This window comes from Aulonocara stuartgranti, assembly GCF_965226115.1.
Source record: "Aulonocara stuartgranti genome assembly, chromosome: 18".
In the NCBI taxonomy this organism is placed as follows: Eukaryota; Metazoa; Chordata; class Actinopteri; order Cichliformes; family Cichlidae; genus Aulonocara; species Aulonocara stuartgranti.
Window position 1 is genome coordinate 13362485 of NC_138954.1, and position 144179 is coordinate 13506663.

The 144179-nt window shown below is 40.4% G+C and overlaps 6 protein-coding genes, 3 long non-coding RNA genes and 1 pseudogene across 15 annotated transcripts; 5 read left to right on the forward strand and 5 right to left on the reverse strand.

The window, feature by feature from the left end:
• Window positions 1-5197: 5197 nt before the first annotated feature.
• LOC309694693 lies at window positions 5198-8451 on the reverse strand. The gene is made up of 3 exons (XR_014272953.1): window positions 8225-8451; window positions 6726-6809; window positions 5198-6444 (listed from the first exon to the last, which is right to left on the reverse strand). It is a non-coding gene; the product is annotated as an uncharacterized lncRNA (long non-coding RNA).
• Window positions 8452-24031: 15580 nt separating this feature from the next.
• LOC309694707 (uncharacterized protein) lies at window positions 24032-33344 on the reverse strand. Its single transcript, XM_082514917.1, has 3 exons — window positions 33272-33344; window positions 25561-32971; window positions 24032-25322 (listed from the first exon to the last, which is right to left on the reverse strand). The coding sequence occupies exons 2-3, from the start codon at window positions 32913-32915 to the stop codon at window positions 25310-25312; spliced, it is 7368 nt and encodes a 2455-aa protein (XP_082371043.1). The 5' UTR covers window positions 32916-32971; window positions 33272-33344; the 3' UTR covers window positions 24032-25309.
• An 8409-nt stretch (window positions 33345-41753) lies between these two features.
• Window positions 41754-74420, forward strand: LOC309693393 (uncharacterized protein). Of its 5 annotated transcripts, none has more exons than XM_082512529.1 (17): window positions 41754-42014; window positions 42747-42777; window positions 42858-43028; window positions 50083-50304; window positions 53857-53993; window positions 60461-60541; window positions 62180-62277; window positions 64579-64659; window positions 64811-64957; window positions 65529-65655; window positions 66181-66716; window positions 67001-69046; window positions 69902-69958; window positions 70510-70689; window positions 72334-72495; window positions 72709-72807; window positions 72913-74420. In XM_082512529.1, the coding sequence occupies exons 3-17, from the start codon at window positions 42919-42921 to the stop codon at window positions 73003-73005; spliced, it is 4176 nt and encodes a 1391-aa protein (XP_082368655.1). In that variant the 5' UTR covers window positions 41754-42014; window positions 42747-42777; window positions 42858-42918; the 3' UTR covers window positions 73006-74420. The 5 variants fall into 5 exon arrangements, with proteins under 5 accessions (XP_082368655.1, XP_082368656.1, XP_082368654.1 ...); XM_082512530.1 differs by lacking the exon at window positions 42747-42777 and having other exon boundaries at window positions 72913-72973; window positions 73768-74420; XM_082512528.1 differs by lacking the exon at window positions 42747-42777.
• LOC309693397 lies at window positions 59235-63396 on the reverse strand. Its single transcript, XR_014272644.1, has 3 exons — window positions 62943-63396; window positions 61611-61682; window positions 59235-59596 (listed from the first exon to the last, which is right to left on the reverse strand). It is a non-coding gene; the product is annotated as an uncharacterized lncRNA (long non-coding RNA).
• Window positions 74421-74551: 131 nt separating the features above from the next.
• Window positions 74552-83298, reverse strand: LOC309693395 (plexin domain-containing protein 2-like). Its single transcript, XM_082512538.1, has 14 exons — window positions 82989-83298; window positions 80785-81011; window positions 80487-80630; window positions 80209-80278; window positions 79698-79820; window positions 79432-79550; window positions 79258-79357; window positions 79061-79156; window positions 78827-78908; window positions 77868-77928; window positions 77564-77783; window positions 76727-76762; window positions 76138-76292; window positions 74552-75188 (listed from the first exon to the last, which is right to left on the reverse strand). Exons 1-14 carry the CDS (start codon window positions 83077-83079, stop codon window positions 74973-74975), a joined length of 1740 nt encoding a protein of 579 aa, XP_082368664.1. The 5' UTR covers window positions 83080-83298; the 3' UTR covers window positions 74552-74972.
• On the forward strand, window positions 83182-95342 carry LOC309693396 (chemokine XC receptor 1-like; annotated as a pseudogene). Its single transcript has 2 exons — window positions 83182-83365; window positions 94267-95342. The product of its transcript is annotated as a chemokine XC receptor 1-like (transcript).
• Window positions 87303-90606, forward strand: LOC309693326. The gene is made up of 4 exons (XR_014272625.1): window positions 87303-88314; window positions 89018-89135; window positions 89246-89414; window positions 89926-90606. It is a non-coding gene; the product is annotated as an uncharacterized lncRNA (long non-coding RNA).
• A 1537-nt stretch (window positions 95343-96879) lies between the features above and the next one.
• LOC309694741 (uncharacterized protein) lies at window positions 96880-98416 on the forward strand (the record flags this gene model as incomplete). The annotated part of the gene is made up of 5 exons (XM_082514951.1): window positions 96880-96985; window positions 97416-97494; window positions 97693-97789; window positions 97915-97983; window positions 98136-98416. Exons 2-5 carry the CDS (start codon window positions 97423-97425, stop codon window positions 98414-98416), a joined length of 519 nt encoding a protein of 172 aa, XP_082371077.1. The 5' UTR covers window positions 96880-96985; window positions 97416-97422.
• Window positions 98417-98420: 4 nt separating this feature from the next.
• LOC309694742 (uncharacterized protein) lies at window positions 98421-101980 on the forward strand (the record flags this gene model as incomplete). Its single annotated transcript, XM_082514952.1, has 11 exons — window positions 98421-98598; window positions 98712-98874; window positions 98970-99063; window positions 99463-99819; window positions 99915-100032; window positions 100107-100198; window positions 100301-100415; window positions 100786-100887; window positions 101089-101256; window positions 101382-101537; window positions 101772-101980. The coding sequence occupies exons 2-11, from the start codon at window positions 98771-98773 to the stop codon at window positions 101978-101980; spliced, it is 1515 nt and encodes a 504-aa protein (XP_082371078.1). The 5' UTR covers window positions 98421-98598; window positions 98712-98770.
• A 2701-nt stretch (window positions 101981-104681) lies between these two features.
• Window positions 104682-111412, reverse strand: LOC309694103 (uncharacterized protein). Of its 2 annotated transcripts, XM_082513860.1 has the most exons (5): window positions 110203-111412; window positions 107701-107866; window positions 106300-106734; window positions 104946-106167; window positions 104682-104823 (listed from the first exon to the last, which is right to left on the reverse strand). In XM_082513860.1, exons 1-4 carry the CDS (start codon window positions 110560-110562, stop codon window positions 106031-106033), a joined length of 1098 nt encoding a protein of 365 aa, XP_082369986.1. In that variant the 5' UTR covers window positions 110563-111412; the 3' UTR covers window positions 104682-104823; window positions 104946-106030. The 2 variants fall into 2 exon arrangements, with proteins under 2 accessions (XP_082369986.1, XP_082369987.1); XM_082513861.1 differs by lacking the exon at window positions 104682-104823 and having other exon boundaries at window positions 106143-106167; window positions 106276-106734; window positions 110203-111408.
• Window positions 111413-144179: the final 32767 nt, after the last annotated feature.

The following is a 144179-nucleotide window of genomic DNA, read 5'->3' on the forward strand; positions in this document are numbered from 1 at the left end:
CTGAAACGAGAATCAAACTACCAACAAGCTATACCAGAGACTACATTCCTGCTAACAGATCACATATTCCCACAAACAAAACAGCAGAGAATTGGTCACATTTGAAACATTTATCAAAGGAGATGGCTCCCAAGCTTGATTGTGAAGTTGGACTACTGATCGGATATAACTGTCCTCAAGCATTGCTCCCTCTAGCGGTGGTCAGTGGTGATCGAGACCAGCCATTTGCACAGAAATCTTTGCTTGGCTGGAGCATCATTGGCTACAGTGACTCTGAAGGTGATTGTGAAGATGAAATAGGAGTAAGCCATCGTGTTATTGTTAGACAAGTCTTGCCAGCTGTAGGACCAGCTCACAAGCTCAAAACGGAAGTTCACTTTGTAAGCAGAAACAAAGTCAAAGAAATACTTACTCCAGCCGAGATACTTAATGTGCTAGAGATGGACTTTGTTGAAAAAGGTGTTGAAGAAGAGTCAATGTCACAAGAAGATCTACTGTTTCTAGCCAAAGTAAAAGAAGGCATCAAACAAAGGCAAGATGGCCACTTTGAAATGCCACTACCCTTCAGACAAGAAAGACCTGACTTGCCAAACAACAAACTTTGTGCAGAACACAGACTGAAGTGTTTAGAAAGGCGTCTCAGAAAAGACGAGCGCTACTACAAGGACTACGTGACTTTCATGCAAGACATCATAAAGAGAGGTGACGCAGAGAAAGTGCCAGAGGCTGAGCTAAATAATCAACCAGCATGGTACATTCCTCACCATGGCGTCTACCATCCGCAGAAGCCAAATAAGATCCGCGTCGTCTTTGATTGCTCTGCAAGGTTCCAGAATACATCGCTCAACGAGCATCTCCTGTCAGGACCTGACCTCACAAATACTCTTGTTGGAGTTCTGTGTCGTTTCAGGACAGGACGTGTAGCTGTCATGTGTGACGTGGAGCGCATGTTTCACCAGTTTCATGTTGCCCCAAAGGATCAAGATTACCTCCGATTCCTATGGTGGGAGGATGGTAACATGGAAAGGTCCACATCAGTGTTTCGCATGAGAGTCCACTTGTTTGGTGCAGCATCTTCACCAGGATGCGCAAACTTTGGATTCAAGCATGTCGCTGCGCAAGGTGAAAATAAGTTCAGTGAAGCCACGGTGAAGTTCATGCAACGCAACTTCTACGTGGATGACGGTTTGGTGAGTGTGGATTCAGTGCAAGAAGCTATTCAACTTGTAAAGGAAGCTAGAGAACTGTGTGCCACGGGTAAGCTGCACCTGCACAAGTTCATTAGCAACAGCAAGGAAGTGATTGCTGCTATCCCAAAGGAAGAATGTGTAGCAGGAGCAACTGATCTGGATCTGGCACTAGGAGAGCCAAAGATAGAAAGAGCCTTAGGGGTCCAATGGTGTGTAAGCTCAGACACCTTTCAATTCAGGGTGATTGTAAAGAATAACCCCTTCACTAGAAGAGGAGTGCTCTCGACAGTGGCCTCAATATTCGACCCACTTGGATTCGTCGCTCCATTCATTTTAGTTGGTAAGAAACTCCTCCAAAGAATGTGTCAGGAAAAGCTGGACTGGGACGAGCCGCTTCCAGAAGATCTCAAGCCTCAATGGGAAGCTTGGCTCAGAGACCTCCAGAACCTGTCCTCCATAAAGATATCACGTTGTTATGTCCCATCAACATCCGACCAAGTGAAGCAGTATGAGTTACACAGCTTTTCTGATGCCAGTGTAACCGGTTATGGTGTGTGCTCATACTTGAGAACAGTGACCAAGTTTGGAGAAGTACAGTGCACTCTTGTGATGGGTAAAGCAAGAGTCGCTCCTACTAAAGTGACAACCATCCCAAGATTGGAGCTTTCTGCGGCTGTAGTAGCTACGAGAGCAGCTGACTTTCTAAAGAGAGAATTGGAGATCCAAAATATTCAGGAGTACTACTGGACTGATTCCAAAGTTGTCCTTGGTTATATTAACAACGACGCAAGGCGCTTTCATGTATTCGTTGCTAACAGAATACAGAGAATCAGATCAAGTACAGAACCAAGTCAATGGCGATATGTTGCCTCTGAACAAAATCCTGCAGATCACGCGTCACGTGGAGTCATGACAAAAGAACTAGTACAGTCCAACTGGTTCACAGGACCAAGTTTTTTATGGCAAAAGGAACTACCAAAAGAAGATGCTAAAGTGAAAGAGATCAGTATCGAAGATCCAGAACTCAAAGTCACAATGGTATTCGCAGTTAAGGCAAAAGAAGAGAAATCCATTTTAGAACGACTGGAAAAATTCTCAGATTGGATGAGAGTTGTGAAAGCAATTGCAAGATTAAGACGACGTGTAAAGTATGCAAAGAACTCAAAGGAAATGTCCAATGAAAGTACTACGTTGGAAGAAAGGAAAGAAGCCGAGGAGTTCATCATACAGACAGTTCAACAAGAAGCATTTGGAAAGGAAATTAAGATCATAAAGGAGGAAGTCAGACCATCTCACTCAAAGCTACTTCAGTTAAGTCCATTCCTTGATCAACACAATATCTTGAGGGTAGGAGGAAGACTTACAAAAGCATCAATCCATCCCAACATCAAACACCCAGCCATTCTGCCAAAGAAACATCATGTGTCGCACCTGCTCATCAAACATTTTCATGAGAAGACGCATCATCAAGGCCGAGGGATGACAGTAAATGAGATACGGTCCAATGGCATATGGGTAATTGGCTGCAGTACTGAAGTATCGTCATTTATATACAAATGTGTCAAATGTAGAAAGTACAGGAAAGGCAATCAAGAACAAAGGATGGGCGACCTGCCACCAGAAAGACTGGAAGCTACCCCTCCATTTACATACAGCGGTATGGACTGCTTCGGACCATTCTGTGTAAAAGAAGGGAGGAAAGACTTGAAGAGATATGGACTCTTGTTTACATGTATGTGCTCGAGAGCTATACATATAGAAGTTCTAGATGATCTCAGTGCAGACTGTTTTCTCAATGCACTCCGTTGTTTCATAGCAATACGTGGCAACGTAGGTCAGCTGCATTGTGATCAAGGCACCAATTTTATCGGTGCAAGAAACGAGCTTCTAACGCAAGCAACTCAAGAGAAAGTCAAAGAGCTGGGAATAACTTTCGTTTTCAACCCACCTGCTTCTAGCCACATGGGAGGAGTCTGGGAGAGGCAGATTCGGACAATAAGAAATGTTCTGAAATCCATTCTTGACCAGTCAGCTTCAAGATTAGACACTTCATCATTGAGAACGTTCATGTATGAAGCTATGGCAATAGTAAACAGTCGACCACTAACTGTAGAGTCTATCAATGACCCTGTAGGACTGGAGCCGTTGACACCCAACCATATTTTGACGATGAAGTCAGCAGTAATCTCACCACCACCTGGAGAATTCGCTAAAGAAGATCTCTACCTCCAGAAAAGATGGAAACGAGTACAATATTTGGCGAATGTATTTTGGACAAGGTGGAGAAAGGAATATCTGTTAAACTTGCAACAGAGAAGCAAATGGAATAAAAACAGAAGAAATGCAAAAATAAATGACATTGTGTTATTACAAGAAGACTGTCTTCCAAGAAATCAATGGAAACTCGCCAAAGTTGTGGAAGTCACTCCAGGAGCTGACGGCAGAGTCAGAAAAGTTAAGCTTCTCATCGGTGACTCTACTAGAGACAATAAGGGGAAGCACACAACTAAGACGATTTTAGAGAGACCCATACATAAGACTATACTTTTACTTGAAGCAGAGTAAAGACTCAACATAATGTTTATTGGTTGACCTTCGCTAAGTTCATTGTTGGGTCAAATTCCTTTAGGATCACACATGCTGTTGCGATAGTGTGATGGTGGGAGTGTAACAGTTGGTGAAATGTTAGTATTTGACCACTAGGCGGAGCTCTTGTAATGATAATGTAACTAACGCATTTTATTTTGTATGTTTTATTTTTGTGTTGAGCATGTTAACATTTTCCTTTTTTGTCTACTGGATTGGTGTACAGTTAATTTGATACATGGAAAGTAACTAGTTAATTTTGTAAGTATAAGGTAAGGGCAGAGGTCACTTCCTGTTTTGGGAAGTAAGGTCAGAGAAGCTGCGCATGGTGACGGTCTAGCCGTGTAAAAGTCAAGCTAAGAAAGAAGAAATAAGCCCTAAGTTCCAATTACACCGGTTTGTCTACTTGCAGGCCAAAGTGGTATGTTTGTTTATATTTTGTGAATTTTATATTGTAATATGTTTTAATGCTGAAATATAATTTTCTTGTACATTTGTATTCACCAGTTCTACGGTGTACCTGTGTACGTTAAGAGAAGCACAGTAAACATCAGTAAAGAAGAACTCTCGTGTCTCTCGTGTATGTGTACAAGCCGGCATATTACCTACAAAATCATTGAACTATTAAACTTGTTTTGATTTTTTGATGTCATTTACAATTTTTGTTCAGTTACAGTTTAAGTTTTGTTCGTGTTTGAATCTTTGGAGGCAAAGTGGAGGCATCAGGTGATCCCTTTAAAATGCTGCTGAGCTGTAAATTTTCCCTCTGCATAGGCTAATTTTATAGTAGGATAAAGTTGTACTTAAATTTGTCTTATTTCAAACAATGTGCACCTCAAAGCAAACAGGCTTACACTCTTTGAGCTGGAGCCAACCTACTAATGAGTCAGAACACTTAGTGCCTCTGATCACTCCTCACTCCTCATGCATTGGTCTCCTGAATACATTTGTGCTGGCAGTTCTAATATATTTGTGTTACTGATGGTATTAAAGTATAGAGGTTTATGTTTTTTGTATAAAGGATGATTTAAACAAAGGAATTTCACATTCAGTGGTTTTTACCTCCAGTAAATGAACTACATTGAAGTACACTGGCAGTGTGACAATTGCTGTTTTTGATACTGAAACTACTAAACTAAGACTCAAGTGCTTTTAAGTGTTTATGTTCTGGGCAACAGAAGTCTTATTTTGTAGTGTTTGCTTGTGGCCACCAGTTATATACTGTGTAATGTGACTGACTCTGCTCAAAAGTTTGACAGTTTCAGTGAGTGTTACAAAGAAAATAGGGATTTTTTTGCATATAGAAAGGCTTCTTCTGTGTTTTGATGTTGCATCCTCAGTGCAAGAAGAGATTGTCTGATCAAACTATTTTTTTTTTAGTAAACTCTTCTTTCACTGTCTTAAAACCAAACACAGGTAAGTCAGTAAGTTACTGAATAAAATGTGCAGAAAACATGTGGAAGTTTTACAGTTGTTCAAAGTCAGTGAGTCAGGGGCTTGAAGGAGAAGCAAATATACATCTGATACATCTGATTTTCTGGCGCTGTGTTTAACACCATGTTATCATGTCTTTATTTGTCATCATTGGACAATCTTACAATTAACTACACAACTTCTTTTCAGAATATCAGTCTAATTCACGCAAATGTGCAGTGCTTTAAATATTTTATTAGTCCAGTTTATACTCAGCACATGCAGTACTTAACAAAATTATTATTACTATCCAGTGCAAGGTTCCACACAAGGTACCCACAGCTGCCCTAAATACACAATACTGGTAATTACCAAAAACACTTTTTATGTTCCTGTGGTTAATCCTCCAACATGCAATTATTTATTTAATATCAAAATAATTATTGTTGTTATCTATGATTTTTCAAATTCATAGTTTTACAAAAAAAATATATCTTAAAACAGTTAAGTGCTTTAGGATTTTTTTTTTAAATTAAGATGCAAAGGTTATTTATATGACGTAGTATTAGGGCCGCATTAAGAAAAACAAAATTATTCATCATTTTGAGAATAATATTGTAATTCTATTTTGTTTCAAGACAATCAGCCATGGTTGCTGTACCCTCTGAGTGAAATCGTACTTCAGAATCGACTTAAGTAACAAGGAAGGAAATGATTTCTTTTTTAGCACACAAACATATTATGGTAAATGTAAAAGGATGTTGAAAAGATGGTGCAGAAAGCTGCATTCACGTAATGTGAAATGGCTAACTCATCTACACAAAGGTATAAGAAACGTGGCAGTTTGTCTTGAAACAACAAAAGTAATCTCCACATTTTGATGCTTTTCTCAAAATAGATTTTCGATTTTAATCGTGAAATTTTGACTTTATTCTCAAATTGATCAAAATATTTTATTTTCTTAATGTGGCCCTAATACTCCGCCTTATATTTACTTCCAAAATTAGTTTTAGTGGTTGAATGTTATTTGTGTTTAATTTCTGACTTCTCAGAGGAGTCCAGTGAGCTGGTTCAAATTTAGCATCTGTCTGTATGCGAGGTGACTTCTGCACCAACTGCAATGTTGCAACATGTTTGCAGAGAATCTGTTGTTGTGATAGTTTATATGCGTAGATTATTGAAGCACCCAGGTCAATGGAAAAATGCAGGAAGGAGTTTCTGGCCGCAGCGATGTGTGATGGGTAAACTACTGGCCCTGCAGAGAGAGAAATAAATAAAACAGTCTTTGCTCTGCTTTAGCTTTAAATATCTATGTGCTTGAAATTAAAAAAAAAAAATAAATTCAATAGTGATCATAATAACAGGACCAGCTTTTTCTTTATAAAGAAAAACATGGGCTTCGCAATCCATTATTGTTTTCTGTAATAAGAAAGCTTTGGAAACAGAAGGATAATTCACAAGATGATTCAGTGTTTATCAAGTTGCTGTTCTGTAACAGCAGGAAATAAAGAAAATGTAAATAACAAAACAATTTACCATTGGGCGGCACCCTCCACGTCTAATGGAACACCTTCTCTTCTGTAGTTTTTGCTTTGGTGGGTTGACCGTCCTGTTTGCCACCTATAATGAAATGACATGAACATTGCGTTTTTATGTAATGATGATAAATTAAAATCAACATAAAGTATAGACATGTTGTTACTGTATAAAGAAATCATGGTCATGACATGTATAGATTAATATACAAAGTCCACAAGGAGTACAGTAAATAAATACAGAAGGCAATAAATTGCAAATCTCACAATCCCACATTTGATCTAATAAAACAACAGATCAAATGTTTAAACTGAGAAAATGTACAAGTACAAGTAACGAGTTCTTAGTTACTTGTTCATTTAGTCTGTTTTCTTTTGTGTCCTGGTCTCATCTGTGTTCTCCCCACCCCATCATGTCTCCATCGCTGTCTCACTGTCTGGCTCTGTGTTGTGTTTCCTGTTTTATTTTGGTAGACATGGTGTCTCTTGTACATTTTGCTCAGTTTTTCTTCCCCCGTCTTTTTGTCTCTGATTTGTTCCTCCTGTGTTCCCACCTGTTGCCCATCCCCTTGTTATCCTGTGTGTATTTAAATCTTCAGTCGCCCTCTGCTCATTGTCACATTGTCTCTGCTAGCTGTGTAGTCTATCGTGTGTTCCTAGTTTGATCAGTTAGTTTCTGTTGGTATTCCCTAATTGTTTATTTCTTGTTTTGTTACTAGTTCCAGAGTTTTCAGTTGTTAGTTCTTTTATTTTTGAATATTTTTACGCAGCAATAAACCTTTCTCTTTTAGCTTACAACTCTGTTTTTGAGTCCTGCTTTTGGGTCCAACCTCTGCCTGCCACACAGCTGTACGTGACAGTTGTATTTCTTGTTTCACAGTGCACTTAGTTTTCAGTTGGTGAAAGGTCTGGACTGCTGACAGGCCAGTTAGGTACCCGGACTTTTCTTTTACGTAACCGTGCTATTGCAAAGATGCAGTATGTGGCTTAGCAATGTCTTGCTGAAATATCCAAAGGACCCCCTGACAAAATATGTCATATGACTGGGAGCATCTGTTGCTCTTATGCATGTATTTATGTATATAAATTCATGCAGTAATGGCAGCTTTAGACATGTGCATGTGTTGACATGTGTCAATTCCATTGGTGCTGAGCACTGATAACAAGCCCGATGGTCCCTCCTCTTTTGTTTGGAGGATACGCCATGCATGTTTTCCAAAAAATTTCAAGTTTTGATGAATCTTTCCAAACACAAGGAATGAACTTAAGGGAGTATAAAACTGCACAAACACCTATTATGATGCTACGTTCCAATTTTGTAATGGAAAAGTAGAAATACACTCAAAATCAAACACATTTGCCAGCCACGTGATCCAGGTCTGTTGATACAACTTAAAACAGCGAGCTTTCTCTTCTGCGGCATTAAGTTCCTCTTTCCACAAAATATAATATGGAATTTGTAGTAAATTCAGACAGATAATTAAAGGTATGTATCCCTACCTTTTTGATTGCTGTTGCGGATCTTTTTAACTGATCTGGACCTTTCACTACGACTTGACCAGCTGCGTCTGAAGGAAAGGCAGTGATGAGCAGAACAACCTGCAGGCACAACAGGAGCAGCACAGTTTTGTCCATGGCTGACAAAAGAAACGAACAGAAAGCTGATGCTCACTAGAACTGCTGTGGACAAAGATGTGGCAATAACAGACTGCCAGCTGTGTTTTCTTACTAACAGGAAACTGCAAGTCATGTCCACAACATGCAAGTCATTATCAACATGAAACTTACTTACATTAATAAGAGTGCATAAGAGGTGTGACCCAAATACATTGACAGCTGTGGTTTTACTACAGTGAAAACCACTCCTTTAATCTTGGTTTAGAAAAAAATTGAGTTGAGTTTAATTTCATTATGCTTCTTTATATTCTTCCTGGATGATAGATGGAATACTATATTTAAAAAAAAAAACAGCTTACAAACTTAATTATGTAGCATAAAGACTGAAGACAGGATGTAACAGCTATCCATACTATCTCAACAATCACAAGATCTGTTTACAAGCCTTTAAATTAGTATCATAACATGTAAAAAGCCTATGAATATGCAGCCACAATCCTTTCACATCTACTTTCACAAACTTACAAGTAAACAAACTGAAGAGATCAAAGTATGCAACTGTTTCTGTACTATGAAGATGAAGGTATTGCCGCCTACTAACCAATCAGTAATCTTAAAAGCAACATCACTATTCCTGGAAGGTCCATCAGACCTTTCCTTGATGACTTGCAGTAATAAATGTATATTTGCAGAGCTTTGATCTGATCTGACTGATGCTGGTGATTTGCCTGCAGTAATGACTTTCAGTACTTACTGACTGTTTAACCTGTTCATGTATTTGCCAAAGTACAGTTTGCTGTTACAACATCAACAGTTCTCTGTGGCTGTGCACAGAATTAAAGATGTACTCTGTGCAATCATTCTAACCGGGAGAAAGAACACTTCAAACAAATCATTAAAATCCCTGAAATTATTCCTGTGATGTGAATGTAAGCTTTCAACCATAGTTGATGAATAAAACTGGTGTCACAATAAGCCACGTCTACAGAACAATAATGAGGAAATAGAAGTTCACGCAACAGCAATAGACAAAGCAAACAGCCATCTCTTGGCTCATATACGCTCACACAAACCCACAGTCAAAGCCACAGTTTCCATCACTTGTCACGTACTAACTATTGTAAACCTTTGGCCATCTTTACTGCCGCTCTTTGGTAATATGCATGAATTTATGTAACTTGTTTATAATACTGCACAATCCACAGACTTTACGTTTCTTTTAGCTGGATTACATCAGTTTAGAGGAGGAAATCTGATTATTTATCATCATTATTTTGTCAGTGCCGCTTTTAAATTCTGATTTATTCTGTGAATTCTGTTTATTCTGAAATTTTGTCAGATGTGTTGAGTGTTACATGACTTCTTCTGACAACCCAAGCTCTTTGTAACTGTGTCACTTGGTTCAGTAAGTACATCTACACAATCTTAGTGTTTAATGTCTGTGACAGTTCATTGACTGAGACAATGTAGAAGATAAATAGGCATGTAAAACTGGGTCTGTTATACTTATTTCAGACTACTAGATTTGCTTTGCATTCAAAGTAATTCAAAATGATATTTATTTATTTATGCATTTATTTATTTATTTATTATTCTACTGGGCCTTAGTGCATTCAATATGACCCAAAATGTGAGCACACAAACTCACTAGGAAAATGTTTAGAAATCAGTCAGAAAGCCATTTTACTAGTCACTTATATAGGACTAGAACTACAAATATCACCCCCTGGTAGCCATAGAAATGCAACTTTAAGACGCTTCAGCTTTGGCTTAACTTTTCAGAAGTTTATGTTTTATGTTGTCTGTTGTTCTTCCACATTACTCTCTGATTATTTTGTTGAACTGATGAGCTGTACTGATACCTTTCTCCAAGGTTAAGTCTGACTGCCTGCAGCTTCTGGGACACTTCAGTCTCTGCTATACTGATGACAGTGTGATCATGTATTTGTTTGTCTTTGTTGGTACCAAAGTCACAAATCCGAAGGTGGTTTTTGCCAGTGGTCGTAAAACACCAGTTTCTTCTTAGCAACAGGGGGTTGTCAAGAGTCTCCTACTAGTCTGTAGACATGCATCACTGGGGCCTTAGCCATTATTTACCTAGCAACTGCCATCAGCCTACCTACAGGAACCCCTGATGATCAGTCAGGAAATATTCATTTTTCTCTCATGACTGGTCAATGCCAGATGGTTGGCAGAGCAGTCTATAGGATGATTTTGCAAAACTACAATATCCTTAAAGAATATGTGAAAAGTACAAGACTAAATTATATTTAGATAAAAATATAAATAATCACATTTACATGAAGTGTATTTGCAAATTCAAATGTAATAATTTCATATATTACATAGTCAGAGATCACAGTAAATTTAAGCTCGATTTATGAAGACAAAACTATATGTATATGTATATATATATATTGAACCACCTGAGTTCGTGCTCGCGGCATATTCAAAGAAGAATCTCTTACATGTATTTTGTTGTGGGACTAACCTTGAACTTCTGTCTGTAGATATCCCTCTCCTGGACCGAATCACCGGACCTGTCCAAGTGGGGCAGTGTGTGGAGTGTTGGAGCGAGTGCGGCTGAAGAGGAGTGTGTGTGTGTGGAGGAGCGGTGGCGGTGACTGAGTGGAAGAGGAAGCGTGTGTGTGGATTCCCCCCCCCTTCTCTCCTTGGAACCCTGGACCCCCCTCCCAACTCACTGTACATATATTTTGCACTAAGGTGATCCCTATTGTAAATAAATCCCCTTTCTCCTTGAAAAGTACTGTCTGCGCGTGAGTCCGTTCAGTGGCCATGACACTTAGTGCCTCTGATCACTCCTCACTCCTCATGCATTGGTCTCCTGAATACATTTGTGCTGGCAGTTCTAATATATTTGTGTCACTGGTGGTATTAAAGTATAGAGGTTTATGTTTTTTGTATAAAGGATGATTTAAACAAAGGAATTTCACATTCAGTGGTTTTTACCTCCAGTAAATGAACTACATTGAAGTACACTGGCAGTGTGACAATTGCTGTTTTTGATACTGAAACTACTAAACTAAGACTCAAGTGCTTTTAAGTGTTTATGTTCTGGGCAACAGAAGTCTTATTTTGTAGTGTTTGCTTGTGGCCACCAGTTATATACTGTGTAATGTGACTGACTCTGCTCAAAAGTTTGACAGTTTCAGTGAGTGTTACAAAGAAAATAGGGATTTTTTTGCATATAGAAAAGCTTCTTCTGTGTTTTGATGTTGCATCCTCAGTGCAAGAACAGATTGTCTGATCAAACTATTTTTTTTAGTAAACTCTTCTTTCACTGTCTTAAAACCAAACACAGGTAAGTCAGTAAGTTACTGAATAAAATGTGCAGAAAACATGTGGAAGTTTTACAGTTGTTCAAAGTCAGTGAGTCAGGGGCTTGAAGGAGAAGCAAATATACATCTGATACATCTGATTTTCTGGCGCTGTGTTTAACACCATGTTATCATGTCTTTATTTGTCATCATTGGACAATCTTACAATTAACTACACAACTTCTTTTCAGAATATCAGTCTAATTCACGCAAATGTGCAGTGCTTTAAATATTTTATTAGTCCAGTTTATACTCAGCACATGCAGTACTTAACAAAATTATTATTACTATCCAGTGCAAGGTTCCACACAAGGTACTCACAGCTGCCCTAAATACACAATACTGGTAATTACCAAAAACACTTTTTATGTTCCTGTGGTTAATCCTCCAACATGCAATTATTTATTTAATATCAAAATAATTATTGTTGTTATCTATGATTTTTCAAATTCATAGTTTTACAAAAAAATATATCTTAAAACAGTTAAGTGCTTTAGGATTTTTTTTTTAAATTAAGATGCAAAGGTTATTTATACGACGTAGTATTAGGGCCGCATTAAGAAAAACAAAATTATTCATCATTTTGAGAATAATATTGTAATTCTATTTTGTTTCAAGACAATCAGCCATGGTTGCTGTACCCTCTGAGTGAAATCGTACTTCAGAATCGACTTAAGTAACAAGGAAGGAAATGATTTCTTTTTTAGCACACAAACATATTATGGTAAATGTAAAAGGATGTTGAAAAGATGGTGCAGAAAGCTGCATTCACGTAATGTGAAATGGCTAACTCATCTACACAAAGGTATAAGAAACGTGGCAGTTTGTCTTGAAACAACAAAAGTAATCTCCACATTTTGATGCTTTCCTCAAAATAGATTTTCCATTTTAATCGTGAAATTTTGACTTTATTCTCAAATTGATCAAAATATTTTATTTTCTTAATGTGGCCCTAATACTCCGCCTTATATTTACTTCCAAAATTAGTTTTAGTGGTTGAATGTTATTTGTGTTTAATTTCTGACTTCTCAGAGGAGTCCAGTGAGCTGGTTCAAATTTAGCATCTGTCTGTATGCGAGGTGACTTCTGCACCAACTGCAATGTTGCAACATGTTTGCAGAGAATCTGTTGTTGTGATAGTTTATATGCGTAGATTATTGAAGCACCCAGGTCAATGGAAAAATGCAGGAAGGAGTTTCTGGCCGCAGCGATGTGTGATGGGTAAACTACTGGCCCTGCAGAGAGAGAAATAAATAAAACAGTCTTTGCTCTGCTTTAGCTTTAAATATCTATGTGCTTGAAATTAAAAAAAATAAATAAATTCAATAGTGATCATAATAACAGGACCAGCTTTTTCTTTATAAAGAAAAACATGGGCTTCGCAATCCATTATTGTTTTCTGTAATAAGAAAGCTTTGGAAACAGAAGGATAATTCACAAGATGATTCAGTGTTTATCAAGTTGCTGTTCTGTAACAGCAGGAAATAAAGAAAATGTAAATAACAAAACAATTTACCATTGGGCGGCACCCTCCACGTCTAATGGAACACCTTCTCTTCTGTTGTTCTTGGTTTGGTGGGTTGACCGTCCTGTTTGCCACCTATAATGAAATGACATGAACATTGCGTTTTTATGTAATGATGATAAATTAAAATCAACATAAAGTATAGACATGTTGTTACTGTATAAAGAAATCATGGTCATGACATTTATAGATTAATATACAAAGTCCACAAGGAGTTTGAAAAATTGTGATCCTGTGTAAACAGTAAATAAATACAGAAGGCAATAAATTGCAAATCTCACAATCCCACATTTGATCTAATAAAACAACAGATCAAATGTTTAAACTGAGAAAATGTACAAGTAGAAGTAACGAGTTCTTAGTTACTTGTTCATTTAGAAGTTTTGATGAATCTTTCCAAACACAAGGAATGAACTTAAGGGAGCACAAAACTGCACAAACACCTATTATGATGCTACGTTCCAATTTTGTAATGGAAAAGTAGAAATACACTCAAAATCAAACACATTTACCAGCCACGTGATCCAGGTCTGTTGATACAACCTAAAACAGCGAGCTTTCTCTTCTGCGGCATTCAGTTCCTCTCTCCACAAAATATAATATGGAATTTGTAGTAAATTCAGACAGATAATTAAAGGTATGTATCCCTACCTTTTTGATTGCTGTTGCAGATCTTTTTACCTGATCTGGACCTTTCACTACGACTTGACCAGCTGCGTCTGAAGGAAAGGCAGTGATGAGCAGAACAACCTGCAGGCACAACAGGAGCAGCACAGTTTTGTCCATGGCTGACAAAAGAAACGAACAGAAAGCTGATGCTCACTAGAACTGCTGTGGACAAAGATGTGGCAATAACAGACTGCCAGCTGTGTTTTCTTACTAACAGGAAACTGCAAGTCATTATCAACACGAAACTTACTTACATTAATAAGAGTGCATAAGAGGTGCGACCCAAATACATTGACAGCTGTGGTTTTACTACAGTGAAAACCACTCCTTTAATCTTGGTTTACAAAAAAATTGAGTTGAGTTTAATTTCATTATGCTTCGTTATATTCTTCCTAGATGATAGATGGAATACTATATTTAAAAAAAAAAACAGCTTACAAACTTAATTATGTAGCATAAAGACTGAAGACAGGATGTAACAGCTATCCATACTATCTCAACAATCACAAGATCTGTTTACAAGCCTTTAAATTAGTATCATAACACGTAAAAAGCCTATGAATATGCAGCCACAATCCGTTCACATCTACTTTCACAAACTTACAAGTAAACAAACTGAAGAGATCAAAGTATGCAACTGTTTCTGTACTATGAAGATGAAGGTATTGCCGCCTACTAACCAATCAGTAATCTTAAAAGCAACATCACTATTCCTGGAAGATCCATCAGACCTTTCCTTATTGACTTGCAGTAATAAATGTATATTTGCAGAGCTTTGATCTGATCTGACTGATGCTGGTGATTTGCCTGCAGTAATGACTTTCAGTACTTACTGACTGTTTAACCTGTTCATGTATTTGCCAAAGTACAGTTTGCTGTTACAACATCAACAGTTCTCTGTGGCTGTGCACAGAATTAAAGATGTACTCTGTGCAATCATTCTAACCGGGAGAAAGAACACTTCAAACAAATCATTAAAATCCCTTAAATTATTCCTGTGATGTGAATGTAAGCTTTCAACCATAGTTGATGAATAAAACTGGTGTCACAATAAGCCACGTCTACAGAACAATAATGAGGAAATAGAAGTTCACGCAACAGCAATAGACAAAGCAAACAGCCATCTCTTGGCTCATATACGCTCACACAAACCCACAGTCAAAGCCACAGTTTCCATCACTTGTCACGTACTAACTATTGTAAACCTTTGGCCATCTTTACTGCCGCTCTTTGGTAATATGCATGAATTTATGTAACTTGTTTATAATACTGCACAATCCACAGACTTTACGTTTCTTTTAGCTGGATTACATCAGTTTAGAGGAGGAAATCTGATTATTTATCATCATTATTTTGTCAGTGCCGCTTTTAAATTCTGATTTATTCTGTGAATTCTGTTTATTCTGAAATTTTGTCAGATGTGTTGAGTGTTACATGACTTCTTCTGACAACCCAAGCTCTTTGTAACTGTGTCACTTGGTTCAGTAAGTACATCTACACAATCTTAGTGTTTAATGTCTGTGACAGTTCATTGACTGAGACAATGTAGAAGATAAATAGGCATGTAAAACTGGGTCTGTTATACTTATTTCAGACTACTAGATTTGCTTTGCATTCAAAGTAATTCAAAATGATATTTATTTATTTATGCATTTATTTATTTATTTATTATTCTACTGGGCCTTAGTGCATTCAATATGACCCAAAATGTGAGCACACAAACTCACTAGGAAAATGTTTAGAAATCAGTCAGAAAGCCATTTTACTAGTCACTTATATAGGACTAGAACTACAAATATCACCCCCTGGTAGCCATAGAAATGCAACTTTAAGACGCTTCAGCTTTGGCTTAACTTTTCAGAAGTTTATGTTTTATGTTGTCTGTTGTTCTTCCACATTACTCTCTGATTATTTTGTTGAACTGATGAGCTGTACTGATACCTTTCTCCAAGGTTAAGTCTGACTGCCTGCAGCTTCTGGGACACTTCAGTCTCTGCTATACTGATGACAGTGTGATCATGTATTTGTTTGTCTTTGTTGGTACCAAAGTCACAAATCCGAAGGCGGTTTTTGCCAGTGGTTGTAAAACACCAGTTTCTTCTTAGCAACAGGGGGTTGTCAAGAGTCTCCTACTAGTCTGTAGACATGCATCACTGGGGCCTTAGCCATTATTTACCTAGCAACTGCCATCAGCCTACCTACAGGAACCCCTGATGATCAGTCAGGAAATATTCATTTTTCTCTCATGACTGGTCAATGCCAGATGGTTGGCAGAGCAGTCTATAGGATGATTTTGCAAAACTACAATATCCTTAAAGAATATGTGAAAAGTACAAGACTAAATTATGTTTAGATAAAAATATAAATAATCACATTTTCATGAAGTGTATTTGCAAATTCAAATGTAATGATTTCATATATTACATAGTCAGAGATCACAGTAAATTTAAGCTCGATTTATGAAGACAAATAAATATTATATGTATATATATATATATATATATATATATATATATATGTTTTGTAATTGCACAGATCACTTTTAACCTCAGAAATATCAATTTTAGCGTTCTCTGAGAATGTAGTAGATGTGAGAGATACACATATCGACGGGGCCGGGTTATGTTAAAAAGTATAAATGGTTATACTTTGTTCATTGGTTCAAAGGTACCCCACACTTCTTTTTTGGTTGCTTGTTTGTTCTGGTATATTTTTCATTTGAACTGTTATTCTGCCAGAGTACTCATATTTACAAGATGGCATTGAACGCCCCATTGGTGTGTTAGGAAAACTCTTTTGTACATATGTTCCTTGAAGGGGTTTTGGAGTGGTTCTTTTTCCACCGCAGCAAAGGGCTAGGAGTCGGAGAGGAGCTGCTGTATGTTTTTGTTATGATCGGATTGTGAAATAAAGCATATACAGTGAGAAAGCAACTCCAGGAGTCATCCCTGCCTTAAAGCTGCAACATATCATGGCGAGCCAGCCAGGAGGAAGGTTTGAAGAACTTCCCGCACGAGAGTGAAGCAGAAGCCTGGTTAGCGCCATTAGCGGCTAACGTTAGCGCTACCGCACGGCTGAAGAAAAACCTTTCTCCAAGCACCGGACCTGAAATCTGACGGACTAAAGACAAGCTTGTGAGTACCCACAATGGAGATAGAAGCCCTACGAGATAAGATCACCGCCACACTCTGCCAGCTAAGTCGTGATCAGCTCATAGAAGTGGGTTATAATGTGAAAGGCTTTGCTACACCGCTAGATGAGCCTACAAAAGACACTTCCAGACGCCAACTGATGAAAGTTATAGAACATAAACTGGACGAGGTGGAAAACAGTTATACACCAGACGATGCTGTACAGTTTGTGAAAGAACTTTTATCGTTTTTGGGCGAATATAAAGCTAAAGACAATACGGCCGAGAGTGATTTTTCCCGCCCTTCAGACGCAAGAGACAAGTATGACGAGCTGCAGGAAGAAATTAGAGCGATAGGGCAGAAACTCAAGATGGCGGACGCTGCCCCGAACCTGCTGTCTTCTAAAGTACCAGAGGTGACAATTCGCAGGGAGTTTCGCATCTGTGGCCAAATAGGTGAGGGAGGGCAGCGCGATCGGCTGTCCTATACCAACCTGCTGCATCAGATGGAAAATGGACTCCGCAAAGGCCACAGTGAGTCAGAAGTTATTGAAGCAGTGATAAGAGCCATCAATCCAGGTCTCAAACTGCGTGATATGCTTGAAATAAAGACTGATTTGACACTCACACAGTTAAAGACAATATTAAAAGGACATTACCGAGAAGATGACACATCTGATTTGTACCAAAAACTGATAAATATTTCCCAAGATCCAAAAGAGTCAGCTCAAGACTTTTTATTCAGAGCCATTGAGCTTAAAGATCGCCTCCTGTACGCATCCAAGGACAAAGAAGCAGAACACTACAGTCGGGACCTGGTAAAAAGGAAGTTTTTGAGATCAGTGGGTACTGGGCTGCAAAATGACAACATAAAGTTCCAGATTAAAGCCCTTCTTGACAACCCAGATGTGACTGATGAAATGCTGATTGAGAAACTAAATGAAGCTGCCAATCTCGAGACAGAAAGACTGAACAAGTTAAAGAGGAACAATACAAAACCACCAAGAATCAATGAGCTACATACTAGGGATGAACCACGCAGCAGCTCACAGATCCCCGCCACCAAGGAAGACAAGAAAAATCATCCTCCACCCGAAATGCACGACCTGGTGAAAGAGCTGAGGAACGAGGTTGCAGAGGTGAGGCAGATGGTTCTTGCTTCCCTGAACGCTGGCAAGTCGCAGACTACAAAGAGGACATCAGATGCTGCCGCGGGTACCTGGAGGAAGAAAGGCTGCAGGACCTGCCAGAGCAACGGAGAGGGAGACAACTGCACCCACTGCTTTAAGTGTGGCCAGCCTGGCCACATCTCCAGAGGATGCCGAGCTCCACTTCAGCTGCAGGGAAACGCCAGAGGGCCACTGCCACGGGACCAGCAGTGACCCCACCGCCACATCAGGAGTCCCGCCGCTGTGGTTGCTGCCACCAGAGAGAGTCGGTCAGCACCCCACTCCAGAGGTGTGCAGGCTGCTCATCTGTCAGTTACTGTTCTAAAGCCTGTCAGGGACAACACTGGCACCATCACAAACATGTATGTAAAGCGGTGAAGCTAGTTGAACAACATTTGAGGGAAAGAGAGAAAAAGGGGTGGTTGTCATACATGGGATATTCTGACCTTCTATCAGATAAGCAAGGACAAAAATTAGTGAAGCTGATTGGTAGACGAAAAATGGTGAGATGCACCTTTGACAATGTACCAGTCACCGCATTGTGGGACACGGGTGCACAGGCTACCGTAATAAATGAGAACTGGAGAGTCGAGCACTTACCTCACACCACTATCAGGGGGATAGATGAACTCTTAGGTTCAGAACCATTAAATGGGCTCGCAGCTAATCAGACAGAGATACCATTTATGGGGTGGGTCCCTGTAGAGTTTAGACTGACGGGGGTGGAGACGACCAGCTCGAGTCTCCTAGTGCCCGTATTGGTCTCTAGTGACCCAAATGTAGCTCAGGATCCCATTATTGGATACAATGTTATAGAAGAAATCATCAACGAGCAACTTAAACAACAGGGTGTTAAAAACAGTGACTGTGCTGCAAATATTGTGAGTAGTGCTTTTGGTATTGACGTCGGATCTGCTAAGACTTTTATCCAGTTGATAGAGACACATCGAACAGCTGCGGAAGAGATCCAAGTCAAGACAGGGCAGAGTAAAGTTGTTTTAGGCCCTAGTGAAGCTACTACCATTCGCTGTCGCACACGCATACAGGCTGACGAGGACACCGTAATGTTATTTTGTCCTGTTCTGAACCCCAGCCTGCCTGAGGGGCTTCATTTGCAGGAAGTATTGTTTAAAGTAAAAAGGGGCAACTCAGCCATGGTCCCAGTATCTGTCACAAATACCACATGCCATAATATTACTGTAGATCCGCGTGTGGTCCTGGGGCACATTGAGGGCGTAAAAGCAATATACCCAGCTGCCCTAAAACCTGTAGAAACTCCAACAACTAAAACAGCAGACGATGCAGGTGTCGAAGTCCCATTAGCCCCCACAGGTGAGACAAGTGGTGTTTGGGATCCCCCTGTAGTTCTAGACCATCTAACGAGTGGCCAACAGTCGGCGGTGAGGATGATGCTTAGGGAGGAATGCAAAGCTTTTGCAAAAGACGAAAATGATGTAGGCTGCATTCCTAGCCTTCGGATGCACATCACCCTCAACGACCAAACACCAGTTCAAAAGACTTACAATAGTGTGCCTAAACCTCTGCATCAGGAAGTAAAAGCTTACCTGCAAGACTTGATCAATAGGGGGTGGGTTACAAAATCCAAGTCGCCTTATTCGTCACCGATAGTCTGTGTTAGGAAAAAGTCCGGTGACCTCAGACTTTGTGTGGATTATCGAGAACTTAATCGCAAATCGGTGCCTGACAGACATCCTATTCCCAGGATACAGGACATGTTGGACAGCCTTACTGGTAGCTCCTGGTTTACAGTACTAGACCAGGGAAAGGCTTATCATCAAGGATTCCTAGACGAAGACAGTCAGCCACTCACTGCATTCATCACCCCCTGGGGTTTATACCAGTGGGTTAGAATCCCATTTGGACTCAGCTCCGCCCCAGCAGAGTTCCAGAGGAGCATGGAGGAGTGTCTTTGGGGTCTGCGTGATGATATCTGTCTACCGTACCTTGATGACAATTTGGTCCACAGTAAATCTTTTGAGGACCATGTTGAGCATGTAAGAGCCGTGCTACAAAGGTATCAGAGACATGGGGTCAAACTTACTGCTAAGAAATGTGAACTGTTCAAGCCTAAGGTCAGGTTTTTGGGTAGAGTGGTGTCAAAAGATGGCCATAGTATGGATCCAGCAGAAGTCGCCTCCGTGATGTCACTTAAAGAGAAACACCCTAGTACAGTGGGGGAAGTGAGACAGATTTTGGGCTTCCTATCTTATTATAGAGCCTATATACAGGACTTTTCACGTATCGCCAAACCTTTGTATGAACTGCTAGCAGCCCAAACAAATGCTAAAAGTAGCCCACAGGACTTAAAAACACAGAACAAGAGAAGGAAGGAGAAAAACAAACAGGCTAAAGGACAGTTGCCTTCATCAGCCCCTGTGAAATGGACAGAGTCACACCATCAGGTTTTGTCTTACTTAGTCAATAAACTGGCCAGTCCTCCGATCCTAGGCTACCCTGATCTAGACCAACCATTTGTGCTTCATACTGATGCTTCTCAAGCAGGGTTAGGAGCAGTGCTCTACCAGCGCAGTAATGGCAAGTTAAGAGTCATAGCTTATGGATCTAGAACGTTAACGCCGCCAGAAAAAAATTACCATATGCATGCTGGCAAACTGGAGTTTTTAGCTCTCAAATGGGCTGTCTGTGAGCGCTTCAGAGATTATTTGCTGCATGCGCCATCGTTTGTGGTTTATACAGATAATAATCCACTCACCTATGTGTTAACGACAGCAAAGTTGAATGCATCAGGTCAGCGTTGGGTGGCTGAGCTCGCAGATTTCAACTTTACGATAAAATACAGGCAAATGCAGATGCAGATTTTTTATCCAGGATGCCCCTCGATTTTGAGGACTATATGAACTGCTGTACACAGACGGTTAGCCAGGACGTGGTTGTAGCCTCACAGCAGGGCATATTAGTGCAGCAAACAGAAGCTCTAATGTTTAACGCTGTCTCCTTCCACACCCTTCAGCATCAAACACAAGCAGAGGAACTGCTGGACATGATTCAGCCAATACCGAGAGAGGAAATCTGTGCAGCACAGCGGCAAGACCCCGTGATAGGTAAAATGTACGAGTCTGTAGTGCAAAACAAAAGGCCCACCACACAGGAAATTAAGACTGAGAGCACTGAGTTTAAAGCATTGGCTAGAGAGTGGAGCAAACTGAAAATCAGAGAGGATGGAACTATGTTCAGAGAGACTCGACACAAAAAACAACTAGTTCTCCCCTCAGTTTACCACCCACTAGTGCTCAAAGAACTACACCAACAGATGGGCCACTTGGGATCAGAAAGGACCCTAAATTTAATTAGGGATCGTTTCTTCTGGCCTAAGATGCAAAGAGACATTGAACACCTTGTCAGTAATGTTTGTGAGTGTCTCAAACAGAGGAAGCCAAACAGACAGGCACGGGCACCTATGTTGAGCATAGAGACCACTCATCCATTTCAGTTGGTTTCAGTTGACTTTTTGCACCTGGAGCAATGCAAGGGGGGGTGTGAATACATACTTGTAGTTATGGACCACTACACCCGCTTCGCTCAGGCCTACGCAACTACAAATAAGACAGCTAAGACTGTAGCAGAAAAACTATTCAATGATTATTGTCTCAGGTTTGGTTTTCCAGAAAAACTACACCACGATTTGGGGCGAGAGTTTGAGAATAGACTATTGCACCATTTAAAAGAACTGGCTGGTGTTAAAGGGTCACACACTACTCCTTATCACCCACAAGGAAATGGGCAGACCGAAAGATTCAACAGGACCTTGCTCTCGATGTTAAGAACACTAACAGAGGAACAGAAAAGAGACTGGAAAAGCCACCTCCATAAAGTTGTACATGCCTACAATTGTACTGTTAATGAGGCCACTGGCTACCCTCCTTTTCTCCTAATGTTTGGTAGGTCACCACGGTTACCAGTTGACCTTCTCTTTGGCATTGAGCAGGAGGACAGTTCAGGCTCCTACCAGGACTATGTGGACAGATGGAGAAGGAGAATGGCTGAAGCTTACACTGTCGCCTCCAAAAATGCAGCTAAGTCAGCTGACCGAGGTAAAAGGCAGTACAACAAAAGTGTGCATGGTCCACCACTTCAAATAGGGAGTCGTGTCCTTGTTAGAAATGTTGTGGAGAGGGGTGGGCCAGGTAAAATCCGCTCCTATTGGGAAGACAACATCTACATCATTAAAAGACAAAAGGGAGAGGACAGTCCTGTGTTTGAGTTAGAGCCAGAGAATGGTAAAGGCAGGACAAGGATTTTGCACAGGAATATGTTGTTGCCTTGCGATTTTCTTCCGCTCCCAGCAGATAAGGAGGCAACTGTAACTAGTACTAAAACAAGGAAAAGACATTATAACAAACGGAAACAAACATGCATGACTCCGACACAAGTGGGGAGTGAGGAGGAGGAGGACACAGATGAGTTTTCTGATGCGGTTTTCACCTGGCCTTATCCTGAGCCTCAGTGTTCACCTACATTGGACCCCACAGCGGCAGAGTTTATGCCACTAAGGGACGGGGGTGAGCCAGATGAGCTTCCTCACATGTCAGGAGATGGCCAGGGGGACCCCAGCCAAGCTGATGAGGAGAAAATGGACAATAGGGAACCAGAGGATGTGGCTATTGTGGGGGCAGGGGAGGTGGACAGCAGCTCTGATGTCGAAGAGGCTTTGGAAACAGACCAGCCAAGTCCATACCCAAAGAGAGAAAGGAGGAGACCACAGACTTTGACCTATAGTAAACTTGGACAACCAAGTCTTGAAGAAAGAATAGTGGCCACCAAATGTGTGAATATTCAAGGTTACTGGCGACCTTGGTAAAAGGGGAAGATATAATGTTTACACTTGGTACCCCTATTTCAGATTGTAACAAATGTACCTATGTTGATTGAAATATTGTGACACATGGATTGCAGGCCGAACATGTGTATGAGTAAAGGGAAGATGCTTAGTGTTCAGTTGAGATGTGGACAAAGTTAATGCCTTTACAGGAGAGTACAAATAGCATGGTAATTTGATAGATTGAATTGTGGACAAAAAAAAAAAAAAAGCTGAACTGATTATATCAGGAGTATACACAACTACAGTGCACGGTAGTTTGGGTAACTTAAAAAAAAAAAAAGGGTGTAATGTAACCTGGTACATAGTCCATGCCATTCTATTGTTCTCTATGGATTGTCGATTATAAGGTACATTTATGTCGGGACGACATTTCTCGAGTGGGGGAGAGTGTGAGAGATACACATATCGACGGGGCCGGGTTATGTTAAAAAGTATAAATGGTTATACTTTGTTCATTGGTTCAAAGGTACCCCACACTTCTTTTTTGGTTGCTTGTTTGTTCTGGTATATTTTTCATTTGAACTGTTATTCTGCCAGAGTACTCATATTTACAAGATGGCATTGAACGCCCCATTGGTGTGTTAGGAAAACTCTTTTGTACATATGTTCCTTGAAGGGGTTTTGGAGTGGTTCTTTTTCCACCGCAGCAAAGGGCTAGGAGTCGGAGAGGAGCTGCTGTATGTTTTTGTTATGATCGGATTGTGAAATAAAGCATATACAGTGAGAAAGCAACTCCAGGAGTCATCCCTGCCTTAAAGCTGCAACATAGACTTGCAGTTAGTTTAAAGTCTTGATTTCAACATAAATTTGAAACACTTTAATGATAATGCCTGATGCTGATAAAGAACATTACATCATCTCTTGTTATTACATCATTACTTAATTTCCATTTATTGGTTGACACATATATAAACAATTCCATATAAGTCAATTGATTAATACTTTTGTTTGATTATATGTTATTGAACAATCAAATTAATTAAGTAGTCTTGCACACAGAAGAGATACATCAGATTACAAACCATTTTTTTTTTAAAAAGCTAGAAAATTAAATACAAAAAGAAAGCAATGGTCTTAATAAAATGTAAAAATATATCAAATGTTTAAACTGAGACATAGTTCAGAATTTTATGAAAAATATTAGCTCATTTTGAATTTAATAGTAGCAACATGTCTCAAAAAGGTTGGGAAAGAACAACAAGAGGGTGGTACTAAACTTAAAACAACTGGAGCAACATTTTGGAACTAATTATATGAATTGACAACAGGTCACTAACATGACCGGGTATTAAAAAAAAGAAAATCTCAGAAGTTAAGATGGGTAGAGGTTCACCAATCTGCAAGAAACTGCCTTTAAATTATGGAACTATTTCAGAACAATATAACTATGTCCAAAATTAGAAAGATATGCCAACATCATTAAAAAATTCAGAGTCTGGAAAAAAAATTGTACAGTGATCAAAGCAAAAAATCACAATTGGATATCTTTCCCCCATTAGGCAGCAATAATGGAATTGGCAGCATTCACAAGGCTGAAATGTAGATATATGAACTTATAATATCTGCAAATCATTGTATTTGGTTTCTATTTCCATTTTACACAGAATCCCAAATACTTGGAATTGGTTTTGTAAATAAGCAAAACAATATAATCAATGTAATAATCAAATTGCATCGAAAATAAATGACTTTTTTGTTGAAAAAAGATTACATATTAGATAGAGTTACACTATAGGGCAGTAACTGGGAATATACTTGGAAACTGACAACAGAAGGACATGTAGACAGGCTAACCTTTCTTTTTTCCTGACTGATTAATAATGCAGTCGACTAAAATATGCTATCCTTTGCTATTGTGTCTGGAAATACCTTAGAATTGAATATTTGACCTTTATACTTTACTGATTTCTGATCATGTCAAAATTTGTTTGAAGTCTGAAAATAATCTTTTAGAAAGAAATCAAACGGCCCTACCTTACCTAATCCTAAACAGCATTTAGGACTAAGGATTTCTAACAGTATGTATGATTCTTATGCCGTCTTACCTGTATTAAATATGTATGTTTTACTACAGAATCAAAAGATCTAAATTAAAACTAAATTGAAAAATTGCCTCAATGTCCAAATTGAGGTAAATGTGTGTGGTTTTTTGTATTTTTGTCTTCAATAAAGTAAAAAAAAAAAACTGAATTAAAAGTATCATATCATAATAGAGAGGTCTCTTGATGATGATCAGACAGGCGGAAGAATTGTTTGATTGTTCACCAGTCTTGTTCTCAGTTGTTGTTACTGGAAAGAAAAGAAAGAAAAAAAAAACACATCCATCTTGTCAAATCTTGCCACAAATCAAAGTATTGTGTGTAACAGCGTCATGCACCAATCACATTCATTAAATGTTATAATCCTGCTTTACAAATGTACAATAAATCCATAACTCTAGACCAGGGAGCAAAACATAACAATTAAAAATAAAGCACAGATTTTTTATTTTAGCTGTAATTTAGTATCATATCAAATGTGATTGTACCTGTTCAGTAGAGGACGCTGAGGATTGTGTTCCTTGTTTTTCTTTGTATATTTTTGCCATTCTTGGTATAACTCTACTTTTCCAAACTCTTCCTGGTGTAACCTTTTGCTTTCTTCTATGGCCTTTTTGGGTGCAGCTACTTCTGCCACGTACCAGTCCCCTCCCCTGATTGATTCAGTCAACTCTTTGTGCTTGAGGAAAGGCTCCCATTGGCCTGGGTTACTGAGGAGAGCATCAGCCTCCACAGATCGAAGGCAGTCTGCTTTCAAAGCGATCTCGGCAGAGCTGCCTTCTGGTTTCATACCCCGTGCCAAAGCATGAAACAAACAGCTCTTGCCCTCACTCTCTATAATCACTGTCTGGTTATTGATGTGCACATCATAATGGCCATCAGGGTATTGGTCACTCTTTTGTCTGTAGATCAATGTCACAGTTGTATTGGCAGGTCGAGTGTCTGGGCTCAGCTCCTGCATTTTGGTAAGTCTTCCATTGCTGTCCTCTGTTAGGATGACAACTTTAGTGCCAGTGGCTTCTGACAGAACTTTGATATCGAGGATGGTGCCTGCAGTCGTGGAGTTCTTGATCTTTTCAGCATGTGATTGTGAGCACTGACCTGCCTCTCCTTTAAGTTTGTGTTTAGAATTCAGCTTTCTTGGGGTGTATATGTTGTTCTGCCCAGCTCTGAGTTTTTCCTCTGTCCTGTCACTCTTTAAGCTGTTTATGATTATATGATGGTCAATATTGCTTTTTATTTGACCGTGAACATGAGAAACAATGTAAGTAGAGAACTTGTGGTCGAAGACTTCTACCAAAGCATTAGCCAATAAAGTATTGATGGTGGATGCTAAGTCTTGCTTGAAGTCTTTCAAAAGTTTAATGTCCTCTCCAGATAGATCACTTACTTTCACATTCTCGTTGCTTTTCTTTTCTTTAAATATTTTCAGCTGTTCATGAAGATTTGAGAAAAACTTATATGAGAGGCTGAGCACTGTACTGATGGTATTGTCTGCCAGTCGGCCCATGTAACGAGTTTGGATTGTGGTAAGAATTGCAGATGCATTGTCTTTGGTGTGTGATTTGGCTTTTTCAGTTATTTTAGAGAGAGATGAATTCAGTTTATTTTGCCAACTGAGGTCTGCATAGAATGGCTGCACTGCAGTTTTGCTTAACTCTTTGAAAATGGCCAAGAGATTATTCTTTGTGCTCTTATCGTTCAGAAGATCTTGAAGTTGCTTTTTATCCTCAGCTTGTGAGAGAATGATGAAGTCTACTAATGTAGCTAAGGGGTCTTTTTCCATGTTTGATTCCACACTGGGGACAATCCTTTCTTTTAAATCAGATTTGATGCTGTTTACTATATCTGCCAGTATTTTCTCTTCTTTATTCCCAAAACCATTAGTAATGATTGTCATTTCTGCATTCTTCATATTTGTCACAGGACTAACATTTTCTTCAGCCTGTCTGGAGAGAAACTTTGGCATCGGCTTCATCTTTTTGCCCATTCCTTTGAGTAATATTTCAGAAGATTTGAAGCTCTTTGCGACCAACTTTCCAACTCCAAACCCAACGAGAGATACACCAAGAGAAATGGCTTTTTCTGTTGCCCATGACTTCCAGCTGATTTCTCCTGTCATCGTAGACTCACTCGTGCTGTCTGTTTTTTCTTCAGTAATGAGTCCCATGCCAACTTGAGCCAATCTATGAAACATACATGCAGTGAGCAATGATCCTCCAATATTCTGTAAAACTGCAAAAAAGGTCACTAGAAGACCTTCCCATGAGAAACGAGGCTCATCTTCCACAGAAAATATATATCTCAGACCTCTATTATAGAGGGTATAGACTTCAACTTGGAGATCTTTATCAGCCCCTGATACCAAGCAGAAAATAGGGGATTTTTTTACCACTGGATTCTGCTGTTTTATTTTATCCAACTTTTTGATGGCCTCAGTAATGTTTTTGTCAAAGTAACTTAGAACGTTGCACTTGGTTGATAACTGTTTTTCCAGACTGGTTGGGTTGCTGTTGGCTGAGTATGCAGAGGACATTGTTACAAACTGAAGGCAGACTAGTGATTCTTCACTGAGAAACTTCAGAGATTCCTGTGCCTTCATTAGATCATCTATTGCCTTGGTGAGGTAATCTCCTTCCGCCTGTTGTATAGTGCAGTATGCACGAGTGTAAAAAGCTACAGCTGCCCAGCTTTTATCCTCTGTCGTGGCTTTTTCAAACATTATGGCTGCGGTGTCCCACTTTTTTTCATCCAGTGCAACATTTCCAAACTTGATGTAGTGATAAATGCTGGAACTTGGTGAAGTCTGACTTTCAGACTGACTTTTTGCCTTTGACAAATCAGCTTTCAGACTCTCTTGCAGTTCATTTCTCTTCAACTGATCAATTTCTTCTGATTTAGTTTGCAGCCAAATCCCCCAGAACTCATTCATGATGGCAACAACAGCTCTTTCCTCGTCTCCATCAGTGGTGTCATAAATATCTTGTAGTGTTTCACAGTATTCTGAAAACAGGTCCTCCCGCAGTTTCATCTCAGCAACATCGTTCATCATGTAACTTATCTTTTCTGCTGCAAGTCTGTCTCTTGTGCTCTTGGCTTCCTCCAGAGAGGACATTGTGTGAAAAGATGGCTGCAGGTGTTCAGTGGAAATGATTATCTGAGCAGATCCAGGTTTACCTTTGCGTGCAGTTCGTCCAAAAGCCTGGAGTTCCACTCTTGTGTTCTCAGAAAGGAAGGAGAGGATCACAAATAACCCTCCATTATTGTTCACCTTTGGGGACACTTTTATGTCTGTGCCACGGCCGGCAAGGTTTGTGGCAACAATGACATCACCAGGAAGCAGCTCCTTGTCTATTTTACTCAAACTGTCTCTGTCACTGCGGCAGTAGAGAATCAATTTTTTATTTGGGATGCTGCTCTTCAGCTCTTCGTAGATCTCTTTGGCTTTGTTTATAGTTTCACAGATCACCAACGCTGCTCTTCCTTCTCTGTATGAATTTGGGGAAATCTGAGCTGTGACCACATCTTTTATTTCAGATTTCCATTCTTCAGCTGTTTTTTTCAGAGTACCTTTGACCTCAAATAACTTCTTCCTGCTGAATGTTGGTATTTTGCACACAGAGAGATTTGGATACAGGTCCTGCAAAAACTGAATGTCTGCTTTGCTCCCCAGTGTTCCTGTTGTTCCGTATATTTTCCCCTGGTATTTCTCAAAAAAGGAGATGTTGGAAATGTAGTTTGTCACTGTTGAAATTGTGCTCAGTTTGACTTGGTGTTTAATCTCCACAAACTGCTGCAGACCATCCCCCCATTTCTTATTCAGTTCAACAATACCAGTGGATCTGAAGTCCACTGGACAGACGTTGTCATTTTCTATGACATATTCTCGTCCTTGTTTCAGTAACATTGCCAGAAAGGCATTCTGAACCCACACTGAGACTTTCTTCTCCACCAGAGTCTTCAAGAATCCAGGAATGCTGATTTTGTCTTTATTGTTTTCACATGGGGTGTACTGAATCCTCTCAGAGATCAATTCTGCAATGGGCTTGATGAGAACTTCTTCTGACTCATAGAGAGGACAACACAATCCTTCCTCCAGCACAAGAAATGAAAGCTCTGGGATGTCCCGGTCATTGTATGGACTGCACTTTTGAAGACAGAGCAGTCCCTTGTCATCTAGCGTGTAAACAGTAAAGCCATAGGGGACATAGTCCTCAATTTCTTTGAAAAAGTCAACCATAGCATCCTGACTCACTGTTTTCAGTTTACTGAGAATTTCATGGTTTTCACTCTTGTAGATATCTTCTGAAAATCCTTTTGGCACAATGTTGGATTCTTCAGCAATAGTTAAAATGTCCATTGGATCACTAATTTCAGTGTCTTCTGTGTTCATTGAGTCATAGATGGCCTTGAAGAATGAAGCAGGAGGACCTCGTACAAATGTCTGATGTCCTGTAGATAGGAAGCCATACTGACTGACGTGGCTCCAGATCATGGTGAGAATAATGTTCAGGTGCTGCATGGAGACCATGGGGCTGGACAGGTATGTCAGCTGCACTCCCTGATCCAGCAGCAGTGAGTCCACTTCATCGATAATGATGCACTGAAAGTTACGATCAGGCCTCACATCCTTCATCTCAAATATTTGGCGAAGGTGATCAGCAGCAAAGGCTTCAATGGTTCCATACACCACGTCCTTCTGATAGCATTCTTTCCGATCTTTATCCTCATTTTTATTTGTGTTTATGTCGACTGTAATGCCAAAGTATTTGTAAAATTTGGCCCATTCTTTAGCATCTCTTTGGCATAACACAGAAGAGCTGGACACCACATCCACCTTTTCACCTCTAAGCACACGCAGCACGGCAAACATCGCTATGACACAAGACTTCCCTTCTCCAGTTCCCATCTCCAGGAGCTTCCCAGTGTCAGACAAGGCCAACAGGCACCAGCTTATCATCTGAGTTGCCCTGGGAAACCACTTCCTTTCAGCTTTGTGGAGGTGTACAGCATTGCATAAGACTGCAAGGACTTCCTGAAGGTCCTCAGTTTCTTTGCTTTGACACAGAGACCTAACATGTTCCACATCACATGTGTGCTTTTTAATTTCACCAGTTTTGATTAGGTTTGTTACATGAGTTACTATGTTGTCTGATGTACTCAGTGTTTGTTTATCAATGACTTTCATCTGCTGTATTTCACAGAAAAGGTTTTCAATGTTTCTTTTTTTCTCACCTCTAAGGCTCTTTTCTAGATGCTGGATCAGATTCTTAGTTGTGCATGAATCTATGAGCTCAGTGAGAGATTTGTTGTTTTCATCTTTCCACTTAGAGGAAACCTGATATGTTTCCATCAAATGTAAAATCTTCATGATGGAAATACAGCCGTCATCATGGTGGTTATCAGTTAATGCTCCAAGAAGGTTTAAGACCTCTACTGGTGACCAAAGTCTTTGTTCCCCAAGATTTGAAACCATCTTGAAGACTTCTTTGGTTTCTTTGTCTAAGTCTTGGAATTGTTCCACACAGGCAAATAAATTCTCCAAACACCATTTGCCTGCAGGATCTGTCATGTTTTTAACAGCTTCTGTTTCTCTAGCAAACACTTGCAAGAGATTTTCCAGAAAGGTCAAAATAAAGATCTCATTAGAAAGCAATTCCTTCCCTGTGATTTTCTTTGAGACGGTGATGATTTTTGTGTCAGTGATTGTGTCTTCATTTAGGTTACAATGGAGGACCTGAAAAAGGGCCTTAATAAAGATATGTCTCAGTTCCACATCTTCACTGTGAAATTTACTCATGAGGTTCTGCAGGACCTCCGCAGCAAACACCAGGGAGTCATCGTCTTTGAGTCTTGAAAGCTCCAGAGCATGCAGAACACTGAGACTTTGTTTTTCAATAATAAATCCACGACTAAACGGTGTATGCCCTGTTTCCATTGCCTCTATGCCACGTTGAACATAATCTGACACAAAATCATCCATTGTACCATAAACAATGTCTGCTTCATAGACATCCTGGAATGATGGGTCAGTCTTCTTCATGTTTGTGTTAAGTGAAATGTTAAGGTGCTTGTAGAAGTCAGACCACTCCTTTGTTTGCTCCTCTGAGTGAACATCAGAGCTCAGCACAATGTCCAATTTGTTTCCCATGCAGACTTGCATGGCTGCAAACATGGCTGTAACACATGGGTCTTCTTCCACACCAACCAGTTGTACCACTCCACTTTTCAGAGTCAGCACCAGTCCACACCACCGCACCATCTGCCTCACTGTGGGCCACCAGCCTTTTATATTAAACACTGCTTTGCAGAGCTGACACAGACATTTCTGTATGTTGTCTGCATTCAAAGATTCACATTTAAATAACTCTTTCATAAAAGGTTCTTCTTTTGGTACATTTTCTGTATATTTCAGGACACCAGTGTTAATGTTTTTTATCATATCAATGACAGAGTCATCCAAATTCCACAACATCTTTACTTCTGCTAGAACTGCAGTTACACTGTTCTCATCGTTTCCTCTTAGAGTCTTTTGGAAATCCTGACAAAATCGCTCAGCAGCAGCAGATTCAAGGAGCTGGATTAGAGAGTGCCCACAGTCATCTATCCAGTCTGGTGGTATGTCATACACTCGTACCAAGGTAAGGATTTGAGTTATGGAATCATCATCCGCATATTTCTGTGACAGTGCTTTAAGCAGAGTGACTGCTTCCATTGGAGTCCATTGGTTTCTTTGCACAAGTTTGAGGAGCATTTCAGTGGATTTTGAGTGGGCTTCTTTTCCATTTAGATCTGTGAGTGTGGATAAGAGAAGCTTTAAACACTGGATTTCCATCTTTAAAGTGAACACAGAGGCTCTTCCAACTGCACTCTGCAGTGATGATGTAAGGGTGCTCAGGAATTCAATTACAAAGAGGTTTTCAGTGGAAATCTCATATTCTGCCCATTGTTTGGCTATGAGGACAGCATCATTATCAGATCTGTCACGGTCATTGAAAACATGCATCAGGTTCAGATACAGGGCTTGAGTCAAGAGGAAACTCTCAAAAACACCACTTGCTGATTGGCTGATGGATCCCAAATGGGACTGCATATGATTGGAGATGGTTTGTAGGGAAACTCCTTCAGATATTTCCAGAGACAGAGCACAGAGCTCTGTGATGAACACCTGAGTGTGCTGCAGAGTGCTGATGGATGGAGGAGCACTGATCCACTCATCAAACAGAAGTTTGTCCAGGACTGAAAGGATCTCACTGAGCTGATCACCTGTGAGCTGAGTCAGACTGAGATTTATAACTGGGAGACTGCATTTCACCGAGAGGAGTTCAAGAAGCTCGTCACTGTCACTGATTGATTCATAGTTGGCTTCAGACTTATGCAGATGCTTTATTAGAACATCTCGCTTGGACTCACATTCCTGTGAAATGTGCCCTCTCACCTGTTTCTCAAACTGCTCTTTAGCTCGTTGGTAGGAACTTTCCAGAGTTTCATTGAATTTTTTTCTTCTTTTGTCCTCTTCTCTCCTTTGCCTCTCCTGTTCTCTTCTCTGTTCTTCCTCTCTCCTTTGCCTCTCCTGTTCTCTTCTCTGTTCTTCCTCTCTCCTCTGTCTCTCCTGCCTCTCCGCTTCGCTTCTCCCCCATTGGTCAAAGCAACTTCTACACTCGTACGCATTATCCTGACCAACTGGTCTGTAATATTGACCTCCGTTGAACACATATACATATCGTCCATAAATAGTATTTTGAGAAAGGTTGTTGAAGCTCATGCACGGAGGCAGGCCATTATAACATTTACAGCATCTCAGGTTGCTGCCCATGTTACTTTCTGATGGTGCATTCCCCATTTTTGATGATTTAGTCAGAAATTAGTCAGTGGCTGTCAAACGTGCCCAGCATTCTTCTGAAAAGCCAATAAATAAATAAAAATTCAATGACTTAATTATATAACAACTTATCCATAATCCATAAAGTTGTGCTGACTATTATTATAGCTCACAAAATAAATAAATAAAGTAGATAATTATAAATATTAAAGTACATAATAATTAATTTTAAAAATTCAGATTTCTTTACCACTAATGTACAAGAAGCCATGATGGCACTGAAGAAACAGTTAAACATATAATAAATTAAAAATACAAAAATGTATTCATTTATAATACATAGAACGTAAGTAAACATACATATACATTCCACTTACATGCCTGTTAAGCAAAAAATGCCCAGCAGTTTATATACATATATGTATATGAGGTGCGATGAAGAAGGTGCCTAATAAGTACAGCAAGCTGTCCATACCGGAGGACTTGAAAACTGCCTTGGAAACTCACAGCCTTGTCCAGGTGCTTGAAGAGGTACACCAAAGAGATAAAGGGCAGGAGAATAAACCATCTGTTCTTCACAGAAACATCCAAGATGTACTCTCAGTGGCAGGGGAACAATATGAGAACAACACCACCAAGGCTGGAGGAGGAGCATATAGGAGAAGGACGCAACCCATAACAGCAGTTGGTGGAGCTAAGAGAAGACCACAGCAACCTCCCTGAACAGGACCCAGTAACAATCACAGTGGGAGATATCAAAGAAAGGTTCATATGGTTCACGCCTACTGGCTGAAGAAGCTGACTGCACTCCACAAGTGTCTGGCAGCACTGATGAACCAGCTGCTGGTCAATGAGAGACACCTGGAATGGCTAACCGAAGGCCGGACAGTCCTGATCCTCGAGGACTGCCAGAAGGGACCGGTCCCTTCCAACTACAAGCCAATAACCTGCCTCAGTACCACATGGAAGCTCCTATCAGGCATCATAGCCATTACAAGAAGGCCTATGACCCGATGTCCCACACCTGGATCCTGGAATGCCTATAACTATACAAGAGGATACAGGAACTCAATGGGGATGTGGCGTACAACACTGGAGGCTAACTTCAAGCCAATAGCACAAGTCACCATCAAGTGAGGGACCAAGGAGAGGCTCTGTTCCCACTGCCGTTCTGCATAGACCTGAACCAGTGAGATCATAGACATAGATCATAGTCTCGATAAATGCACGGCGTTTCGGCGGGTACACTGGCTTCTGCGAGTGTGATGCTTATTTGGAGCAATGAAAAAATAATAAAATATAATTTTATTTTTATATTTCAATATCACAATAAACTTCCAATTTAGAAGTACAAGTTTTTTTTTCTTTTTTTCTTTTTTTTTAAAGAACTAACATAAATAAAATACACTTCAGCTAAATACTTCTAATTTATTTTCCCAAACCACGAGGAGCCGCACTATAACGACTAAAGAGCCGCATGCGGCTCCGGAGCCGCAGGTTGCCGACCCCTGGTCTATACCTTACCCTAACACTATACTGTTTATACCGTCTTTATACGCAGGGGTGTCAAACTCCAGGCCTCGAGGGCCGGTGTCCTGCAGGTTTTAGATCTCACCCAGGGTCAACACACCTGAATCAAATGATTAGTTCATTACCAGGCTTCTGGAGAACTTCAAGACATGTTGAGGAGGTCATTTAGCCATTTAAATCAGCTGTCTTGGATCAAGGACACATCTAAAACCTGCAGGACACCAGCCCTCGAGGCCTGGAGTTCGACACCTGTGCCATACAGTATAAGGTGTCTATAAAGTTGGAATGTCAGAAAATTAATCTCTGCTATACTAACACAAAAATTAATTCTCAAACTCCTAACTACATTCACAAAACACACAGTAGTTTCAGATCATGCACACAACCAGTCACAATAACATATCATACTATAAGGACTGTAGTGTATTTTTGTTTCTATCACTGAGGGAACATTGACTGCACACTAAAAAGCACAGTAGCTCAACTATTTTCAGCATCATGTGTCTCTTAAATTCCTCAAAAATATGATAGGAAAAAAGAAATGGACCTCATTCTGTTTGTACTTAAACATTCGTATAATACACATTGTCCTTCTTCTGTTATTGACATAATAAAATAAAATAAAATGTTAATGTTTATGATTGAAAAATGATTATTTACACTGTTAGTGTAATATATTAGTGTCTTAGCAATTCAGAAAAATGTATACAAAATGTAAAACTTTTACATTACCTTGATCTTCAGAGAGGAAGAAACAATCAGCCCCACAACATCTAGAGAAGTGAAACTGACCTTAAGGCTCACAGCTGAAGCTGCCAGTGATATAAGAGTGAAGGACAGGGGTGTGTCTAAAGGGTTGTCTCTGAGTTTACTTGTAATAGAGTATTTTTACACGGTAATATTGCAACGACTGCTTAAGTAAACGGTCCAAATGTTTTACAAGAGTTGATCAATACGAATACAAAACACATGAAAACCATGGCCTCTTTTTTTACTTAGCTAGTTTTTAATGCTCCATTTATTTCTGAATGAATTTTCAGAAATTTTGAAATTTCTGAATTTTCTTGGCATCTCAGTCCTTCTCTCCTGACTGGTTGCTAGTCTTTCAATGCCATCATATTTGAAAAATTCTATAGTTGCCGCTGCATATTCGCATGTCACGAGCATAAATAATGACATTCAAAGGTATTAGAAGTAGGAAGTTTTGCTTCTGAGGCTATATTGCACAAATAATTCATTATAAGAATCAGCACTGCAATGAGCACATTGTCTTCTTGTGGTGTAAAGGTTTCATCCAATATTTCACGATTAGTACCCTGATGTACATGTGGCATAAAAAAACTGAGATAATAACATTTTCCCTAAAGACGGTCTTTCTGCAGTCCAGGGGTCGGCAACCTTTCTGATGATGAGTGCCAAGTCAATGTGCCATTTGATTGCATTAGCAATAAATTTAATAGCACTCTATATTAGCAGTTACACGCTATATAGAACAACTTTATAGAATTATATTTGTTCACAGATGCTGGCAGCTATCAGCGAATAGTTATCAGCTATTTTTTTTTTTTAAAAAAGAGGCACTTTTTATCCATAACAAGAACTCTATAACAGCAAACAACAGAAAATCCAAATGGTCTCCAAATGGTCTCCTCACAACAATGATAAGAAAAAATAAACTGAACCAATACGGCATGTTTGTTAATACAGAGATACACATGTTAATGTGATCTCTGGTCTCCCACTCAGAGACACACGTCTCCCAGCATTCAGACGGCTACCTGAGGACACTCTCCGTATGAGAAAAAAATCTGTAGAGCCAAATACTGTAAATAATATCCCTGCAATATTCTGAAGACAGTTAACCTTGTCAGGTAATGATGTCCAGCAGGTGAAAATGCAAGCTGCATGAACACGTACAGCTGTGGATTCCAGCTGCGTTCGTAGTTCTGCAAACTTCGACTGCCAGCTAACAATGTCCGTCTCACCGGTAGGTTAAGTGATTTTTAGCCAATTACAAGATGAATCTGGTAGTTGGGGTTGTTAGCTAAGATACTGTCATTAAGAAGCCAATATGGGACAAATAATGTGTCAACTAATGTGTCTATGGGAGGAAATTTGCGATTTGCACCGCTGGCCCGGCCATCTATTTTTTTAAGATAAGATAAGATAACCTTTATTAGTCCCACAAGTGGGAAATTTGTTTTGTATTGCACCTTCTCAGATTAATTCACTGTGTGTTGTGCCCGGGGCTGGACTGGGACAAAAAATCGGCCCAGGCATTTTGACTAGAGACCGGCCCACCAGGTATTATAGGAAAAGCCATAAAGCCTTTGAATGAAAACAAACGCTGTTGTGACAGTGATGTACACTGTCTTGTTGGTATATGTATGATTTCTATACATTTCACATCAAATAAAAACTTTGGTTATAAGATTCAGATAATTATTTATTAAAAATGAGACATTTTAAATGAGAATAAGAAAGAAAAGTATTTCTTTGTGCCCCCCTTTCCCTGTTAATGCCCTACCTGGCCCCCCTGGCAAAACTTTGCTAGACCTGCAGCATCTGTAGAGAAAAGAGTAGGAAACAAGTATAAAATCTAACAATAAATTGGCTCATATTACTCTTTCAGAGTTTTAGACATTATTTAGACAGAGATATAGACATTACCTATTACCTATGTTATAGCCTTAACACAGAACGAAAAAAACTTCCATCAATTTTTAAGTTACAAACCTTTCTTTGCCTAATTAGCTATGAGTGTGTGATGTCTCCAGTTCCAGTTACACTCCATCTTGTCTTTTTTTTTTGGTGCATGTTTGTGCAATCTAAATTCATACGATATAGCCAGGTATTTCACGACATAGAAAGTTGTATGCATCCTTCAATTCATTTATTGAATTGACCAGATATACCAGATAAAGTTAGAAATCTACTATGGAGGTTTATTTGGCTTCTTCAAACTTGTAGCCCGAGACTTCCAGTAAGAAACAAAATGATCAAATGGCTTATTCACAACTAGACAGTTTCTAGTGGGTTGATAAAAGAAATTATAAGTGAAGGCAAACATCTAAAGAGAAATAACTCAAATTGCTGAAAAATTAAATCAAGTCACCCATACATACATACATATTCTAATTTTAATTCTGACATGCAGGCATATAGAAACAGAGAAAACAGGGGAAACAACTGTGACGATAGGCCTGAGTATAAGGTTGTCCACAAGGACTAAAACCTGAAGAATTCTTGTAAAAGCCGAGTAGAAGGTGGACAAGGCACCTCAGAAATTATCTTAGTTGATCTTTACAGTGAAGCTGAAGGGAAAACATAGATAGGCTAAGGCCTGAGAGCAAGACCAGCTGGAAACCAGTTAGATCCAAGTGAAGCTGGCAGACATAAGGTCCTTGGTCTGCGAGTCTATGGCAATGACTGTCTAGATTGATGGAGGTTGACTGTAGATGTCAAACAACTCTAGGGGATAGACTTCATTGGCTGACTCAGGATCAGGATGCACATGGCAGAACAGACTCAGGACAGAATGCCTTAGACTCAGACTTGGTATCAGGAAAGACATCTGATAAAATAATGACAGTCTGTTGCTGCTTCAAAGAAACGCCAGATTACCCAGATTCACTAACAGTTTCAGGATACATGGGGGAACAGAAAGATTGTATGATCATTCAGAAAGAGGAAATTGGTTAGCTGATCCATAGATATTTTCAGGAACTGAAAGGTCATCCACATATTTTGACTCAGAAACAGGAAATCAGTTACCTGACCAAGGGATGGTCTCAGGAACAGAAAGATATTCAGACATAGAAACAGGAAACCAGCTAGCTGACTCAGGAACAAACTCAGGAACAGGAGGTATGACAAACTCAAGGTCAGGGGAACTTGCAACCTATTCAGGTGCATTCCTTCAAGAAGGGAGAAGAGTCAACTGACCAAAGACAGTATTTATGCTGACCATCCATAAAAGGAGCTCTATGGGTTTAATGTGCAGAGTCAGGCAATCGTTTTGGTGATCATTATTAGTAAAGCTGTTATGAAATGTACACTGTTTGTGTTTTTTTATTTATTGATTTATTTTACAAATGTTATATTTTAAACCTTATGCACTGAAATCATGTTTAAATAATGTCAATGCCACTGAGGTTATCTTGCCATCAGTAAAATAAAGCAGACACATCAGTAGTAAATGTCAGGCGTAACAACTATTTGAAATTTGCAGCTTTTTCTTAACTTTTTCTTTGACTGAAAATGTCAGTTTAGTCAAATTTATTTGACTTTACCATCATCTTTCCACAATACGTAAAAAATACTACATATTGAGCTACTGCTGTATTTAGTATAACATGTGCCGATGCTCTGAGACTGACTTCAAATTCAGTGTGAACTAAATATTGATGTTTGGATACAGCTTTTGTAACACAGAAATACCAGAAATTTACAGTCATGTGAAAAATAATGTTTTTTTACATGACTTTGTGCAGTACTGCGAAAAACTAAGTACACCATTGGTGTCTTCATAGGAATTAAGAGGGTAAATAGCTAGGTGCTGCTGATTAATTAACCATCACCAAGTGTGAGCACTTCCATAATCACAGAAGGTTTTGAGGTTTGTTAAATCACGCCTGAATGCATCACACAAACAAATACTTTCAACACCAAACTGCTGCTTCAGGTTCAGCTGTTTGATCAGTGGTTTTTAAATAAAGTTGCCTTAGCTTGGCTTAATATTATCTTACAGTCTTCCCAAGATTAGATGTCCCAGCAAATTCACAGCCCCATGTTTGACGAAAACAGAACACAGGGTTTCAGAACATGTCAAGCAAAGTGGTAGAGGATTGATGATTTTGGTTTCTGTTTGAAGCCACAGAACTTAGGCATCTTGCAGTCACCGAGTCAACCATCAACTCCTCTGTATATCAAAGTATCTTAAAGTCAAATGTCAGGCCATCTATCCAACAGCTAAAGGCTGGCCAAAATAAAATCATGCAAGAGGATGAAGAGCCCAAGCACAACAGTAAAAGAACAAAATGGCTGAATGTGGCAGGGTGTGGTTTGTGGCTCAGCTGTAGGGGAGGGGTGGAGCAGTGGGTTCAGGGTGTGGTTTCAGGCGAGGCAGTTGTTCTCCATCACCTGATCACATCTGCCCTATTTCAGGAGGATACGGGACCTGACGACAGAGCTGAGTGCTGCACAGGAACAAGGCAGCTGGAAAGCTGCACAAGCAAAAGAAAACAACTTTATAAAGTAAATAAAAACATTGACATGATGTAACACTTTGTGCTTCATTTGTACTATGCTGGAAAAAAAAAGAATCAGTGGGTTTTAATGACCCAGTCAAAGTCCAGACTTTAACCTGACTGAAATGCCATGGTGGGACCTGTAGAGAGCTGTGCATAAGTGATAGACTATAAACCTCGATGAACTGAAGCAACATTTGTAAAGGAGAAACGGAAAAGTTTCCTCCACAACAACGTGGGAGACTGTAACATTTGAAACATATGAAAACAAAAACCTTTTAAGGAAAAAAGGAAAAAAAAAACCAACAACTTTATTTTTCACAATTCAGCAGATTCACAAAGAGAGAAAGGGCACAATTACAAAGCACAGCCGAACAGAAGCCCCAAGTTACAAAAACTTCAATTAGTAGGTGTGTATTTTATGTATCACTTGATTTTCCTTCCCTGTCATCTTCTTCTTCTTTTTAAGAAATACTGAAGAATAATTTTGCTTCCCTTTCAGTTTGTACACACAGCAGTGAACGTGTTTTTCTGTTTTTGTGTACCTGCAGTTTGTGTGCTGATTTGACCACATGTTTGACTCCTGTTGCTGCATCAGCAACTTTTATAGAAAAATAAGGAAGAAGCAACTTCAAAATGAACTTTGAGATAACAATGGATTACTGCACACTACTCTCTTATGTTTAATTGCCTCACAGTGGCTTTAAACAATTTCTGAGAAATTAAACCTTTGTAAAAAAAAACAAAACAAAGTGTGCAAGTGATTTTCTCCAATGAGTACAGTAAATAGTACATCTTAGTTTAAAATGCAATAATTAAGCATGCCATTTTGAGCCGGTGCCCCATACACCATAAGGTTAGTAAAGATGGCTCTGGCTGTTTATTATCTTCCCTTGGTTATTCTTCATGGTCCTATAACATTAAATGCTAAAAAGCCCCCAAAATGATAGTACAAAGAAATGAGTGGTTCACTTGGACCACTCTAATAGATTCTCCTACTGAATTAATAATCAGAAATGACCCTGAGGTAACATGGAAAAATGATCATATTTATGCCTCTATTATACAAACTTTAGTTAGGAATGTCAGGCATTTCTAAACAGGAATCTGTGTTCATTTGACTGGTGCGTTGGGTCTCTTAATGATATTAAAAATTGTATAGGCCTGAATTAAGTTTATTTATCTACTATCATTTTCTTTAACAAATTCTGAGTTATTTAAGTATCTCTGCTGTATTGGCACATCCACAAATATAATATGTATGTATGTTTGACTTCTTTTATCATGTAGCCTGATGATTTTGGTAATAAAAATATCGCCTGTGAGCTCTTCCATTCATTCAGAAATGCAGTGTTATGAAGTGTTTAGAGAAAATGTGAGAGAAAAAGTTCTTGTCCTATCTTGCAAAACTGTACAGAGGACTGGAGCAAAGTAAAACAAAGAGCCGTGGGTCATTGTACAATTCAAACCATCATTGTTTTGTCAGACCACTGCTGATTCCACGGACAGCTGTTCCTACTTACATCTAGAACCTAAAAGGAGAGCCGCTGTTAAAAATACTCAAACATGTGCGACAAATGTGTGTCTCATAATTCAGAAGGTCTGCCGTGGTTCATGGATGGATGTTTGACATCCTCACAACGGCGACTATAATCTGCAGTTCTCCCGCTGTCCACTAGATGCCCTCAGTTCCCTGCTCTTTATCCATCCATTCCCTTTCCCTCCCAACCCACCAGTTTTAGTTTCTACCTTTAGCTGTTTGTGACTTTATCTTTACAACATGTATCATAAACTTCTGACTGTTTCTGACCCTCATCACCTGCTTTTTACATTTTTTGTTTGCTGATTCTGCCGCAAGTCCCGTGGAATTTAGACTCATTAAACACTGTTAACAGCACGTGTTACGGAAGCGATTTAAGAATAATATCGTGACAGAGTGTTTGCAAAGCATCAAGATATGACTCCAAGACTATTGTTCATTTACGATTGAACACAGTCAGAACCTAAGGGTTTTATTATAATCCATGTCCTCTTAATAAGTGATATAAACAAGCTTTCATCACTTCCACTTCACCTTGGCAAGCGGAGAAACGCTCGGATAGACCCTAATCAGGATTTATCCTGCTTTTCTCTCAGAAACCAGGCCTTGCTGCGCAGATCAGGCTGGAAACACTTTCCCCCCCTCAATCTTTCATACGAAAAAAACAAAACAAAAAAACGATGAAACAAAAAGACTCACTGGATTATAATAAGCGTTTGGCTTCGTCTTACTGATAATTCTTTCTAGAAGTAAACGGAGTTCAGCTTTAAAGGTGTTTCTCTATTTCAGCCACAGATTCTGGTAAGTTGTTGTTATCAAACTATGACTTTATCACCTTCAGCCTGAATGAAAACTATTAACTTGCATGTTCGCATTTTTGTTTGTGTTCGTATTTTCCGTTAAAATCGGTACTATTTGCTTCACATTCCAGTAAAATACTTGTGATTGTGAGAGTTACGGTTATTTATTAGTTTCACGTCCGCATTCAAGAACAAAAACAAAAGTAAGCTGCAGCTTCAGGTCTGAGGGAAAGAAAAGAGATTTCTTCTACAGGAAGTGTCAGTAGCTCTGATTTTTCTTGTTAATGCTGCAAGTTACGTCAGAGTACTAGATTACAAGTTTACACAAAACCCAGTGAAGTATAATTAATTATAAAAATGTATCAAAGGTGAGTAAAAGTACTTTTATTGTAATAAATTAGTCCCTAGGAGTGATATGTGACATGCTGAGAATTAAAAAGAAGCCTGAATGGAAAACATGTTAGCTGGATCTGGTTCACTCTCTCCAAAGAGTCTCAGCGTGTATTTTAGGAATCATGTCTTAATTAAAGACCCAAGAGAAAAAAATAATGACTCCTTGAACATCAGGCTCAAACATGTTTGATTAACAGTAGTTTAATGTTTGTGTTTTATAATCATACCATGTTTTTAAGAGTAAAATCACATACTTAGAACTCGTAACTATAACTGTAAAGTACTATAAAGTAGTGAAGTACTCCTTCTTTAGTGAATATATTTATTTTTCCTCCCCCAGTTTGCACTAAACCATCCAGCTGTAAACTCAGGTATTCTGGGAACTTTGTCACTGTCAGGTGTTTTTGTTTGTATTTTGTGTCATTGGCCTGACTATTTTTCTCTTTTCCAGATGAAAACAACAAGCTGATTATTCAGTCGGTGAGTTTGAGACAGCTGGTGGGGTGTCAGCCATGGGTCGAAAGCTTGATCTGACAGGACTGACGGACAATGAGGCGGAGCACGTGCTGCAGGTGGTGCAGAGGGACATGAAGCTGCGCAAGACAGAGGAGGAGAGACTCAGGTGAGTTCTGACCTGTAAATGCAGTGGAGCTCCAGGTGTTTTATGTTTAGGAAGTGAACTGTACTGACTTTCCCCCCCATCCTGCTGTTTTTCTATTGCAGCTTGGTTACTCTCACTGCTCATATGAGTGTTTGAAAGTTTTGAACTTCCTTACCTCTGATGAAATCTTATTTCTTTGAGTCTGCTAGTAAATGTGAAACTGCTGAATAATCAGCTTATCACAGCGGTTTATAAAAGTACACTTTTTCTCTTCTTAGTGTTGCAAGAAACATAAACCTAGGATTTATTATTGGAGATATTCTTTTATTTTTGGTTTCAATTTGAGTAGATCTTGGGGTAGACAGAAAGAGGGATTGTGGAAATTAAAATTGTGCAGAGACCACGGAGACGCACTTGTGTGCAGTCCTCCAAAAATTACAAGAATTACAGTCATTTTAATACTTTGCCATTTTCAAAGTCCCAACATTAACTAGACAAACCAACCAAATTTAAACATGAAGTTTATTTTAAATCCTTTGAAATGAATGACTGCTTGATGCCTAGAACTCATGAACATCACAAAATGTTGTTTCCTTCCTTGAGATGCTCTGCTGGGCCTTTACTGCGGCTACCTTTAGATGCCGTTTGTTTGTGGGTTTCTCTGCATCCAGTTTTGTATTTTATTTATTAGTTGAAAAGCCTCCTCTGTTCGATTGAGATCAGGTGACTCACTTGGCCACTGGGAATGGAAACTATATCTCATTTCTTTGCTTTTGCAGTTGCAGCATTTGGCTGAATCTGTGTAGAGAGATCAGCCCTGTACACTTCAGAATTCATATTGCTTCTTCTATCCACAGTCACATCCTCAATAAACACTAATGACCCAGTTCCAACAGTTCCAATGTCATACCATTGCCTCCACTGTGTTTGACAGATATGTTATGTTTCAGATTATAAACTATTTCTACCATGGTGATGAAAATATAAAGTATGGCTATGGAAACAAAATGAAGAACATATAAGTAAGTAAGGCACTGCATAACCAGTATACCTTTAAGGTCTTTCACACCAATTTTCTCAGGCTGCTTTTCTTTAGCACAATTTAATTCGAGGAATTTTTAGACCTTGGTGGAGATTTCCTTTCCCGCCTCTTTGCTCTGAAGTGTGTCCTAAACACAGTAGCCAGGAAGTGAAGCCTTTTTCCGCTGCACTCAGACCAGCTTCCTCCTTCACCCCAACCTCAACATATATAGATACAAAGGCACAATAACGTGGTAAATAGGTGGATTTCATTGCCTGTAGCCTCAGCCTGAGAGTTACACAATAGTGGAAAATGATTTGCCTGTTTAACAAAAAGAGTCCTTGCTGGTCCTGGTGCTTTATTTAGAAAAACACTTACCTCTTACAGCATTACTCCACTGTTTACCAAAATGCTTTCAGTGGACTGAAAACCCATGAGAAGGACCTCACATACAAGATGAACCTAATTGTCAGGATTTCCCTTAGATTTTTATCAGCAAAAGCACCCTTTTATTTGGAAATCTGGCTTGATTAATTAAGTGTTTATGTGTAGTGTTTGATAATGTAACTTCACAGCTAGATTTTTTTAAAGTATATATTCTTAGGAGTATGTCTAGTGTGTGCTTATCAGCCCAGTGTGGTCTATTATAACTTCCCATAAGAACTGTTTATTGTTGTTGCTGTTACCCTCCAGTCTCACTCTGTCCACACACTGAGGACACGAGGTTTCTGCCTGTAGGTCAGACTACGCATATGTTTTGAAAGTATTTCATATTTAATATGAAATGTTTTACTTTATAAGCCACCTACCAGATCAGTTAGCTACATTAGCTACATTCACATAAAAAAAAAAGCAGATGGATTTATTTTTCAGTACCACATACTGAAGATGAAACAGGGTCCACAGAATTATCTATGAAACACCATAAAATATCTTTGCATCTCTTCAGACGCAGTCTTTGAGGACCAGCAAACAGATTTTCAACCCGTGGTCTTTTCTTTAAACTTTTAATCTATGTTGTTTCAGATTATTTTCTGGTTACATTTTGGAGGTTGAGGAAACAGAGACACCAAAATATTACTGTAAGAAAAATATGCTTTAAAGAAGTGTACTTTAGTATATTAGACGGGCAGGTGGTTGTTACGTACCATACTTTAACTGAGTTATAGAAATAGTGAAAAACTAAACTATACGACTAAAATTTATGACCCTCAGCTGCACGTCTGTGGTCTGAAAACACTGTAGAACTACAGTATTGATCCAATTTTGTGTCCATATTCAAAAATCTGTGTATTTGCTTCACTGTACCTGCATTAATGTTTAAAAAGGCCCATCATCACTATCTGAGGCCACTGAAATGACAACAGTTTCTCTGCTTGAATCATATGTGTAACTGAAAGGAGTTTTTCTGTTAAATCCCCACATGACATGACGAAAAAAGTGATTAGTTGGTGAGCTTTTTACATTCCTTAACTTCAACAAGTGTTGCTAAGCAAAGCGCTTACCACCAGCTAATCTTGTAATTGTTTAGCCGGCATGATTACACATTGTTGACATTGTCTGAGTTCTTTAAAGACAGACATGCTTTTGCCCAAAAGTTAAGTTATTTCTTAGGTCAAAACAATAATAAAGTCAATCTATACTGCAGTTTTTAACAGCTGATAAATGTGGCCAAAGATCTCCACAGCTAATCCCCTCTTTAGCAGAAGTACTTGATACAAAAGGTCACGTACTGCTTTCAGTCATCACACGTATGAGTTTAATCTGTCATGTCATTTCGATTGTTCACTTTTCTGCTTCCTCACTCCCAAACTTGTTACGTGAGCTCTCACTTCATGCATCTTGCTTTTCAATTTCTGCACCGACATCCCTGAGATGAAACCCAGGAGTGTTCATGCATCTGAAACAGCAATCAGAGGGCAGAGATGAAGTTAGGAAAGGAATAGAGATGAGCGAAGAACAGGAGAACACATCTGGATGCTGTTGACTTTCTTTGTGACCTCTGCTGCATGTTTTTCTTATGAAAGGAGAAACTTCTGTGTTAAGATGTTCAGGACTGATTTGGATAACTGAAGTGTCACACATGTATTTTGTAACTGATCTGAGATGATGCTATGTGTGATAAAAATACTCTTCTGTTTTTCTCAAGAATGTTCAAGCATAACTACTTCATTAGATAATAATAGAAAAGCAAGAAAGACACAAAAAACACAAATAAATACTCCAGATGAGATTTGTTTTTAAAACAGTGTGCTGGGGATTTCTGAAGCTAAATACAGCATCTACTGATTTCACACTTACTTGGGGCTAATACTTAGTTAGACTCCTTTGTGCCCTCAGAACTGCCTCAATTCTTCATGGCATAGAGAGGCAGAAACATTCCTCAGACATTTTGGTCCATATTGACATGACAGCGTCACAGTTGCTGCAGATTTGTAGGTTGCACATCCATAATGCAAATCTCCCATTCTCAATCCAGCAGAGCATCCCAAAGGTGCTCTACTGGATTGACATCTGGTGACTGTGGAGGCAAACTCACTGTTCAAGAAACTAGTTTGACATGATTTGAGTTTTGTGACATCGTGTGCGGTCATAAAGGGATCGAAAAGGGACGAAAATACGAGCACAGAAAAAAATATTAGAAGCATTCTTGGTTGTAATTAGTGGTTATTTGAGTTACTATTACTATTACTATCAGCTGAAAGCATACTGGACATTCTCCTCTGACCTCTGGCATCAATGAGGGATTTTCACCCACAGAATTGCTGCTCACTGTTTTTCAAACCTTTCTCTGTAAACCCTCAAGAATTTCTGAAATACTCCGACCAGCCAACAACCAGGCCACATTCAAGGACACTTAAATCACCTGTCTTCCTCATTCTGATAATCAGTTTGAACTTCAGTAAGTCATTTGTACATGTCAACATCCTAAATGAACTGAATTGTATCCCAGCTATGATCAGAGACAAGTTAAATGCACATTGCAAAAAAGGTGATTTTGCAAAGCTTTTCTGAGACATGGTTCTCATAACTGAAATGACTGATCAGTAGATGAGAAAATCAGCTATAAATGAGTTTTAATGTTGCCGCATAGATGCTAACATGTAAATAAGCTGCTATTTGTCAGATGTTTTCATGCATCAGCCTAGAAGTTGATGATATATGAGAGATTAGCTGTCCTGGAATTGTGAATAGTGAAAACCTCAGTTCACCAGATACAAAAATCCTAAAACTTAAAACACAGCTGTCCCCTGCTGTTCAGAAGCAGCACAGCAGGCACATTCATTTGGTAAGATACACTGTTTACAGAGAACAACATGACCCATCTTTTTATCTTCTTATGACAAAAGATAACTGATCCCCATTCAAATCTTCAAACACAAGAAAAATAAACTAAGCTCCATTCAGACAAATGCCAGCAGACATTAGTTAGCTTATCACCAAGAAGCAGACTTTATGTGAGGATAACTGCAGCTGACACAGCCTGAGCCTCTTCTTGTTTGTTCTCTTTGAATGACCGAAGCTCAAAAGCTTCTTTCGCTGAGGGTGTGTGAGGATAAAGCTGCAGAGTGCTGCGAAACATTACTGTGCATGTCTTATTAGGTCAAAAAAAAGGTCCACAGCTTTTTTTTATGTTGAGTATCATGGGATGCTTTATGTTTCAGGTATGTTTGTGCATGTTTCTTCACTTTCTTGATGTTATTACCTCACAGTCTCTGTCTGAGTCTGGCTGATGCTGTTCTGTCTGGGAGGTATTTATATCATCCACTGAGCTTTAGTAATGGATGTGGTGCTGTAGTGAGGGGCATCCGAGGGAGACTGTAAAGTGTTTATGGTTTTAAAGTTACAAGTTTCATTTAAATATTTGTGGTTAAAATTTTTAAAGGACTTCTAAGTCATATAACTCTACAGAGCTGAAGTGATTAGCCAACAGAACCAAAGCTTGCTATCATAATTGTTCTTTTAAAAAAAATAAAATTCATCTTTTTCGTCATCGCTGATGTGACCTTTTACTTGTTACTATTGATTAACAGAGAAACTGACACATTTTTCTACACTAAAAATATTCATTTGTTGTCTGAGTTTTTGCTTTGAGCTTTTGTCACATATAACATCATCATCTTTTCTTTTAAAGAAACCCCTAAGTTTCCATAAATCACATTCTGTAAACGTACTTTAATAAACATTGTCACGTGCAGAATGAGGAATTTATTTTGATGCTTTGCATTTTGAATTTCACGTCATCAGAAACTGAAATGAAACCAACCTGCATACCTGCAGAAGCAGTTCCTGCCTCTCTCCTCATCTTGTCAGACTCCATCAGTTTCGAGCTGTAATAATTTATAAATGATTCAGTTATGGCTGATGCTCCTGCTGTCATGATGTGAACATAATGGATTTCTTTCTTGTGCCACCTACACAGTCACACTTTCTATTTGCCTCTCCTGCTTTGCCTTCATTTGTTTGACTAATTTTATATTCCATCATGTTGGAGCTCCTGTCAAATCATCTGCTTCTGTCTGTATTTCTTTGCTGGAAAGCTAATGATAAGATAAATGAATGCTAAATTGCTACACAATTACCCGTGTTTGTTTGCTGTCACATTTACTGAATGTAACAGAAAAAAAAATAGCTGGCAGTTATTCAGCTCCCTGGCAGAAAGCAACCAGTCTAAAACAAATTTATAACAATGTAAATTCAGATAAATGTGATCTAGTAACACCACAAATGAAGAGAGATGTGCATACCAAGTCCAATTAATTTAGATGAGTAAATAAATAAATAAATAAGTAATTAGATTAATGTGTTTCATTTTAATAAAACAAATAATGAATTTGCGTACAGTTTTAATTCTATTACTTTGACCAGTTTGACCAGAACAGATTTGTTCCTCACAAACGCACAGAAACAGAAACACTGTGCCAATGATGTCAAACAGCAACATTAATTTAACTCAACAACAAAAGAAGCAGACTGCTGTCTTTGTATGGCACTGAAACAGATGGTAAAATGGTAAATGGACTGGTCCTTATATAGTGATGCACTCAAAGCACTTAATGTAAGTGCTGTTTGCAGGTTGTAAATGCAGGCTGCTGTAAGTCTGTTAGTGCTTTGTGTTTGCGAAAGGATTATAAATGCAATCAAACGTGTAAAGTCGAGACGGCATGTTAAAAAAAAGTCATATTGAGGCACACAATTACAAAATTACATTACATTAATTAGCATAAATTATTATTGCATTAATCTCCATGGTTTGAGCTCTTCTCACTTCTTTTGCACTTTCATCCAGATTAACCTAAAAAAAGACATCAGGGGTCTCAAATGAACCCCTTTCAGTCCAATGTTACCTGATTTTACATCTCTCTCTTCAAGCCTCAACAAGTTCTCATATATTCATGCCATCATTAACACCATAACTAGTGAAGATACTTGTTCAGTTATTAACATTAGTTAATTATCAGGACAAGCGACTGAATTCATTTGTCTTAGTGAAGATGCACTGAAGACACTGGGCTCTTTGTGTGTGTTTTAACCATGTATTTGTGGTTTAGTCACCACGGCTGTTATTTATTTAATACAGGCTTTCTGGTTAACAAGCAGCTCGATAAACATATGAAGCAGCTCCATAATTCTCACCGTATCTATTTATTTTCTGTTTACAAAATGATGAAACAACCTGACCGAATTTTTGAAACCACTTTAATTTCTGCTCCATTTTCATTAAAGGGATGCAGAGGATCAGTGTGCGTTCATCTGTGCACTCTGTGTCCTCATTCACATAATCATCATATTTGACACAGTAAACCCTGGTCTGGTGCTTTATCCATGTGCAGGAACTTCATATGATCCCTGTGGAATACTATACTTCTTATCTTACTCACTGACACATAAGCATCTTTTTCAAACAGATTTTATACATCTCTCTCTCTCTCTCTCTCTCTCTCCCTCTCTCTCTCTCTCTCACACACACACACACACACACACACACACACACACACACACACACACACACATTCCTAGTTTCACTATCTCTCTCCCCCCTCCTCCCCACAGCGAGCTGAAGCAGGAGCTGGACGAGGAGGGCAGTCGCTGCCTCCTGCTGTCACGGCAGAGTTGCTTCAACCAGCGCTGCTGCATCCGCTGCTGCTCGCCTTTCACCTTCCTGCTCAACCCCAAACGCCAGTGTCACGACTGCCACTACAATGTCTGCAAGGCCTGCCGGGTGTACAACAAACGGGACAAGACCTGGCTCTGCTCCGCCTGCCAGAAGAGCAGGTAAGGTCAGCGGTGGTGCCTGGAAGTGCTGTGGTGTTTATCTCTGTGTGTGTGTGTGTGTGTGTGTGTGTGTGTGTGCGATATACAAGGAGACTAAGTGAGGATGAGAGGCCGAGAGTGACGTCAAAGGTTATTAAGGTCTTACTCCACTGTTGGAGTAAGACCAGAAGAGCAGGTAAGGTCAGCGGTGGTGCCTGGAAGTGCTGTGGTGTTTATCTCTGTGTGTGTGTGTGTGTGTGTGTGTGTGTGTGTGTGTGTGCGATATACAAGGAGACTAAGTGAGGATGAGAGGCCGAGAGTGACGTCAAAGGTTATTAAGGTCTTACTCCACTGTTGGAGTAAGACCAGAAGAGCAGGTAAGGTCAGCGGTGGTGCCTGGAAGTGCTGTGGTGTTTATCTCTGTGTGTGTGTGTGTGTGTGTGTGTGTGTGTGTGTGTGTGTGTGTGTGTGTGTGTGTGTGTGTGTGTGTGTGTGCGATATACAAGGAGACTAAGTGAGGATGAGAGGCCGAGAGTGACGTCAAAGGTTATTAAGGTCTTACTCCACTGTTGGAGAGATGGATTTAGCACTTATTACACATAACATAGACACTAAGATACAGTGCAGGATAAAGTCTCCTTTGGCCCCAACATTTGCACTAATGCAAGATGACAGAGGTAGGGAGATGAGGTAGGGAGATGTGCAGCAACATAAAGTGGATTTTCAAAGACATTTTCCCAAATTTTCCCTTTAGAGGTCTTTTCTCGAACTCAACTTGTTTGTTTAATGTTACAGAAATCCTGAAACGCTCCATTAAGCATGTGAACTTTAAATCCACACGCTCTACTTCACTTTATTTTTGTGTAATTTTATATTTTTTACAGTTTGCTCAGATTGTAAAGCCTAATGGCTAAAATCGAAAGTGTGTCATAATTAAAATTCCCTTTGTTCATGAAACGCTGACATTTCAGGAGTTGACATTTTCTTTTAAAAGGACGAGGCTGAGCTTGTTATATGTTTTTCTCATTGCTGAGGGGTACAAAGCAAAAAACTAGTTTCTATGACAAATTGAATGCTGTCTTGTAAGGCCTGCTGAAAATGCAGCAATCATGAAAAAGGTCGAGACGTGATAATCGTTCAAATGTGTGGAGAACACATTTCTAGACAGGCTCCTAATCAGAAGTGATTGCATGTAGAAGAAAAAAAATGGAGCCACTATTCTCACCTCTAAACATGCAGGTCTGACCCTCAGACTGTTGGTGTTTGAAAGTTACAGACTGTCAGATTTATGGGGTTTTAGTGGGAATGTATTTCTGCAGCCTCTAGTCAAACTCTGAAGTGACCATGTCCGGTCACGTCTGCTGCACAGAGTCCAAATTAAAAGCCTGTGATTTCTGCTAAATGATTACATTATATACTTCACAATGGCACCTTTTTAAAAGCCTTAATATATTCCAGAAACTTCAAAGACACTGTAGATGTAAATTTTAAATGTGTAAAGCAGTTGCTGGTTTAAATGCCACTCTGTATGCAGTGGATCAGGGTTGTGCTGCTGTCTGACCCAGACATTCAAAATCAATTAAGTAGATAATATGAGAATAGAGAGCCATGACATGCACTGGTGTCAGGAATCACTGTGATAAGCTTACCTACCTGCCACCTGCCTCCAGATCATTCAATATAGCATCAGCCGTGGGGTCAACGGGGACTGCAGATATCCAGTCATGCATTAAACGATGTATTTAGGTGCTACGTTAACTTTAGTATTTGTCAGAGAACCTAAAGGTAGAACATCCAAATAGACTTAAAATAAAGAAAAAACTGCAGTGTAATAAAAATGTAATAGTGCTTTGTAGATGTACTTCTTTCTTTCCAGTGAGGCATCGTGGCCAGTAGCTGGTAGTTAAAACCTGGCTGCTTAGTCTGCACCAGGAGGCACCTTACAAAGCCTGTAGAAGTGCAGTAATGATGTGTGACATTTTATGTTTTGCATCTGCTTCCTGTCAAAGCACTCGCTGTGTACACACACTTACAGCCACTCAGAAATCGGAGGGTACCTCATTAAACATAAACGTGTCATTATACAGTTAATTTAAAAGCAGCAGTGATAGGAATTTCAATCTTAAATGTACCTGAAGATAATGCAGCACGTAACTGAGCTAGACTAACAATATCATGCACACATTGGATCATATACTGGGTCTGTTTACAGCCATGTTTCATATGTTACATACAACAATTTTAGTTATAGTATGCAAGGCTATAAACAGACACTTTTCATAGAGTCAGTCACTATTTGTAAATGTTGTAGTTGAGATACATTTTCTGCACACTTACTCAGATTCTGCAGAGTAACATGTTACTTTCACATTAGTCTAATTCATGTGACCTCACTAACTGATAGGTCTACAGAAATCTTCAAATTCTTCACATTGACTTATTTAAGTAAAACACTGCTGAAATACTGTTCACAGCAGCAGTGTTCTGGGTTTGGGTACATAAACGCCCTTCTGTCTGGGGTTTGCATGACCTTACATGATTGTGTGGGTTTTCTCCAGTTAATATGATACAGTAGGTAAAACAAAGAAAACAGCACAGTGTATCTACGAGATGTGTAACATTAACAGGTTTTGTTTTGGACTGTGGGAGGAAGTCGGAGTAAACCCACGCAGACATGGGCAGAACATTCAAACTCCACACAGAAAGATCCCGGCTAGATTTGAACCCAGGACCTTTTTGCTGTGACGGTGCTAATTACTGCACCACCGGACTGCTCCCAACCGTCTTCACATTTAGATTTATTGGTGGTTCAGACTTTTCACAGTTAACCAAACAGTGATTTCATATCTACAGATTGTTTCTTAACTTTACGTCAGCAAGACTCTGCTAAGTTTGTGTGAAGTGTTTCTGTAATGCTGCCTTCTTGCTGCAGATCAGATAGTGTCACTGTGATTTGTTGGCTGTGACTTCTTACCCGTCACAAATGATAACAGCTGCTGTGTTTTTCCAACTCACTTCCAGCTTTAAAAACACTTATTTTTTAGGTAGAGTGTAAGATGAAATCAGTGCGACAATCCTGCTATTTAATCAGCGTTGTCACTGTATTACCCCCCATGACGACCCAACTTCAGTGTAAACCGGCCCGTGTGATTTCATGCTGTCTTGCAAACATCAAAGTGAGACGCTTATGTGTCTCCTGTCTACCTTTTACTAATGATTAAACATCTCCTGCTGAGTCTCTCTCAGCCTCCTGATTTATGAAGTAACTCCAGAGAAGTTTTGGCTATTGATGTGAGAGACATAGTGGAAATGAATCCGCACAGCTGCCAGCAGCTGGTTGTGTTCATCTGTGAGTCAGATGTAGATTGGCACCAGGACTGACTGATGGTTTTGCTTTTTTGTGTTTGACCTGGTTACTGAAATTCTGGTTGAATGTTGCTTGACCAAAACGTGGATAATAACAAATCTGTGGATAATAACAAATGTGAAGAAAACTACATTTCCTTCACATTTGGTAGGGTGATTAGCATAATCTATATTAATCTGTTGTATGTTTGTGTGTTTCTTTCTCAGGTTGTTGAAGACACAGTCACTGGAGTGGTTTTACACTAATGTGAAGAAACGCTTCAAGAGGTTTGGCAGTGCCAAAGTGCTGAAGACTCTTTACAGGAAGCACCTGGCAGAACACAGTGCGCTTTCAGAGCTAACAGGTAAACTACTTCTGCTGCGTTAGATGCTTAAGATTCTCAGTTAGGAAACCGTTCCCAGCTCTTACTTCACTAAAACCTCACATATGATTGGCTCGTTTCATAACAGCTTGCTGTAGGGAGAATCTACTCTGATGAGAAATTAGTGTGCTCGCTCAAAGTTGTCTTGATTTTTGCTGTTTCATATCTCAAAGCAGTGGAGAACATGAACTTGGGAAGAGGGTGAAAGAGGATTAAGCTCTTGGCTTTCATCCCACATTACTCTGGCAAATCACTCAGGCTGTTGCTACACTTCAAGTCTATTAATGTTTGTTTGCTTCTTTCATATCTTCACTCAGCAGGGACTCAGTGCTGCTGTATGTGTGCAGGTTTTATGATCCACTGTTCAAAAGTGTTTACAGACGTAGATGTGAACATGACGGTGCAGTTACAAGCACAGTTTAAGTTAACTCGAATCAGTGGATCACTTTTTAATTTGTTTTCCTCTGTTTTTGGCCTCAGAATTTGTGTAATTTAAAGCTGCAGTGATCAACGTTTTTATATTTATAATCTCTGGTCTTTAATTATTGTTATTAATAGGTGTAATGTGTATTGCCGACAGTAGATGTTCTTTAATTGATGTTAGCGCAGGGCCAGTTATGGTTCTTGTCAGTTTTTTCTTTGTAATGTGTGATCCTGAAGCTTGTGTGAGATTTGTGCAGCAATGAAACATTTCCTCTAAAAACCTTTCAGCACATCTCACTGATTCGACAGCTTTGTGGTGGGCTTGAATTTCTGAGGGATGAAAGTCATGCTAGACAGAATCTTTGCACTGCGTCAGCAAATCATCTGTGAACAGTGCACCTCGCGCTCCCTGATGACTAATATCAGTGTTGGGTCCAGCTGTTTTGAGACGGCAGCTCTTTAGCCCTTTACTTTTTTAGGGATGGACCTGGTTCTAGATTAGAGGAGTTTGTTCTCAGAGGAATTTGATTCGAAAGATTTTCTTTGAAAAGTTCATTATGAACTTCAAACATTGCAATATCTTTTCCTAAAAGTTTTGTTTTTACACGAGATCTTTCAGTTTTAACCTGTTTCTACTTCAGTGACAGTAAGAAAAAAAGGCTTTGAGCTTTTCTTTAATGAAAGCAAAGTCAGTGTAGAAGAAGCTTTTTGTGTCTTCACAGCTAAATGAGAAGCTGTCACACTGAAAATGTTTTGGTTCAGACACAGAGAGCTTTGAATAAATGTGTTCCTAGTGACATATGCTCAGGCATCTAGGTCTAGTCAGTGACAAAGCACCAGAGCATCTGTGAACCACTGGTTCAGAGTATGATCTGATTGAACCGACAAGGGATTTCAGAGAATTATGTGTGTTGTGTGGAGGAGAGGTCACCTGCTGCAGATAATGCAGAGCTCTGACCCTGGTGGGAGGAGGACTGATGTGGGCTGGCGTTAGGCCGTCGCTCCTCTGATGTATAGCTTTTTTTTATTCTCTGCACACGCACTCTTTAGCACTCTGTTTCTTCCGTTTTTGTACTTTAATGACAGACCGGCACTGAAAACTAAACTCTCCATCCAGTTGCAAAATGCGATCGACTCAGCGTGACTCATGATGTTACTTTGCATATGAATAATGCGTATGACATGAATAGCATCAGAACTAGCGGAGCTGACATTTGAGAACTAAATGCTGTGTGATCCTGAACCTTGTGTGAGATTTGTGCAGCAATGAAACATTTCCCCTCAAGACCTTTCAACACAGTCCACTGATTCAACAAAGCCTGGAGACATTCTCCTCTGAACAGAGACACAAAGGAACAAAGTGGCCCTGAGGAGCAGAGGAAGTGAGGCGAACTCATATATATGATTTACTCAAGGCTTTGTATAGTACAGACATACAGGCGTTTTATTATCATCTAAACTAGTGATTACTGTTGTGATTCATCATTTGAGCAACGAGGGGAGAAAACACGCTGGATCTTGTTTACACAAACATCCCCGGCGCATATCGGGTAGAGCCCCGCCCCCACCTCGGCTACTCAGACCACATCTCTGTTATGCTAATTCCAGCATACAGACCACTCGTCAGGCGATCAAAACCGGTTCTGAAGCAGGTGAAAACCTGGCCAGCAGGAGCCATCTCTGCTCTTCAGGACTGTTTTGAGAGCACTGACTGGAACATGTTTAGAGAGGCTGCAACTTACGGCGACTTCACTGACTTGGAGGAGTACACATCATCAGTGTCCAGCTATATCAACAAGTGCACCGATGACGTCACTGTCTCCAAGATCATCATCTCACGACCCAACCAGAAACCGTGGATTACTGCGGAAGTGCGTGCACTTCTAAGGACCCGAGACTCTGCCTTCAAAGAGGGAGATAAGGTGGCGCTTAGAAGAGCGAGGGCTGAACTTTCTCGGGCCATCAGAGAGGCGAAGCGCGCACACGCCCAGAGAATCCGCAACCACTTCAAGGACAGCGGCGACACACGACGCATGTGGCAGGGCTTACAAGCCATCGCTAACTACAGGACGACACCACCTGCCTGTGACAGTGACGGCTCCCTCCCAGATGTGCTTAACAACTTCTATGCTCGGTTCGACAGGCAGAACGACGTGGCGGCGAGGAAGACCACCCCTCCTCCGAACGACCAGGTCCTGTGTCTCACTACAGCTGAGGTGAGGAAAACTCTACGCAGAGTCAATCCACGTAAAGCTGCTGGACCAGACAACATCCCAGGCAGAGTGCTCAGAGAATGTGCTGATCAGCTGGCAAATGTTCTCACCGACATCTTCAACATCTCTCTGAGCAATGCCGTTGTCCCCACGTGCTTCAAGGCCACCACCATCGTCCCCGTGCCCAAGAAGTCTTCTGTGTCCTGTCTCAATGACTACCGCCCTATCGCACTTACACCCACCATCATGAAGAGCTTAGAACGGCTCGTCATGAGACACATCAAGACCCTGCTGCCCCCCTCACTGGACCCAATGCAATTTGCATACCGCCATAACCGCTCAACGGACGACGCCATCTCCACTGCACTCCATCTTGCCCTGACACACTTGGACAAGAAGGACTCACACGTCCGAATGCTGTACATAGATTTCAGCTCAGCATTTAACACGATCATCCCCCAACAACTGATCGGAAAGCTGAGCCTGTTAGGCCTGAACACCTCCCTCTGCAACTGGATCCTGGACTTTCTGACCGGAAGGCCTCAGTCAGTACGGATCGGGAACTGCACCTCCAGCACCACCACACTGAGCACTGGGGCCCCACAAGGCTGTGTGCTCAGTCCTCTGCTGTTCACACTGCTGACTCATGACTGTGTAGCAACACACAGTTCAAATCACATCATTAAATTCGCTGATGACACGACCGTGGTGGGTCTCATTAGCAAGAACGACGAGTCAGCGTACAGAGAGGAAGTGCAGAGACTAACGGACTGGTGTAAGGACAACAACCTGTCTCTGAATGTTGACAAGACAAAAGAGATGGTTGTTGACTTTAGGAGGACACGAGGCGACCACTCACCGCTGAGCATCAACGGCTCCTCTGTGGAGATCGTTGACAGCACCAAATTCCTGGGCGTACACCTGGAGAAGGACCTCGGCTGGTCCCTCAACACCAGCTCCCTGCACAAGAAAGCCCAACAGCGTCTCTTCTTTCTGAGAAGACTGAGAAAGGCCCGGCTTCCACCACCGATCCTGACCACCTTCTATAGAGGAACTATTGAGAGCATCCTGAGCGGCTGCATCACTGTCTGGTTTGGGAGCTGTGCCATATCAGACCGCAAGACCCTACAGCGGATAGTGGGAACAGCAGAGAAGATCATCGGGGTCTCTCTACCCTCTATTGAGGACATCTACACCACACGCTGCATTCGCAAAGCCACCAGCATTGTGGCTGATCGGACACACCCCTCTCACACACTCTTTACACTCCTGCCATCTGGAAAAAGGTACCGAAGCATTCGGGCACGCACATCCAGACTGTGCAACAGCTTTTTTCCACAAGCCATCCGTCTCCTCAGCAAAAAGGGACTGACTGATAAACACGCACACACACACATACACTAACATTATCACTCAGCTTAACTCAAATACCTCAAAACATTGAGACTGGACTGACTAACCAACACAAGCGCAAACACACTGACCTACACCACCAAACCATCGCACACACCAACCTGTAAATGCTCTTTTGCACAATATTATTACTAGATATATTATATATTATTATTTTTTTTGCACTAACTTGTCTTGTAGCACCTTGGTTCCTGGAGGAACGTCGTTTTGCCTCACTGTGTATTTTTAAACTGTATATGGTTGAAGTGACAATAAAGTTGAACTTGAACTTGAACTTGATTTGAGAATTCTGAAACTAGTTTTTTCCACGAACAGTCAAATCCTGATGATAACTATGATTATAAAATAAATACATCTACAAATCTTTACAACTGTTGTTGTAATTTTGGTGTGACATCACTTTTTTTTTTTTAATTGTTCAGTTTTTTAGTTTGCTGCTGTAAACATGGAGAACAAATGGCATCCTCAGTGTTAAAGATTACTTATATAAGCATACTAACAAGTCAAAAAACATTGTGGGCATAATGATGATTATTAGGATTCTGCTAGCTTTAGCATTTAGCTCTAAGTCCTGCTAGCACGTTAAAGATATCTAAGACTGTAAAATAATAGGTTAGCTTTAGTACTGATTTAATTTTCATTTTAATTCAATTTCAATTAACTTTTATTTACATAGCTCCAAATCAGCCCCAGCAAACAGATGACCTATGGCCAAGCACTTAGCAACAGTGGGAAGGAAAAACTCCCTTTAAACAGGAAGAAACCTGGCAGAACTGGGCTAAATCTTCCGCTAGCGGTTGAAAGTGATTAGACGAACACAGGACAAAACACACCATGGAAGAGAAATTAACAATAACTCTTTGATCAGTTAGCTGTTTAACAAATACTCTTTCAAGAAAATGATAAAAGGATGGTTTGAGATTGGCCTATAATTAGGCCAGTTGACAGCTGGGTCGAGTGATGGCTTTTTAAATGATGGTTTAATATATAATGTGTAGATTAATCATACGATTGAAAAATTAATAATGGTAGGACTTCTCTGAGCAGTTTTGCAGGAATAGGGTCTAAAAGACACGTTGATGGTTTGGAGGAAGTGTATATTGAAGTTACGTAAATATTAGTAGTACTGAAAGTAGCTGTATATAATAATGAGTCTGTAAGGTGGTTAGAAATGTTTTCTCTCTAATGGTTTCAGTTTTACTTTTGAAGGAATTCATAAATTCATTGGAAGTTGTGGTTAAAGGAATTTATTGGATTTCTGTAAGATCTAAAGGTAGAATAGATGTAGGTTAATGTTATTCAAATCAATGGAATATACTCTGCCATTCATGATACACGGGAGAAGTACTTTCTGCTGCAGAGTTCATATTCTCATGCATGCCTCTGTCAGCTCGCCTTCCCGAGAGATTCATGGCGCCTTCAGGGTTACAGTGACCTCCAGCTGCTGTTCTGGTCATACTTCTAATTGCATGCATCTGTTATGACACAGATGTCTGCAGACATACACGAGGCGTCACTAGAACAAAATCCCTTTTCCTGCAAATAAAACACAAAAAAAATCCTCAGGTTGTCTCTATTTCAGGATATTTCACATCAAGCTTGTCTCTGGAGTTTTAACCAGTGGAGTAAAGTGCTTGCTTCATTTAAAAAATCTGAACAGTTCATATTACTTAAGTGCTCTTTGGCCTTTTAAATGAATTGAAGTGACCCCGTGTACTCAGCTGTACCCTTGAACCGGGCCCTGCTGTGCACAGATCGGCTGGTAATGCCATGCATGAGGAAACTAATGCACTTATATAACCACAAATGGATGCATTGTTGCATGAATATTTAAATGATGTGAAAAGAGCTCAGAGCTTAAGAGCTGCAAGGGGAAACTATGTAGAGAGTGACTGAGTGCTCTCTACTGAGCAGTTACCGACATTAAAATCAGATTATGTATTTCAAATATCGGTCAGAGATACTGTTGATAAGTTTGTGTAGTTATATCTGTTTACACCATAGATGTATTACCAGCAAATGTAGTGAGGAAACAAGTAATCAAACCAAGCGAAAAACATGGTAGAGTGTCATTTTTATCAAAACTTACACTTAATAAATCAAAAATTAAGCTCTCATACAGGAAAGAACATCTCACTGGAGACAGCACAGCTGAGGTTTAGGTATTTGCAATGAAAACTGTTCTTGTCATAATAAAATATCAAAATTAATTCTCATAATTGCACAAATGTAGTTTCCATAACGCAATTTAAAAAATGACAGTGACCAAAAAGATGCTCCTTCATCTCTTTAATGCTTCATCTTATTTAAAGGTTATTCCCGTGATCAGGTTCCAGGATAAAAAGGTTAATCCCACGTGGAAGTCTTTTCACGTTCATGTAAACATGTGTGTGTCTGCAGAGGGCAGCGCCTATGAGGAGAGCATCTGCAATGAGGACAGCGTCTGCGGGAGCGACTCAACGTTTTACAGACAAACTGAAGGTGCAGACACATTTAATTATGACTTCACTGATGCTTGATTGTACTGTACACCTGCTGTTGTAATTACACATGCATACACTTGGACTTTCACATATCAAAAGTATGACACTTTGTGGTGGCATAAATGCTTTATTTAATGTACAAAAGTTACAGATTTTCCCCAGTTCAGCTTTCTCCCAGTAACTAGCTAAGATAAACGTTAAACTAATTAGTTTCAGTTTTTGTTTGTTAGCAATGAAGTAAAAAAAAAAGACCTGCCATTCAAGTTTTGCTTACAGTTCTAAATGTAATTGGTTTTAGTTGTATTTCTGGTATTTGTAAAATACTGAAGTGCCAAAGTAACTTTAAGTACAGGGGTCAGTTAACTCATCAGTGAGCCCTTTGGAGCTGTGCGCCTTTAAGTCCCAGCGTAGCTCTGTTTTCCTCAATTTTTGAGGTTGGGCAAGTGCAAATTTAACAATCTGCACCACAATATTATAACATCAACTTTTATATTGAAGATAATAAAGCTGAATTTGGGTTTGCAGGGAAATATTTGCTTTCTTGCGAAGAGTATTAAGATGCACAAAGGTGGATTTTGTTAACTTAACACAGTTCAGATGATTATCTTGTGTTACTCTGCAAGAAACCAATATGTATTGTATTGCAATGTTGGCTTATTTTTTTAGCCCTTCCTGGAGCATCAGTTTTAGGCCTATTAATTTTATGTTTCTTGATTTAATCTCTTATGGAGTGAATTTAATAGCTTAAACAGAGGTGTTATGGTGCTACATGTTTTATTCATTTAGCTCCATGATAATAATGAAGTTCCAGCCAGGCCAGAAATCCAGAAATTTAATGGAAAAACGGCGCTTGGCAACTTTGTGTTTATATACTATAAGAATACAACTCGTTGGCAAACAGATTGAGTCCTGTATTGCAAAGACACCCATTGCAACTGGGTTGGTCTCATTGGTGCAGACAGACCCAGACAGCAAATATTTGCAAACCTTCACCAATATGAGAGTATTTGCAGTCGAATGTGAGAGCTTTTCCATCTTTTACCCAAATCAGTCAGTGAAATGCTCACCATTTATTTGCCATACATCAGATTTGGCTACTCGAACATTTGGCCTTTTTCTCCTGATTGGTCATCCATTTCCTGTTAAAGTGAATTTCAACAAGAAAAAGATATTTCCCAATATCCAGGTCAAACATAATCCTCTCATGATTCCACATGAATCCATATTTGTTCCCATGCTGACTTTCATGTAATGCTTTATAGCAGAAGAATTGAGTAGTTTTATGATCTTAGCTGTAATCTTTTGGCGCAGGTTCCTATTGCATCTCAAACAACCATGTCAGTCTGTTCTCTTCTGTGTCCTGCCTTGCTCTCATTTGTCATCACGCGCATAGTTCACTACGCTAACAGGATGAGTGACGGCAAACATGAATGAAAAGCTGCTTTGGGCTGGTGGTCATGTCTCAGTCTGCAGAAACTGGGACTGAATGCAGACAGATGCATGTCTTTAAAAGTGAACTGAACTGAAAACTGCTCCTTCTTTATAAAATTTTGCAGAGTAAACAATGTAAACAATTGTTTGATCCAAAAGTCCTTCAAATAACAACAAAACACGTGATTGTTATTTTCGCATTTAGAGCACAGCATGGCGGAGACGCTCACTGTGGCCAGGCGGGTGGCAGAGGAGGCCATAGACGAGGCCATTTCCAAGGCTGAATTTGACACTTCCAATCAGGTTATTCATGTTTTTCCTCTCATACAAATAGTTGCTTATTGTTCGAACCTTTATCGACCCATACAGTCTTCTACTGGAAATGCTACATTATGTTGGAGATTATCCTCAATCTGCACTTTGATAAATAGCCTCTAGAGACCTTACATGAAGTTTCTTTTTAATCTGACTATTCTGTTTTTTTATTTTCTTTCAGTCAGATTAAGTTAAACCATCAGGATTATGCTTCAGTCCAAAACTCAGATGGTTTAATACTACAGTATAAGACAATGGCAGGGCGATTGCTATCTTTGTGTAACACTTCCAGCTCTTCAAAAATCACAGACGCTCAGAAAGATTGGCTTTTCACGATTTATTCCTGCAGAAGACATAAAACACACTCAACAGGTGTCTTCTGATGGTACCAGCAATTGTAGCTCCCTCACAGTGCAAACGCGCGCTGTCTTAACAGACTTACAATTAACCTTTTAATAAAGAAAAGGTGGAAAATAATAACTTCTCTCATTTTACACTCTGTCATACTGAGCTTGTATACAAAAGAAATCTTATGACTAATAAAATACATTTCACAATCGTATAAAACAGAATAACAGGATAACATAAGTATCACCAACTAAACATTTCCCTCGTGCTTTACAGACAAAATGGCTGTTAACAAGCTCACGTACCTGCAGAAGACATAAAACACACTCAACAGGTGTCTTCTGATGGTACCAGCAATTGTAGCTCCTACAATGTAAAACAACATCACAAAAAGCACAGAAAAACGGTAAATCCAAACACATTTCCTGCTATGCGCAGCAACCACTAGGGGGCTGACAAAGACTAACTGCCAAAGAGCATAAATACGGCAGAAACACTATTTAACAGCAACCCGCCTTTGTTTCAGTTACACAGAAACTTTCTAACATCAATATGAACCTATATACATCGACATGTACAACTTATGTAACAACATTCACACCAGAAACCATAAAAATGCCAGAGCCTTTCATTACAGGACTTACCCTCACAGTGCAAACGCGCGCTGTGAGGAGCGGAAGCCTTAGCAGCTTCTAAACGTTAGAGTGAGATCCGGTTTCTGGGTTTTCAAAATAAAATACAATAAAAAAAAATGATAAAATTCACACTTAAAATGATAATTAAGAACAGGTAAGTGCATGTTTTTCATATGTATTTAGAGGAGGCCATAGACGAGGCCATTTCCAAGGCTGAATTTGACACTTCCAATCAGGTTATTCATGTTTTTCCTCTCATACAAATAGTTGCTTATTGTTCGAACCTCTATCGACCCATACAGTCTTCTACTGGAAATGCTACATTATGTTGGAGATTATCCTCAATCTGCACTTTGATAAATAGCCTCTAGAGACCTTACATGAAGTTTCTTTTTAATCTGAGATAAGATAAGATATAACTTTATTAATCCCTCGGGTGGGTTCCTCTGGGAAATTCGATAATACTATTCTGTTTTTTTATTTTCTTTCAGTCAGATTAAGTTAAACCATCAGGATTATGCTTCAGTCCAAAACTCAGATGGTTTAATACTACAGTATAAGACAATGGCAGGGCGATTGCTATCTTTGCTCATAGCTGTATGTAAAATGTGGCCACTCCATGAAATAACCCGAGGAGGTCATGATGTGAATCCTCGATCTGAATGCTTTTGCTGATGTGTTTTGGCTGAGTGACCCTTGTATGGTTATAACTTGTCAATCACAAGGAGGGACTGCCATGAAACCGCATTCTTTTCTTTTCTAACTTGAATCATAATTTAAAAAATTGTATTCAGTAAGCCTTGAACCCAGTATGTACGACCATAAAGCCATGAGGTTGGGTCGTTAAAGAGGTCATAGCTGAAAGGACATTTTTCCTAAATTTCTTTGTTTCAACCATAGTCAGCACCCCCTGTTGGTCTTTTGAAAGAATGCAGGTTGAAAGTATTTTCTTAAACAAAGTTCATCTAATATCTGCATACCTTTTTAACTCAACTGAAAACGATTTGCTCATTCACATGAAACCCCAGTAACATGCTAGCCTTTAAAATGTTATACTTTTTCATATAGGGGGAATTATTTTGGTTTAATTCATCACTTGACCTTTCTAACTTAGATTTCTGATGCTGCATCTTTAAAAACACAGTTATGTTAGAAAAGATTTACTTCTTACTAATCTCTCAAAGTATGCTAAAGCTTTTGGATGTAGCACAGCAAACATGTATATGTAGTGTATATTCAGAGGAGTAATCAGCTTAGAGTGTTTGTTTGCGGCGATGAATAGCTTTTTTATTTGTGTTTACAACAGGAGAAGCAGAATGAAGCACGCTATCTGCGGGAGCACAGAGGAGAGCTCATTGAGGAACTGGCCAAAACCATTGTGCAAAAAGTAAAAAACATAAGAACAATAATTTAGCATGTGAAGGCCTCTTCAAACCTTCCAGTATTAGAAAGGAGTTAATTATTTAATTTTATTTATTTTTTCATCTGCAGAGTACTGAGCTGTTTGCAGCACTAATCCTAGTCTCTGTTTATGTAAGATCATTAGTAGGAGAAAGACTTTGGCTGAGATGAGAGCAGAATATGATCAAGACTTGGCCCTTGAACGCAACACTGACCTTCATCATCAACATCAGTCCCCCTCTGATCAAGCGTCCAGCTCACAGAAACATCAACCAAGCCTCTGGGTAAAAATAAATAAATCAGAAACACGTTTTGTGATCCAATAACTTTACCTTTGTGAATAATTGGTGGGAAATAACTCAAGTAATGTATTTGTATTTATTCTTAATGAGTAAACCAGTTTGCTTAGAAGACGTTAAAGCTCCAGGAGCACATGTAGTATGAAGAACAAGTTACATTTAAAAATCTCTTTTGTTGGTACCACCCAGGCTGTGTTTTTAAAAAAAAGAATATTTGGTACTTAGAGTCTGTTCTGTGATGATCCTGATGAAGGCCATGGGCCAAAATGAGTTAGTCAAGTAAAAAGGTTGTTCTTCATATGATAAATGTTGCTGGACCTTTAGGTTCTTCTTCACACGCACATCAGAAGCAGCTGAACAGTAAGTCATCAGTTCTTCTTTCACTGAAACAAAGGATGACATGATCATTTCTGTTTCCACATGCTGACCTCTGCTGGTTGAACTATTCAACAAGGAACCTTTATATTATCATCAGTTTATAGAAATAAAAGATCAATTCAAATATCACCAAATTATTTTTTTCTAATTTTGCAATGACTTTTATCTTTTTCCCCAGAGGTCACAATCTGCTTTCTCACTGTTGGACAATGACCTTCCGGGCCTTATAGAAGACTCCCCGCAGACATTACAGAAGGAAGGAGCTGGGTCGGCTTGGAAGAGTGTAGACCGGCTGGATAACGCTGGTAAGATCCTCAAAAACTCAACAAGTATGTTAAACTCACAGTTGTAAATTGGATTATTTTATGTATATTTTTCTCCTCACACTGTTTATGATTGAATGTATTACCATAAAAAGTTGGAACAGGTTCATTACATATGATATACACAACATGCGTGCTCCTGTAACTGGAACAACATGATTTAAGTGACAGGTAAACAATGCTACAGTCTCCCAATTTTAAGGAAAACGGTCCACATTTGCATCAGCATTTAATGCTTTTTTTCATACTTTATCTCTTTTCAAAGTTTTCATACAAACTGGCTTCATATCCAAATTTTCTCTGCCTTGTTGGGGAACTGCTAGCGGTAATGTCACGCTCTCAGTTCTAGTTAAAGGTGTGGTAGGTAATACTTGTGTGGGTGTTTTTGTTGCATCGTTATATGCCTCGTTTGGCACACTGCTCCCTGCTTCTCTGCGTGATATCTGCGTCCTTGTGTGTGTATGTGCATGTCTGTGTAAATGCGTCTATGCGTCGGTGTGTCCGCAGTGCTGAAGAGCCCTGATGGGAACTGGATTGCCCTGCAGAGCGCCCAGCTGTCTCGTCCCAGCCTACTCACTAAAAGGAAGAGCCTGGTCTACAGCGCTTTGGAGAGAGAGTCCGGAGTGGTGTCAGCCTACGAAGGTCTGGGCTCAGACAACGAAAGCAGACCAGAGCCTGACAGCTCCTGGGGTGCCGTCCTCAAGGAGATCCACAGGAGGATGACGGACTCTAACTTTCACCTGCCTGACGCCGGCGACAGCATCCCATCGCCACTAACGGGCGAGCGAGGCAGCCAAGATGGTCTGTTTTCAGACTCTGAGGGGAACTGGAAGCCTAAAAAACCTCTCATGGCTCTCTTAAAGCGGAAGGTGCCGGCAGAGATCATCAGACCTTCGTCATCCCACAGGACAAACATCATTGATGTGAACTTTAACCTGGAGGGAGCAGGAGGGAATCAGGGAGAGACGAAGGTGACAAAAATGAGGAAGTCACGGAAGAGGAGAAAGAGTAAAAAAGAAAAGGTGGCTTCTTCTCCTGTGTCGGTAAGAAAGAAATACAGATGAAAGGACACTGGACTATCCAGCTGAGTCATTCAAGGACCTTTAAACATGCAAAGCTGCCAGCTTTTGCTCTGAAACTTGTCTAATTTCTGCAGTTGTTTGCATGGAGCTATGACGATAAAGAAATGAGATGATTACTCAGTTAACTGATAAATCAATCAGTCAAGTCTCTGTTTTTCAAGACAACAAACCCACTTCACAAATAATAGCAATGGTAAATATAATAAATTTATATTTTCTAAGTCAAACACTCTTTCTGTTTGCAGGATTTAAATCAAAATGACAACGTCCCACCACATCCTTCTGATGATGTGACCTCTGACACTCTGACGTCTGAAGCCACCACCCCTGAACCGTTTGACTCTGAGGGTAACATCACTGTAAATAAATCCAATCCAGTGGACGAGGAGCTTCAGTTAAGTCTGCAGCAGCAAGCGGCACGAGTTTCTGACTCGACCACAAGAAATGAAAAGCTTGATGAAGACGGAGATGATGGACAGACGAAGAAAAGGACTCAAGAAAGTACGGATGTAGAGGAGGAAGATGAGAGGCTGTGGAAAATGGAGATCGATTTGGATGAAAGGAGAATGGAGGATGAGGAAGAGAAAGAAATGGATGAAGAGATGAAATACAGATTTTACAGGCTTGTTGCACAGTCCAGACTCTCATACTTTTCGTCTACTGAAGATAACCTCGACAGAAGTGAAGGAGAGTGGGAAAGAGAGAACGATGAAGATATGGAGGAGGAAGATAAAGAGCAAGATGAGAAAAAGCCAAAAGGACTGACTTACAAAATATGTCAGTTGGAAAAACAAGTCAGAGCTTCACAGTTCTCATCCACAGAGGACGAGCTGGACAAAGTTGGCATAGAAGAAAAGGAAAAGGGAGAGGAAGAGGACGAGGACGAGGAGGAGCTGGTGGTGAAAGTGTGTAGATTAGTTAATCAAGTCAGTGCCTCCGAGTTTTCATCTACAGAGGACGAGTTGGACAGAGTGAGCAGAGAAGGAGACGAGACGATGGACGAAGAGTCTCTGTGGAAACTGCCAGCAGAGGAAGCAGCACAGCTACGTGATTTGGTCAGTTTAGTGAGGGCTTCTCAGTTTTCTTCCACTGAGGATGAGCTGGATAGAATTGGAGAGAATGAGGGAGAAATGGAGGAGGAGATGAAACAAGGAGAAACTGAGAACAGCATTGAGATGGAAGAGCTTTGGGAGAGAGCAGATAGGGAGAGGACAGAGTCCATTGGAGACCTGGACGTGAACATGTTTGAGTTAATGGCTGATACTGAGAAAACAATGAGAGAGGGCAGGGATGGAAAAGTAATACATGAGGATGCTTTTTACAATCAGATACAAGTCGAGGCTGTCCAGCATGAGGAAAATGAGAGAGCGGAAAATAAAGATTGCACAGTGGAGAGGGTAACAGTGGATGAAACAATAGCCAAGGGGCACTTAGGCGCTGAAAAAGTAGAAGTTTTCAAAGGAAATGAGAGTGAAAACGACTCAGAGAAAAGACAAGAGATTAACTTAAAAACAGGGGTGGAAGCACAGGGAAGCGACTTACAGCAAAAGAATTGGCTTGAGGCAAAGTGGCCCGACCAAGACAGAGAAGACAAGTTTCAGAAAGAAAGCAAAGAAAGCGAGAAAAAGAGGCAATCTTTAGAGGACAGCGATGAAGAATTCGACAGAATAATCAGCAGCATGTTGTTAATGACTTTGGGCGACATGGACGTAGAACCAATAATGGATAATGTCGGAGGAAGAAACAAAGAGCTAAAGGATGAAGATGAAAGCAGTGATCAAGGAGGAGAGAAAGGAGAAAAGGTTGGACAAAGCACAGACGCTTCAGAGGAGACGGGACATCTTTCAAAGGAGTCTCAAAGTCAAAGAGGCCACCAGAGGTCTGAGTCAGAGGTGAGAAAACATCCCGAGGAAAATAGAAGTGAGGAAACTGAAGGAGATATTTCTGCAAAACGGGAGAACACAGACAAGGCAGGCAGAGATGTAAATGAGCAGAAAGAAAGTGAAAAAAGTTTGGTTAAAGAAAAACCTGCAGCTTTGACATTTACCAAGACATTTGAGACAAGTGAAGCTACCATGATGTGTGAAAGAACAGAAGAGGACACGGAGGAAAAAGAGGATGGAAGAGAAAGTCTGGCAGCAGAGCGGCAAGCACTGGAGACATGGGGAGATACTGCAGACATGGAGAAGACAGACATGAAGGAAGTCAAAGACAAAAGTGCAGACATCATGGAAGAAAGCAGCACTTTGTCTCTGCCCGAGGGTTTACTGTCAGCAGAGGAGATTCAGAATGTAAGCACTCAAGCTGTGAGACCATTTCAGAAGCTTTTTTCTGACACTTATTTCCTACTAACGCTCTGCTGGGTAAAGTGAGCCTATGCACCTTAGAACAAAACAAACACACACGTGCACATTTCACCAGTTACAAATGAAAAGGTCAGTTCATAAGAAATAAAACACAGGATTCATTATTTCTATCAGTGCTACAAGATTACACATAATCCTGCATCAGACATAGTCTGTCCCAATAACCAGATTTATTAAAGACCCTCCAAAGAATGTATAATCGTGCTAATGAGTCTGCATGGTGTGTTTTATTTGCCAGAGGGTCCCTGATTAATTCCTGGCTGGCCAAACCTTTATTCTATTTTCTGTCTGCCGTAAAGAAAACAAACGTTTGTGTAAACCTGCTTTACATAACTTCCTGCTTCATCGCTGTTTTCCTCTCACTTCCTAAAAGTTTTCCGTTCATTTGAGCTCAAGTGTTTATATTCAGTCCAACAGGCCTGTGCTAAAATTTCATTTACAAACTTTGCCCCCTTTAAGAGTTTGATTACAGAAGAAGTCTTGATTTGTGTTATTACAGCTTATAGTGCTTCCTGCTGTATTGGACTAGATTATAATAACATAATAAAACAATACTGACGATGCGAAATGCAGAGTTTATGATAGAGCTGTAAGAGCCGACACCCCAGTAGAGCTCTCTACGAGTTTAGGTTCTCCTGTGTCTCCTTTACTTGCAATATATCACTTTAAAGTCCAGTGCAAACTCCCTAAAAATCATTTGTTTTGAACGCAACTAACTTCTGTCTGATGCTTCTTTCTCCTCTGTGTGCTTCGTTTCCTCCTGCGCTGTGTGAGCTGTAGGGTAGAGACATGGAGCTTTACAAAACAATAGAGTTTATGTCGACTCTGTTGGAGCAGGTGAGAATGAACTTTGTTTTGGTTGAAGACGGGTACTCAGATTAGTTTTTGTTTTTTAATATTTTTCCATGTTTGTCATGCATAACTTATTTTTCAATATGTCATCAATGTTACCCCCCCCAAAAAAGAAAATCCATAATATTAATGATTTACTAGCTTTTATAGCTGATTACCATCCACTGTGACTGAAGTCCCTCCTCCTGAAATGCATTTGAATTCATTCATGCATCTGGATGTTTTTATTTTGAACTTTATTTAGAGCAGTAAGTGGAGTGGCACTGCATTTCATTAATCTGAGTCCAGGCTAACGTAAGAGCGTTAATATCCCAGTATGACCTAAAAAAAACATCAGGATGTGGAGGAAATTCAAACTGCAAGCTTTAAAATCCTTCACACTGAATTCCTATATTTTGGTCACCTGGGTATGAACAGTTGTTCTATTGCACTCTTACTTGTTTTTCTAATTTAAATGAAAATAAAGGTATCCTTAATCACACTGCCAGGAGATGTCAGTATTTAGAGTAACACCCGTCTCTGTTTGTGTGCTGTAGAGATACTCAGCCGTGTCCCTGCGCAGCATCACTACTGAGATGCTGAAGGTGCTGAACGCCACTGAAGACCTGCTGCAGGGTGTGGAGGGAGGAGAAAACACCCCACCCCCATCCACCTCCCTGCCCCCCAACACTGACCCCAAAAAACTGGACCAGCAGTTCTCCAGACTGGAGGAAAACGTGAGTTCAGTTTAAAGATATTCTACATCACATGTAGCACGGTTAGCTCTTGTTTTGAAGATGCAGCATTTTAATTTAGGCTTTAAAAGGATCCGCTAAGTATAATTAAATATTACCATAAATCTTTCAACAAACATTAAAAAGAAACAAAGCCAACTGAATAATAAGTTACTTTGGCTGCTTCCTTTTTCCCTTACATTTACCCTGCTTCAATTTCTCTCTCAATAACTCAGTGACGTGACAGCTTGTTTTAATAGTTTCACTTTATTCACTAGATTTTCAATTGCTGTTGAGATAATTTATTAAAATCATTATTTTTAATAATTTTCAGTTGAGTCCATCAAATAATTAACACATAAAAATTGTGGTTAATGTAGCTGTTATTCCATCATGCATTGTTTTTGGTTTTTGTTTTATTTTGTTTCACACATGGTACAGCAGTAATTCATTTCCTATACACAACCTTTCTTTCAATTAAAGTAACATGAAAAGGAGCAGGAAGAAGAATAAATTCTGATTGACACTTGCCCCCTATCTGTGATAATACAAGTAGGCACTTACAGCCAAAAATACACTCTGACACTATTCTGCACACAACACAACACAACACAACAAAACAAACAGAACAATATACTCAACAATGAGCAATACCACTAAATATCAAACTAAAAGGATCATTCTTTCTACAATTTCTGTTATTTTCAGCTTCTTCATATCGGTTTATCATTTTATTCTTATAGCAGATTTTAAATTGAGAAACATTTGTACAACCCTTAAAATGATCATGGAGAGAATTCCAGTTTCTTATGCCTATGACTGTTGGACACATTTGGCTTTGTGTGGTTCAAGCAAAGCGGTGCTTAAAATAAAACTTCCTTCTGCTGTCCCCATTTTCTGAACACAATACAAATAAACTTTGTAACTTAAGAGGTAGTGTTTTATTTTTCGCCCTAAACATAATAATTAATGTCTGTAATTTCACTATATCGTCTAGTTTTAATAATTTAGATTTTATAAACAAATCATTAGTGTGTTCTCTATATTTAACATTATGCATAATTCAAAGTGCTCTCTTCTGTAATAAGTATAATGGTTTCATATTAGTCACATATGTATTCCCCCATACTTCAACACAATAGCTCAGATAGGGTAGAAATAATGAAAAATATAATATTCGCATTGCCTTGTAATCTAATATATACCTAACATTACCCAGGATATAAATACTTTTAGCCAACTTTTTATTTTTAACATGTTGTTTAATTTTTTTTTAACATCCTGTTAAAGTTTATAACCAAAAACCTTTATGATTATCTAACTGTTCAATAATATAATAATGTGGAACTAGTGAAACTTGTTTTTCATTATTACAGTTATAATTATAGTTATAAATGAGCACATAAATGAGCAAATATGGCCTAATGACATTATTGTGAAGATGAGTATTAAACAAAATCGTCTGCAAAAATGTGTTAAAATGCAGCAAAATCTCCAAAATAAGTGCTTATTTCACTTATCCTTGTTCCATCACTGCAAGCTGCTATTTCCTGTTTTGTGCAATTTTAGTAGTTTTAGAGAAATAAAGTTCAAACGAACGCAGGTTTCAAAAACACTTAAACTTGATTTTTTTTAAATGTGCTGCAGGTGTACGTGGCAGCAGGATCAGTGTACAGTCTGGAGGCTGAGCTGAGTGACCTGGAGGAGTGTGCCCGGGGAATCTGCAGCTCCACGTCTGACATGGAGTTGTCCTTCCTGGAGGAGCAGGTGGCAGCAGCAGCTGCCAAGGTACAACAATCTGAACTGCAGGTAGGTCGTGGTTGGATTTCTAGTAAAATATGTAAATAGAAGGAGAGATTTTGATTGACAGATATTTGGACGGTATTTCCTTTAAAAAAAGACATAAAAACATAAAAATTACACCAACAGATTAAAATGAAAAACAATTCAAATATTGAACAGTGCTGTTTTGTTTGTTAAAAACACAAAATCATTTTAATCCTTTCTCTGCGTCTGCTGTAGATCTGTGACATCTCAGCAAGGATCGCTGCTCTGAAGAATGCCGGTCTCAATGTGGACACACAGTCGCGCTTGATCAAGAGCAGGACTATTCCAGTTATGGTACAGTATCTGTTTACACTAACACACTGCAGTGAGTCCATCAGAACAGGAAGTCAAACTTTGCACGTGCACACAAAACTATTTCTCACATGCATCTCCCTGCAGCCCGTCACCCTCGACTCCTCGAGACAGATGAGAAGGCGATTACCTGCACCCCCCGTGAAAGGTGGAGAAACACTGTCCTTCTTCAAACAGTAGAGTTTGAAATACTTTATTTCACTTCATATGGTTTATGTAAAAACAAACAAAGACATGAAGTGTTTTAGTTATTCATAATGAACTTATATTTATGATGTAATATGTGACTTGTTAGTTTTTATTGACCCAATATCAGCTAAATGCAAAATTACAGCATTTACGTAGAGTATTTTCTAGGAGTACTGCAGTGATATCCCTTTATTTTGTAACTTTTCATCTTCCCTGTTTTCCAAATCATATTCTTTTTATTTCACTGCATCATGCAGCTGCTTTTAGACAATATTCAAATTTATGTCCAGTACAGGACATATTTTTTCTTCATGAATTTGATATTTGACCCTCCCCCAGGAGCATAGCTGTGCAGATGGTTTCTTGCTTGGATACTGCAAAATGTTAGTGGTTGTAGCAGGATTTCCACTTGTTTTGGGGCATCATGGACTTTACATTCATTGCATACTAAATAATATGTATTAATTATACATTATATAAGTTTTGCAATTCATTACGTGTCGTGCCAGGAAAAGCATAGGTGAAGCAATAATTGCTACTCAGTTTGTGTCAGTGACACTGAATCAAATGGGGAGGGGGGTTAGGGATTAGGGGTCCGGGTTAGGTACACCTGAAGGTCTTTTTATGTGTATTTTTCTATTCAAAATATTTTTGTAAAACAGGCCAATTTATGTATGCAGTTGCTCTTTTATAGCAGTACCTGGGTTACAAATTAATGTGTCTTTCTCCTCATTTTCTTTCATTCTGCTTTAGAGTACAAAGACAAATAAGTCACCGGACAAGAACGTCTGTAGTACCTCCAACACATCAGTGCCTTGACCTTGCTACACTGCAGCCTACAGGCCAGTCTTAAACAATCCATCTAGACACCATTTGCCTTAATTTAATTTTAAACTACTCACGCCTCAAATCATATACCATAAGACTTTAGTACTGTATGTGTAATATGAGATGTACAAATAATGCAGGAAATAGTTGATTTGCATCATTCTATCAGATGCATCCAGCAGATTTCTATCAGCACTGATCACTGTTAAAAAAATCAATCATTCACTTTTTAATTCCCCAAACAACGAAACAGCAATCTGAAATGATTAAACATCAGGTGTAAAAAAGTCTTAATGTTTTATTTAGAAAATGTTTCAGTCTTCATTTCACTGCTGTTACTGGATAAAACCTGCGATTTACACTGTACATTATATAGAAAATACAGTGATTACATTTACACAGGAGCAGTTATAGCATGTTAGAGAAATGTTGTGATACTGCTTTATGTCTACAGTTAATATAAATTTAAACAACTTACAATGTATACCTGTATTTTATTTAAGTGTGTATGTTGAAGTGTACATATCTGCAAAGCAATCAGTAAATGTTGTTTTCTGCCTTTTAAATATAGAAAATAAAGAGAAATAAGCCAAAGTTGCTGCAGTGTGCAAATGTTACACAGGGCTGAAAACACTGTGCATCCTGTTTTCCACCTCAGGTGGATGTGGGTGTAACGGTGAGGAATTTAGTCTGTAATTTTGAGATGAGGAAATGACACTCAAATATGACATTCCTCTTTGTGAAGGTGTGGGAAGGACAGCTGTGGAAAATAAAGGCCGTCTTTGAGAGGTGGTTTAAACCATTCAGCAGCATCATCTCGCGCTCTCTGTGGAGCTGTGGTAAAAATGAGCGGATGACCTGAGCAGCGTAAACTCATTATTTTGTCCTTTATGCTTCATAAAAGTGCTGTGGCTGGCCAAATGGATACAAACAGGAGGTAAAACTGGTGCATAAACATAATCGTAACACTTTCCTCATAGAGGTTTGGTGTTTTTGTGTTTCTGTGTACTCAGCTGTTGTCCTTAAAGTGCAACAGCTAAATACAAATAAACTGTAGCATCTGAAAAAGGAAGAAGACGTCCATCGAGAACCAGATCTTTCCCAAAGGATGGTGGGATTTGTAGTTTTGGTCAGGAGCTCTCTGAACTTAGGAAGCGCTCCCTCTGATCAGGAATGACGAATCCTTCTTTCTGTTCGCTCTCTCGTCTGTCGGAAATCACAAAACACTTTTTGGGATCGATGACCACGATGCTGTCTCGGTCCTGACCAGGAGCTTCCACCTCGGCGTAGGAAGGACGACCCGAGCCTCGCCTGAACTTTAGGATTGGCCAGTGGGTTGGGCGTCGCTGTGGGGTTGGTGGAGGGGTGGCACAATTAGCAGACAGTTCAAGGAAAAAAAACTATTAAAAATAGTGCCCATTCTATTATCCCCCCATTTCCTGCAGTCATTACAGTCCAACAACAAGCACTCATGAAGATCACATAAACATTCATCACATTTCACCTAAAGCAAACATAATGCTCCACTTTAGAAGTGTTCATTTCTGCCCATTTTTATCAGACTGACTTCTATTTAGATGTATTTAATGTATGTAAAGTCCATGTGTAGTCCATATTTCACTGAATATTATAACAACTGATGGAAGAATTTTTGGCTGAGCTCTCACAACAAATGTCGAGTAAAATAAGAGCCAAACAATAAAAAGTTAAAGTTCACTTCAAGTATTTTTCTCAATGGGAAATATTTCCACGTTGCTAAAACAGTTCATTTCAATTCAGTTCAATTTTGTTTATATAGCACCAAATAAAAGATATGTATTATTTAATTTTATATAATTACACTGTTTGGAATATGATTGCATGTTTTTGTACATGAGTGTAAAACATACTCAGTAATGTACTTGTAGGTTCAATAGGAAGTAAAAACAAGGTGACTCATTGGTGCTGATTCACTTCTCCAAACACACTGAAATAACTGATGAGTAACGTCTGCAAATGTCGAGCAATGTCTGGACATTAATTTAAAATCATGTTTTAAAGGGAAGTTTGAGTAACTAGTTTCATAGTAAATGTGAGTAGTTTCCTCCAAATTAAATCTAACCAAATGTTTACTGTGTTAGGTTTGCTTCTGATAATTTATTAAAATTCACTGTATTTCCAGTTTAATTTTAAAGAGGGGGGAATTAAAAGGATCTAGGAACTCGTGATTTTGCATAAATATAATGTTGGCAAGTGTAGGTTCAAATAAATTAAGCCGTACTACTAGTGCCCTTGGCTGATTTTAGGTTGACGCACCTCCATGAAGAAGAGGCTGGCGCTGGACGTGGGGTGGTTATACACGTAGATGTATGTAAAGATGGCTGCTGCCAGCAGGACCATCACTACGAGGACTCCCACCAGCAGACGCATCGGCGATGCCTCATAGGTGTCTGTGTTCTCCCCCTCTCCTGCTGTACACAGAGAGTGGTCAGATTCAGCTCATAGACTTAAATGTAAATGCTTCTGCAGTCACGTTAACTTTTCATTTTTCTCGACATAAAAAATTTACCAACTTTGAACAATATCAGGTTCATTAAGTTGCGACATTGTGTGAATTGGTGCTTTTTCACACGAAACCCAACAGGAGGCCTGCCTCAGACACAGTCTCACTATGGGGAAACACTGTGTTTGACTAAGGCGGAGGTACTGCTTGGGTAGAGCGCAGAGGAAGCAAGACTCAACACACACTCGCTGGATGTGAATTTGTTAAGGAAATTACATGCACTATTCTCACACGGGTGCAGTTTAACATCACACACTTTGGACTAAGGAGCTGGAAAGCAGAGACCGTTTCAGGTCCAATAGAACTGCACGAGGCACTTTCATTCGACTGTGAGTGACTTACGTGCATCACTGATGTGAAAAGCAGTCTCTGCACCATCTAGAAAAGAAAAAACAAAGACTTTTAAATGCACACAGTACATGACATGCTGTGACATGACTTTAAAAAATATTTTGGTTAAATTTCACAAGTGGCGGTTTCTGAGCAATCTGTAAACTTCATTTTCTCTTCCTAAGCTTTCACTTCAGTGGACTTGACTTAAAACGTAGTCTGCAGAAGAAAGAAAAAAGTGATAATCAACAAATTTTTTTGGGTTGAGTCGGATATTGAGTCTTTCTCACTCTGCTAGAGTGATGAACGTATATCACGCCATCCTTCAGCACACTGAGGACATCATGCAGTATTTAACATGGCGCTGTATATGCTCAGCTATGAGCTAACAGGGGGCTGGGAAATAGCTGGCCACTTGACCCCCACCCTGTCAGATGTTCCACAACACACCAAGCATGGATACTGTGCAACAACAACAAACATTCATTCATGGGGTCGTAATGATGGCTGCGCTGCAGAAGTGCACAAAGAGCGACAGAGTGATCTCAGATGATTCAGCATTCAAGATGATTTATTTTAATGTTAACAATCAAAAGGATTCCATTAAAGGCATCCACGCTCCTCTATGTTAGTAGAAACTGACATTTGTTTATAAGGCAAACAAAATAAAAGTGTAATCAAGGCAAAGAAATTATTTCAATTAGATTTCAAAACCGTTTTTTTTATTCTTATTGATTCTCTGATTAGAGTCAAGTGAAAACATGTGCATGAGGAGTGTGATCAGACAAGCAGTCACAACAAACTATGAGTACTATTAAAGCAGATAAAAAAGCTTTGTGAGTTTACCACCTGCAGATTTGTTGGTGGGACGCTGCGGATATGATTTTGTTTCTCTGCTGATGCTGCTGTGTGTTGAGGGAATGGTGAAAGTGGGAGTCTCGGGGGTGGAGGTCATGCCAGATGTCCTCTGCTGCCCTGCAGACACAGTAACTGGAGGGGTTCGGTGTCTCCCGTGATGTGATGTGGCATTTGTGACTTCATTCATCCGGGGACATCGCAGATTCTGCCTCTGGGAAACAAAAGTGTGTTCAGACTGACGCTAATGGTGCTAAGCTCTAATGTGGTCAATCTTTATGGAGAAAAGCAGAAGAACCTCCTCTGGACAGCCGAGGTCAACCCAGTCCTGCCGTTTACGATCAAAACCACTGGAACATCTGAGAAAGAATGAAATGACTGCTGTTACATTTTCACTCTGTGAGAGCACAACCCGCTTTATTCATGGAGATGAATGTTTCCAAAACCAGATTTAAGTTATCCACCTTAATGCTGGCAGCTGATGATTTATTTTTAAATTAAAATTAAAATGATTTATTGGAGATGTGGATAATAATCACAAAATATTTAAACCACCATGAGTGATGCTTAAAAACCTTTTTCATTGTCACAAATCACTAAATGTATTACAATTATTTATTTAAAAGATAAGTTTATTAGACTCTTCAGTGCTTGACAGGAGATTCGGCTGCATATTCCTGCTAACTGCAGTGAACTTTGTATATTCATCTCTTAAGGTCGCTAGGCCAGATTCGGGTAGTTGGGGTTGCTGACTATCCCGCAGGCTTCCTGTTGACTGTACTGTATGTGAATGACATGCGAATGACTCTGCGAGCCTGCTCTGTTTACTCACAGTGACAGGATATGAGACAGTCTCAGGAAGCACCGCCTATGAATCAAGTTTACTGAGTGTGAGTGAGTGAGCGTATCCCTGCACGCGCAACCGCAACTGACTGAGAGCTGAACTGAACAAACTTTGGGCAACAACAAAAAACTCTCATGGATAAACTGTGAGGTTGAATAGGCTGCATGTACAAAATACTTCAAATTCATTATTATTAAAATGAGAGATAATGCAGTTATTATATTTTCATATTTATCCAAAGTGAGAAATGCCTCAGTTTCACACTGGAAAAAAAAACTTACTGTAACTGCCTTCAACTAAAAATATTCTCTAATTTTAATGGATCCACATTAGACCATGAAACATTTTCTATTCCTAAAATAGTGGCAAAGTCACTGGTCTCTTTGATCTCTTTGACTGCTTTTCCACGTTACCTTCGTAGCTTACTGCACCAGCTGCAGTTAAAGCCAATCTGAGAAGTGACACATGGGCCACAGCTGGAGAACTGCAGACACGCTGAGAAGACAGACAAAGAGAGTGAGGAGGAAGAAACTGCTTTGCCTTCTGCAGATAAAACAGCATAATAGTAGAATATCCTGTAGCACAAAGATTATACATTCTTTGAATACTGACTGGTTCAAATGGTATTAAAAATAGGAATAACCTACTAGGGAGAGGAAGCATCTCCACCGCTATTAAACGGGAGATTTTGGACACTGGAATGTCGACTTTGTGATACTCATAGATGGTTCTCCGACGAACATCTGACGCATGTCGGATAGAAAATAAAGATGTCACATATAAGCTGCTAATAATTAAAGAAAGTATTTTGATGAAATTTTAACAGGACAAATTTTCAACTTACTGGGAATCTGCTCTAGCTCACGAAGCACCATAAACGCATCGGACAAGCCCACTTTGACAGGATGATTCTCAGAGCTGATGTCGCTGATGCTAATAGGAATCTGTGAGGTAAAAACTGCATGAATAAATTTACTTTGTTTTAAAAGATGGACACAAAAGAGAGAAGAAAAGCCACCTCTTTGTAGGCAAAGACAATCCGCCCGTCACTGTGCAGAACGGCCTGGAAGGTGAAAGCTCCCACGCTGATGTTGTCCTGGAGGTGAAGGTGGTTCCACTGAACCACCAATGCTGTGCCTAATGGATGGACATGGGCACACACAATACTGTAATGTTTTGTACGCATGTTTGCACGTTCCCTGCCAACCTTATGCAGCACATGTTAGGGCGTCTATTCAGTAAAAATATTTAGTCTAGTAAATAAATAAGATCAACAGTTCCCACCGTTATCGAAGTAAAACACAGATGAGTTTTTCGACAGGCTCGGGTCGAAATTCGCCATCAGAGGAGCGACGTACTGAGTGGCTGTGAGCATCCGATGGATTATGTCTCCAGTGTAAATAAAACCTGGTAGGAAAAGATGTGCAGCTGTTAGCATCAGTAACTTATTATACATTATAATCAGTTGACACTGACAGCTGTCATGTAAATTGCTTGTAGACACAGTCATTAATTTAACTTACGGTATGTACTTTGTTCCTGTCAATGCAACGGTCAGATCTTTGACTCACTAAAGCTCAGGCATTGATACTGCCCCAATAAAACTTCAAAATATGCAAGTAACAATTATTTATTACCATTTAATAAACTAATATATTTATTAAGTAGGTGGAATTCCAACTAACAAAAGTATGTTTATTCTTAGATTTGAAGAAGGTGATGGGATTTCCTGACACGTGCAGCTTTGGGCTCACAACCTCCACAGAAACAACACTGAGTGTAGTTAAAGACTCACCTCCAGTTGCAACTGTGATTTCTTTGAGTAAATGGCCGTAAAAAGGAAAGTCAAAGGAAAGATTCACTCTCTGGAAGCACAGAAACATAAAGCAGGAAATTAGGTAAAAGAAAGTTGTTGTTTTTTTGTCTTTATTTAGGAAGAAGATGAAACTATAAAACTAATATGAAAGGTGTACAAGACAGTCTGGACATCATACCTGGAAAATAAACCACTTCACCCCCCACAAATTTGAAATGTTCCTATTTTAGTTATTTCTTCACAGACTGATCTCTTACCTCAGCTTGTCGGTGAGTTCTGGGCAGGAAGCCACGGACCTTTTGCTGATCCGCCTCCATTTTACTGATGTTGACCCACAGCTCTTTACCAGCTGCATCTCCAGGAGCATAGATTTTAGATGTGTAGTAGACATTATTCATATCCTACAACAGCAGATATTTATTATATATGTTATTATATGTTCTTATCACATCTTTGCATGTACCCTTTTTTAAACACTAAATCAGTAGTACAGTAATATTTATATTACATTAACTCTATCTGCTGTTGAATGTCTTTGCAGCAGAATAACCTTACTACGATCTGTGTAGAATTACTGGGCTCATCCTCCATCATTACATTTGGATCTGACTCCTCTGACTGGTGTTGGTTTCTGTAGTGGCCTCGTTTATCTGCAGTCCTGTCAGGGGCCTCGGACCTGGGCCTAGATGCCCACCTCCGTTCTCTGGGCTGGTGGTTCACAGAGATTATATGTAACCTCTGCTCTGGAGGAGACGGCTCCTGCATGTTGGCAGGGTAGACTCCTAAGAAGTAACAGAGGAGAGCAAAGAAAATAGGTTGGTTAGATTAGAATTTTTAATGAGACAACAACAATGTAGCCAAATAAAAAAATTATGCATTTGTTGTATGAAGCATTTTATAGGGCTTTATATGTATCTTATCATAAATCAATTTATTATAAACCAGTGCTTTTAGTTCTGTCTTTTTGTTGTTTTTGTTGTTGTTTTGCTTTGTTTGGTTTTTTTTTTGCAATTTTCTCTTTTATTCTGATATAAAAAAAACTTTTAAAAATCTATACTTATAAAAGACAAAGGGGTTATAATCAAACATCATAACAAATCTAATTAAACATCTATTGACTGAAGAGTCCAGTGAACAGATTTAGTGGATTTAGCAGATGTAGTAGATAAAGCAAAATCTGACAATATAATATTCAGCAGATCACTAACTTACTGTAACTTGAGCGCTTACAAAAATACCAAACTGACAAAGTTTTAAATAAAATCGAAAATATTAAATGTACCTCTCAAATATGATCTCTTGAGGCTTTTCATTTACTTCTCTCCATTTTAAGGTACTGATTTGTTTTCCAAATCAGTAAACAAACAAACACATAATTTAAAATGAAAAATTTTGTTTTCTAATTACAATTTCGCTTTTCTAATTAACTCTGTAAAGTCTGATCTGATTGAACCTTCAAACAAATTTAAAAAAAGAAATGAAATGAGTATTAATTTGTATAACTTCTCTACATCCGTCATTTTTTCCAAATGTATTCCTAAAAAATGTGTTTGTGCAACGTATTAATTGTTTTCAATAACAACAAAAATTGACTGACAATGCTGAAAAACTCACAAAAACCTGTGTATCACAGTAGCCATTAAATAATTAAGAACATCAATTGTATTTTAACACGACGTGCTGTCATAAACTTTACATCCACAAAGTTTATAATATCAGTTTCTTATATGAACCCTTTCAGAAAGTTCTGGCTTTTCTTACGTCACTTCAGAGGGTGTGGTTTGTGTGCTAAATTGCATTATGTCGTATTGAGCACATTTCCAAGAACAAAATATGACTATTTTATTTAAGCATTTTTAACAGTAGCACAAACCAAATCCTGTAAAACAACACCTTGCCAAAAACAGTCTGTATGCTGTGAGGCTGCTGTATTAGAGTGCATCAGCTTTACTGAAACACCGCAAACTAAAAAGCTTAAACAGATTAAAAGATTATTTTAACAGCATTAAAATAATCTTTGATTATTAGATATTAAAGAGATTAGATATGGACAATACGATGTCTAAAACGTAAAGCAAACTCGCTCTTTTACATGTCCGGCTGGATGTAAACAGTTCCTCAGTGGGTGCCATGTGGCAAACATGTGGTCACTCTTCCCTTCCAGTGACAACAGTGTCCTAACTTTTCCTTTCACAGCGGACAGTGAAGGCATGATTCACATTCTTCACACCAGGAGCTCCAGGACCTGGCGTGTGAGGCCAGACATCAGTGGGTGATGTGTCCATGAATCTGTCACACGGTAACTGTCGGGGCTCAAAACACGCCACAGCAAATGCCAATAGGTGCTTCCACGCAAGATGTGTTAGATTTTCTTACAGACGTGAACTCTATTACACAAAGCAGCAGCAACAAAACAGCGTGGTTAAACATTTCATTAGTTTGCCGTCTTAAAATAATAAATAAATAAATCACTGCTTTCAAAGCAGGAGGTTAAATTTGTGATTTGGCACTAAAATAACTGAAAGGCCATCGGGCTGTCAGTACTATGGTAAGAAATATGGACACTGTAAGCATATTCAGAAAAGGTTACACTTCATGACAGCCAACCCATTATTAGCCTAATGACAACAAATAAATGTTAAAAAGGAAAAAGTGATTTAAAAATTGTCTAAATAAAATTAATAATATAATTAACACTTAATTCACGATGTGGGTCTGTGCTTTTTGTAGCTGGTGTCAATTACATTTTTATGACTCACCGTAGGCAGATTTTAGCCTCATGAAGCTGATTTCAAGCTGGAGAACAAAGACCAGACATCTGACGAGATAAACCGTCTTTGTCGTCGCCATCCTTCCTGTAGCTCCAGTTTCTGAGCGCAGAGAAACTCATTAATTATCCCGAACAGATTCTTCACTCTTTCACTGATGGCAGTTATCTATTTAAAAAGACAAATGCAGTCCAGTGTTTTGAAGAGAAAAGAAAGGAGAAAAAAAAGCAGACGAAGCAAAGTTAGATATTTATGTATCCTCATGTGATGTTGATGTCCAACTCCATCGGTGTTCATCATCAGCAAGCCTTCTCTGCATCAGTTCAGTCTGCAACAAAGTCAAACGCTGCAGGAAACGTTGCATTCAGGCACTGTCGTATTGATCAGCATCTTCAACGTCATTTCATTGATTTAATTTAATTTCTTTTTTATTTGTCTGAATTTTATTTGAATAAATCAAAATTTTTTTGAAAAAGAATCTGTGCATCTCAACCAGTATACTGCATTGGCCTAAGGTACTGACAGAAAACTTGGGCTTAGGCTACTAACTATATCATTCCTGTGACTGTTTTAACCTGTGATGTGCACAGTGCACAATTCTGCAATTACAATGTTTGACAAATACATAAAAATCCATGCATGCATGAGTATTATAAGGTAACCAAAAGCACCAAAATTAAGACTAAAGTGTCCCACATCATAATCGTCTTGCAGATATAAAGAGCAAAAGAAATCACACACACTGCCAGGATGTATCTTAACTCAATCATACACTCAAATTTCTAACTGTTAGAAGACGTTATGAGAGTTTGCTCTTTTTTCACCTGCACCTACATTCACATTAATAACAACCTGAGTATCCTCTGTCTATCTCACTCTTCTATCCAAAGAATGTTGAATGCAAAAACCTGCACCTACAAATGGAGAGATGCCAAACTGTGTTTCTGGTAACAGTGACATTACAGATCTATCTTATCTTAATCTGCATTGAAGTTTCACGATTACGGGGAACAAGTGAATGCACCAGGTCATCCACGCAGCTCCAACCTTTCCCGTTGGATGGCGCACGATTGTGCAACTGAGAAAAGGACAAAGCAACCCACTCGTGGGACTAGTATGAGTTATGCATTTATTTGAGTATGCTGATTCATTACCGCTTATTTCACTAATAATATGCCACATATTAGAACAAACAAAATGCCTAAATTTCTGTGATATTACAGGTTGAATATTTAGATAAAATCAGAATGTAATGACATACAAATCTCATAAGTCCATATCTTTTCAGAAACCTAAAGAAGATATAAAATATATTGAATGTTTGATTTTCCACATCCGTGGAAGTGATTTGAACTTGTGGAAATGTGGAATTGATTTGAATACCTGAAAACAATGATTTTGATGTGTGAGACAATACTTTTTTCAATATTTTGCAACGGTCTATGAACACAGTTCATCGCACCATCCATAAATGCAGGTTATCATGTTTTAGTTTTAGAGTAACATGCTCACAATGACTATGTTAAAATGTGTATTGCATCTATTACAGCACACAATGAGTCCTACTGAACTGGCCTGCATGCTTGCGGTCCAAACTTGGGACTGTCCAAAGTGGAAACATTGAATGAAATGAAAAATACAACACAGAAGACCCAGGACTGTTGAACAAGTAGCAGGAGGAGGAGTCAGCGGCCTGGTCAGGGTCTGGGATGCTGGGCCTCCCTGCTGCTGTAGGACCAGGGGCGGTCTGCTTGTCTTCACCACAGGGCCAAGGGCAACATCTCCTGGGTCTGGGGGTGGATTGCCCCTCTGGGGGTGATGGTACCTGGACCTGGGGGTATAGAGTATGTTTGGGGAGTGTGAGTGTGTCTACAGTGTTCATTTCTGTTTGTCTCCACATTGGGCGAATGCTGACTATTTGTATATGTGTGCATGAGGGTGGGAATGCATGTTTGTGTCTGCATGCACATAGGTGTATACACGGTGCTCACAGACTTACGTGCTGCTCAGTAACATTCAATATTGATTATTTACTGTTACTTATACTTATCTAGGTTGTTGCTGTGGTCTCCCTACTCTGTTGTTCTGTTTTTGCTTGTTTTCCTTCCCCCCGTTCCAGTAGATGATCCAGCAGATTTTTAGTGTCTTTTCTCACCGTCCCTCTCACCTCTGTTTTTCTTTCCTTCTTGTTTTCTTGAACTTCTCTTGTCTATGTCTTTCCCTTTCCTATCCCCCAGTCATGTCTGTTCCATTTGTAGTAACTCTAAAGTTTAAATAAATAAATAAATAACAATAATAAAGATAAATCAAGTGGACCAGTATGACAAAGCCATAACAATCCACTTGGAAAAATAAATCCATTGGGCTTTTTTGTTGGTCTTCAGAAAATAATTCTGATTGCTACAGTGCCGAACAGGACAGGCAACAAGAAAGCCTACAGTTGATTTTTGGCCTGTCTTGACTATCTTCCTATAATCAGCTAAGTCTTATCTTGTTCCCTCCCTGGATCTATAGTGGTTGTGAGGGTAGTCAACTAAAAAAATTGCACTCTTTACATTCTCCAGTTTTCAACCTTCATTTCTCAACACATGGTAGTTGGGAGTTATTTTAGTTCAACATTAAATTAATTTTGAAAGGAACATTAAGCTTAACAGTTCATTATTTTCTTCATTTCTTTTATATATTCATAAATGTCATGGGAAAAACACTTAAATATGCAACAACAAAAAAAAGAGAGAGAAAATTCTTACTAAACTGCATAGCAACTGAAAAGAAAACTTCTTTATTTAGAACAGACAAAAAGAACTGACTTTCATAGAACACAGCGTAACATTTCAAAAGCACACAGATTAAATTTAGAGTGTAATAGTCTCACCCGATGACATTGTAAAACATGGAAATGCATGTCTGACGGTGTTCCAGTAGAGGCAGCATTACTGTGGTATTTAAATTCATCACCGAGAAATGTGCTGGCTTCCTCAAAATGCATTGCTTACCTCACGCCACATAGCCACTAATTCAACATACAGTAAAGCTACAATGTTTGTTGTTTGTGTTCATAATGGTTTCATTTTAGGAAAAACAGGCCATTGCTATTATTTTTTGTCATCAAGGTTGGTTCTGTTTAAATAAAGAAAATGACCCTGCATGATAAGTTCAGAGACAGGGTATCAGATGAAACAGTCCTGGTAGCCATAATGTCTAGGGAGAATTTAGCTTCACTTCATATCGGCATTGTGGCACTGAATGTTTTCTCTGTCTAAACTTCTAGAGGTTGGTAATGTAGGAATATTGTAATATTTTACTTATTTACATGGTTTTCTTTGCTAAACTGTGCTAGACCAGAAATGGAAAAAAATCTGCTACTCTTTTTTTAAATGAGGAAAAACAACACCGCAACAACTCAGCTCAGCACTGAACTTTGAGTAAAGGGTATGAACACCCCCCTAAAATGTGCTGGATACATAACCTAGTTTGGAATAGTTTATTTTATAAGTTTCTAAGTATTGATTTAAAAATGGCTGTAGGTGCCACGTTATTACAGATTTTTTTGTTGTTGTTGTATATAGCTTCTCTAACTTAGGAATAAAGCATACCTATACTCTCTGAATGAAGCCCAGCTGTAACATTAAATATTATATACTGATACTGATTTAATGAAGCAGAAAATGTGTAAATGTTCTTATGTTTCTAATCTGCTGCTATATAATATTAATGTATTGCCCACAAACGAAAGTGATTTTGATGTTTCCTTTATAGATTTAAACTTTAATGCTTAAATGTATTCAGAGTTTCAGAGCACAGATTGTCTGACAAATAGAAAGCAGCACAGATAGCACAAATAGTGTTGAAAGTATTAGCTTGAATTGTTTATTTTAGTCTTATTTGTAGCCAAGTTGCATTTTGCTGTCATATTTTTTTTTAATGATGATGATGATGTCTCCAGTTTGGAATAGGTAGCGCTCATGAGGATAATTTTGTGCAGAAGAAGAGTCACATGATCCACAAAGTGCCCCTTTTTGTGAGTGAGTGTAACCGGTGTGTTTCTGGGTTGTGTGTGATCCTGACGATAAAAGGTAAAAGAAAGAAAGACCTCCAAATAAATAGCTTGCCCACTCCAGCTCCTCTCCCACAGGGGAATTGTAGAAAAGGGCTGGCATTTATTTTTTACATTAAACATAAAGTATGAATTTACACGAAACATATTTGACATAAGATTAAAAAAACAACAACACGAAATCCGACATACCTGACAATAAAAGGTAAAAGAAAGAAAGACCTCCAAATAAATAGCTTGCCCACTCCAGCTCCTACACTGTAAAAAAGGGCAGTGAAATTGACATAAAAACCATGTAAAACCCCTACAGAAATGTATAGTAAACCCCAAAACACAACTTTCCTGTTTCGATCACAGTGAATTATTGTAAACCTTTAAACAGAATGTTCCTGTTATATTTACAACATGAATGTGTGATTATAATCAAATTTATTGGTTAAAACTACAAATACTGTGAATAAAAACAGTGAAACACCGTAATACTCATAACCAAACAATCATGTTAATTTGACATGCAAATACTGTAAAAATCACAGTTTTAGTCAGTTTTTCTTAAAAACACATGACGTATATGTAAGTCACTTTACAACTGCATGGATGTACTGGGCCTACTTTTAACATGATTCATGAAATGATGCAAAGTCATGGATTGGACTAATAAAAATGTTTTCACAGAAGATGTCATTGTGAACCTGAGAGGTTGCCTCTCCATTTATAGGCTATATAAAAATATACAATTAAAATTGTTTACATCATGTTTTTTTCTTAAATCATTTGCAGCCTATTGTAGGGTAACCAATAAGAAATTATTATTTAACGACTAAGTAATGCTTCTGTCATAATGCTTGTATTCTTTATGTTTCTTTTAATTGCAATGTGATACTTAGACTAGAATACTTTTTTGGGTTAGGTCAGCAATGTCTCATTATTAAAGGCTAAACAAACTTACAGTGCCTCCCATAGGATCTCTATGGTGCCTCATCTCCACAGAGCTGTAAGCTACTTCAGGCCACTCACAGTTGCACTGAGCGCGCCTAATTTTGAATGTGCATCTGAAGCTCGTCTCTGATTGGATAATGACGTGAGGGCGGGAGGAGAAGAGCGCCTAGTTCACGACTATAGCTAACGAGCCAGCACGAGAGAGAAGACGGGAGAAGAAAACATCGAACTTTCAGCAACTACGTTGTTAGGACAAATTACAAACATACGATTTCAAGTGTTTTTTGAGGATCTGTGTTTGTTCGTCAGAAAGTCTGCACGGTAAGTTCAATATCTTGGCGACGTTTTTTCGAGATAAAAGCACCAGTTGATATTTAGACCAAGGCTCATAACCTAGCGCTAGCATGCTAGTTCAGCTGAAAAGCACAGGCAAACTTTAGAAATACTAAAAATGATCATCTGCGTCTTTTGTAAAAAGGTATTGGTCACATTAAGAGGCTATGTACTACATTGCAGAGTGCATAAGAATGAGCCTTGTTGTATTTTTAAATGTGTTGGCGCCAATTGCAGCCAAACATTCACCACGTACTCTGCTTTCAAGGGGCATTTTTATCTTGTGCACAATGCACCTGCACTTCAAGCTACTCCTAAAGCTCTTGTTGCAGATTTAAAATGTGCAGTTTCATTATGTGCCCGCCATTTTCAAACAGTGAAAGAGCTAGTGTCTCACTTAAATGATCATATTGCAGGGGGCAGGTCTGTGTCATGTCCAGTAAGTGGTTGTAAGCATATGTTTACAAAAAAGTCATCATTTACTTCTCACATGTGTAGGAAGCATAAAGCTTGTTCCCCAGATGGTATTGATGACATGTACAAGGAATCTCGTCCTCAGCCCCCAAATGACAGTACAGAATATTCAGAAAACACACATGAAACCATGGCATCTGCTAGTTCAGCCAGTGATATGCCAGAGAAGGATAGTCATTCTTATCTCAGAAACATGTGTCTCTTTTACCTTAAACAGCTACTCAGCTACTTTGAAGAGAAGGAGGAGTCCATGCTTCTCTGTGTTGAAGATACATGTCTGGCAGATGAGGTACAACTGGAGCAAGTGCCTCTGACACCCACTATTATCATGTGTGGTAAGTCTGTTTCATATCTCTCTCTCTTTTTTTTTTTAAGTGCATTTTTTATAGAATGTCATGTGACTGCCATGTTTATTGATATAACCTGTTAAATAATTTCTTCACAGGACAGTCCTGCTATTCCTCAAGAAGATACATGCTGAGTGTTGATCGGCACCTCGTCAGCACAAACATATCCTCCTTCATTTCTGCACTGTGCCTCATGTTCGGGAGCTACTACAATTTCAACATCCATTATCCATCTGAGCTGGCTTCCACTTTAGAGTTTCTTCAGAGGTGAACAAATATGGCTTTGTTATTTCTTATAACTGAGACTCTGGGATCTGGAGTCTGGCTTTGATGTGGTTCGAGTCTAGGTCTGGCTCTGAGTCTCGGTCGGCTTTGGAGCCGGTTTCAGTTGTTTTTTCTGTTTTTTGTTGTTGTTGTTTTTGTTTGTTTGGTTTTTTTAAATACATTAACAGTCTGAATCCGGGTCCAAGCCTGGCCGAGACTCAGGGCTAGACCAAGCGTCAACTGACGTCTGACTACCTATAACCTTTGCTTTGGATTTTAACAATGCTAAAGTGTGACATATCACTGCAGAAGACACTCGTGAAGGGTGCCAATACTTTTGACCATGCATTGTTCACTTCCCCACAGCATTTTGGTTATACTTTGTCTTGAACGTGGTCATGGCCATGACTGTATATATATGTATATACTTAATTTTTACTTACTTTGTATGTGTATTTTAACTGATCAATTATAAAAATGCTTAATAAACTTTTATATGATTGTTATTCTACAGGTGTTTCTTCTCCATAAACCCAGAAAAAGGAACCAAAGTAGAGAACAAAAACTCAAAGCGTCGTCTCAGTGTGAACCCTCGAGTCCTCACCCTGATTTAGGATCTCGCCGACCACGAGTGGCGCTAAGCCTAAATCTTGACTCTCTGTGGACTGTTAGTTTTACTTTGTTAATTTTGTTCCACAATGTGTACTGGAACCTTTTACTGGTCGAATGCATGAAGCCAATTCATGAAGATGTTCTTTCTTTGTAGGAATGTTCTTTATTTACATAAGAAAAGAAAAAAAACAACATGCTGCTACTGCAGTGTTTCTAGACCACATGTGTAGGTTTGTTTCACCACGTGGTTTTGCTGATGTTTTCTGACCAGGGCCATGGTTGTGGTGACAGCAGGGTGCGTGTTGCGTTGCACGGTGATTATGATCATTTTTGGCACAATATGTGTTTTTTGTTTTAAAGTCTTAACAGGTTATTTAACTTTTTCTGGTGGAGGGTCTAACAAATGCTTGTTTCATGAACATGGTTCTTGCTTTGCAGGAATGTTCCACAGGTTTTATAGCCTATATTTTGATTGAATTGTGTAGTTGCTGTGTGCCTTGCATATTGTGTTAGTTGGAAAAATGGATCCATTTGCTGTCATTTTGCTAATGTGGCTGCAAAATAAATTTCCCAAAAGTGATATTTTCCTCTCTTGTGTTTTCTCATGTGTATTTTTGCATGTTTGGGTGTAAGCGTAGCAGTAAGAAATTTGCTGGGTTATGGTTAAAATTTTACATTAAAACATAATATTCAGCATAGATTTTATGTATAATTTACAGAGCAGCTCCATTTAATATGCACAGTTTCACCGTAGTTCTACCATTTTAAATTAGTTCTTTGTACGATATTTCCCTGTTAATTTTGCAGTTTATGGATCCACAAAAAGTCCCTGGTAACCCCAGCTGCCAGGGTTTTCCTGTAAAAACAGCACGTTTTTTTTTACAGTGTATAACCAAATACAAACAGCGGGGAAGAGGGTTAGCTCAACCCACCACAACTTCCAAGCTAGCAAGAATTATCTATTCATGCTAGCATTCACGTTTCCTAGAACACATGTGTGGCACACACATACTACACATTTATAGCATCTAACAAAAAACAGGCATAATGATGACAATAATTGAACTAAAATTGCAATCAGAAACATCTGGGTGGCTAAATTATAGCCACCCAGATGGCTAAATTATATGTGTGTTTTACAGTTTTGGTAAGAAATGACACCCACCTCTCCCACAGGGGAATTATAGAAAAGGGGAGAGGCAAAAGGGGTACATTTAGGGTTGCCAACCGTCCCTTAAAATACGGAATCGTCCCGTATTTACAAACAAAAGTACACGTCCCGTATTGAGCTAATAAGGGACGCACTTTGTCCCATAATACAGTGAGAATCAAAAGTAGTCTATAAATGTTAATGGAATTAACGCTTTGTATGAAAACATAATTCCCAGCCCCTCTCCTGCTTTGTGACCAATGAGCTGACAGCACATTTATGACAATTCGAGTTTAACAATTCAGATTACTGCTCATCTCATTGGTCGAGGAAAGGTCGCTTACAGAGAAAATACCGGAAGACAACAGATGACCACAACAAGAAGCATGGCCAACAGGGAAACAAACGCCGACACTGCGGTGCAAGTCTCGGATGACAGTACACCTAATGCTGGGCAGACACTGTGCGATTTTTTCAGTCGCGATATTCAGCTCCTGCTCAAACTGCACGATTGACTCACAGGGGTTAGAAGTTGGTAGGTCACGTGCAGGGTCTCACACTATACCGCCCGATGCTCTGATGCCTGACCTGAGTGCTCACACTGTGTCTCCATAAAATGAAGGTTATAACAGAAAATCTGTCGCTCGCTCTCTCTGTCTTTCACTCACACAGACACACCACCACCATCAACTTTGCTAAATTGCTAATGAAAAACACTGATCAGGCAGCTGTGATTGAGCAGCAGTGTAAATCCAACTATTTTCACGGTTGTTGTGGTCATGATAATTTTTGTGATGCCACATCGAAAAGGCTCGGATGAGCTTTCCAAAGTTCTACAAGTTGTGCCTCCATCACTTGTGTCCAGATCACACGCTGCACAGCCGTGCTGCTCCGTCTTTTTCACCGACGTTTACGTGTTTGCGCGCGAGCAGTGTGAGCGCCTGTGGCGACACCCTCACGAGCGATTGATAATCGGGAGCTGGTCGTGAGGTGTTAATCACTTCTCGTTACCCCACGTATACTACACGATGCACGATGAAGGCCAAAATCGGTCCGATCACTCAAAAATCGGCTCAAAATGGGCCTAAAACCGCACAGTGTAAGCCCAGCATTAGAGCAGCAATGTGTGTTCCCCTCAGAGAAAGGGAAGAATGGGAAAAGGAAAACACCTGGCTGGAAAAAGTTAATATGGGCATGTGCAGTGAATATCAGCGCTATGTGGCCAGAAGTGTGATAATATAACTTATTTTGTGTAATAAACAACTGCAAGGATAGATGATTACAACAAATTGATGACTAATACATAAAAGTAATACATAGATGAATAATGATGATGAGTTAAGATGCGTAATCATGGGAACAAGCGGGTTTACAAACAGGAGCAGCTGATTAGCATTAGAAAAGCTGAAATAATACCTCAACTGAAGCCAATTGTACTAAATGCACTAAATGTGCACTGTTACAAGAATATTTTTCTTTCTATTGTTTTCTATTATTTTAAGTTAAGCAGGACAGAGTTCTTTTAAAGAAAGATTTACTTATATTCTCAAAAGTTAAGCATGACAGGCTTCTGTTTAAGAAAGAGACCTGTTTTATTGTGTTAATGTTGTCATTTTGAGCTAAAAATAAATGGCTAAATGATCATTTGTTTCACATGTGTTCATATCACAAAGAATAGAATATGCATCTACTTAAATCAACTTCAAGTCAAATGGTTAAAAAAATAATTTCACACACAAAAAAAGAGCTAGAAAATTCACCACACTGGGAAGGGTGAAGACAACTGGGTCGCCCGGCCCTGGCCACGAGGTGTCCCTTATTTATTTTTCAGGGAGTTGGCAACCCTAGGTACACTGTATTTATAGGGTTGCACCAAAGAAGAAGAACAATGAGGAGGGGCCCTAACTGATAATGAACATAACTACAGGCTTGGAGGTCCTAACAGTCAGGTATTAATAACACGTTTTGTGTAATTATAACAAGATGTGATTTATGACCCTGTTACATTTGCACAGAATCACAAGTAGAAAGTCTAACAGAAAAGGCTGATATGCATCCATACCTGTTATCTCTGACGGGTATCTGTTCATCTCTCTTTTAGGTTTTGTTAAGGCAGCTAACTAAAAGAAAGGCTGGCTTTGTTGAACTTTCTTCGTGTTGCCCCTCAAGTGTTTTTTTGACTTTGTTATTCTTAAGCGCCATTAAGCTACAATAAAGGTCAACATTTGCTTATCTCAAGTTTGACTGTGCAGACTTCCTTTGGATTCAAATGCATTTGTTTTTGCTGACTCAATAACCCCCAATGACTTGCTTTATGTGTTATTCGTAGGTCTAATAGATTAACATCAGAACAAGGTGTCATACAATTGTGCTTAAACACATTTCATTTGAAATGGTCCATTTTGAGAGTCAGGTCAACACTGTCTGACTTTCATTCCTTTTACTTAAATTTACATTATATTTTTCTTGACTAATGTTGAAGGCATAACACATAAATAAGATATCCTGATATCCTGGAGAAATATTTAAAGATCTTAAAATATGAAATGTTTGTGCACTGAAGTTTAATACTGGCTACGCATGGTTTGCCTTACAAATAGTACAACACAACAACATTAAAAAAAATGAAACAAAAAGCAAAATACAAACTGGAGCTTTCAAAATGATAACCTTTAAAGTTTCAACACAGCTCTTGTCAGATTTTATAGGTTATATTATTTTCTGATGTCTGGTACGACTGATGCAGGATGCTTGTAGACAGTTATTTGTCAGTAAAAAGTATGACAAACAATGTTAAAAAAAAAAGTGTGCTTTCCTTTAAGGCAGTGCTCTGACTAACTTAAAAAGAGGAACTATAAGTTTACTTAAGAACATCAAAACCTTTCCAGCACAGGAAATTGATGGCTGATGCTTGGGGTAAGTTGATCAGTATTTGCTGTGCCTCTTCTCCTAATTTGGTGCTTTATTACTCTCTGTGTTTTACAGATCATACAAAAACTAAAATATAAAAAAAGAAATTCCCATAAAGAAAATTGCTTAGTTAATGTGTTTAATTACATTTTAAAAATCTAGTTTTGTGTTTGTGTTTTATAGAAACTTGACAATGGAAAGCAACTACACAACTGAAGAAGAACATTATCTATGTGAGGTTAACTTTCCAACCTTTACTGGCACTTTGTTCATATTGATCTTCATCATCAGTGTCATAGGCAACGGTCTCCTCTTATGTGTCCTTTTCATCTACGAGAACCTGAAAAGTATCACAAATATTTTCATCCTGAACCTGGTCTGCTCTGATTTGATCTTCACCATCACACTTCCATTCTGGGCTGTTGATTATCTACACCACTGGGTCTTTGGAGACCTTTCCTGCAAATTCATAACTGCTGCATTCTTTGTTGGTCTGTACAGCAGTGTCATTCTGCTGACTGCGATGACAGTGGATCGTTTCATTACTGTGGTGCTGCACAACCAGCTGAACAAACTAGATAGAAAGAAGTACGCAATTGGTGCTTGTGTAGCTGCCTGGGTCATCAGCATCTCTGCATCCCTGAGGGAAGCTGTGATCACAAAGGTGGGAAACTGGGAGAATTATACCTATTGTGAGACATCTGAAGACAACCTCGGGCAACACCTCCAAGTGTCGCTGCTATTCTTCCTCCCATTTGCCATTGTTATTTTCTGCTATTCTGCCATCCTCAAGAAGGTTTTACAAGCTTTAAACAGAAAGAAGCACAGGACTGTAGCTGTGCTGTTGTGTATTGTTGCAGCATTTTTCATTTGCTGGGGGCCATACCATATTATGTTTTTAATCAATTCTCTCTATACACCCAAAGGTTGTAAAACACAGGAACGGTTGGCTATCACGTCTCGTATTTGTGAAATGCTTGCCTATTCTCATTGCTGCATGAACCCTCTGCTGTATATGATCTCACAGAAGTTGCGAAAGCATCTGTTGAATCTTTTGCACTGTGAAAATGTGTGCAGGAAGAACAGGGAGAGAGACACTGGCCGGAACACAACTATTAGCCAGAAAGTTGTTTTCACAGAACAAAGTACTGCTGTCAACGAGGACCTGCATGACTATCCATTAAACAATCTGTCTTAAATTTACATATTGATTTAATTTGTAAATGCTTTTACATAATATCTATTTTTCAGTTTTTCATTGAGCCAGCTAAGAAAACAACAACAACATATGTGCATTTCACTGCATTCCTTTGCATTCACACTGTTTTGTGTAAAAAAAATAAACTGTTGCTGAAGTTCAGTGAAGCCGTTTTCACTTCTCTCTTCTAACAAAATTCTGTATAATGCCATGGCAGGCCGAACTGACAAAAAATGCACTGACAGCACTACTTTATGGTGTCACTACTGTGAAGTGTAAGGGCCAGATTTGGCCAGTGGTAAATTTTGAAATGATGCACTCCCAGCAATGTGCCAATGTGAGAAGAGTGTTATACTAACAATGGACATTTTTTAAACACATATTTCTGTCACGGTCCGGGGCAGCGGCCGTGTGAAGAGTGGAAAGGAGGACTCAAATGCAGCACTTACTCAGATGTGAAGGCGATTTATTGACAATATCAAACATAAAGTGGAGATGGCAAAACAGAACTAAGGATGAACTAAACTGGGTGAAACTACACAAAGGAGTGGCAAACCTGAACATGAAGGGAGAACAGCAGGGAGAGCACGCAGGGGATTTCACAGGGTATGAACACAGACGACGCGACGAGGAGCAGAGGAAATCACACACTATAAATACACAAAGAGACACTGGGAAAGCACACACAGGTGGGGGAAACAGCTGGACCTGATTAACCTGACGAGACAGGGGAACACTAACACCAGGGACCAACAGAGGGAGCACAAACCCAGAACCCAGTGTCTAAAATCCCAAACACAAACCATCCCAAAACAGCCATGAATAATAATGAAAGTAATAACAATAAAGAACATAAACATAAAGTCACTGAGTCATGGTCGCAGGACCATGACAATTTCTTTCAATAATGATCAATGATAGTCTGAGTGACTAATAAAACAGTGTGTGCAGGTTTTACACGTGTTTCTCTTCAAAAATGCCATTACAATTTAGGAAAATCAACATGTTTTTGATATCAGGAAAACTGATCCTATTAATAACTGCTGTGGGTTGTGTGTGCATAAATCCCAACCCGTTCTCACTCCCGACGCGTAAAATAATGACGATTTGTCACGTCCCTTAACTTCTCATGTTGACGCCTAAGGTACCCTTCCACGTTTTTATGTGACGCTGTGGGTTGTCAATTCATTCCAATATGAACCCGCTCGCGGCGATCAGAGACGCTTCGAGCAGAGGCTCCAGCCATCCAGTTACTCCAATAATAACCCCGGCACGGCGAAACATGACGCCGTGAAGCACAATCTAACTGGAGAACCGGGGACCCTCTCCGCGAACGGGTTTTTCTCCCTAATTTAATGCTTTCTTTTAATGACATCGTTAACATTTCTCAACAAAAACACGAAAGTATCACTGATAATTCAACAATAAAATCGCTTCATGTTGTGGCCATCACACAGTGTTTTCCAAACTGATTCACGATCTGAAAGTGCGCAGATTTAACGTACATAATCCTTTGTTAGGTTTATTATTTTCATTTCACACGTAAAACACATTTATAGATTCATTCACCACTCCTGTTAGTTTTGGACGCGCTCGGCTCCAGCCAATCAGACGCAACCTGTGTAAGCAAAGGCTGATGGGAGAACGGAGAGACCCATTTATAAGAATAAGAAAATGAGGCGGAACTGATTGATTCTAATGCAGGTATGTAAAAAATACATATATTTAAAGTAATACCTTGATGTGTGTTTCAAAGTTTGTTTTTTCATAAACGCTTCAAACAAACAGAGGTGACTGATCTCGGAAACGGTGTAATGTATTTAAAAATGGCTACAGCTACCGTCAGCATGCTTGCTAAGTAACGACTACACGTGTCTACTGCAGCATTAGCCATTTAATCCAACGATGATGGATTAAATCTATTACAAACGTTAAAGGACTTGTGTGCTGCAAAATACCCTCACATGGTGCGTAAAGCAGTTTTTGCGCTAAGAGTTCTGCTAGCTCTTTACAAACTGATGATGCTAACGTTAATTGCTAACATTAACCGGAGCGCCAAGACTGAAAATCATTTGAATTGCGTTAGTTATGTGTTTATGTCACTGAGTTCTGCAAAAATCTCTTTCCTCTTTAGCTTGCAAATGAGTGATTCAGAGGATCCCGAGCTGGAGGAAGAGCTTCAGGCTGCTGACGAACTCCTTCAAGATATGCAGGTAACATTTTTAGTGGAAACAGTTGTTAAAGAGGGAACACGCTTGTCTAATATTTTGTACGGAGTAAACGTTATGTTATTTGAATTTTTTTTTAAGTTTATGTCAAATTAAGTTGGTTAACTTAAGATGTTTGATAATCTTTGCTTTAATCATAGACTGTATTTTAGGTGTTCCCTTTTTTCCTTGTTAATTGCGTAGAATGATGCACAGAGTGAACCTCAGCCAAGACCAGTGCGCTGGAAAAAACGTGACAGACAGGGAGCTTTTATTCCTCAAAGACCATCAACCAGTCGAAGTACTAGTTGCATGCCACGTGGTCAGTGTTCACACAACCATTGATTTTATCTCACAACTTATTTTCACCAAAGAATTTCAGTAAGTAAATATTCTTCATTCCCCCCCCCCCCCCCCCCCCCCCAGTGTCCAGAGAGCAGCATCAATGTCCACGTGAAGAACCTAGTTATGTTGCCAGTGTCAACCCAACAAAAGGTACTTTACCTTCTTGTATATATTGTGATTTCTGTTTACTTTTATATTTGTTGTTATAGTTGAGTTATGCAGGGCTTTTGTGGAGTCCTAAGAAACATACTGCCTAGAGTGTTTTTCAGAGTTTCTTCCTTTCTTTATTTTTTTTCTGTTAGTGTGTGGAACTGAGGTGCTTCGTCAGGAGCTCCTTCAGTTGTTGGAGGATGGAGAAGAGGACGCAGCCATGACTTGTGAGACGTCGTCTGAGTCAGCTGCTACTCACTGGGCGATCAGAAATATGGTGTCCTCGCAAAAGTGGAAAGAGGCCAGGCCTTGTCTTATAGACAATATGTTAGCTACTCTGGATCCACAGTCACACCGTGTGTGTCAGTGTGGCAAACAAGTAGTTGTGAGGTGTCTGGACTGCCTGCCTGCCTCTTCCATTCCTTTGGCCTAATGTGGTCCCCCTCAGTTAAGGACATCCTGGGTAGTGGATATTGGCCTGGCACCTTAAATTTCTGCACCCTGTTTTCAATGGATGTCTTTCAGTCTTTCTATGACATTAAGAAGGCTGCATCAGGGATGTCACTTAAGGCATTTGTCAAAATGCTGGATGAACGAACAGCCCATTTTGGAAGGGTGAGTTTCTAAATTTGCTAAGTTTAAGGAAATTGTGCAAATCAATGTTTATGATGACTGTCCTTGAATATTCTGTTGTATGTCCTCTATGTAAAACAATGGCCGAATATCAGCTGATGCCTTCAGTAAAAGTTTCTTGGAGTGGAGTGCTGTAAAGTTTGAGGTGGACAGGATGTGCAAGGAGCCATGCTTTAGCTGCCCTGCCTGCACTCCAGACATGCTTGCCGTCTCAGTTGATGGAAACCGCAAGCTTTATCGCTTTCAGTCTAATGCAAGGTATGTTATGCATTGTGTACATAAGTCAAATATGGATTTGTAGAAAAATGTATTTTAATGTTTCTTTTCAAACAACTGTCACTGTGTTCGTTCAGCACTTCAGAGCAGGGGAACTTTGAAGGTGTCTTCATTGAAAAAGATGAGGAAGTTGCTGAGTTTGTGAAATACATCCAGAGACACACAAATCATGTAAGATACACATATATATATTAGTGCTGTTAGCGTTACTCTTGTTAAAATGACGTTAATGCCGTAACCATATACACATACGTGTGTGTGTGTGTGTGTGTGTGTGTGTGTGTGGACATATATGGATGGGTCGATATTTTTTTTTATTTTTCTCTTGGTGTTGTCGTAATACTATTTACTTTACTTTATCTTAATGTTTACTTAATTTTGTCACCATGTGTATTTAAAAAAAACAACATGATTTTTATTTTGTGTTATCAGTGCTGTCCTGGGGAGATCTGAGGTCTTGTGTGACTCGAGGCTAATTCAGCTAATTGTTATGCATTTGTTTTAAAAAGTTTGTCCCTGATAGGGCTTAATCATGTCATATCTTTTATGTTAAAATCTTTGAGTGTATAGGTCCCGGGGAAAGGGTTGTGCGGATCTTCATCTTGGACTGCAGCAAAGGAGTCGTCCAAAAAGTCCACTGGGAAGTTGGATGAGGAGGGCATGGAAATAGCTGTTTGTCGCCACGGAGTCCTCTTAGCTGCATTGAACATGTTTCGAGGGGAGATCTTTGCTTACCCCCTTTTTCTCCAGAGGAAGTTGGCAGCTAGCATCCCAGGACATATTACGTTCCTTTGCTCCGATGTGGCCTGTAAATATTTCCCCTATTTAACCAAGGTGGCTCAGCAGTGCCCTGAGCTGAGGAACCTCTTGTCAATGCGTCCTTTTCTCTCCGTCATGCATGCAAAGGCTCACACTTGGAAATGCGAGGTATACTGCAGCTTGTAGTTTTGGATTAGTTTGAGACATTTTGTTATAAGGTTGAATGAATTCAGCAGTCATGTATTGTGACCTCCTTTCTATAGATCAAATGGGGAGGTGCGTTTCAGGATGGGGCCGGTTCAACAGTTGGAGAAGAGGTGGAACAAGTAAACAGTTTCCTGTCTAGGGCGGCCATCACAACGAAGTACATGTCTAAAGCAGGTATGTGTCCGTGTCTGAGATTCCACTCAGTCTCCTGCTCATTAATTCTAATTTGTATACTAACTGAAATGCAGGGCGAACAGACATGCTGACCCTCCTGGCTTTGGGGTGGAACAAAAGGAAAGTGGAACAACTGGGCCGCACTTTGAGCCAGCGATATCTAAAGGTCATTTTTTTCAACACCCATTTTAATGTGTGTGGTAATGGGGGGAAAACACCAGTACTCTTTTAATGTCAATATGAATGACATTTATGAATGCATTCTTAGATCATAAGGATCCTTAGAGAACAAGTGGAGAGCCTGAATGCGACCAGAAATGAGCTGGGTGTGGATGACGACACACTGCAGCAATGGGTGGCCGATGTGCAGAAATGGGCTGAAGGTGAGTCTCAATATAATGCACTCATGTATAACAATAGGACCCACCATGGCCTCATTAAAGAACTTAGAGTTAAGATCTTTCTGACAGTGTCAACAAACAATGAAAAATAAGCCTTGTAAAAGCAAATTTATGGCAGAGTTGTTGCGTTTCATCAAATTGGATAGAACCTGGGTTGAAATGATGTCGTACTAGTTGTTTTTATAAACCTGAACACCAACATACTTGTTATCTCATGATTATCATGAGATAGCAGCACATGAAGGCTCCAGATGTCTTATAATGAATGTCATCAAGTCAGTGATTACAGAGTCCACTGTAGTTTGGTGACTGTTACGCATCCTGTATTCTGATTAATATTCCTCTCACTTAGAAAGTGATCTAACTGATGGCAGCCTTGGAGCGTTGCAGGCACGAATAGAGGAGCTTGTCGTCATCATCAGAGTGCGAACACAAAGTCTTTACAGACAAAATGGTACGTCCCAGTTTCTTTGAAACGGACCGTTTGATGCTCAGTTTGTACAGCTTGTGCAGCTACTTTGTAAACAGAATCAAATCAGATCCAGGTTTGTTTAAGCTGGATGTGATTTGTTCTAGCAAACAAATTGATGAGTGTAGATTAAAATGAAACTATATACATTATGTGAAGGTGTGAATTTTTTATGATTATTTACAGATAGCAACAAGAGGCGACACAGAATTCGCAAGGTCATCTTAGTTGAGAAGAAACGCTTGGCGGCTGCTGTTGACGACTACAACAAGCTCGCTGAACCAACAAAGCAAATCGTATCCAGTGATGCCCTCATGCAGACCGATATTTGGCCCTGGCAGAGGACAAGTGAACGTAAGCTCTTGATTTATAAATATCCTTTTTCAACAAGCTCCCAGTATCTGAGCAGTAGTTGAATGTTTTGTTCTTGAATCATAATATGCTGCTATGTTTTCCCATCTGATGTTGTTAAACTGTAGCTGCTGCTGACCTCCGGACAAAGAGAAAGGTCTTTGAGAAGGTGATGGCTGTGAGGCGCCTGAGAGAGGAGGAGATGATCCTTTGCAGGGAGATGCGGCATCACTGGACAGTGTTGCGAATGCGTTCTGTGGTGTTGGGGACAATCTCCTCAGACTGTAAGCACTTTATTTATTTATTAATTTTTTGATGAATCGATTGAAAATAAGAGCAGATGCTAAAGTCTTACTGGATCTTTTACCTATATCTAGATTGCTAGCTAACACTGCCTTCTCCCTTTTAAAAAAATGTTTAATTATAGCATCCTAATTCCTTGTGTTTATGAGGTGATGTTTTTTTGTTGTTTGTTTTTTTTACTTTTCTCATATTTATTTGTTTTGTTCTTTTTACAGCCTCCTTTGTTGGCATGTCGGAGGATGCACAGAAGGGACTCTGTAGCCTGGTTTTAAAAAAACAAAGTGAACTGAAAGCTGAAATGCTCAAAGTAAAGGACGTGTACAAGAGAATCCTCAGCCACCAACCACTCCTGGAAATGGACTCGGAGGAGGACATTCCAGACGATGCCACTGAGAGTGATTTGAGCACTTCTGATGAAGACTGATTGTGTCATCATTGATGTTATGTTTGGTAAAATAAAAAGTTAATCACATCTCTGTTCAATGTGATTTTTCAACAGACATTTTACATTTTGAGAAGAAAAATGGAATTTCCTTGGTGCAGTTGTTTACCCTGAATCATTATTTCCCATCTAAGTTAATGACTAGTGTACATGTTCAGATACGATAACATAATTTAATTTATGGGATGCTTTCTGGGCTGCTCAAATAATCACAAAATTTAAAAGCACCAGGCAGCACACTCACAAGTAAATTTTTTGTTCAGTGTTTTGTCAAAGAAATCAACAAGTACAATTGAGATGTTTGCTGTAGTGGTGTGTTTGTTAAGAAGCATGCCAGCACACTGGTGAACTGACAGTCCCAGAATGCACCCGAGCCATTGACTCGCCCCAGAGCAAATGAAATTGCTTATCTAGAAAGACAACCGTCATCAAAGAAGAAGTAAAAGAGTAGGAAACAAATGGTAAGGGAAGGTACTGTGGGGTAGGAAAGAAAGGCCAGAGCTGTGCAAAATGACCTCCAGCAGGCCACAAATGTGCACGTCTGCTCAAACGGTCAGAAATGGACTCCATGAGGGTGGTATGAGGGCCCGACGTCCACAGGTGGGGTTGTGCTTACAGCCCAACACAGTGCCGTATGTTTGGCATTTGCCAGACAACACAAAGATTGGAAACTTTGCCACTGGCGCCCTGTGCTCCTCACAGATGAAAGCAGGTTCACACTGAGCACTTGTGACAGTCTGGAGACGCCGTGGAGAACCTTCTGCTTCCTGCAACATCCTCCAGCATGAGTTTGGCAGTGGGTCAGTTTTGGTGTGGGGTGGCATTTCTTTGGGGAGCTGCACAGCCCTCCATGTGTTCGGCAGAGGTAGCCTGACTGCCATTAGGTACTGAGATGAGATCCTCAGACCCCTTGTGAGACCATATGCTGGTGCGGTTGGCCCCGGGTTCCTCCTCATGCAAGACAATCCTAGACCTCATGTGGCTGGAGTGTGTCAGCAGTTCCTGCAAGACGAAGGCATTGATGCTGTGGACTGGCCCGCCCATTCCCCAGAACTGAATCCAATTGAGGACATCTGGGACATTATGTCTCGCTCCATCCACTAACTGCACCACAAAATGTCCAGGAGTGGGCAGATGCTTTAGTCCTGGAGTCTGGGAGGAGATCCATCAGGAGAGCATCTGCCACTTCATCAGGAGCATGCCCAGGTGTTGTAGGGAGGTCATACAGGCATGTGGAGGCCACACAGACTAGTGAGCCTCATTTTGACATGTTTTGAGGACATTACATAAAACCAGATTAATGATTCTGTATTGCATTGATCAAGGAACCAACCCAATAGGAGCTAAAGGAATCCTCTTGACATTACTTCACTCAGTAAGTTTATACTATGTTTAATGTGCATTTTCTTCATCAGTTTAGAACATAACATGTTAGCGCTCCCTGGTCCTTTTTGGAGACAGATCCTGAGACAGCAGGCAGCTATGGAGAACTCGTGTCAGCTGTGGTAATTAAGGAATACTTTGATTTAATATTGATTTCATGACAACTATCCTCTGGCACATATTCCTGGATATATATAATGACATAAGTAAACTCCCATTTTAGAATCATTGCCTTCTTTGATCTGACTTATTGCCTCAGACTTTGGCCCTGTGTCCCCAAAAGTATAGAAAATCCATGACACTGAGTAAGAGGCCTTCATCATGTTATAAGTGAGAGAGTTTGGTGTAACAGTGGTTGAACATGCCAAATCAATCCACAACATACTGCCATTCCCCAGCTGTAACCTGCATATGCATCAAACCAAAATCCAGTATCATAGCCACAAAAAAGACATAAAGATTAGGTTAAAAGGGTTGTCTCATTTTGCCAGATAGCTTCATCCCAAAAAAGATAAACATTCTTCAAAAACAAAAGTTTGTGAATATTTGCTGTATTGCCAGGCCTAAACCAACCTGTTAAACTTATCAAATTATTGTCATAGATACAAACCTATTGATTGAAACAATAATCCATTGAAGCCTCCATCATCATCCACAATCACTGTTACTGTTCAGATTATTTTATCTGTTTTCCTCTAGAATGTTTTGAAAATCAGCATTTGATCAACAGACTTTTTAAAAGTTTATTTTGATCCTATTGTTTACGTGTGTAATTGCATTTTTATTGAAATTATGACAGGAAAACCCTCAAATTGTATCTTTGATATCTAATAATAATATTAACAATAATGTTACATATGTAATATGTACACAATAATATTGTGCAAACAAACAAGAAAAATAGCAAAAAATGTCAATTTTTTTTTAATACCCTGTATATAAAGACCACAACTCCAAATGTGCAATTGTCACTGCATCTAAACATGACACATTACAAAAAGGTAGAAACATATAATATACAATATGTTCTGAAGCTGGTACTGGTGCAGTTAACTTTGCTTTAGGCTCCCATACACAGTAGGTGTTACCTACCTTACGTGCAGTGCAGTATTACTTTACCTTGTAATATGTTATAATAAGCAAGTCACTTCTATATTTATGAGGATGTAGACAATAATGTTGGCTGATATGTAAAACTATGAGATGTCGAGTGCAGGGAAGATATTATTGATCGATCAGATTCATGAATATGTTAGGTACTTAAGCCACAATTAGAGAGTGAAACAGAGACTGACACTGGTTGAAATGTATAGTAAATATTTTATTTTGAACTTTTATGCTGAACTACAAGCTGTGAACTGTGCGATCTCTGCGACCTGTGGTGCCTGGTTTACTGTGTGTAAAACTGCGCAGGTTCCCATGTGTCATCCCACACTTTGCCACTGTCAGGAGAAAAACATAACAAACAACGACAACCACACACAAAATAGGACAATTTAGGTTGTGACACATGACAATTTTTTAGGATGAAATATCTTCTATATTCATGTCATGCTTTATACACCTTCATTGTAATATAAATTAATCAAATCAAGTCAGAGAGTATTAATATATGTAGTAGATGTCAAGCAGGACCACAGCAGCAGCCACGATCCATTGGAACCTGCTGGATGAGAGAGCACAGAAACTCCAGGGAAGAAGTTTAGTTAGTAACATGCATGAACTGCATTACTGAGACATGTGTGTTTACAGATGGTGGTGAGGGAGAGGGGGAGAGTTTTCAGTAAAAGGAGACGTGACTGCATCTTCAACCAATACTGAGCCTGCATAACCCTGAAAGAGACAGAGAGAGAGGGGGGGGACACTAACCCCCAGCAGTCTGGTCCTATTACAGCATAACTAAGGGCTGAGCTGAACCAGCCCTAACTATAAGCTCTATAAAGAAGTAAAGTCTTATGCCTACTCTTAAAAGTGTTGACCATGTCCACCTCCAAAAACTCATAATGGACTTTGGAGGTGGACAGCTATCAAGCTCCTCACAGAAGAGGAGCTCGATAGCTAAAAGCTCCCAATTTACTTTAGTCCAAATACATGAATTCAAATTGAGTTGATAACTATTTATCAACAATATGAATGTCTGTTCCCGTCCAACAAAGTTGTTACTACATACCATGTTGAGCAAGGCTTCCACTTGACTTTAACTTCTTTTTCCTGAAAAACATGATATAAACAAACAATTAATTAAGAAAGACATGCAAGTTGCATACAAAAAGGAGCTTATAAACATTTGTGTACTATTGAATGGCTCAATATATTATACAATTAGTTTACAAAAACATAAGAACCACTACAATGCTTGTACTGCCAGCATCGAGTGCATGTCAGCAAAGCAACACTGCTTACATTGTGGCTCACAAGCAAAACTAACTGAAGCAGATGTTACTGAATGGGAAGGAGCACCTCCACATCAATCACTCCTTCTGAGCATGATGTCAGGAGGACTTTAAAGAACGTAAACATCAGGAAGGCAGCATGACCAGGTCGTATCAGGTGGTCTGTTATTATTTAATGTCCTATTTGGAGTGAAATCCTGACTCAGTGGCTGAATTAGTGTAGATTCATCAAATACAAAAGCTTATGGATATTCAGTCAGGCACAGTTCAAATCCGGGAAGTCCAAAGATGCAAACAAATCTGCACAACAGCAGGCTAAATTACTTACATTTACAACTCTCCTGTCTACTATCTCTTCATATTTGAAAATCTGTGTACGGTGTTTTCGGCATTCTGAAAAATAACAAATGAAATATTTACATGAGTTCTGTAAAACTGGAAAAAATGCAAAAAGAAAAAGAAATCTTAACAAACTTAACGAACATGTCATGTGTTTCGTACATTTACAATACCATAACGTCTAACCTTTCCTTGTCCTTTTTTTGTTTGGGACATCCGAGGTGTACACCGTAGAAATTGAGGGAGATGCAGGAGGAAGCAGAGATGGAGAGGAGGATGCAGGAGGAAGCAGAGATGGAGAGGAGGATGCAGGAGGAAGCAGAGATGGAGAGGAGGATGCAGGAGGAAGCAGAGATGGAGAGGAGGATGCAGGAGGAAGCAGAGATGGAGAGGAGGATGCAGGAGGAAGCAGAGATGGAGAGGAGGATGCAGGAGGAAGCAGAGATGGAGAGGAGGATGCAGGAGGCTGACAGAGGGAAGATGTTGGTACAGGCTCTAAATGAAGAATAAATTCCTCGTTTAGAGCCTCTGGGTCTGGGACTGGTCCAGCATCGACACTGTCAGCAGAGGATGGTCCAGCTGCTGGTGTAGAACTTTTAGCAGGAGGTGAAGCTTGTAATTCTGAAAATTTTTAAATATTAAACATTCATTAAAATGGGTTGAAAAAATGTACAGTACACATAAACACATAATAAGTAGTGATTTGCATGTTTTCAGTTAAGTTTTTACTAAAGATACAACTGGTAAATATTGGCATCAAATAAGTCATCTCGCACACTCACTGACCCAAATAATTCAGTACAAGTGCCCTCTAGGGTAGTGTGACATCTGTAGTGCTTTTCTACATTATACATTAATAAATTAATGAGTGTGACTATAAATCCAGATAGATAATGACTTTTTCCTCTGATGACACTACTTTCCTGACTTTGTAGTGAATAACATTTGACACTTCAAGCTAGTACTGTGACTTAGGAGTTTTGTACAATGGTGATGCTAACTACCTCAGGGAGGTAATCAGGTAACCTCTTAAGAAGTATATAAGTTATTTAAGAATCTTGGTGTTCATATTGGTAACATTATATAACATTTGTTATACTAGAAAGTCTCGAAGAGAATTATCAGGTCTGGTTTTCGTGAAGATTTTTAAAATTACATTTGTATATACATGAGTGTGAAAGACCATACTATACACACACACATACAAAATTGTTCAGGTGGGTAACACCAGAGGTTCAGTATGGCTAGCTTTGGTGATGTGACCGACACATGGGGAGGTAATAAGGCAGATATAACACTATTTTCATGTTAGCAACAGGACACGTAGGGCAGCTGTCACCTCACAGCAAGAAGGTTACTGGTCTGAACCTTGGCTGAATAATAGAATAGAACAGAATAGAGTAGAGTAGAACAGAATAGCTGGTGACTGTTAACTATCCTCATCCTCACCATCTTGTTTGTCTCTATGTACCCCGTGATGATCTGCCTTCTTATCTAGGGTGTACCATGAGTATCACCCAAAGACAGCTAGGATAGGCTACCTGATAAGGACACCTGGTTACAGATAATGGACAAAGCATATCTTACTTCTCAGAAGGTGTTCATAAAGCTTCCTCATCTTCATGAGGATGTCACGTGCAGCACCTTCCGCTGGTTCGATCAGAGTGATCACATCCCCTACTATACGGCCCTTACGGTCAAACTGTCCAAGAAACAGAATTGGTTGGTAGCCCAGGGCATGTAGCTTTGAAACCTGCAAGAACAACAAAGAAAAACATGCAGCCAGTCTTTCATGTAAGCAAATTGATGTATAACAAACCTTTAAGTTTCACATCTTTGTTGTTTTATTGTTGTCGATAGTTAAAAAGTATTTATGGTGACCAAACCTGTAAATGTATGATAAAATCCATCTTGAAATGTTTTGTCTCTCAGTTAATAGCCGATTAAATTAAAAATCAGAAGTAGCTTAAATAAAAATAGTTTTTAACAAGTTTTTTCTAGTTGGATGTCTTTAGTGTGATGATGTTATTCTGATGTGAATAACTTTTTTATTTATGCTCTTTTATAAATTAATATTTTATGTGTATATACATGTCTTGTTAGTTTCTTACTTCATGATATACAAGAAAACATTGACAACTGTGATTAATAAAGAACTGTCTACCAGACCAACCACTTATTAGATCAGAACTTTTAAACTTACTGACAACTGGGCTGAATTAACCACCCTGCTCGCATTTCTGTTTTTTTTTTTTTTTAACAGAGGCAGCCCAGTTACTGTTTTTAAACTGTTCTTGTTTTTTTTTCTTCAATCCCTCCTTTAGGTTCAGGCTGCCCAGGCATCCACTGCATGTCTTCCTGTTGCAGGTGTTTGGGGCCTGACAGGAAGGGCATGGTTTGGTTTTTGGCTTTGTCATTTCTGCAAATGAAAATGGAACATGTAGGGATTATTTCAGGTCTGTTTTGGTGAAACGATTACAAAAATAATTTATGACCAAAGAAATAACTTATATTACGAGGCAGTATTACACCATATTTAGAAGAAAAAAATCAATTACGAGATTAAAGTCATTAATATTGAGTTAATTACGTGAATAGGGTTAAAAAAAAAAAAACCCTGAATTGATTACAGAAAAGATACATTGCTAAAATAGAGCAGTACTAACATTAGCTGGGTGGCCAAGCAAGTGTCTTACACATGAGAATACATCACAAAAAAATTTAAATAAACTTTTGCAGAAGTAGTTCTCTTGGTACACAGACTGCTCTGTGAAAACATTTCAAGTTTAATATCAGTTTAATATCACTGAAATTAATATTTCAGTGAACATGCAAATTACCCACAGTTTATCACAACTTACTTAGCTAGGATCTGCCTCGTGTCCAGTCGAAAACTTCGCTGCAGGACCGTGAGTTGAAAGATACATTTACTACGACTCCCAAGATGCATTGCAGTAAAAACCATCCAATCGCCTTGCTTAAGATCTGTTGACGTGTCGCTAAAGGCGCGCTGTAGATAAATATTGCAATTTGTAAAAAATAAAATAATACAATTTGCATTTTTTAATTACATAATTAAACACTGGGCCAGTTTAATTTCGTATTATCGCTGGTTATTATTTTAGAGTAAATAAAGGAATAACGGGTAGCACCAAGCTGTTGTTATCTTCATTTCCATAGCGACGGCGGTTGAGGATTATGGGTAGTGTGCAGTTACGGGATTAGTGCGTCTGCGTAAATTGGTCTGATTGGCTGGAGCCGAGCGCATCCAAAACTAGCAGGAGTGGTGAATGAATCTATAAATGTGTTTTACGTGTGAAATGAAAATAATAAACCTAACAAAGGATTATGTACGTTAAATCTGCGCACTTTCAGATCGTGAATCAGTTTGGAAAACACTGTGTGATGGCCACAACATGAAGCGATTTTATTGTTGAATTATCAGTGATACTTTCGTGTTTTTGTTGAGAAATGTTAACGATGTCATTAAAAGAAAGCATTAAATTAGGGAGAAAAACCCGTTCGCGGAGAGGGTCCCCGGTTCTCCAGTTAGATTGTGCTTCACGGCGTCATGTTTCACCGTGACGGGGTTATTATTGGAGTAAATGGCTGGCTGGAGCCTCTGCTCGAAGCGTCTCTGATCGCCGCGAGCGGGTTCATATTGGAATGAATTGACAACCCACAGCGTCACATAAAACGTGGAAGGGTACCTTAGGCGTCAGCATGAGACGTTAAGGGACGTGACAAATCGTCATTATTTTACGCGTCGGGAGTGAGAATAGTTTTCGGAATCCTTGGGTTAACGGTCTTAGAGTGAGCTGACTTGGGGATGACTGAACCAGACTTAACAAAACCTGAACTGAGTGTTGTAGACCTGGTAGAAGTGTTCACAGTTTTTCCTTTAACCGCATGTGCAGACTTAGGCGAGCGGGTATTGTCTTTAATCTCTCCCTGTTTAGAGGGAGCAAAGCAAAACAATTCTTCACAGCCCACGTCGTCATCCATAAGGGAAGTTCCCCACGGATCAGAAGTGAGCTGATTACCTTTAGCGTCAGACGGGACGTGAGGATAAGAGTCATTGTCACTCACCACCGTGAGTTGCTCAGCATTGTCCAGTTTATGGCGGCAGGCGCGCCGCTTCCTTCGAGCAGAGGAAGCTGGCGGAGCGAGCGACTGAGCCTCCGGTGCAAAGAACGGTGACAGCGAGGCTGGAGCGTGAGCGCCTGAAGCCACGCGGAAGACTCCCACCGGAAGTGGGCGAGGCTTGAAAGCAGGCAGAGCAACAGGCGGGGACTTTCGGCAGCTCTTGGGACCTCCGAGAGCCAGCCGAGTCCCGTGGAAAATCCGCTCGTAGTCGGGGGCACGCCACGGCTTCCAGCGGAGCTGCTCCTCCAGCTGGGCGAAGGCTGCCTCCCGACGCTCATAGAGCTCGCGGCCTGCTGAGTCCATACTGGTCAGGTCGTACTGTCACGGTCTGGCTGGGGCAGACCATATGTGTTGCAGAGGAGGACTCAAACGCAGACCAAAAAGTGGTGTGGATTAACAAAACAAGCCGTTTATTGAGACTAGCAATGAGGGTACAAAATAATAGGGCATCGTTGAAAACTAAACAATAACCTAAACTGGGTGAACTAATAACAAAACATGAAAAACCTTAACCATAGTGAACTGACATGGTTACCTGGAGATGAGACATGGATGAGCAGACGACCTGACAACGAATGACTGAAAGCACACGGACTAAATAGACACAGGAGGATAATGAGGAAAGTGGCAACACATGGAGAAACAGCTGACACACATGAACATAACCACGTGAACAATGGGAGAGTAAAACTGAACACGATGAACCCAGAAACACCAGACCTCTTCACAATAAAACAGGAAACATAATGAGACGTAGACATGACAACCCGAACTTGACAACGTAAGACACAGACATGAAACGCATGAAGAGCAGGGGAGATTTAACATAGTTGGAACACGAGGGGGAAATAATAAGAACTAGAAACACTTAGGCATGATAACAAATGAACTTAGGAAACCTGATAAGCTTAAATATAAACTATAAACATCAAAAGAACTGAAACTCAAAACACTGGGTCATAAGACCCAGGACCGTGACAATGTGTGTAGCATCAGCATCATGTTTTTGTTTATTTGTTTTGTTGGGTTAAAAATAATTAAATAAACGTGTGATCATGCTTATGGATTACCATGGCACATATCACCAGCCACGTGATTTATTTATGCAGATGAAAAAGTGAGTGTGAATGTGTTTGACATCACAGTGTTTCTGTGCGCTGTGTAAAAGTAATTGCCTCTGATTGTGGAGAGCAGGTGATTCTGCAGGTCACCGGCTATTTTACAAAAAAATATATATATATATATGCAAACAGAAGAAAGTGAAAAAGAGAAAGAATTTATATTGTAGATGAAAAAAAAATCATAGGAAAAGGGTTTTGTGTTGATCAGCCAAGAACAACTACAATCTTATTTTATGCTTTTAAGAAAGGACTGTTCACACAAATACACACACAGAGAGAGAGAGAGATGTGTGTTGATTAAGCAGTGATGAGAATAATGAACATGTCTTAGTTTGTCACTTTCAGGTGAAAAGCAGACCTGAATCAATTTTCCACATGCAGCGGTCGGAAGAGAGTTATAGTTTAACATCATTGGAAACATGCAGGCCAAGTTTCTGGCTGACTTATTTAAAGCGCAATGTGTATGTGTCTCTCAACCTCACAAGCAAGTGCTCACTCCTCCCTGAAGAATGCAGCTCCAAAGAGCAATAACATGGCAGATAAAGAGACAGCAGCAAAGTCCTGAACAAAGAGTCCCAGCAAACAGCAGCAGTATGGACAAACAGCATCAGAGAAGAAGAGCAAACCCATCATCCTGACTGATGGGATGAATGGCACTGTGTTTACAACAAGCTGAAACTTCACTTTGCATGTGAAAAAAACGTTTGAGGAGAACTGAACAGTTGGAGTTTGACATTTGCCACCTGTGGAGTAAAATGGCAAGAAGAGACAGCGGAACACGGGACAAAGCTGAAGGAGAACTGCCGACTATTGGACTGTTGAAGTGGGAGAGGACAACAGAGTGAGAAGACTAGGTGAGAACACATAGGAATTATTTAATGTGGGAAATCAAAATTTGGGTTAGCAAACCTGGGGAAAAGAAAACTGACTGCTTAAGTGGGAAAATTGTGAAGGAGTCTGAAACACTGCGAAAATAGAAACATACAAAATCACACAAACAAGCAGAACATGCATTAACCCTACTAACAATTCCAAGCACAAAATAACTCATGAAGACTCATAGCACATTAGTTAAGAAATGATTAAATAATAGCAGAGCTTGTTATCTTTCGTCAGTGTTAAAATAGTGTCAATTTAGCAGACACTTGTTATTAAATACTGAATTTATCCAATGCAAAAAATTGACTCTCTAGGTTGCAGGACAACAGTTTAACTTTTGTGGGAAAAAAGATTCTGGTTTGACCAACCAGTGATCAGACAATAAATTTAGTTGTTAATATAGTAAACTGGGAGAAGCTTCCTGCTTGATTGATGCAGCACAAGTAATTTACTGTATGAGGGAAATTGTCTTTTGTGATACTATTTTGAACATGCTTTTCTGTTGTCCTGTCAACTTAGTGGGTTAATAGCTGATATACAAATTAGCTGATCAGTTTTAGATTAATGAAAGGTGACTGAATTCTAGCACGAGTGAATGAGATGTGTTGGAGTTTGTTGTGTGTTGAGTGGAGACTCTAAAACACTGAGTTTCCTGCTTTGATGTGCGAGTGAATCCTGTATTTAGATACACAACTCTGAATACGTCAGAACAAACTTCTTTTGTGAAGTGCATGACAACATGTCACACGTTTTATGATGAAGGGAAAAAGGAAAATTGAATAAAATAGATCTGTGGCTTAAATGAGTGAAGAGCACAGACCTGGTGATTAAACTCATAGCTAATAAGACATTAGGGTTATGTTGTGTGTTGTGCAGCTGATGGTTGGTTTGGAGTGAATCTAGCTGATGATTCTTCTCCTGTTGTTCAAGGTTCAAGGTTCAAGGTTCTTTATTTGTCACATGCATAGTTATACAAGTATAACACACAGTGAAATGTAGCCTGACACGCTCCTCGACATGTGCAAAAATTGGGGGGGGGGGGGGGGGGGGGTGTAGAGGAAGAACATTATAAAACACCCAGCACGCCCTTGCGGGCGGTTTATCCTTCAAGCTTGGGTCCTCTACCAGAGGCCTGGGGGCTTGAGGGTCCTGCGCAGTATCTTAGCTGTTCCCAGGACTGCGCTCTTCTGGACAGAGATCTCCGATGTTATTCCCGGGATCTGCTGGAGCCACTCGCCTAGCTTGGGAGTCACCGCACCTAGTGCTCCGATTACCACGGGGACCACCATTACCTTCACCCTCCACATCCTCTCGAGCTCTTCTCTGAGCCCTTGGTATTTCTCCAGCTTCTCGTGTTCCTTCTTCCTGATATTGCTGTCATTCGGAACCGCTACATCGATCACTACGGCCGTCTTCTTCTGTTTGTCTACCACCACTATGTCCGGTTGGTTAGCCACCACCATTTTGTCCGTCTGTATCTGGAAGTCCCACAGGATCTTAGCTCGGTCATTCTCCACCACCCTTGGGGGCATCTCCCATTTTGACCTCGGGACTTCCAGGTTATACTCGGCACAGATGTTCCTGTACACTATGCCGGCCACTTGGTTATGGCGTTCCATGTATGCCTTGCCTGCTAGCATCTTGCACCCTGCTGTTATGTGCTGGATTGTCTCTGGGGCATCTTTACACAGCCTGCACCTGGGGTCTTGCCTGGTGTGATAGACCCCAGCCTCTATGGATCTTGTACTCAGAGCTTGTTCTTGTGCTGCCATGATTAGTGCCTCTGTGCTGTCTTTCAGTCCAGCTTTGTCCAGCCACTGGTAGGATTTCTGGATATCAGCCACCTCTTCTATCTGCCGGTGGTACATACCGTGCAGGGGCCTGTCCTTCCATGATGGTTCCTCGTCTCCCTCCTCTTTCTTGGGTTTCTGCTGCCTGAGGTATTCACTGAGCACTCGGTCAGTTGGGGCCATCTTCCCAATGTATTCTTAGATGTTCCTTGTCTCATCCTGGACTGTGGTGCTGACACTCACCAGTCCCCGGCCCCCTTCCTTCCGCTTAGCGTACAGCCTCAGGGTGCTGGACTTGGGGTGAAACCCTCCATGCATGGTAAGGAGCTTTCTTGTCTTTATGTCAGTGGCTTCTATCTCCTCCTTTGGCCAGCCTATTACCCCAGCAGGGTACCTGATCACGGGTATGTGTTGATGGCCCGGATCTTGTTCTTACCATTCAGCTGACTCCTCAGGACTTGCCTGACCCTCTGCAGGTACTTGGTGGTTGCAGCCTTTCTAGCAGCCTCTTCATGGTTCCCATTTGCCTGCGGGATCCCCAGGTATTTGTAACTGTCCTCTATGTCTGCAATGTTGCCTTCTGGTAGTTCAATCCCCTCAGTTCTGACTACCTTCCCTCTCTTTGTTACCATCCGACTACACTTCTCCAGTCCGAACGACATTCCAATGTCATTGCTGTATAGCCTGGTAGTGTGGATCAGTGAATCGATGTCTCGTTCACTCTTGGCATACAGCTTGATGTCATCCATGTACAGGAGGTGGCTGACAACTGCTCCGTTCCGTAGTCTGTATCCGTAGCCAGTCTTGTTAATGATCTCACTGAGGGGGTTCAGGCCTATGCAGAACAGCAGTGGGGACAGAGCATCTCCTTGGTAGATCCCGCACTTGATGGTGACTTGTGCTATGGGCTTGGAGTTGGCCTCTAGTGTTGTACGCCACATCCCCATTGAGTTCCTGATGAAGGCTCTTAGGGTCCCATTGATCTTGTACAATTCTAGGCATTCCAGTATCCAGCTGTGGGGCATTGAGTCATAGGCCTTCTTGTAATCAATCCAGGCAGTGCACAGGTTGGTCAGTCTGGTCTTGCAGTCTCGGCTGACTGTTCTGTCTACCAGTAGCTGGTGTTTTGCGCCTCTGGTATTCTTGCGTGTGTCCCACTCATGTATTGACCCATGTGCCTGTTCATCTTAGCCGATATGATGCCTGACAGGAGCTTCCATGTAGTACTGAGGCAGGTTATTGGTCGGTAGTTGGAGGGGACCGGTCCCTTCTTGGGGTCCTTGGGGATCAGGACCGTCCGACCTTCGGTTAGCCATTCCGGGTGTCTCTCGTTAACTAGCAGCTTGTTCATTTGTGCTGCCAGACGCTCGTGGAGTGCAGTCAGCTTCTTTAGCCAGTAGGCGTGAACCATGTCGGGCCCTGGTGCTGTCCAACTCTTCATACTGGAGACCCTTTCTTGGATATCTGCCACTGTGATGGTTACTGGACCCTGTTCAGGGAGGTTGCTGTGGTCTGCCCTCAGATCCACTAGCCACTGAGCATTGCCGTTATGGGTTGCGTCCTTCTCCCATATGCTCTTCCAGTATTGCTCCGTCTCCAGCCTTGGTGGTGCTGTTCTCTTATTATTGTTCCCTTGCCACTGAGAGTACACCTTTGCTGGTTCTGTGGAGAACAGCTGGTTTATTCTATACATATATATATTTGGCTCTCGGAGGAGGCGGACGCACTTTTCTCCTCTCCCTTGTCTTTCCTGCTAGTTCTTATGTCCTTGTCTAGTCTCGTGTCTTTTTTGTATTACTTTCCCTGGAACACTCTCTCACAGTCTGTGTCTAAAACCTAAAAGAGAATTATGGATTTGATCAACTGGTCTCTGAATGCTATTGACACCCTTTAACGAGAAGTCTGGGCTCGGGAGAACCCGAGTGCCCTGGAGGGACTTTCCCTGCCGGATACACGACGGACGGGTGGCAGAGGATCGTGTGCTTGGCGGGACTGTCGATCGAGGACGCTGAAGATATCTACCTATTCGGAACAATGATAACAGGGTTCTTGCTGATCGGAGCTGGCTTGGCCCTGGCTTATCGGAGAATTAAGAGAGCGGAACCGGCTGTTCAAACCCCCACAAGGCTGCCCGCTGGGATTGGAATGACAGGTGCGACTTCTCAGAAAGGGCTCACTGAAGGCAGCATGGTTAAGAGCTTGGAGGCGCTTACGACTGCAGTGAATGCTCAGAATAACACCTTTGAGCGTATGTATGTTGGATTACATCAGGAAAGAATCAACTCAGAACAACATCTCTGGGTGGAGCTGGATTACACCTCGGATCAGTTGGCTGCGGTCGTGAGGTCTCAGAATCTGCTATGTGAGCAAAAAGAGTGACAAGACCACAGAATCGACGGCTAATAACATCACGGAGAAGCTCGCAGCTATTAACGGGAGACTGAGAGACCAGTGTCGGAGTGTTAAAAAACAGCTTGAAATTCTCAATTACCATCATAACCCGGCTACCCCTTCGGCGCCAGCTCAAGGCTGGAGCCGAACAACAACTCCCTGATAACGACTGTGTTGAGTCTGTTCCTTCCCATTCCCTACAAGGCCACCTGGGTTGGCTGGAAGACTGTTTACTTAGCCTGGCAGGGTGAAGGACACTGTCTCAGCTGAACTATGGACACGCACACACATACATATACTGATACTGATAAGCACTCACTGACGCATCACCCTCCCTACCCCGGATCCAACGCCACCTCCAACGCTTACCTCCCCCATGATGTGGACATCGGGTCAGCTGGAGGCGCAGTTGAAAGATTGTAGCGGTCCCAGATCAGATGTACACACTGGAACTCTTTCCCATGTTGCTTGTCTGTGTTTATTGTGTTATGGTGTGTTGATACCTGTGCATTCCTGTATTATCCTTTTGTGTTACACATTTCAATGTTTTTTTTCCTCGCTACCTGGCCTGACCTGTCTCCCCAATGTGATGTTTGTATTGTATGTACGGTCGGCAAGGTCTGTCATCTCGGTTGTGGGCAAAAGACCTGCAACTGACAAATAAAGGCTATCTCATCATCTCATCTCTCATCTATATATATATATATATATATATATATATATATATATATATATATATATATATATATATATATATATATAGTATATACACTGGGTGAATGTGCAGTAGTAGCAGCAAGCAGGTGAATTCTGTACATTAATATGTGAAGTTGTTGTGAAGTTGATGAGGAGTTTGTGTCATGACTTAACAAGGCCTTTTTATTTTGATACTTTCACAGTGCACTGAAAGTTTGGTTTGATAATCTCTGTTATTTTTCATTTTTATCTTTTGAACAGGCACTGATTTTGTTTGTCTATTTCTTTTCTTCAAGCAGATCTGCACGTCGGGAATTGAAAGTGCTATACGACCTGTCAAGAGGGCCGTTGTGGGTGGGTTCCTCCACATTAAAATGGGCTCTGGAGAAAGCCACTTATTGGGACAAGTTCCTGTCCAAAAAGGATTCAGCGATGTAATCCGATCTAAAGTTCTTCTTTTTCTTTTTGAAATGACGTCATTTTGCTGAAAGTGGAAACTAAATGCGACGATAGGTTCCACTATCAGCAAAGAAAGAAAGAATGAATGAATGAATGAATGAATGAATGAATGGAAATAAAAAACAAACTGACTGACTGGTAAAAGCTGACAGGACTTGACCACGACTCAAGGTTAACCTCCACCTAGACAGGACAAAAGGGTGGATGATTTTATGTGTTTTTGTTACAGGAGCAGAAAGATGACAGCAACATTCGAGGTTGCGTGATGGTTTAACCTTTTAAATGCCATTTTTATGTTTGTGAACTCTGAAAATTTAACCTTTTTAGTTTAAATTCTCTGTCTGTGAATTTACCATGTGTGTGTCATTCACTACCTTGTGTTGCTCACAGAGATTACTGTGAGAAAGTGTATACACCTGCGCAGCGCTAACATTTACATTTCTTTTTACAGCAGATGGTTAATCATGTGTTTGATCATGTGATTTATAAGAGGATTAGTTAATGTTTTCTTACTACAGGATTTCTGGGTTTATATGTGAATGGCATTCTTTCCGCGGCTAGGGATGGCTAACTTTGTGGTGTTTTTATGGCACCTCTGGAATGTGGATGGCCGACGCCTGCCCACCAGGATAATCAATGTGTATTGCTAATGTTTGTTTTTCTAAAAAGTGCATGTGGAGGAGTCAGCAGAAGCGGACAAGTGACATGGGAAAAATATATAAGGGATTGTTTATGGTATAGTTGAAGATGGGCTGAGTGACTTTGCTTAAGAGAAGTCACTGATTACATTAATGTTAACTGAGTACATGGGATGATCCATGTCTGAGGCAAATTATGGTAATAATAGTGATTTAATGATTTGAGAAAACCTACACATGACACTTGTCTTGCCCGTGCTGAATGCTTATTACTCTTATGATATGATTGTTTATAAGTGTGAAGTTTGATTTTATTTCCAGATCTTGTTTTCCAGGCCATGATGGTGTATATGCAGGCTCCTGGGGGAGCCAGTTTTTAAGACAGGGATCCAGGTTTGGTGGGTTGACGCATGAGAGTGTCCATGCGTCAAGAGGTGGAGTCCAAGGATTAACATTAAACAATGTTTTCTATTATTATTGTTGCAGTGATTTAACCATTTATTTACGGGTATTAAACCTATGCAAGTGGTGCATCCATGTTCAGATGAAACTTTGATGGCCTATAAGTGAAGTTCACTGAACTAAAGAATGTGGTTTAATGATTGTTGACATGCTCTCCAAATAGTTTGTCTTCCTAGCAAGCAAATACAGGTGCAGCAGTAATCTCCTGAGAAATCTTCAGAGGCCCAGTGAGAAGCGCATAGCTGACAGCCCAGGCAGTGGTTGAGGTCAAAGGTCAAGCTGGTTGGGGCCCATCATGAGATCAGACCTTGGAGCCACAGCAAGGACCATTTCAACTGCCTGCAAAATAGCGGAGAGACCCTCCTGGATTTATCAGAGCCACTGCAAAGAGGTCGAGGTCCCAGGAAGAAGGCAGAGGAGATGGACACATGACAACTCTCACCTAAGAGAGACAGATCCAGCAGGCCCAAAATCAGGACTATGCATGACGAGAAGGAGTGCCTGAGAGGATCGTCCACAAGATGGGAGCTGAGGCCAGGAGAGAGGCTTCAGGAGGATCAGAGATCATCTTCAGCACAGCAGACATCACACAGAGAGCTGTGCTACTGAGCTTCCAGGAGATCAAGAGGAGACTTCCCACAGCAAGATTTTAAATAAAATGAAAGATTCAATATTAACGCTGAGGAAGACAACTAAGGTGTACGACGTGCTCTGCCTTAAATCTTCAGCAGCGTTGGGACATGAACACTCGAGGGATGAGGGGAGCGTGCCAAGCTCCATCGACAGCGCAGAGGGAGTCTAAGGATGACATCATGACTCTGTGAAAAGCACAGGAACCAGAAGCTATGGTGGTGATAACAGCAGTTTCCTATGAGGTCTGCAGCTTTGGAAATAGCTGAGACCCATGTTGACAAACAACAAAACCAACTGGTATGTTTGAATGTTTATTCTACATACATTTGGACTCTGGTCCTATGGACAATGATGGAAACAACTGGAAGAGACATTCATGACGCCCTGCAGAACTCAAACCAGTCTGCAGAGACATGTGATTTGCACACCCGGAGGAAACACCACCAAGCTGAGATGTTTTTGAAAATGTTACTTTCTTATTTTCACTATTAAATTAACAATTTCTTTGTTTGCTTGTAGGATGCAGTTTGCCATGAGATGAGATCAATGAATGGGATAACTGCTAATACATTTGTTAAACTGTGTATTTTTTCAGTAATTTAGGGTGATTTGACATATGCTGAGTATAAGAATGTTTGCATTGAAACTGTCAGACATGAGGTATTCATAACTGGGAACTTTTCTAGCATACACAGGCCGTAATTGTGTAGGTTACGCAGTAACCACAGACAGTAGAATAATAGAAGCAAAACCACTTTCTTCTTCATATTCTGCACAGAGCGCTGAGCTGATAGCTGTTATTCGTGCATGTGAAATCCACAAAGATAAACCAATAAACATTTATACAGACAGCCAGTATGTTTTCTCTGCTGTGCATCATTTCGCAAAGCTCTGGCAAAACAGAGGAATGATTACATCAACCGGTAAACCAGTCCAGCATGCAAGCCTCTTACAACGCCTGCTGACTGTAATACATTTACCACAACATCTCGCATTGTGTAAATGTGCAGCACACAAAACTGATGGCTCTTTTATTACTACAGGCAACAATTTTGCTGACAGAGCCGCAAAACAGGCGGCACAAAAAACAAACATGACATTGATGGCAGTAAACACACATCAGATTCCGCTGGATGTGTTGCAAAGTGAACAAAAAGCAGCGAGCACAGCAGAGCAGGCAAAATGGCTAAAACACAGTGCAGTTCTGACAAACGATTTAATGATGTGTTATGGCAAGCCAGTGTTGCCAAAATCGCTCCACAAAATGGCGGCATTAGTGACTCATGGCTGTACGCATTTGTCATCGGGGGGAATGACCTGTATTGTCAACACTCATTTTTACACTGTAAATTTTGAAACTTCAGCAAAACAATTTGTCAGAACGTGCATGACGTGTCAAAAATATAATGCTCAGGGTAACCTGCGACCACAAAGAGGCCGTTTTCCAACTCCGCCTCATCCTTTTCACACAATTCATATGGATTTTATTGAACTAAGCGAATGTCAAGGGTCAAAATACGCCCTAGTGGTTATAGACGTGTTCTCAAAGTGGCCGGAAATCTATCCAGTGAAAAAGGCAGATGCAATTTCAGTAGCAAAGTGCCTATGCAATCACTTCATACCCACATATGGCATCCCAGCTTTGATACGGTCAGACAACGGCACTCATTTTGTAAATGATGTCATCACTAAGGTCTCTGAAGCACTCGGTTTCAGCATAAAACACCACTGTGCTTATCACCCTCAGAGCGCAGGCCTTGTAGAGAGAACTAACGGCACTATAAAACAAAGGCTCAGGAAATGCATGGCAGAAACAGGAAGGCCGTGGCCTGAATGTTTGGGTTTAGTGAAAATGTGGATGCGCTTAACACAAGGCTCCCATAAACTAACTCCATTTGAAATCATTCATGGCAGGCCGTTTCCACTGCCTATTACCAGTCAACCAATAGACAAAGCAATCAGAGAAAACACATTAGCAGAGTGGATGTCTAAGCTGTTAGAAAACAAAGAGATCGTTGTACATAATCAACAACCTGATGATGTTTCTCCAGTGTCTTGCAGACTAAAGCCCGGTGACTGGGTTCTGATCAAGGTGCTCCAAAGGAGAAACTGGAGCACACCCAGGTGGGAGGGGCCATACCAAGTCCTCCTCACTACACCGACCGCTTGCAAAATTGCGGAACGACCATCCTGGATCCATCAGAGTCACTGCAGGCGTGTCAGTGAAGCCATCTAAACACAGCTGACGGCAGGCTTGCCCGCTTGTTGTGATCTCGCCCGGTGGAGGGGTCAGCTTTCCTGGCCGGGGGGTCTACTCGCGACAGGAGGGTGTGTTTCGTCGTCATGAGGTGGTGGCTCTTATCAACTGCAGCGGCCCTGACCATGGCCGGGCTCCTCACCTTTGCTTCCGTGAGGGACAACAAGTCACGCTACATGGAGAAAAGGCAGACACTGTATGACAAAGGAAAGTACACCAAGTTTCCCCATGGATACGCCACTAACTTCTGGTGGCAGTTTATGAACACTACAGCTCACTTGAATAACAAAACTGACTGCTATGCATGTACCCATATGCCTCTATCCTCACAGACGTCTGGCCTGTGGCCGTACAGCATACCTGAAGATCGCAGTTGGTGCCTGTTGGGCCTGGCAACACATCCAGGCTACGGTACTCTTTGGTCCAAAGCCAACTACAGCATCCCAGCAAAAGCAACCTGGAGGTCATCATCACTCACAAATGTGAACTGTTCCGGACAGACCTACCTACTGACCTGGCCCCAAGTCTCAGACCCACTGCCTGATGTAATTCTACTGAACAAACTGAACGCATCACAACTGCCAGTATGTGTGATGAACAATGGCTCGCGGGCAGTGGGGGAGCTGCCTACTCACCTATGTAAGTCCATATACACTTTCTGCCCACCAAGGAACGAGAGGAAGTGTATGACCTGTTCAATCAACGCCACCTGTGCCAGTAACACGACGCTGATGGGCCTAAACTGTCGCCCCGACTACAGCTACCGAATGCCACTACAAACAAAGACTCAGTACCAGACAGGATGTGCACGGACGGCACCCAGCAGCAGAGGAACCAGAGTTTTGGCTGACTGGTACTTCCTATGTGGCAACAAGGCTTATCTGTCACTCCCTGAAGGTTGGGGAGGTCTGTGCGCCCTGGTGGAATTATCAGATCACGTTTTCTTCATGCAAAGTGTTGCACATCACCCAAGCAGCCGGCAGAGACGTGAAGTGGACATCGCCTCCCCCAATTCTTTCGGCATTACCGTGGACACTGGAGTGCCGGGAGAGTTTCGCATCTGGGGAGGAGGAGTGAAATTCTTACAGAGCTTGATCCCCGGCATTGGAGTTGCCGAGGTGCGGGATCACGTGGAGATCAACCGATATGCTCTGCTACGACACATCAACTTGACTAAGACCCTGGGAACTGCCTTAGCAGGAGAACAGCAGGCCATCAGAACGATGGTGCTGCAGAACAGACTGACACTAGACCTGCTAACAGCATCACAAGGAGGAGTTTGCAAGCTGATCGGGGAAACATGTTGCACTTTTATCCCTGATGGATACGAAACTGGAGGAGACATTTATGAAGCTTTGCAGAATTTGACCGCTCTGCAAAAATATGTCACTGACCACACACCTGGAGCAGCTACAGCACAAGGCTGGCTTGACTGGCTGTTCAGCGGTTCATGGCTGGCTGCTGTAGCAAAGCCATTTTTTCTTCTAGGTCTCATCATGATAGCACTGCTCATATTAGTGTTGTGTGTGTTGCCATGCCTAAGAGTAATGATTTCACAGATGATAACAACTACAATGACTGCTTATGTTGCCGTGCCTGAAGAAGAACAACATCCCGTTGCAATTCTGTTAGAGGAGAACTTGTACTAGCTGCTAATAAATGACGTGGTGATTAAAAATGACTTGTCAAGTGATCATGCACTGATTAAAACATTAGTAGGTTATGCAAGTTTTCATGCTTTTATTTTCTTTGAAGTTTTCATTTTAATATGAAGTTTTCATTATTTTACACATAAAGTTTTCAATTTACGGCTTGCATCGGTTTAAGTATAAGGTTTTCATGCTTGTACTTTTTGAAGTTTTAAGTTTTCATTTCATAATATAAGGTTTTCATCCTTGTATTTTTTTTGAAGTTTTCATTTTACATATTAGGTTTTCATCATTTTTAAAATATAAAGTTTTCATTTTACTTTTCATCCTTTTATTTTTGTAAGTTTTCGTTTTAAAATATAAGGTTTTTATCCTTTATTTTTTGTAGTTTTATTATTTTTTCTTGTTTATTCCACTTGTTATTTCATTTACTCTGATTTTCATTTACTATGTTTTTCTTTTTATTATTTTCTTTTGTTTTATTCTTTAGACCAAATGACTGCCATTTCTGCTATGCTGACATTTTGAAGATTTTGGAAATTAAAAATTGCCTAAGATACTTAATAAATAATTTTCATAGACAATTGTTGTATACATTTAAAATAAGTTAAACAGGAGGGAATGTTACAGGAAAAATGATTCTATGTTTCTTTACCTTCTTTTAAATGTTCAAAGATGCCTTTTGTCTGCCCTTTGCCTATGGTTAGATTAGTTTAGAATAATCTTTTTAGACTTTCTCAGCAAAGACATATTGTTTTGGGACATATTGTTTTAGATTGTTTTATCTCTCACAGCCTTCTCCCAGCTCTCTGCTGACGAGACTAGCGCCACATATGGAGTTGTTTATTTTATTTGTTTTGTATTTTCTTATCCTGTTCTCACTGTCTTTCCTATAAAAATTACCAAGCCACTGTGCATGGTGTGAGTTGTCCTTAGCAGCTCACCCGTGTACACGTTTGATAAAGAAAGTAACTTTGTCTCATTGTGTCTTTATTTCTCCTGGGTCTTTTACAGAGTTTTCCCCCAACAAAGGTCAATAAGGGGGGAAATGTTAGATTTGTATTGTTGATTGTCATTTATGCTTAGAAACATTTACTCACATATGCTTAGAAGTGTATAATCAATTGTAGATTGAAAGAATGTCCCATCCTAGGAGGTCTGTAACAACTCTGTGTAGAAGGGAGTGCATTCATTTACAGAGTGTCCTGGCATGGATCACACTCCCTAGGAGAGGTTTTATCTTTTCTTATTGATATATGGGTTACCAAACACACGTATATCTCTTTAAGTATAAGAGCCCTTTGTTCAGATAGACGCCTGGCACCAGAGTCTTCACAGGGTCACATCTTGACCTCACACAAAACACACACACACACACAGTATTCTTTGTTCACATGTATACCTATGTAAGATGTTACATGTTAATGACCCTATGCATATTCATGTAACCACAATAAAAGGAGTGCTATGGGGAGCCTGGCTGAGAGTCTCTGACGGAGGTCAAGTGGTGGGACGACACTTGGCTCCAGCCGGATCTCCCTCATGCATGAGTAAACCAGAGAACTCTGCCTACTTCGTGTCTTGCTTTGCTGTGTAATTATATTGTCTTTAACGTTCCAGCGAATAGGTTCAAGCTACAAACCTATCACCTTCTAGTATATGTTCTAAATATTTCATTCCTTTACCACTCCAATCTGAAAAGTTTATCATATTATTGTTTTGTAATATGTCAGGGTTGTCATGGTCCTGGGCCATGTGGGCCCAGTATTCTTAGTTCCTTGTATTTCGTTCCTTATTTAGGCCATGTTTCCTGAGTTGCCCTGTTGTGTTGTTCCCTAAGTGTTTTCCCTTCGTGACTCTTACCCCCTGTGTGCCCCTCTGTGTATTTATGAGCCCTCGTCTCTCTTTGTGTTTTATTCTATGTTTTCCCCAGCCCGTTATGTCTGCGTTCTCCCCGTGCTCTCTCTCCTCCTGTTTGAACCTCTGTGTACTTCCTGTTTTACTTTGCCCATCTCCCATCAGTGTTGCGTTCACTCCTGCCGTGTCTTGTTATGATTATCAGTGTCACCTGTGTTCCCCGTGTGCATCCACTTCCCCTGATCATCCCTCATGTGTATTTAGTCTCTGTGTTTCATACAGTCTGTGTCGCGTCGTCTGTGTTACCACCCCCTGTGTTCCGTATCTCCAGCCATAGCTTTTCCTTAGTTTATGTCCAGTTTAGGTTTTTTGTTTGAACTATTACCCTTATACTGCCCTCGCTCTGGTTTGTTCTGTTATCAGCCATAATAAAAGGCTCGCTTTTGTTTAATCCACTCCTGCATCTTCGCTTGTGTTCGCGTCTGGGTCCAACACACACATTCCCACACGGTCTATCTCCACGGACCGTGACAAGGGTTGTTCCAGATAGGTGTACGTTTGCATGGGATTAATGAAGACGCCGTCAATTTTAGAAACTCCCACCATGCTGTCAGAGAAGAGCTGATGTTGATGCTTTTAAAGCATTCATGTCGTTGGATGTTTGAGCTGATAAATGGTAGGTCTGAGATCTCTAGATTATTGCAAAGTGCTTGTTCTACATCTAGCCAAGGTTCATCTAAGAGGGTGTGTTTTAGCCATCCTGAGATAAACTGAAGCCTGTTGGCTAAGAAGTAGTGCTGAAAGTTAGGCAGTTCTAGTCCTCCTTTATCCTTGGTCTTTTGTAGTGTTTTTAAGCTTATTCGTGGGGGTTTATTTTTCCAAAGGAATTTGGACATACATGAATCTAGAGATCTGAACCAATCTTGTGGCGGTTTAGTTGGGATCATTGAGAATAAATAATTTATTTTTGGTAAGACCATCATTTTTATAGCGGCAACCCTTCCCATGAGTGATATGGGTAGACATTTCCATCTAGCCAGATCATCTTCTACCTTCTTTAAAAGTGGGATATGGTTTAATTTAGTTAGATCTGCAAGCTTGGGAGAAACATTAATACCTAAATATTTTATATTTCCCGATTGCAGTGGTGTAGAAGAGGAATTATGGAAGGAGCAATTAATCGGTAGGACTGTAGATTTTGACCAGTTAATTGAGTAATCTGATATTCTTGCAAAAGAGTTTATCAATTCAATCACCCCAGAGATATTGGTTTGTGAATTTTGGAGAAAGAGTAACACATCATCCGCATAAAGGCTGATTTTATGTTCCACGTTCTTGCATTTTATGCCCTTAATTACTGAATTCTGTCTAATTGCTGCTGCTAGTGGTTCAATAAAAATTGCAAATAGTGAAGGGGAGAGTGGGCATCCCTGCCTGGTGCCCCTCAAGAGACAGAAGCTGGAGGATGTCTGGTCATTTGTTCTAACACAAGCTGTTGGGGAATTATATAATATTTTTAACCAGTTTATGAAAGAGGATCCAAAACCAAATTTGTGTAAAGTTGCAAATAGAAATTTCCAGTTAACTCTGTCAAATGCTTTTTCTGCGTCTAAAGAGAATATTGTAGTTTGTAGAATTCTGCAGGAAAGCCACCTGGACCTGGAGCCTTATTATTGGGCATACTTATCAGGGCTTCCTGGAGTTCACCTGGTGTCAGTGGTGAATCCAGTGCCATTGCTTGAGTGTCCAATAATTTTGGAAGAGTTGTGTTGTCCAAAAACTGATCAATTTCTTTTTTAGATGGGTTTATTTGTGGTGAATACAACGTTTTATAGAAATCCCTGAAAATGTTGTTTATTTGTATCGGTTCATATATTGTGTTCCCAGATGAATCTTGAACAGCACATATAGTTGTTTTTTCTTTATTTATTTTTAGCTGGTTTGCTAGAAATTGACCGGATTTATTACCATGTTCATAATTTTGTAAGCGTAGTCTTTGTACTAAGAATTTTGTTTTTTTATCAATTATCTCATTTAATTCTAGTTTTGTCTTACGTATTTTGTTCAATGTTTCCTGATCTTGGTGGGACGCGTAGGCTTCTTCTAGTGATTTGATGTTTTTTTCTAATTCCTGAATATTTTTGTTTTCTTTTTTCTTTTTATGTGATGAGAAAGAAATTATTTTACCTCTCATCACAGCTTTCCCTGCTTCCCATAGAACAGAAGCTGATGTTTCGGGAGTGTCATTATAGTCCAAATATGAAGTCCACTCTTTTTTTAAATATTTAATAAAGTCTTCATCTTTAAGTAGTGATATATTAAATCTCCAGTTTTTTCTTGGCGTAGTATTATTCTTGTGCATTAGTGTTAAAGATACAGGACCATGATCGCTGACAGCTATAGGGTGAATCTCAGTGTCTGAAATGTCGTTCAGCAGTGAGCTGCTGACCAAAAAATAATCCAGACGAGAGTAGGAGTGATGGACATGTGAGAAAAAAGTATATTCCTTACTGGTGAGGTGAAGGGAGCGCCATGCATCGCAAAGACCAAAGTCGCTCATATACTGTTTGATTATATTTGTGGACTGCCAATTACGCTGAGTTCCCGCTGTATTGAGCCTATCCATGTCTTCATTTAGTCCAAGGTTGAGGTCGCCTCCAAGAACAAGTGTGCCATCTAAGTGTTCAGAGAGTGCACTGAAAAAACCGTGAAAGAATGAGGGATCATCAACATTTGGACCATATACACTTGCAATACATAGCTTTTTATCAAGTATAGATAGTTTAATGATTAAGAATCTGCCCTCTGGATCTATAACTGTATCGAGTACCATGAAATTAATATTTTTATGTATTAAAATTGCTGCTCCCCTTTGTCTAGAATTATAACAAGCTGAGAACACATTGGGAAACTCAGGTGTTTTAAGTTCATTCGAACTAAGAGGTCTAAGAGGTCTGTGGGTCTCTTGTAATAGGACAACATCTGCCTGTAGTTTTTTGAGTTGGTTAAATATTTTTAACCTCTTTTCTCTGGAGCCAGCTCCATTTATATTCCATGTAATGAACCTCAGTGTACCCATAGATGTTTGTGTATAACTAGGGATGTATGCTGTGTGCGTCGCTTAGACAGGTGGAGAGAATACGTCACTTGTTCATAAATAAAGAGAAGGAGAGAGAGAAAAAATGTGTGGCGAGATGTTCCCTGAGTCTGACTTTGTGTATGCATAGTTACTAATATGAGTAGGCTTGGCTTAAGTGTGTGTATCCTAAACAACTGTGTGCGCTGTCTGACTGAAGTAGATGTGCTGCCGTTGAGCGCATGGTGCGTATGTGTCGAAATAAAGGATGTTTGTGGATGAGTGTCGAAGCAGGTGATCGAGGCAGTGAAAGGAATAAAGAAAGAAACCAAGGACAGGGGTGAGCAGCATAAAACCAAGAGGGGGAAAAGAGAGGGAAAAAAAACGAGAAGAAAAAAAAAACAGAAACAAAACGTAAAACATTCCAATTAAATCACTGACGGAGAGTGACGGTGTTAATTCTGCTATGAAATCACACTTTAAGATGCGATTTGATACTGGTAAGTTAAACAGATGTTAATGCAAGTTAGTGTGAGTGGATAGGGAAATGGTGTAGCTGATTCTTATCTGGTGTGAGGTTAATACAGCCACGGAGTGATGTTGGGGTCGCGGTGGAGCTGTCCGTCCACGTACAGCCGGTCCACAGCGATGACAGCGCGGGAGCCCTTCTGGATGAAGCCGCGTCGGATTGGGAAGAGGACCCTGCGTCGTTCCAAGATCTCTTTGGGGAACTGGTCGTTCACGCTGAAGTCCGTTCCTTTTAATTCCCTGCCGCGGCTTTTCACATGTTGCTTTTGTTTGAAGTGGCCGAATTTGGCCACGATAGGACGTGGTCTCCCGGCCGTAGCCCGAATGGGGCCGAGGCGATGTACCCGATCGAAGACGATGTTCTTCACAGTGTCCTCCGGCAGCTTCAGGTGGGTTTTGATGAAGCTTTTTACCTTGGTCTCCGCGTCCTCTCCAGTGGCTTCTGGAATACCAGAAAATACCAGATTATCACGCATGCTACGAGCTTGTAGATCGATAACTGTTTCTTTTATTTTTTTATTTTCTCTATTGAGCTGGGTAACATTATCTGTGAGACATTTCACCGACTCCCTTAGCGTGGCATTTTCAGCAGCAAGCGTTTCCACCTGCTGCTGGCTGTACTCCAGGGATTCTCGCAAGCATTTAAATTCTCGGTGAAGAATCTCCACCAAGGACAGCCTTGCGTCGAAACTGGACAATCGCTTGTCGATTGACTCCAGTATGTCAGCAATATCTTTGCCGGCTGGCGATGTTGAGCCGGGGGAATCTGCCGGGCATTGTCTTTTCGACGACGGCGTCTCAGGTTTGGCCGGGGAAGCTGCACACTGGGTCTTCTTCATCACGAGATCCTGAAAGCACTGATCAATATAATCTTGGAGAGCCTCTAAACTCTCCTCGTTGTTCTCCAGGGTGTTGGAGATTATTTAGACAAATAGTGTTAGTTATAAGACAATTGATAAGTGTATTTGGTAATACTGAAGCTTAAATGAATTTGTTCAAATCTAAACTACCATTTGCTTTAATTTTCCGCCAAAATCTCCGGCGTCTGACGTCAGTTACAACATGAGTCGCTTACCTTGTCCGACATTCCACAGAATTGGAAACACCGCTCTTTGCAAGGAGAAACCAGTGAGGGAGGAAATAAGTCCCATAATAATAGCCACTTCCATACTGATTCTGCAGCAGTTTTCATTGCCGTCACACAACCTTTGTGTTGTTGGATATATTATTAGTTCCTAAATTATCAGCAATAAAAATTAATGTATCGATTTTTGTTCATTCATTCAGATATTATAGCTTATCCGCAGTAGTTTTGATTCATATTTCAGGGACATGACTGATTCCACTCAGAAATAACCAAGAAATCCATAGCACATGCTTGTGTCTTCTGCAGGCATGTGAAAAAGGTGTTAATGCTCAACAGGAAACCATTGATATCATTATGTTTTTGCATTAATTTGCAAAGTTCTCCAATGGGATCAGTTTTCTGCTGTTCATTTCTGCCAGTGTAATCAGTTTTCTGCTTCATTTCCATGTAATAGAACAGAATAGAATAATCCTTTAATTGTCCCACAAGGGAAAATTTGGTTGTAACAGCAGCCAAAAAGACTGCCTGACTTGTGTAAAAAAAAACATGAGTTCTCCAGCAGTTTCATTCCTTTCATTTCTATATATTTTTTCTAAAGATTTTGTGATGTAATTTGGTTTTTACATGAAATGCAAAGTTCTCCCATGTTATCAGTTTTAGCTGCTCATTTTCTACATGGCGCCTGACCTGCTTTATCATTTTATCAGTTTTCGTTTTTCTCTCATTTTGACTGATTTAGATTTTCTTCCGTGCCAATTCAGTTAAGTTTAAGTTGGTTTCTAGTGTGGGTGTGCTTGTTTCAGTTTAGATTTTTACTGTTTACTTCACATTACTAAAACTCTTAACTTTAATTTAGTTTACTTAATTTTGCTTTTTACTATTATTGTAAGACAAATTGTATCAGAGCAAGGCTGAAGAACACCAGGGGTTAAAATAAAAACACAAAATTATATATAAAAAAAAAAAGTTTCTTGTATAGGAAATAAGAAGAAATAAGAAAAAGAAATATTAAAAGTAAATATATATATATTTGGAGTTAATTTCTTATTCTAGTGAACTAACTGATGAACACGTTTTTTTTAAAGAATAATAAAATAATTCTTTAAAAAGCATCCACTAATGCTGGTCAATTTGCAGTGGATACTGTGTAGCTGTATGATATTATATTACTATGGTGCAGTTTTCACAGTTAACACATATTCTGTTGTTTTAAATTTGCCTAAATGTTGTTCATTCAAAATGCAAGATGGACCCAGTTTTACCAGCTGCAAGATTTATGTGAGCTAGGGTCACATCAGTAAAACTAATTTATTATTGTAAATAAATACTGTCCAAAAATCTTGAATCCAACTCTCTTTCTTTATATTTCACTTCAAATGTTCTTGTAAGTTCTTTAAACTGGTCTTGAACAATAGTTCTCCAGGCTTTCTCAAGGTCTTTTTAAGTTTTTGTTTTGACACCGGCTTCTTTTTCCACTCTTTTTCATTCTAATTCTTGTACCTGTGCATACCTACCACTTGCATTAAAATAAAAACTTTGTACCTCCATAATGACTTGTGAATTCATTTAAGAATGTATTTTTTAATTCTGTTATTTATTTAAACATTGCTAAATTAATGTATTGTATAGTAACTTTATTTAAACTAGAAACAGAAAAAAAATCAATATTTCAAAATGAAATATCCATACTTAATAATTACAAAATAGTAAATTAAATACCCTGAATAAAAACCTCACTTCAAATAACATTTTCAAATTTCAAATTAACTAACAGATTTTCAAAATCTTCTTTTTTTTTTAAAAATACAATTAATAAAATTACTAGCAAATGGATTGGCTTTTAGATTAACTAACCTAATTAACTAACTAACAGATTAACTATCAGAGTAGCTATCCCATTTAGCATTTCTGCGATTCTCACAGTACGTGAAAAAGCAATGCAAATTAGTCACGCCGTGTGATTTAAGTGTCTCTCTGACTGGTAGTGGTGTGCGGATTAATACTGAAACATCACTTCCTCCAAAACCAGATATTTGTGTTATAGAATCAATTATCATATTAAAATGTGGATATTTTAACAAGGTGGGAGTGTCTAAATAGTTGGTAAGAACTACTACTTCTTCCGTCTGTCAATGGTATGCAAAATACTGCTGTGTAAATGTGTAACGGCTCACGTGTGTTCACAGTAATTAATGGCTGATAAAACAGGTCTGCAGCCAAAAAACTGCATTTTTGTTTCTTGCATATTTTTACCCACTGAAACTGGGAAAAATATTTTTTAAATTACATCCTGTGAGGTTTTCTTGCAAAACTCAGTTGCCTAAATGCACTTAATATTGAAATATCTCAGCAAATTTCTGAAGGAAGACTGCTAAAACTTTGAATGGATTTGAGGGAATCTACAAAGAATAATGCAAAAACTAAACTTGACCAATCTTCTCTCTTAGTGCTCAACTGGACTTGATTCCTTTGTGTGCCGAACGGACACGTGTGTAGACATATACAATATGTAAAAGGTTACGTGGAGATATAAAATGCAAGATGCTCTGTGTGTATTCTCATATGGAAAGCTTAAACTTTAAGAAATAGAGCACTGGGTTTTTTGTAATGTGAACACAGACCTTCACAGGTAACTAAGCTGTTTGCTAAAATGTGTCTGTAGATGGTTCTGATGAATATGTTCAGCTTTTTACAGGTGGTTGCTTTGTAGTACAACAAGTGTTTCAAAGCACCTGACACTCTTTTTTTTTGTGTCCCGTTTGGATCTTTAGCCATCAGAATTGTTGTCTTAAGGCCAAGAAAGATGCCAAGCGGATTTATTTTACCAAGTGGATCATCATGGCCTTGCCATATTGGTCCATTTGATTGACCTTTATTATAATTATGAATTTATTTTATTTTCAGTTGCTACAAACGGGACAGCGCACAATGTGCTTTGAGGCAGCAGCCAAGAAAGCTGTAGTCCACGTCTGTGAATACCCGTGTGTACACCTGTGTGCATACCTGTGTGGATCAGCATGCTTGCATTCCAAAGGTTTCTCCATGTAACGATCTGCTAGGGAGTGTGGGGAGCCACAGCCCCGTCCTCCAGGGTATGAAGCAGGTATGGAGGAGATCAAAACTCCAGACATCCAGAAGCCCCCAGAACACAAGAGACCAAGGAAGACCAACAGAGGGGCAGCTGCGCCACTGTCCCAGTAAGAGCTGAGGAGAGTCCCAGATGAGGGCTCACTCAGCAGCCGCGGAGCAGAAGCCAGGGGGAGTTGCAGTGACGCGCCCGTGAGCTCCGCCGGCAGCCAGCTGTGCCTGAGTGACCGAGCCCCAGGCCGAGAGGCCGGGGGCACCCCACCTCCGAAGTGGCCCGAGCGAGCCCCAGGCTCCAGGCCCCGATAAGCGGCCGCCAAGGAGTGAGCCGGTGTGTACCCGGACGCCCACCCCCAGACACAAAGAACCACCAATGCACCGACACCTGAGGGAGTCCGCCACTGCACCTGACACTTTCTGTTGCAGTCCTGATCACTGTCTGTCATGCTATGTCCTTCACCACTTTCACTTACTTCTCTGGAGTGGAGATCCCAAAGTTTCCAACAAAGTGAATTTAAAGGCAGAAAATCATCCTACAGGTATAGAAAACAGAGTCTGGTTTAAACATTTCCCTAAGTCTCGACACTGAATGACTCTCTGAACACACATAAGAGGGTTTTATCTTTTATCTAAAACAACTCTGAAACTCCTGAACAGCTTTGACTAAACATGTTTTAAACACAGAATATCATTTAGTGCGTGGCTGTTTTTTACACTTACTCTTCTAGTTCACAGAGCTTCACTGAAAGCTGCAAGCTGTTATATAGAATAAATGAACACACATGATCATTTCACACAGTGGGTACATGCTTCATACTATATTTTAGGCTGGTGCTAACATCCAGCTCTACTTGACATGACATGACAGAATAGAATTTGGTTTAGTTGACCTGATAATACTGGTTAGACACTTACAATAATTTTTATTTATTATTATGTGTTTAAACACAGCAGTGAGTCAGATCGGAGTCCTGATGAATACCTTAAATTATGTGACTTTGTAGCATTACTGTCACTTAGTATAGAGGAGAGAGGATCTACACCATAGGTACACCATAAATGCAAACCTTATATACCTAATATCTTAGGTATTAGTAATTATTAGCCATCTGTTCGCAGTATACACAATTAAAAACACATTGAGAAAATTATAAATAAAACAAAAAAAGTAAGTTGAAAAAATTGTGTGTGTGAATAACTCCACGGCAGACCCATCCAGTTTCATGCTTTTCAGCATCTTTATTATCACGGTTGCTGTTTTACAATCAGCTACAGCTTTCCAGCTTGCAGTCACACACAGTAACAACAACAACATTGGGACCTAGTTCAGTCTACCTTGGTGGGTGAAGCGTAATTGCTCATTCAGTCGAGGTGTGTCTGCCTCCTTTGCAGCGGCACCGCAGACTACGCCCTGCCACAGTGTGAAAGGAAGAAAAACACACTTCCTCATACCTAATATATTATTCATGCCTGACAATGAACAGAGTTATGTTATGGGTTTAAAGTTTGTTTCACCTCTCAACATGCTCTCTAAACTTATACATTTCCATCTCCATCTTTGATTAACCTGAGCTACTTGTCTACTTGTTTAAGAATATTTATTCTATAGCAGTTTAATATATAGGAGTTTTGACTTTGAGGCTTTCCTTTGACTTTGCCATCTCTCTCTTTGCTTTTTCCATTTCTATTTGTATAATTATATGGCCTGAAAGTAGCACTAAAGTAGATTTTAATAATAATCCCACTGATGGTGGATTCTGCTCTGCACAAACTCAGGGCCCTGGTACACAGGGCTTCCTCATCTGAATCACAGTCTGAAGACAATGAAGAGAGGAGAAGGCTCTTTGTCTTTGCTGTTCCTGAAGCAGGGCCTTTAAGGCTGGTCCAAACCTCTTCTCGCTCTCCCTTTGCAAGACACTTTAAACCCTTAAAGCGTGGGTCAAGCACAGTAGCTATCTGGAGCCACTCATGCTTGAGTGTAACTACAGATTGGGATAGGTCCTTTGTGAAGGCAATCTTAAATTTCACCCTGTAGTTTGAGTCATCATCAGAGACCTCCATGATGTGATGCAGGTGGCAGAAAGCAGGTAAAACCGCTGAACATTAAACATATGTCTCACCTCCAAGAAGCTCAGTCACAAAACTGTAGACAGTTCAAGAAAGTAATTATTAATCTACAAAATAACTTTTTGATGAAACAGTAACAATAAGTTAAAAAATAGTTTTGTTTACCTGCCTGGCTCAAGGACAGTCACCAGCTTTTTGAGTTTTATCAGCTCTGATGGAGTAACAACGACTAGATTGTGCCTTTATTTGTCTAAAGCAGCAAAAACAGCCTCTTGATTCTTTAGTTCACAGTAACAGGAAGCAAACATAGTTCCTCATATCTGACATATTATTCAAATCACTCCTGAGAAAGAACACATTTAAATGTAGTTTCACTTTTTATACTCAATATTTGGTTCAAGGAGTATACAGACTAAGGTTTCCAATACCAGCCTAGTATAACATGAAGATTACTTCAAACAATTGGACTCCAAAGATAGCCAACTAGAAAACATCTGAAATAAAACAGCTTAACTACCTACTAAGTTAAGCTGTTTTATTTCACTTGCAATTTCTTCATCTTCGCTACCATGATTTCATATGATAGAACCACAACCCCACCACAGTATACAGGGAGTGCAGAATTATTAGGCAAATGAGTATTTTGTCCCTGCTAATACTAAAACTGCAAAACATGAAGTGGACGGCGGGTTCATTTTTGATAGATCTGTTTTTGTCGACCCAGTACATGTGGACCCTGAGCCTGCCGTTTCTTGGACTGTTTTTTCTGAGCCTGCTCCTTTTCCTGCTCGTGTTTCTCCTCCCGGAGCAGCTCGGGCCCAGCGTACCTCTGCACCCGTACCAGTTCCTCGGGTGGGGGAGGCTGAGGCCCAGTTGGTCCCCGCTCTGGTTTCCAGGCCGGCTGAGGCTCTGTCCCTTTCTGCACCCGTACCTACTCCTCGGGTGGGAGTGGCTAGTGTCCGGCATGTGCCTGCACCCGTCCCTGTTTCTACTGAGGGCTCAGGAGAATTCAGTCTACAACCCACTCCGCCATCACTACTGCATGCCTTTCAGTCATTAGCTCAGTCACTAGCACTGTTAGCGGCCCAGTCTGTAGTACACTTTCCTGTGCTTCCGTTAGCTCAGCCCTTAGCCCACTGTGCAGCTCAGTCATTTGCTCCATCACCTGCTCAGCCTTCTGTTCAGCCGGTGGTCTCTGCACCTACTGGTCATGCCACGTCAGCTGGAGGGCCCGAGGAGCCCGTCCAGCCTCGTGCCACGTCAGCTGGGGGTTCAGGTGAACTGCACCAGCCTCATGTCTCGTCAGCTGGAGGGCCCGAGGAGCCCGTCCAGCCTCATGTCTCGTCAGCTGGGGGTTCAGGTGAACCGCACCAGCCTCACGCCTCATCAGCTAGAGGGCCTGAGGAGCCCGTCCAGCCTCACGCCTCGTCAGCTGGAGGGCCTGAGGAGCCCGTCCAGCCACCTTCTGCTTCTGCTACGCCTGTTCCAGCCTCTGCTTCTGCTACGCCTGGTCCAGCCTCTGCCACTGCTACGCCTGGTCCAGCCTCTGCCTCTGCTACACCTGGTCCAGCCTCTGCTACGCCTGGTCCAGCCTCTGCTATGCCTGGTCCAGCCTCTGCCTCGGTTTCTGCTACGCCTGGTCCAGCTTCGGCTTCTGCTTCGCCTGGTCCAGCTTCGGCTTCTGCTTCTGTGTCGGCCTCGCCTGGTCCTGCGGCTGTGTTGCCGCCGCCCAAGCCACGTTTTGCCCCTCGGAATCGCCGGCCGCTCTCCGGGCCGTCAGCTGGACGTCGTTGCCATCGGGGTCGGCCGCCTGAGCTGTTGCACTGTGACCTGTGGTGCTCTCGACCTCTGGGTCGGCCCCCTGAACCTTTGAACTATAACCTGCTATGCTGTCGACCTCCGGGTCGGCCCCCTGAGCTCGTGAACTATGAACTACTGGACCGTTGGCCTCCTGGTCGGCCCCCTGAACCTTTGAACTATAACCTGCTATGCTGTCGACCTCCGGGTCGGCCCCCTGAGCTCGTGAACTATGAACTACTGGACCGTTGGCCTCCTGGTCGGCCACCTGAACCATGTGAACTCTTGTACTGCTGTCGTCCAGGTCGGCCACCTGAACTGTTTGACCATGAACTCCTGTGCCGTCGGCCTCCGGGCCGGCCCCCTGATCACGTTAACTATGAATTTCTGGACCGTCACCCTCCGGGTCAGCCCCCTGAGGAGTTATGAACTGGTCCCTGCGCTCCTGTGCTTTTGGTGGACATTTTGTTTTTGTGGCTTTGTTTCAGGCCCTCCATCCTGGACCCCCGCCGCCCGCCCTTGGTGGGTTGTTTTTGTTTTTTGTGGTTTCGGGCGTCTGGAATCCGCCCTTGAAGGGGGGGCTCTGTCACGGTCCTGGGTCTTATGACCCAGTGTTTTGAGTTTCAGTTCTTTTGATGTTTATAGTTTATATTTAAGCTTATCAGGTTTCCTAAGTTCATTTGTTATCATGCCTAAGTGTTTCTAGTTCTTATTATTTCCCCCTCGTGTTCCAACTATGTTAAATCTCCCCTGCTCTTCATGCGTTTCATGTCTGTGTCTTACGTTGTCAAGTTCGGGTTGTCATGTCTACGTCTCATTATGTTTCCTGTTTTATTGTGAAGAGGTCTGGTGTTTCTGGGTTCATCGTGTTCAGTTTTACTCTCCCATTGTTCACGTGGTTATGTTCATGTGTGTCAGCTGTTTCTCCATGTGTTGCCACTTTCCTCATTATCCTCCTGTGTCTATTTAGTCCGTGTGCTTTCAGTCATTCGTTGTCAGGTCGTCTGCTCATCCATGTCTCATCTCCAGGTAACCATGTCAGTTCACTATGGTTAAGGTTTTTCATGTTTTGTTATTAGTTCACCCAGTTTAGGTTATTGTTTAGTTTTCAACGATGCCCTATTATTTTGTACCCTCATTGCTAGTCTCAATAAACGGCTTGTTTTGTTAATCCACACCACTTTTTGGTCTGCGTTTGAGTCCTCCTCTGCAACACATATGGTCTGCCCCAGCCAGACCGTGACACACATGAGTCAAGGTGCAGAAAAACTGCTCATGGAAACGCTGCACACTCTCTGTTTCCCTCTCTTTGAGCAGTTCTCAGACAGCTCTTGATCTGATAATGTGTAGCTTGCTCATCAGCTCAGAAAAAAACTGCAACGCAACATCACACAGTAGTCGCATGCTCTGCCCACAGTGGCAAAGTCTTACACTTTCATATTCAATTCAGCTTCTCCATCATGTACTTTTAGATGTTTCATACAGGGTTCAGCATATTAGTTGTGTTCACAGGTGTGCTGTATATCTCAACAATGGCTCATAATAAGACGACAGTCTTTCACACAGATCAAGTGCCTCTATACACTTCATTAGTTTAAATATTTGCCTATATCACTTCACCTCTGTCTGGGTTCCTGGGTCGGTGACCCAGTATTTTCAGTTCACGTTCACTGTTTATCTACTGCCTGTTCCACTTCCTGTTTTATTGTGTTAGCCTTGGTCTGTGTGTATTATGTTCAGTCCTCTTCCCATTATCATTAGTTCATTATGTTCAGCTGTGTACTCACCGGTCTCTCATTATCATCATTATCACCAGTCTGTGTATTTAAGCCCTCTGTTCTACCCATTCAGTGTCGGGTCATTGATGATGTTGTTTCTGTCGTGTGTTCAGTCCAGTCAGTCAGTTAGCCAGCCAGTCTACCAGTCCGTTAAGTCCAGCCAGCCAGCCATCCATTCTATCATCTGTTGTCTACATATTCAATAAACCTCGTTCTGCACCAAGAGTCCTGCATGTGGGTCATCCCTTCCTCGCCTCCGCACACGACCCCTGACAACCTCATATGTCATTGTACTGAATTTGAACAACCACAAGCTTAATGTAGATTACTTTTAACAATTATCCACCTCAATTAAATCTATGGTCTGGCACACAGGCTGTTGTCGATCAGGGCAAGCTAAAGAATAAACATTTTGTGTCAGCAAGGGGTGGGGGGAAAGCCATTCACCAGAGCATATCTTAAGTGCTGCTGATGTGGGCTGGCCTTCTCCACACGCTCTTCACAACAACAGCTGCTGACGTCACAGACCACGCGTTCTGCTCCGCACACACTCACACAACAACGACGACAACAACGACAACAACACAAAATAGGCCTACTGTCTCAACGCAGTCTCACACAGTGACCGCGTGCTTCGCCGCACACAGTGGCAAAGACTTACAACGCAGTCTCACACAGTGACCGCGTGCTTCGCCGCACACAGTGGCAAAGACTTACAACGCAGTCTCACACAGTGACCGCGTGCTCTGCCGCACACAGTGGCAAAGACTTACAACGCAGTCTCACACAGTGACCGCGTGCTCTGCCGCACACAGTGGCAAAGACTTAAACTTACTCGGTGTTGCTTAGCGTGTAATATCAGCCTCGGATCCCGCCGATCGTCATTCATCGAGGAGAAAAGACAGACAGCGAATCCATAGGAACTTCCTGGCTGACGTCAGTCTTTCAGCGTGCCTCTCCTCCCCTCGGTGAATGCGATTCCAGGGCTCCGGCATCGAAGGACCAATTAATGATAGGTTTGTAGCTTGAACCTATTCGCTGGAACGTTAAAGACAATATAATTACACAGCAAAGCAAGACACGAAGTAGGCAGAGTTCTCTGGTTTACTCAGGCATGAGGGAGATCCGGCTGGAGCCAAGTGTCGTCCCACCACTTGACCTCCGTCAGAGACTCTCAGCCAGGCTCCCCATAGCACTCCTTTTATTGTGGTTACATGAATATGCATAGGGTCATTAACATGTAACATCTTACATAGGTATACATGTGAACAAAGAATACTGTGTGTGTGTGTGTGTGTGTGTGTGTGTGTGTGTGTGTGTGTGTGTGTGTTGTAACCACTACAGGTTGTAACTGTGTGTGCCATCCTCCTCAACATCTGCCTCAGTGCTGGTGACATTGTGGCCCCAGAGAATGAGCCTCAGGAAGATGGAACAGAGGATGAGGAGGGGGAGGCTGGTTTAGATGCAGTCAGTAGTGCTCCTCCACTGTGTCAAACTGTCTGCTACAGAATTTCAAGTATTATACTAGTAGTAATATAGCATCCACCGTCTTCTGCTTGCATATCTCTGACATCTTAGTGGTGTGGCAGCTGTAGATTGAGCCGGCCCTGCAAACCCTGTGGATGGACAATGCAGTGGACAGTGGGAGGAAGCATCCTAAAGCTCTCTTTGCAGACCACCCTGTGTGATTCTCCACTTGCCGACCAGAAAAGACAAACCGCAGGTCTCAGTTGCAGCACTCCATCATGTCTGATCTGTCTTCAGCAGATCGAGCAACACTGACAGAGACTTCCTGTAATTTGCTGGAGTTGTAGAAGAAACGATCCAGGAACAGGTCACTCAGGTTAATCCTGTATGAACAAATGTAAATAGCTGCAAATATTTTAGACCTACAATACTGTTGACGCACTACACGTTCTTTTTTTTGTTGTTGTTGTTCCTGATCATTTTGGAATCAAACGTTCCAAAATGGAGAAGAGCCTGTCGCTTCGCTCCCTGCTCTCCTGCGCCCGTCTCTCCTCGACCTCACTTTGGTGCTGCATGTCCTCTTTGATGAGGTTGCGAAGCTCTTCATCCCGATCCCTCCTCCTCTTCCTCCCTGTAGTCGGTGGATGACTGTCTTCCTCATCAGTGTCAGGTTCCGCTAGGTTTTGGTCACCCACTGCTGTGCTTGGCCCTGGAGTGTCCTTGGGGAGGGAGGAAATTAGGACAGGAGGCCTAATGGTAAATGGACTGATTCTTATATAGCGCTTTTCTACTCTCCCGGAGTACTCAAAGCGCTCTATACAACATGCCTCATTCACCCATTCACACCCACTCATACAAGCACTTCTAAACTCAAGTGCAAACTAAACTACATTCACACACATTCATACTCCGATGAACGCATCGGAGGGCAACTTGGGGTTAGTATCTTGCCCAAGGATATTTGGCATGCAGACTGGGGAAGCCAAGGATCAAACCACCAACCTTCTGATCAGTAGCTGATCTGCTCTACCACCTGAGCCACAGCCACCTCGAGGCCTAATGGCAGGCCTCTGTCCTATCACCTCATCCCACGAGGGCAAACCAGGGCCAAGTAGCAGCAGTGGGCTTCCCACTGACTCCCTCTCCTGACCCTGGATACTTGCAATCCTAAGGGCAGAGGAAATACAAAATGACAGTTGACAAATGACACCATAACAACTCTTAGTGAATGTACATTCACTAACTTGTGTCTTCACCCCTTATCTTCTTGATAATGACATACTTTGTACTTTGACTTTAGGTTATCCCACTTTTTTCTTGCCTGCAAGGGGGTGACTTTACCCTGCCGGCCCATCTTCTCCAGTATAGTCCTGATCACACCCGAAAAATAAGAGAACACAGAAACCTTGGCAACTATGTTGATCCCCAAATCCAAACATTTTCACGGCAGAACAAAAGAGGAATACCGTCTGGACATCACAGGTTCTGTACAGCATGAGGGTTAATGAAACCGTACTCATAAATATGTTAATTTTTATGGGGATTATTTACATTACGCAATAACCATAGGCATATGCCCAAAGCCTAACAACACGACCACTACACAGGTTCAACTTTGGTACCACCAGATTTTCAAATACTTACATTTGAATGTGAATTCCTCTCCCGCTGTCACGCCCAATTGGTCCGCCATTGTTCTGCTAAAAAAATTCTTCTTCTGGTTTGGATTTTATGCAACAGATGGCCTGCAATGACTCCTGGGATATAGTGGGACACGAAGGATACATCGGACCCATCCTTCAAATTTGGGGAAAAGTAGGACGCATTTGTCGCCACATTTGGAGTACTCTTTGAATTCGGACAGCCTTCGTCGCATCGCTGTGACGCCATTGCCTCCAAATACGTCCTTCGGAACATCCTTCCACTGAATTCGGACACAGCTGTGGTCTCCTCGCCTGAGTCTGCTCCTGGGATCCACACACCCACACACAGTCTGCCCCCGCAAACCATTACAATATTTGGTTTTTGAAAGACTTAAGAAACATAAATATCAACCATAACACAATGTTCACAGAAACAACTTCCAAGGAATATTGTGGAATTATTCACAGTAACAGGAAGCAAACATAGTTCCTCATATCTGACATATTATTCAAATCACTCCTGAGAAAGAACACATTTAAATGTAGTTTCACTTTTTATACTTAATATTTGGTTCAAGGAGTATACAGACTAAGGTTTCCAATACCAGCCTAGTATAACATGAAGATTACTTCAAACAATTGGACTTCAAAGATAGCCAACTAGAAAACATCTGAAATAAAATAGCTTAACTACCTACTAAGTTAAGCTGTTTTATTTCACTTGCAATTTCTTCATCTTCGCTACCATGATTTCATATGATAGAACCAACCACAACCCCACCACAGTATAGTAGTGGTGTGTCTATTGTGTGAAAAAGGAGTAATGTAAACTGGTTAGTTTAATTTCAGTAAAAATGGGACCTAAACTTGACCTGGAACACTCAATATTTGTCATGGTCCTGGGTCATGTGACCCAGTGTTTGTGAGTTTCATGATATTTTGTTATTCATCTGTATTCTAGTTTCTTTTCAGTTTGTCTAGTTACATTCTGTCAGACCTACTTTGCAGTTATATTTCGTGGTTTATCGAGTTTCCCCTTGTGATGGCCAAACCTGTGGCCACACTCTAAAGTCGGTAACTTTTGTATTTTCATTCTTCATTTGAACATAGTAATACATTTTAGTTGCCAATAACTTTATTGATTGGTTTGGATACATTTGTTCTATTTGTAAGCGCACACATTTAGTTTACTTATGTATTCATACTACTTCATTTCTTTGCTTTCTGACTAACCTTTGTCTTTATTTCTTACCTGCCATCATCCCTGGGAGTTGCTGGACAAAAGATGGTAGCCAGGGTTTGAAACCATTAAATACAAAGGAAGATAATTGGACCACACCACCACTTCCTGCTGAAGGGGGGAATGTGTGTTTTCTTTACTTTAAAAACAAAGTATTTGTATTTAATTAAATATTTGAGTTTAGGGTTTAATGGGGTTTTTGATTTTCTTCTTTAGTGTTTAGTTTATTAACAAACTAGATTGTACTGCATCATTTGTGATTTATGATTTTGTTTGTTACCCCTCATGTGTCACAATGGTCTGATCAGCCAGTATATATATATATATATATATATATATATATATATATATATATATATATATATATACTTGCTTGCTTGGCAGTTTCCATACCTGAGGCCTTGGAAACTGCCAAGCAAAGACTCACAGCCTTGGCCAGCCGCTTGAGGAGGTACACCAGAGAGATAGAAGGCAGGAGAATAAACCAGCTGTTCTCCACAGAACCAGCAAAGGTGTACTCTCAGTGGCAAGGGAACAATAAGAGAACAGCACCACCAAGGCTGGAGACGGAGCAATACTGGAAGAGCATATGGGAGAAGGATGCAACCCATAACGGCAATGCTCAGTGGCTAGAGGATCTGAGGGCAGACCACAGCGACCTCCCTGAACAGGGTCCAGTAACCATCACAGTGGCAGATATCCAAGAAAGGGTCTCCAGTATGAAGAGTTGGACAGCACCAGGGCCCGACATGGTTCACGCCTACTGGCTGAAGAAGCTAACTGCACTCCACGAGCGTCTGGCAGCACAAATGAACCAGCTGCTAGTTAACGAGATACACCCGGAATGGCTAACTGAAGGCCGGACGGTCCTGATCCCCAAGGACCCCAAGAAGGGACTGGTCCCCTCCAACTACCGACCAATAACCTGCCTCAGTACTACATGGAAGCTCCTGTCAGGCATCATATCGGCTAAGATGAACAGGCACATGGGTCAATACATGAGCGGGACACAGAAAGGAATTGGCAAGAATACCAGAGGCGCAAAACACCAGCTACTGGTAGACAGAACAATCAGCCGAGACTGCAAGACCAGACTGACCAACCTGTGCACTGCCTGGATTGATTACAAGAAGGCCTATGACTCAATGCCCCACAGCTGGATACTGGAATGCCTAGAATTGTACAAGATCAATGGGACCCTAAGAGCCTTCATCAGGAACTCAATGGGGATGTGGCGTACAACACTAGAGGCCAACTCCAAGCCCATAGCACAAGTCACCATCAAGTGCGGGATCTACCAAGGAGATGCTCTGTCCCCACT

Coding starts and splice junctions, on each gene's coding strand:
- LOC309694707 (XM_082514917.1), bottom strand. CDS start 32,915: ATGGGGAATGCACCATCAGAAAGTAACATGGGCAGCAACCTGAGATGC.
- LOC309693393 (XM_082512529.1), top strand. CDS start 42,919: ATGGGTCGAAAGCTTGATCTGACAGGACTGACGGACAATGAGGCGGAG. Junction 64,660..64,810: donor CCAAAACCATTGTGCAAAAA/GTAAAAAACATA, acceptor TGTTTATGTAAG/ATCATTAGTAGGAGAAAGAC. Junction 72,496..72,708: donor TACAACAATCTGAACTGCAG/GTAGGTCGTGGT, acceptor CGTCTGCTGTAG/ATCTGTGACATCTCAGCAAG.
- LOC309693395 (XM_082512538.1), bottom strand. CDS start 83,079: ATGGCGACGACAAAGACGGTTTATCTCGTCAGATGTCTGGTCTTTGTT. Junction 81,012..82,988: donor GAGGCTAAAATCTGCCTACG/GTGAGTCATAAA, acceptor GTTACTTCTTAG/GAGTCTACCCTGCCAACATG. Junction 76,293..76,726: donor TTTTCACATCAGTGATGCAC/GTAAGTCACTCA, acceptor CTCTGTGTACAG/CAGGAGAGGGGGAGAACACA.
- LOC309694103 (XM_082513860.1), bottom strand. CDS start 110,562: ATGGACTCAGCAGGCCGCGAGCTCTATGAGCGTCGGGAGGCAGCCTTC. Junction 107,867..110,202: donor ATGCTGAGCAACTCACGGTG/GTGAGTGACAAT, acceptor TTGTTCTTGCAG/GTTTCAAAGCTACATGCCCT. Junction 106,168..106,299: donor CAAAAAAAGGACAAGGAAAG/GTTAGACGTTAT, acceptor GTTATTTTTCAG/AATGCCGAAAACACCGTACA.